At 41.1% G+C, this 144179-nt stretch overlaps 2 protein-coding genes across 5 annotated transcripts; one reads left to right on the top strand and one right to left on the bottom strand.

Annotated features, from left to right (window-relative positions):
* The first annotated feature begins 16424 nt into the window (after positions 1-16424).
* Positions 16425-59981, top strand: LOC114047131 (erythrocyte band 7 integral membrane protein). Of its 2 annotated transcripts, XM_027867886.1 has the most exons (8): positions 16480-16568; positions 27801-27915; positions 40879-40982; positions 42650-42722; positions 46634-46716; positions 51359-51562; positions 53718-53852; positions 57518-59981. In XM_027867886.1, the coding sequence occupies exons 2-8, from the start codon at positions 27894-27896 to the stop codon at positions 57710-57712; spliced, it is 816 nt and encodes a 271-aa protein (XP_027723687.1). In that variant the 5' UTR covers positions 16480-16568; positions 27801-27893; the 3' UTR covers positions 57713-59981. The 2 variants fall into 2 exon arrangements, with proteins under 2 accessions (XP_027723686.1, XP_027723687.1); XM_027867885.1 differs by lacking the exon at positions 27801-27915 and having other exon boundaries at positions 16425-16568.
* A 9873-nt stretch (positions 59982-69854) lies between these two features.
* On the bottom strand, positions 69855-140503 carry LOC114047010 (gelsolin). 3 transcript variants are annotated; one of them, XM_027867655.1, is made up of 17 exons: positions 140406-140503; positions 100124-100328; positions 98204-98358; positions 90942-91103; positions 89486-89635; positions 88467-88556; positions 87357-87489; positions 86333-86421; positions 84254-84469; positions 81645-81778; positions 79903-79993; positions 78642-78812; positions 77266-77440; positions 74796-74920; positions 73056-73133; positions 72311-72371; positions 69855-70236 (listed from the first exon to the last, which is right to left on the bottom strand). In XM_027867655.1, the coding sequence occupies exons 2-17, from the start codon at positions 100317-100319 to the stop codon at positions 70067-70069; spliced, it is 2196 nt and encodes a 731-aa protein (XP_027723456.1). In that variant the 5' UTR covers positions 100320-100328; positions 140406-140503; the 3' UTR covers positions 69855-70066. The 3 variants fall into 3 exon arrangements, with proteins under 3 accessions (XP_027723456.1, XP_027723453.1, XP_027723455.1); XM_027867652.1 differs by lacking the exon at positions 140406-140503 and adding an exon at positions 102300-102526; XM_027867654.1 differs by lacking the exon at positions 140406-140503 and adding an exon at positions 102062-102100.
* Between the last annotated feature and the right edge of the window lie 3676 nt (positions 140504-144179).

Below are 144179 nucleotides of genomic sequence, written 5' to 3'. Positions count from 1 at the left end.
TATCTTGGGACCATCACCCCTCTACTGAGAGATAAGTCCCATAAATCATCATCAGTCCCCTAAGGTCATGGTTGTTCTTTGCAGATATCAGAATACTTAAGCCTTCCAAAGTTATTTTCTTTTCAATCAATCAACATACACTTTTTAAAGACATGCAAAAAAAATTAAAGTTAAGAGCAGGTAACAGAAGAAGAATACAAAATCATGGCACAGTCATGCATGAATAATGTCAGAAACACTAAAGTGCAAAAAGAACCAAAGCTAGCAAGAAAAGCTGAGGATCAAGAATGGTTGTTTGCAGGGGAGGGGTTGGAAGTTTTGGGGGGTTTTCAAAGCTAAATTGGGGGAAAGAGAAGGATCAAAGATGTGATAAGACTGCTGCTTATAACGATTATAGTAATAGTGGATGATAGAAAGTGGATGGTGCAAAACTACCCAACTTTATTTTGATTTGTTTTCTCTGTCTAGAGAAACTTTAAGCTTGAAAAAAAAAAAAGAGAGAAGAAAAGTGGCAAATAGAGAACTGAAGCCCAAGTTAAGTAGGGAGATAATAAGAGAATGGCTCATTGCCCTCAATGAGTTAAAGTTCTTTGGCCCATGTACTATATCACTTTTTTTGTTCAGTCTTTTTTTCACTCATGTCTAACTCTTCATTACCCCATTTGGGGTGGCAAAGAGACTGGAGTGGTTTCTTCTTTCCTTCTCCAGCTTATTTTATAGATAAAGAAACTGAGGCAAACAGGGTTAAGTGACTTGCCCAGGGTCACACAGCCAGTAAGTGTCTCAGGCCAAATTTGAACTCAGGGAGATGAGTCTTCCTAACTACAGACCCAGCACTCTAGCCACTGCACCACCTAGCAGCCCAACTACATCACAGGATAATAAAAAAGCTGTCAGATTGTATTACTGAGTAATCTTTGAAAGACAGTGGAAAAACTGGAGGAGTGTTGCAGGACTGAAGAAAAAAGCACATTTTGTCTCCATGTCCAAAAAAGGGAAAAGAAAAATATCTTCAAACTGCAGAGCCCTGAGCTTGACTTTGTCCCTGGCAAAAGACTAGAACATATTTTTAGAGGGATGGTTAGTGAAAATGAAGCAATGATACAAAAAAAAAAAAGGTAGCATGGTATCATCAAAAACAGGTCATGCTGAACTTTCTTTTTTTTTTTTGACCAGGATGCCAAAATTGTTAGATTAAAGGAATGATAGAAATAATAGTGTAGGAAAAATGATTTATTATATTGCTCAGAAAAATTATTATTCTGGTTGAATCCAAACTTATATTATTAAAGGTTGTCTGCACCCGGAATGTTGCCTGACCCTAGAAACTCTCCAAGAATGCTGGAAATAGCTACAAGGCATTTTGGGTTCCCCCAGGTGCTGGATCCACCCAAAGCACTGTTCTTGTGGGCTCCCCCCACCCAGGTGTTATTTTAGGTCCACCCAGGCTTGTGTTTTGGGTTCCCTTGTGTTTTGACTTCACCTTGATTCATCAAATGTTTATACTTGCTCATATCCATCTCAATCTACCTTGCTTTTGAGTTTCCCTTTTGGCAAAATTGTTTAACTGTATACATGTGGTTCATGTATGAGTACCCTTATTGAAATCCTATATAATGTAAACCTTCCAAAGTCTAGACAGGAGGAAGCCACAACTCCTTTTCAATTCATTCTCTTTTACCAAACAACCTAATAAATTTCTCTCTAAAACTCTTTCAGATTTTGGGGTTTGTTCTCACAAACGACAATAGCTTACCATTATTTTAGGAAAATATTTGACAGTTTTCCACACCATTTTATTCTGTTTTACTTTATTTTGGACAAGATGTAGAGAAGTAGGCTAGACAATAGTGCTGTATTCAGAGTTGGTTAAATGGCTACACCCAAAGAGCAGTCATTAATGCTTCTATATCACCTTGTAAGGAGGTCTTTAGTAGAATGCCCCAGGAACCTGTGCTTGGCCTCACTCTATTCAGCATTTTATCAACAACTAGAGGTAGCATGATGTAGTGACTAGAGAGCTATCCTTGGAGCCAAGAAGACCTGGGTTCAAGTCCTGGCCCTGACACATACAGGGCTGTGTGATCCTGAGTAAGTCACGTACCTGCTCAGTGCTCTAGGTGACTCGCTAGGACTACAAGGTGTGGAACAGGTGCCAATCTTCATTAGCAGAGGGAGTTTTGTCAACAAGAAGTTTACTCTAACAATGAAATCACAGGTCTGGTCTCTATTACTTATCTCAAGTAATAACTTAGAAAAAGGCATGAATCAGATATCAGATTGCTTGCCTTCTCAATGTGGGGGGGGAGGAGAGGGAGAGGAGAAGATTCGAAACTCAAAAAACTTTTTAAATGAATATTAAAAATTGTTTTTCTATGTAACTGGGGAAAAATAAAATATTAAATTTTTAAAAACAAAAGGCATAAGGGTGGATGAGAACAATTTGTTCCAACAGCCATGAGGACAGCTGAAACAGGTGCTAAGGGGCGCTTAGAGCTTGCTCAGACATCTAAAGATGCCATGGTCATCCACTGTATCCCGAGCCTTGACTTTTGTCCTGCCACTGGACTTTGATGATTCTGGAAGAGAGGGTGAAGCTGACAATTTTTCACAACTCTGCTTCACTTAAATCCAGTTCAAGGGGAAATCAAGACATCACCCATATCCTGATACCATTGACCCTCTCGAAAAAGAATGATCAGCAACAACTGGTGGGGTTGGAAACAATCAAGTTTACTAACAAGGGAAATAATGAATTATATATTCTCAATAGTGCTTATGCAGTCTTTCTTATACATTCTAATTAAATTTCCTTTTTATTCAAGCATGAGTTAATTAAGCTGGACTCCTCTAGTATTACGGTTCTCAAATTGGTTTCCAAGTTCCATATCATCGTAATTATCACCATCAACATCAATATTTACTGTGTTCTGGTTTAATGGAAAGAATGAGGGACATAGAGTCAGGAGACCAGTATTTAAGTATTGTTGTACCTTAGCCTATGACTCTACATATCCATTATCTCTCTCACATTTGTATCATAGGTCATAGGATCTGGAATTGAAAGGGAGCTTAGAGATTGTCTATTTCAACCCCCTCATTTTACAAATGGGGAAACTGAGACCCAGAAAACAGACATGATTTGCCCAAAATTATACAGATAGTAAGCAAAGGAGTTAAGTTAGACCTTAAAGTCCTCTAATTTCAAAGCCAGTGTTCTACATAATACTGACCATAGTTACTTGTATCATAGTTACTTCCTATACTACTAAACTGTCATTTCTTTAGTCCAAGGTCTCTATTGTGTATATTTTTGTAATCCAAGACAAAGCACAGAGCCCTAGATGTAGTGTTTACCTAATATTTGTTAAGTCTTATAGATCTTAATTTTGCAGAGCCCAGTTTCCTCATCTGCAAAATGGGGATAATATATTACTTACCACACGAGGTTGTTCTGAGGAGAGTGCTATATAAAATGTTATTATATTTAAAAATGAAGAACAGCAAAATGAAAGATAAGATAAATTTGGCTACAGTTCATAAAGGACTTCTTACGTACCCAGGGATTCCTGCATAGAAACCCTGAGTTTAAAATGACTACAAGAATTTTAAAATAAAGATCATAGGCTTAAGATCATTTAATAATGATTAATGATAATCACTAACATTTATATTGTGTTTTGAGGTTTGCAAAGTGCTACATATATATGTGTTATATATAATGGTGTGCCGGTAAATATTTAACAGCCAATTCTTAAAAACAACAACAACAACAACAACAATAACAACCCATAATATACAGGAAACATTTTAAACTTTTGTTTGCATTATTAGTATTTTCCCCATCACTTTCTTAAGTCTAGATGATCAAAAAAAGAAAAAAATTAAGCCCTGATTTGTAGCATTTGCCAATTTCTGAGGCTGATCCTCAAAATTTAACAATCAGCTAGGTTTGAGCTGGCTCTAGCACATCACTGGTCTTATAATACACACACACACACGTGTGTGTATGTGTGTCTGCATATGTATATGTGTATGAGTATGTATTATACCTATATATACACACACATAATGTCATTTGATCCATACAACTACTCTATAATGGAAGTATTGTTATTATATCCATTTTACAGAGAGGGAAAGTACGGTTAAAAAAGACCAACTGACTTTCCTGGGGTCCCACACTCAACAAGTGTCTGAGGTAGACTTTGAATTCAGATCTTCCTAAACCAACCCAAATCCAAGGCTTTAACAGTTATATCACCTAGCTGCTCCATAACAATTTCCCTAACAAAAGAGGAAACTGAAGCCCAGAGGGGTGAATCACCTTAGCCAAAGTCACACAGGTAGTAAATAGGCCTTCTAGTATTAAAACAAGCAAACAAACAAAAAAACCCAATTCCAAGTGAAATACCCTTTCTACTCCACCATACTCCCTCTTAAAAGTCAAGGTATTTCTACAAATTTCTTCAGTATAGGTATGTGTATGGACAAACCAGGATCCATCAGTCTTAAGGTCAAAAAGAATCAACATTTTAACATCAGAATCTAGAGATCCTCAACTAGAGAACCAAAGACAGTCCAGCAGAGAATTTTAACATTTACTCCAAGCTGAGATAGTTTTAAGTTCAAAAAGGCAAAACTTATTCTGGGCCTTGAGCCTGGACTTAGCTCCCAAACTGATGCAATCAGAAACTAAGGCCAGCAAGTGTTTACCAAAGGGTATATCCCAGAAGGGGAAGATTTCTAAATCTCCCAAAGTGATGTACTGCCTTGGGGCCCAGAGACTAGATCCTGCTTACGTCTGTGGGTTGTTGTTGTTGCTTTTTTTTTTTTTAAATTCTTTTCTGGCAGCAAGTGCCAGGAAGCTTGCACCCTTCCCTTCCCCACTGTCTTTGAATAAAAGAGGAAATCACACTTCTCAGTATAGAAGGTACTCATGGTGATGGGTGGGGCTAGTAACTAATGGAAACTGGAAAAGAAAAAAGTAGGGAAGAGACAACTAGAAGAGGTTGATACTAATTGGGGAGAGGAAGACTCTGGAGATTTTAACCTCATCTTACACCAGGGAAATGGCATTTGAAACACTGGGATTCCTTTTCATCTCAAATAAGACCTGGATTCACCCATAACAGTTTTACTTAGATTTCCCTCTCTCCCCTCATTCCTCAATTTGAAGATTTTATTTGACCTTTCTGACTAAGGGCCAACAAATTGCAAGTTCATGCCTGCAGGGTTTATTCATAGCAGAATGGAAAAAGAAAAGCTGTGAACTTTCTCTAGGATGACTCACAGAAGAAGGATCATTAGATTACTTGCAGGCCATAAAACCCAGTAACCTTGACTATCTTCCCCACCCCACCCCCTCAGGGTTCAATGGTCACTGGGGACTGGAGGCCATCTGGAGAAATGTGTATTAAGTCTTCTCTCACTTCCGGCTGCAAGTACACATCCTTTGTACACTCTACATCCCTATCCCTCTCATTGTCACCTACTTTGTTAGTGATTCATCCATTTAAAATCTAGCCACTGCTCAGATTCCTAAAATCTAGCCACTGCTCAGATTCTTAAAATCTATCGAATAGCTTACTAATGTTCAGACCGCTTAAGAGTCTGCCCAATATGATGGATGTTCTAATAAACCTTGTCTTTGGTTGAAAGACCAAGGCTTAGGTCGAATTGTTTCAGGCAGGACCCGTGTGTTGTGATATTGTGGTCCCAGCACCCCTAAACCCCTAAACTGTATCAGCCCTTTGCTCAGAATAATGTTTTTAAATGCATAAAATAAAATGTATATGATTATAAAGGAAATTAATTATATTGAAATAAAGATATAATTTTTTTTTTTCCCATTCAAGGCCACAAACTCCCCTTAAATTGATCCACCGTCCTCCAAAGCGATTCAGTGGATAGAGTGCCAGGCCTGGAGTCAGGAGGATTCATTTTCCTGAATTCAAATCCATCCTCAGGTACTCACTGGCTGTGTGAACCTGGGCAAGTCACTTAACCCTGTCTGCCTCAGTTTCCTCATCTGTAAAATGAACCGGAGAAGGAAATGACAAACCACTCCAGTGTCTTAGCCAAGGAAACCCTAAATGGGGTCATGAAGAGTCAGACATGACTGAGAAATGACTGAATGACAACTTCCAAAGTGGGAGTGGGAGGTTCAGATCCCTAGCCCTACAACATACATATGACATGTGGTTATCTAGTCTTTGTTTAAAGAATTCTATTGAGAGGGAGCTGTCTGGAGACAACCCATTCCACTTTAGAGCTCTAGTTGTTAGGATGCAGTTTTTTCCTTACACTGAGTGAAATCTACTTCTTTGTAACATCCATACATTGCTCCTAGTTCATTCCTCTGTGGCCAAGCTGATGAAATTGAATTCTTCCACATGGCAAACCCTCCAAATAGATGAAGACTGCTCCCGTGTTGCCCCTTCTCTAAAACAGGCCTTCCCACTTTATTTAGCCAATCGAGTCATGGATGGAACAGTCTTTCACCTTTCTGGTAATCTTCCTATGAAGACTCTCCAGCTTTTCAACATCCTTCATAAAACCTAACCCCTCAGAATTGAACAAAACATTCCAGAATTGACCACAATGAGATGGAGGTGGGAGGGAGGAAGAGAACAAGCATTTATTAAGTGCCTACTATGTGCCAGGAGGGTAGCTAGGTGACAAAGTGGATGCAGTACTGGGCCTGAAGTCAGGAGGACCTGAGTTCAAATCCAGCCTCAGACACTTACCAGCTGAGTGACCCTGGGCAAGTCACTTAACCCTGTTTGCCTCAGTTTCCTCATCTGTAAAATGAGCTGGAGAAGGATATGGCAAGCCACTCTAGTATCTTTACCAAGAGAATCCCAAAAGAGATTGCAAAGAGTCAGACATGACTGAAAACAACTAAACAACAAATCTGCCCGCTTTGCTAACCTGTGTTAGAACTGTGCTTACCTCTTTCCAAATATTATCTTATTTAACCCTCACAACAGTCCCATGAGGTAGGGGCTATTATACTCTCTACTTTACAGTTGAGGAAACTGAGGCAGACAGAAATTGAATGTCTTGCCCAGAGCCACACAGATAGGAAGTTGCTGAGGTTGGATTTGAACTCAGATCTTCTTGACTGCAACCCCAGCACTTGATCCACTTTGACACCTAACTTTGGAGGACAGTGGGACTATTACTTCTCTTGTCCTGAGCACTATCATTTTAGCCTAGAGTCACATTGGTTTTTTTGGTTGCTGTGTCACATTATTGACTCATATTGGGTTTGGAAGCCACTAAAATGCCCAGATATTTAATCAAATGACCTTCTATTCACCCTTCACCCAACATCTACCAGTAAAGCATAAAACATTAGTCATTAACGGCTGCTCTAAATAGTTGTGAACCTACATAAGTATACTATTGTCTAGTCCAGTGCTTCTTACACTGAGGGTTGAGTAATTTGTAGGGGTCATGAAAAATTTGGCAAGAGTTAAAGGTTTCTGAACACACAATGACCAAAAATTAATTCCAAATCAAATCGTAATGAATCTGAGGTGTTTCTGGCAGTGTTTGCCTGTGTTGCATCACATGACTTCTCTGTAGTCTTGGTTCCGAACACACAACATGAGCACTTTGCACTGTGCATGCTCTCACACAATGCAATACCAACGAACACTGCTAGAAACCCCTTGGCTCATATTTGAGACTATTGTAGTTAGGAATTGCAGGGTCTTTACTGTACACACTGCTCTTACAGAAACATGATAGTTTAATTATGGAAAATAAAGATATTTAATATTTTCCCACCATCATTCCTCAACATGCAAGTATCATATTACTATATCTTTGGATTGTACCATGTTAGGATGTTTGATTTTTTAAAAATTGCTGTTATGTCCTTTTTTTTTTTTAGAAACATAAGTGTTTAATTGCAGCAAATAAAGACAAAAGTCTTTTAATAATATTTCTCCACTATCACCACTGTATGTGTGTTTAAGTGTGAACATTAATTTTTTAAATTAAGCACAAATCAATGTAATTTCATAAACTAAAGCTAGTATTTATTTGAGAAATTATTAGCAATATTTATTTATATTTTAGGACAAAAATACTTTTTGGTTATGGATAAATGGCTAAATTTAGACAGAAGAGGTAAAAATACTAATAACAATGCAACAGAGTCTTTGTTACCAGGTTGTATTACACCTGAATTGATAAGAAAAAGAAAATATGTTGAATCATTTTTGCAATATGGATTTACTTCTAATAATGATGATGATGTGGAAAAACCTCTTTGATTAATTTGTAGTTAAGTTTTGGTTACGGAGAGCATGAAACCAGCCAAATTAAAACGACATCTTAATACCAAGCATGCAGCATATTACAATAAACCAAAGGAATATTTTGAACAACTTTTAAAATCTTCAAATAAAGAAAAACAATGCTTTGAGAAATTTGTTACTGTCGATGAAAAGTATTTACTTGCATCTTATGAAACTTCTTATTTAATTGCAAAAACTAAAGAGCCCTACATGATAGAAGATCTCATGTTACCCACTGCTATCAAAATATCAGAAATAGTTCATGGGAAAAAGTATGGAGATGAAATTTGTAAAATTCCTTTATTGAATGATATCTTTTCCAAAAGAATTTCTGAAATTAGTAATGACCAATTCCAGCAGCTTATTACCAGGTTTAAGGGCAGCCCAAAGCTTGCAATTCAGTTAGATGAAACAACTGATATTTCTAACATGGTACATTTGTTACTTTACGTAAGTTATGTTTATTAAGGAAGCATACATGAGGAATTATTGTTTTATCACTCTTTGGAAGGGCACACAAGAGGGGAAGACATATATCTTAAAGTCAATGAATTTTTCACAAATGAAGGTTTATAGTGGAAAAATTGTGTTGAAGTCTGTACAGACAGTGCCAGAATGATGATGGGCAAGAATGCTGGGTTTGTAACAAAAGTTTAAGCCAGTGCCAATGAACATAACACTTTTACTCACTGCATGATCCATCGGGAGGCACTCATAGCCAAAAAAAATCAGAGTTAGAGGTGCTTGATACTATCAAAATCATCAACTTCATAAAAAGTTGTGCCCTTAACAGTTATTTGTTTTCAAACCTTTGGAAAGACATGGATTCCAATTACAAAAGCTTATTACTACATGCAGAGGTAAAGTGGCTCTCGAGAGGGTGAAGTTTAAACAAATTATTGAAATTGAAAGATGAAGTTGTTATATTTTTCACTGAGCAGAAATCTGATTGATAAGGATGGGATCTAGATCCCAGAAAGGAAAAATCCTGTACTTTCGCCTGAGACTATAATCCCTATGGCCTCTGGCCATTTCCCACCCTTAATCCTAGCTAGGATCCATTCTCCCTTAGCCACAAGTTCCAGGTCCCAGGAGTTCTGTTCACCCCAGCTATACTGGCCACTCCTAGGTCCCTCCACCTTGTCTCCATTAAGAGGCTTAAATTTTTATAATCTAACCATGGCTCAGATTCCTAAAATCTAGCCACTGCTTAGATTCTTATAAGCTTGCCACTGCTTACTCACGTTCAGACTCCTTAAGAGTCTGCTCAATATGACAGATGTTCTAATAAACCTTGTCTTTGGTTGAAAGAAGGCTTGGGTCGAATTCTTTCGGGCAGGACCCACATGTTGTGATTTTGGGGTCCCAGGACCCCTGAACCCCTAAACCGCATCATGATTTAGTTAATTTTTTTTCATAATGACTTATGGCTTCCAAAACTGTGTTATTTGTAAGAGATTAAAAAAAAAACCTCAATGATTTAAACATGTTGCTTCAAGGAAAAAATTGTAACATATTTATGTTAGAAGATAAAATTAAAAGTTTTACTAAAAAAGTTAGTATATGGAAGAATGGGGCGGAAAATGGTTCTTTAGAAATGTTTACAGCTACAGATGATTTTATAACTGAAAGTAACCTTCCCAAAGATTTAATTGTAAGAGTTATAACTGATCATCTGAAGTGCCTGGAGACACGGTTTCAGAAATACTTCCCTTCAAATTTTGATTCTAAAAAACTAAGTTGGGTTCATAAGTCATACTAAATTGAAATAAAAAACATCAGTCATCTGCCATTAAAAGTTCAAAAAGAATCTGCCAAGTTATCAAGTGACACAATGATGTGGTCTAGGGGTGCTAGGAACCCAAAATGCAAGGGTACAGGGTGGGAGTCTGCCTCGAAAGAATTTGACCACTCAAGTCTTCTTTCAGTTCAAATAGCAAGTTTATTATGACGCTAGTTAGGTGGGCAAGATTCCTAGTGAGTCTGTGGTATTTGTAATGCCATTATAAGTGGGCCAGATTCTAAGAATCTGGGGAATTTAATGGGGGTAAGATTGTATTTGTATACATAAAGACTGTGAGAAGATCTGGATGGGATCAAGGAGTGGCAAGTAGCCTGGGGTGCGCCACATGCAGACAAAGAAGGCCATAATGAAAGGGCAGTTAAAAGGATTATACTGGAATGGGCAGATGCCTCAGGGAAATGCCAGGGACTTGGTTGCTGAAATTTGTGGGAAAGGTCAAGGGCTTTTCAGGGGTCCAGGTCCTATCCCCATCAATAGATCTGAAACTTAAGTTTCCTAAAAAATTGTTAAATGAATTTTGGCTTGGGATTAGGACAGTATTTCCAACAATTTTTGAAATGGCCCTAAACATACTTCTGCTATCTCATACTATGCATTTATGTGAAGCAGCATTCTCAGCATTGACAACTATAAAATCAAAATATCAATCAGCTCTGAAAAATGTTGAAGATGTTCTACGTCCTGTAGTATCAAATATTCTGCCAAGCTTTAGTTCTTTATGTAAAAATAAACAAGCATATCCATCTCATTAGTATGCAGACTTGCTTTTGTCTTTAATAAATGGTAAAATTATATGTATACCAAAGAATTGTTTTAAATTCCTTTATGGCTTATTATCAGTAAATGTTTGATTTGTATACCTATTTTCTATACCTGGGGTCTTATAAAAATTTCTTGGGTGAGAAGGGGTTATGAATGGGAAAAGTTTAAGAAGCCCTGGACCAGTCTATACTTTTCTAACTTTTTCTAAAAAAATAACACAAGCAGCTTTGACAAAAGCTTTGTTAAAAACAGGGGAAACTATATTTATAGAATTACTCTGATCATCTAGTTAAATAATCCTCCCATTCAGCCTGACTGGCAATCCTAAACTAGAAAATATCAATGTTATATTGTTTTAGGCACAAATCATCTAAAAACAAATTTTATTGAACATTAAAATAATACCTAAGCTATTTTTAGCTGAGAGAGGGGATGGGGAGGGGAGGAAGGAAGAGACAGAGGAAGAGACACAGAAAGAGAAATAATGTCCTCACAAAGTGGCACAGTTCTTTCATGCCCTTGGATGTAATTCTCTACCCCAAAATGATCTTAGGTAATGATGAGGATGGGATCTGGACCCCAAAAAGGAAAAACTCTGGACTTTCCCACGTGGCCAAATCTTTGGCATTTGCCTGAGGCTATAATTCCATCAACTGGCCTTTCATTGTGGCTAGGCCCAATCTCCCCAATTCTCTGTTACCCTTAACCTAGCCTAGCCCTCCATTGTCTTTCTATGGCTCCTGGCCACTTCCTATCCTTAATCCTAGCTAGGCTCCATTCTCCCTTGGCCATGTGATCCAGGTCCCTGATGTTCTGTTACCTCACAGTCCTCACAGACTGCTTGGCCACTCCCAGATCCACAGTATTTGTGTATATAAGATCCATATTGTCTCTCTTAAGGTGCTCAGATTCTTAAAATCTAGCCAATGACTCCTTAAGAGTCTGCCCAGTGTGACAGATGTTCTAATAAACCTTGTCTTTGACTGAAAGAAGGCTTGGGTCGAATTCTTTTGGGCAGGACCCGTGTGGTGTGATTTTGGGGTCCCAGCACCCCTATGCTCCTAAACCTCAACAGTAACATTTATTTGAATCTTGAACAAAAGAAAGATCATAATAAAATAAAAACACAGTTTGGGGTTAAAATTCCAAAACAGTTAAGCAACAAATTTTCACGTCATTCCTTCCTGGACCACTCCCCTTAAGTGCTCTCCGTAAAATAAACAAAGGAAATTCTTTTCTTCTAAATCAATAGGGAAGGGTAGATCCTCCCACCAATTGTTTCCAGGAGATGGACAAAGTATAGACTGCTTGTCTTTTCAGGAAATTGTTATTACCTTAGCTTTGTTCTACTGATTTTCCTAAAGGGAATACTGTAGTCTTCAAAGGCATTTAGGCTAGGAAAAATAAAAAAACCCAAAACCTATTACTTCTTAATATTTTCAGTTTTACTAAAAAGCAAATTTTAAAAAATGTTTCCTACAATTCTTTAGCTTTTCCTCTTTTCCCCAAAATGCCTTTAAATGCCTTTTCCCCTTTCTTTTCCTTAACAGCCCTTTCCCTAGTCTTATAGAGTAGAATGTAAGCTTCCTAAGAGTAGGTGCTTTTTCATTTTTGTGTTTCTATCCCTAGCACCAGGAATCTAGGGTGCAGCAGGCCGAATGCTAAGCCTGGACTCAGGAACAAGCAGGAGTTCAAGTCTGGCCTCAGATACTTACTAGCTGGGTGAACCTGGGCAAGTCACTTAGCCCCGTTTGCCTCAATTCCTCATCTATAAAATGAACTGGAGAAGGAAATGGCAAACCACTCTGGTATCTTTGCAAAAACAAAACAAAAAAAAAAAGGAAGAAAATCAAAATGGGGTCACAAAGAGTCAGTACTGAACAACAAGAACATCCCTAGTATCTGACTAAAAGTAAAAAGTAATGTTTTTTCAATACTGTTGAATTCAAAAATGTGTGTGAAGTGGAGATATTAAGGAGTTTTCCTTTTTGTAGTTAATTTTTTTTCAATTAACAAAAAATTTTCTTTCCCATCCACCTACAATAGAAAAAGAAAAAAAAAGAAAATGCCCTTATTAACAAACAAGTATAGTCAATAAAAACAAATTCTCACATTGATCATGTTAAAAAATATATGCACCCTCAGTCTATCACCTCTCTGACAGGAAGAGGGTTGTATGCTTCCTCTTCTATCCTAGGTAATTATGGGTAATTATTGCATTGATCAGAGTTCTTAAGGCTTTTAAAATTTTTTTCACAGTGCTGTTATTGCATAAATTGTTTCCGTTATTCTGTTCACTTCTGAAACCATAATTTTCATCATTTCTTAGGGTGCAATACTATTTAGTTACATTCATATACAATAATTTGTTTATCTATTCCTCAATTGTTTCCCCCTTAGTTTTCAGTCTGGTAAGGAATTTTTCTACAACTCCACAGAAGTTCCTTATTCGAGTGGAGAGGATCATAGGGCTTTAGCCATTGAACTAAGGCAACCAACACCACACAGGAAATACCTAGTGATTGCAATAGCAATTTAGAGTTGAGGAGTAACTGAGAGGGGGTGCTACATCTAAATTGCCAATCTTTCATAATCATCCTTTGTTGTCTATCTTTGATTTCATCATGAGTATAGGTCTTTTAAAAATATAAATTGTTTAGTAATTTCCATGGACAACCACATTGGCCTCTTTATATCATAAGGGAAAATACTTAAATTAGAAAGGAAGGTGATTATGAAGACATTTAAAAGATTGCAAACATGTTTAAATAAATATTCTTAGGCAAAGAAGCCAAAGCAGAGTGTTCTGGAATGGTTTAAGAGAGAAATCTTGAGAGAAGAATTTAGATGGGAATAAATGAGAGTATTTATAACACACAGAGCAGAAATAATTAGCAGAGGGGCAGCTAGGTGGTGCAGTGGAGTCAGGAGGGCCTGATTCCGAATTTGACCTCAGACACTTGATACTTACTAGTTGTATGAGCCTGGGCAAGTCACTTAACCCTGATTGCTTCACCAAAAAACAAAAAAAAAAAGAAATAATTAGAATGAAAAATTTTGAATCCTTGGTGGAAAGTCTCTCTAAAGAAATGAAAGAGAAAAACAGATTTAGAATACACTTATGCTGAAATGAAGGACAATCTGGAAAATGACAAGGAAAAACAAGTAATGGTAAAAGAAGACATGATCTTTACACAAATAAAACACATTGGATCTTAAAGACAAGATGTATAGAAACAACCTAAGGATCAGTGGCCTACCAAAAGAACATGAACAAGTAAAAAAATCTAAATACTATAAAGGAAAATAATACAAGAAATTGCCCAGAATTTCTGAGCACAGAAAATAAAGCATCAACCAAAGGATTAAAAAATCCTATGCTTTGAACCCCAAGATACATAGTAGTTAAATTTAACAATTCCAATGACAACAAATTCTAGTGGAGACCAATTATGGGAGCACTTTTTTTTTTAGGCAATTGGGGTTAAGTGACTTGCCCAGGGTCACACAGCTAGTAAGTGTCAAGTGTTTGGTCGGAGGCCGGATTTGACCTCAGGTCCTCCTGACTTCAGGGCCGGTGCTCTATCCACTGCACCACCTAGCTGCCCCCTTTTCTTTTTCTTATTTTCTTTTTTTTTGATGAGGCAATGGGGTTAAGTGACTTGCCCAGGGTCACACAGCTAGTGAGTGTTTTATGTCTGAGGCTGGATTTGAACTCAGGTACTCCTGACTCCAAGGCCAGAGCACTATCCACTGTGCCACCTAGCTGTCCCTGTGGAGACCAATTATGAAGGAAAGGAAATTTGAAAAACACAAGACTATTCTGCACCCCACGGAAATGGTGGTGGGGAAGTGGTCCAAAAGAATAATTGTTAGGGCAGCTAGGTGGTGCAATGGATAGAGCACCGGCCCTGAAGTCAGGAGGACCTGAGTTCAAATCCAGCCCTAGACCAAACACTTGACACTTAGTAGCTGTGTGACCCTGGGCAAGTCATTTTTAACCACAATTGCCTTAAAAAAAAAAAAAGAATAATTGTCAAAAGAAATGCAAACTATTAGCAACCATTTGAAAGGATTCAAATCACTAATAGACATACAAATCAAACTTTGAGATTTCACCTCACACCTAGCAAATTGGCTAAGAGATGACAAAAGAAGGGAATAGTCAAAGTAGGAAAAAAGATGGGCACACTAATGCACAATTGTCCCAGTTGTGAGTTCTGTGAGAGCAGGGACTGTCATTTGCCTTTCCTTGTATCCCCAGCAATTAAAAAGGTGTCTAGTCTATAGTAGGCACTTAATAAATGCTTGTAGACTTGACAATTTGACTTAGTCAAACCATTCTGCAAAACAATTTGGAATTACACAGAGAAAAGGATTTAAAATATCCATGTCCCTTGATGTAAACATTTTACTAAGTTATATACCCCAAGGAGGTCAATAATAAAAAGGCTCCATGTATACCAAATATTCACATCAGTACTTTTCGAAGTAACAAAGAATTGACAACAAACACATGCCCATCAACCCAGATATGGTTAGAAAAGTGTGGTACACGAATGTAATGGAATATTACTGCGCTGAAAGAAATGATGAATAGGGTAAATAGAGAAGCATGGGAAAGCTGATATTAACTGATGCAAATCGAAACGAACAGAACCAGGAAAACAACAGTACTCGTTGAGTACAAACACGTAAATGGAAAGAACAATTGAAACTGAAGTCTCTTAAGTTATAATGACCAAGCTTTGACCCAAAGATGAAATAGAGAAGGTTCCCCTCTCCCTTCTTTGCAGAGATGGCAGACTGTGGGAGTGGCCCGCTAGCGATGTCAGACATGTAAGTTGGTTAGTTTAGCTGAACTGTTTTTTTCTTCTTTTTTTATTTTTATGACGATGGCTTTCTCGGAGGAGGACGGGATATACTGAGGAATGTGAATGATGTAAAAACAAAAGGTATACTAAAATCTTATTTAAAAAAAAAAGTTGAGAAAAAACAAAACAAAACAAAAACAAACTTGCTCTCCCCAAAGCTAGGTTGCGTGCCTGGCTTTCCCTATCAAAAAATTCCTAGTACCTTTCTCACAATATTCCCAACATTACAGCATAAAAAAGAGCTCCTCCTGGAAGTTAGCAGCCACTTGTTGGGGACGCTGTGGTGGGGGACGCGCTGTGAGGTTCAGGTAGTGTTTGGACAAGATTAGCTGAGGTCCTCCCAAACCTGAAGCAACCCGTGATTCTGATTTTGTTTCCGTGATTCCTCTCAACCCCTGCCTTTTCCAGAAACCTCCAGCCCTTTCTCTAGCCAACTCCTCAAAGCCCCACCCCAACTCCGGCTCCTTCTGCTCTGCCCGGGTCCCTACGCGCCCCTCCACCGGGAGAAGGAAGCGTGAGGTCGGCGGGAAATCTACATGTGAAACCTACAGGGGCAGTTGGCTGGGAGGCGTGACCTCCCCGATGCCTGAGCCCTGATTGGTCGGGCGCAGTGAAGGGGCGGGGCGTGGAGGGGCGAGGTGGAGGCGGGGCGGGGCCCGGGAGGGGGTGGCAAAAGCTAGAACTCCGAGGACCCCTTCACTGATTATCTGCAGCTGTAGCAGCGGGAACTAAGGTTACCACCCAGCGGGACCATGTCTGACAAGCGGCCTGTAGAGACGGACCCAAGAAGCCGGCGGCTCCCGAACACCTTCAATGGTGAGTTCAGGGCTGCGAAGTCTTCCTACCGAAGCCCGCTCCGCATTTACTACCCCTGGCACCACCCCATCCCCCTGATATCCCTCTGTTGTTATCAGTTATTGGGGCGGAGGGAGAAAATCATACTCACAAATTGTTAGAGCTGAAAGAGACCCTAAGCTCATAGGGTGTCAGAGCTAGAAGAGAACCTCGTACATGAAAAGTTAGAGAACATCTAGTTCAAACCTCTTATTTTTACAGATGAGGAAACTGAGGACCCCACGGGGTAAATGAATTGCCCAAAATCACAAATCAAATCTGCGTCAGAGCCATCTTCATTTAGAAACCTCCCCTCTATTTGTCAGCCTTCCTAATGTACACCCCCCCACACACACATACAACACACACATACACACACTTTATTTTTCCCATAGGAAATATTCACAACTGTCATATTCAAATTAGCCTCTGGTTCCTATACCCCGGGTACCCTTAAGGATTTCCACTTTCACTCACTTTGGCAAATCCAATTCCCACTCCCACGGTCTTGTTGACTACCTTAGAAATGTCATGACATTTCACAGTGGATGGAGAGGTTGTGTAGTCTAAAAGGTCCGTGAAGATGAAAATGACTTGCTTGGAGACACAGAGCAGATTAGTACTGGAGCCAGAACTTAATCCAAGGTTTTAAGACTCCCAAATCAAATTCCTCTTCCAGTATTAGATGATGACCCTCTTACCTCTTCTATCTGCCATCTCTCAATCTTCAAGGATATACATTTTCTGAAAGTATACTAGACCAGGAGTGAGTTGATCCAGCTCTGGTGGGTACTAGTTCTAAGAGTCCAGGTCCTAAGGCCCTTATAGAGCTACCATTCCATGATTATATGATTCTTTTTTCCACCCTGAGTCCCCCAGGTAATCTTTATTATTATCCCTCCTGAGAACTCTATACCATGCTTCCACCTTCCTGGAGCAGAGAAAGGAATCTCTGCTCCTCCTCAGGGTCCTTTGGATTTACAAATAAAATAAGCTCAAGCTCTTTCTCCCTTCCCTAGCATAGGTCTTAAGTTCTTATGCCTATAGGGCCCAATATTGTACCTGTGAAGTTTTGCCCTAGGTTTCTCAAAATGTAGTGTTGGAGACTATTCTCTTTGACATTATCCCACTTCGCTTTCAGCTTTTTTTTTTCTTCTTTTCGTGCCCAGTGTCCAGTTCCTACCTCAGACTAGGCAAATAACCTCTTTCCCATTCCTAAAATATTTTGTACCTACCTCACTTAGCCTTCAGCTGAACCACTTAGGGTTTGAGGTGATAATGACCTAAGATGTTACCCACCCCCACATCCTCCTTGCCCTAGTAATTGCACTTTCTTAGGACGCTTTTCAATTCAATAAACATTTATTAAGTGCCTACTATGTGTCAGACACTGTGCTAAGCTCTGGGGATACAAAAGAGGCAAAAGACTGTCCCTGCTCTGAAGGAGCTTATAATCTAATGGGGGGAAACAACATTCCAACTATCTACAGGATAAATAGGAAATAATCAAGAGGGAAAGCACTGGAATTAAGAGGGATTAGGGAAGACTTTCTGTAGAAGGTGGGTTTTTGGTTGGGACTTAAAGGAAACCAGGGAGGTCACTCAAGACCAAAAAACCGTGACATTAACGGCAACATTTGTGGTGCACATTGGAAATGTTTCTTCACTGCAATCTCATAAGATAAGTAAAGCAAATGTTATTATGCTTATCAGAAGCTTCTCCCAGAAACAAAAGTGGTCTCTTTAATGCCAGTATTGTATCCAGTACGTTATAAGGTTGTGAGAAATGGACTCACAGTGTCCCTAAGAATGACAAATAAGTATGACCCTGAGGGCAGTATAAAGGCACATAGTAGATGTGAGTAGGCTGCAACTTTTCATAAATAAGGAACTTGAAAGAAGAACTAGAGGAATGTTAATCTGGGATATTTATACTCAGAAAAAGGCATTGGGTTGGTCTGAGGGCCAGAGTGAAAGTGACAGGTCGACAGATGGCCCAGGGAACCATCAGATCCATGAGGTGTAAGAAGTGGACAAAGGTTTACAGCAGGTTGGCTGGATCTTCTGTGGCTAAATTAGGACGCAACCTGAGCAAGAGTGACACCCACAATGAGCAAGCGTGAAAGGGCTGGAGTCGGCATCCATTGAAGGGAACAGCCAAGGCAGTGATCTCACAGATCCATTTGAGTATAGGCCTTATACATGAAAAAATCCCAGTTTGAGGTCACTGGACTAGTAAATGTTAGAACTGTACTTAACCTCAGGCCAGTCCTCTCTTGGTTACACTGGGCTGGCATGATATTAGCAGGAAGAATACTAGATTTAGAATTTGAATACTAGCTGTGCTACCCATTATCTCTGAACACCTGGCCAAGTCATTTGACTTCTTTGGGAGTCAGTTTTTTCATCTTTAAATGAACTCATTTTCCAAGGTCCTTTCCAGCTCAAAAATCAAGCCAAAGGAATTCATCTCTAATGGTGGGAAACTTCTGGCAGAATAACATAGTGAAGGAAATAATGTTTGGTTAGTAAGTGGGGGGTTTCCAGCACACCTCAAAAAAAGACCACTAATGTGGCTACTGGTTCTGCTCACTTAGAATACTAATAGTTTTTGTCCATTTTTCTCATTACAAAGGGCTGTATATAATCTCATTTGATCTTTAGGACAACCCTATGAGACTAGTGTTCTACTTTCCAAAAGACAAAATTGAGACTCAAGAATTAAAGTAAGTTTCAGAGCTGGAGGTGGATTCTGATTCTTCTGTCTCTTAAGGTAATGGCTTAGTGTTCTTTTCTCCTAAGCACAGCCTGGGTTTCTCTCTACCACGCCCGTCCTTGCTGCCCCACCAAGCTTATCTGGTCTATCCAGAGATCTTCATTTCTTACCTGACTTCTGGGCTTCCCAAGGCGGACAGTTAGTTCCCTCCCCAAAAGGGAAAGTAATGAGGAGGGTTTGATAGCACCTTAAGATATACTTTCCTCTATAAACCTGAGAAGCAATTAATACTAGTATAGTTATTCCTATTTTATAATTAAGGAAACTGGGACTCAAGGAGATGAATTTTCTTGTTGAAGGTGACACTGTAAAGTATGAAGGGCTAGAACTTGAACCTATGTCTCCAGGGTCTCAGTCTGTTGACTGAAGAGGCAGAGAACCTAGTTTCAAATCTTGGCTCTACCATTTACAAACTGTATGACTTTGGGCAAGTCATCCTCTTTGAGCCTCAGTTTCCTCATCTGTAAAATGACAGATGTTGAACTAAATGACTTCTTAGGTTCATGCCTCATTAATATCACCAACCCTTCCCTGAGTTCATCTGTGATCCTATCACTGTTGCTACAGTATCTGTTATTAGATCGAGAACTCCTTGAAAGCAGGCTCTCCCGCCCATACACACTTTTTTTTTTTTTTGTTTCCCACTCCTTAGCACAGTACCTGGAACATAATAGATGCGTCAGTACCAAGATGACATCTGTTGAAATGAAAGTGTTTGGAGGTGTGTGTGGAGACAGACTACCGGCATAAGATTGGGTTTAATCTCTGTGTTAACTCTATCCCTAATCCTTCTTTTGTGAGCTTTATTCATTCAGCAAACATTTGTTAAGCACCTACTGAGTGCAGAGCCCTGTGCTTAATACATAAGAGAATAGCAAAGCTTGGGTAAGACACTTCCTACCAATATCTACTCTTTTCTGTTGAATGACTGAGAAATGGGACACTGTAGTGTTCCAAAAAAATAAAAATTTCCCAGATGTGAAATTGAGAGATACAAGATGGTTGTGAGTAGTCTGCACTATATTTCAAATAAACAACTTCAAAGGAGAACTTGATAAGAGGATGTAATCAGGCAAAATGGATGACTGAAAAGTAAATTGGACTGGTCACGTAAGAGATGATACATGGACAGCCTGAGTGTTGGAGCACTTAGTAAGCACATACTAGCCCCTGTATTAAGTGCTACGGATGCAGATACAAGCAAGCAAGACGTCCTTGACACCAAGAGCTTTCATTTGAATAAGGGAGAACAAAGATCTGGAAAGGGAAGGTTGCAAGGGTATATACTGGGGCCAGGAAGTGGCATGGCAAGATAAAGGCTTAAAGTTCACTTCTCAAAGCTGAGGGATCTGGGGGCAGAGTCCAGGTTACCCAGGGGGCAAAGGTAGAAGTGGTGATCAGCATAGAGAATGATTGCCATGGACTTGGCTGGGCCAGGAAGTGGTCATATCATTTATTTTATGTGATAAGTACACAGAAGAGGGGCAAACAAAGCATTATGGGAGATCCAACAGGGAAAATCCTCACTGACCAGGGAAGGGCTTCCTAGAGGAGGTTGGGCTTTGAAGCATGGGTAGGAATTCAAAGGTAAAGAGAAGTAGAGGGTCATGGAGGTGACACAGTAGACTGGCCCTGGAGTCTGGAGGACCTGAGTTCAATTCCAGCTTCAGACACTTACTAGTTATGTGATCCTGGGCAAATCACTTAACCCCAATTGCCCCCCCCCCCCCCCCAAAAAAAAAGAGAAAGAGAGAGAGAAGTAGGAAAAGTGTTTTAGGTTATCAGAGAAAAACATGAGCAAGGGCATGGAAGTAAAAGAGAACAAGGCATAGGATCATCATTATCATTTATAGCAGGACAGGATATGTTCAGGAGGCAGAGAGTAGTAGAGTCTAGACTGAAATAGACTACCTGGAGGAGAGTAATGTGAGAGGCTTTCATAGAATCAGAGCCAGAAGGAACCTCAGAAGGAAGGAAATAAGTATTTGTTAAGTACCGACTGTATGCCAGGCCCTGTACTAAGTGCTTTACAAATTTTATCTCATTTGATGCTCACAACAGCCTTGAGATATAGGCACTATTATTAATCCCATTGTATAGTTGAGGAAACTGAGGCAGATAGAGGTTAAATGACTTGCCCATTGTCACACACCTTTAAGTTTCTGGGGTCAAATTTGAACTCAAGTTTTCCTGACTCCAGGGCCAGAGCTGTGCTGCCTAGCTACCTCACTTCATTAAAGAGATGAAGTGACATGTTCACTACACAGGTAGTGTCAGGTGGGAACTGACCTCTAAGTCCTTAGTTTTCCTGTAATATAAAATGGAGATGATAATACAGTCATTAGCTATCTTAGGGAGTTGTGAGGTGTAAAATTAAAGTGCTATGTAAATGGTTGCTAATATTAAGACAAAATCTGTGGCCCAGAAAGAAGAGAGAATTAGATTCTGGGAGATCCAGTAACCAAAAGGCCATTAGGTCATGATCCATGTTCTAGAGCTGCATTTCTCTCATTATGTAGTCTGGAGATCTCTGGGGATCCCCAAGGTTCTTTCGGGAGGTTCAGGAGGTCAAAGCTATTTTCATAATGATATAAAAATTTTTCATTGCTAATGTGGTAAATATCAATAGGTATAAATCACATAAAAGCTTTTTGGTGGGTGCTTAATAATTTTTAAGAATGTAAAGGGTGGGGCAACTAGGTGTCTCAGTGAATAGAGCAGCAACCCTGGAATCAGGAAAACCTGAGTTCAAATCCGACTTCAGACACTTACTAGCTGTTTGACCCTGGGCAAGTTAATTAACCCCAATTGCCTCAAAAAAAAAAAAAAAAAAAGAATGTAAAGGGGTTCTGGGACCAAAAAAATTTGAGAACCACTGTTTTAGAGGAAGGGGAAATGGAAGAGAGAGGGAGAGATCCGAGATTTGAGAAGGAAAAAGAAGATGAAATCTGAAGAACAAGAGATCTGGAGCTTGACAATCCCCTAGGAATCAGAGGGAGACAGAACTGTTTTCTGTGGGGTTGACATGTCTGGGTCCCTGAAGGGAGAATGAACTGGATAGAGGTTTCATGTCTGGGGCACCAAAAAAGCAAGCATGGCATGCTTGAAAGAACATTGATTTTGAAGTCACAGGACCTAGACTTGAACCCTGGCTCTGCTACTTACACCTTGGTGACCTTGAACAAATTACTTAACCACTCAGCACCTCCATTTCTCTTCTATAAAATGAGGGCAAAGGGAGTATGTGGTTAACCTAATGAGCTCTAAGGTCGTCTTCTAGCACTAAAGCTACAATAGACCTGAGCAAGGAAATAGGCTCGGATCCCAGAGGGAAGAAGCAACCAGAGAGAACTGAGGTTGGGAACCTGAGAAGGGACTAGACAAAGATCTGAGTCTCAACATAGAACGAATTTTAGAGGATTGGGAGATCCCATTGGAGTGGAATTAGGTTGAGTTTTGGGGCCCTCAAAAAGAGAGAACTCGTTTGGAAAATGTGAGGTCAAGACCTGAGGGGAAACTATTCCAGCTTCTGGTCCCAAAGGAGAGGGGATGAAACTAGAGAAAAAGACAACTGATTTTGGCAGGGGGCAGAAGAGAGATCTGGGACCTGAGTGGGGAAATGCAAGTAGAGAGAGGACCTGTGTCTAGGAAACATGAGGTAAGAGGTCCCAGAGAAGACTAAGGAAGGGTGCCTGGATCTTGAAGTAGGAACCAGTGATTAAGGAGACAGCGGTTTTCTGGGAGATCGAGAGATTCTTGTCCTGAGCTGTGGCTTTGGGGTTTGGGGAGAGGAATGAGATGAAGAAGGCTAAGCAGAGAGACTGCATGACTGCCTCTTCAGCATACAGTGGATGGGATTACTTTGCAGGTTGGCCATGATAGTCCTTCCAGCTCCAAGATTGTGTGAGCATCAATATTCTTTGAAGAGTCCTTAACACCCAAACTTGCCTCCTCATTACACTGGCTGATAAGATGGGAGATATGAGTAACTTAACTTAGAAGGCAGCTGTTATTCCTTTGCTAGTCTGGTCGATGGGATAGGAGGCCATATTGAGTTTGATAAGGTTGGGGGGACATAGCCAAAATTTTCCCTAGTTTGTACTTCACCCTCACCTGCAGAAATAATTATTTGTTTAATATTTTATTTTCCCCCAATTACACCTAAAAACAATTTTAACATTTCATTTCTTAAAATTTTGAATTCCAAATTCTTTTCTTCCCCTCCCCCATCATTGAGAAGGCAAGCAATTTGACATAGGTTATACATGTGCAGTCATGCAAAACATTTCCATATTAGTCATGTTGTGAAAGAAAACACAACCAAAAAAACCTCCAAGAAAAATAAAGTTTAAAAAAAACAGACACCTGCAGAAATTTGCAGACAGATTGGCATCTAGTCCTAGCCTCACAGGACATAACAGCCCTCAATCATCTGTCTTAATTAATTGCACCCTGAGCCTGCTCCATCCCTATGAGAACCCTTCAAACTTGGGAGAGCAGTGCCCCACCCATTCCCTGGAAGCTGAGTTTATCAAAAATGTTGTTCTTCTCTGTCACTCCTGGGCAAGAAATTAAGGTCATAACAGGCATTAGACGTCTGTTTTTGTTATATGTAAATATGTATTTAAGAAGAGATCTTTGGGATAGCTCTTATTACATAAAAGGTCTAAAAATTGTTTGGCCACAAACTGGGCTCTTGACAATAGAAGTCATGTTGCTAGAGGTTGCTTAGCAAGCTACCTCAGAGACAAGAAGGAAGGCCAGTAGAATTATCATTTTAAAAAATTCTCATTTTTGCAGAGTTGTAAAGTTCACAATGTTCTTTCCTCACAATAGTTAGGTGAGATGTTGCTTTATTAGTGTGGAAGGAACTCATCTTTCCTGGAGGGTTTAGCATTACAAGTTTTATTCCCATATCATAGGAGAGAAACTGAGGCTCTATATTCTAAGTGCAGGAGTGGGGAACCTGTGGCCTTGAGGCCCCTGTATCTAAGTTCTCTTCCAACTCTAAGATGCCATGATTCTCTAGAGCACACTGTCCCTAATTCCAGAAAGCCCTGTGTAAGGCAGGATAGATGAGCTACTGTCTGCACTTGGCACCATCTAGAGTTTACTTGCACTTTGTCAGTTTAAATTCCTGGAGACAGAGCATTAGAGCAGAGCGACCCAGGGATCTGACCTAGTATGGCAATTCTTATAACGTAACCTAAATCATAAGACCAAAGCAGGATTCTCTTTACATCAGCATTTCTGAAATAAATAAAAAGAAGGAAGGAAAAACGCTTAACAGAGCACCTCATAGATTCAGAAATACTGGAAGCTATCATCTTTGGATTTGGGAAAAGAAACGAATCATCTAGCCCGTGCCCACATTTGCTGGGAATTGGTAACTAGAAAGAGAAATGTAGGCAGCACTTTCCAGGAAGTTCTTGTGTCTCCCAGAATGTGAGGCCATTTCAGTTCTAAACTGGTCTATCAACTTCTTAATAGTATAGTGGAAAGGCGCCCTGACTCGGTGGCCCAAAGGCCACTTTGTCAGGAGATCTCTTTGTGACCTTAGGAAAGTCACCTCTCTAATCATTTGTTTCCTTATCTTTTAAATGATTGGGTTGGACCAGATGACTTCTACCATCCCTCCTTGCTCTAACATCCTAAGGTCCCTCCCTCACTCCCTATCCAGCTCCAACTTTCCATGAGAGATACCAGAGCATCAAAACTTTGTAATGAAATAATGTAGATTGGTTGCAAAGAAACTCAGTGATTGGTAGCATTATAATTAAGAACCTGAACAACTCCCCTTGGGAGAATCGTGACAGGAGAGTAAGTAGGATCTTGGGACTAATTTGTTTACTGCATTGTTGTTACAACTGATAAAATTGTGGGAAACCCTGTAACTTCTTCATGAATTAATCCAAGTAAATAAATACTCAGTGGGTTATAAATTGTAGCCTGTGTTTAAAAAGACCCCAAAACTGAACTTGCTTTATGACTAAACATATTCTGGGAAACTACTTGAAATCTTAGTCACAGAGTTTTTATTGCTAGACCTGAGAAGGACATTGAGACATACTAATAGCAGTAGTTCACATTCACATGGTATTTTACAGTTTACAAAGTTCTTAGAACATAATGTCAGAGTTGGAAGGGACCTTAGAACACAGATAGGCCATGTAAAATGTAGAATGTTAGAATATGGAACATAAAACATTGGCTATGAAAAGGCTTTTGGAGATTACATAATTCAACCTTCTCATTTTACAAATGGGAAAATGGAAATCCAGAGAGTGATTTGTTTAAGATAGAAGCTTGAGAGGCCAGGGAGATGATGGACAAAGAAGTGGGAATTGAAAACAATATGATTGTAGTGTAGTAAAAATGTACTATAACAAAGAATTCCACTGGTCTCATTCCTTTGTATTTTATAAAGAAAAAAATTTTTGAAGATGGATATTTATAGAAAGGTTTGGATGAAGAGTAAAAAACCTAAAGATGGTTTGCCCATTATCCCAATTTCTCAGGGGGTGGGAGGGGAGTACCAAGGATCCTATATTCTGTTTAGTTTTGATCTTACTGGAGACCACCACCTATAAGTTTTATGAAGAGCAAATTAACATTTGAAAATGCAATCTTAACTTGGTTGTTGGGATGAGAAATGATCACACATGCAGCTATTAAGTAATACAAGAAGCGAATTCCTTCCTATTTTGCATTTTATAGAATTAGTATTGTTGTTGTTGTTTTCTGGAAGGAAATTTATCTAGTTATCTAGTGTGACATTCTCATTTTCAAAGAAAAGTGATGCATTCCAGGCACTCAGCTAGTCTTTGGTAGAGGTAATAGCAACCTTAAAAACAGATATTGAAATTAGCAAAATGTTGGTTATGATTTTATATATAAACATTACTATATAGTGAATATGATTCTGATATTTTATTACTTAATAACAAAATTTGATAATATTTTTGAGTAAATTTTATTGTTGAATATATAATAGTGTATCTATTCTGTGTGTATGTGTGTGTGTTCCAAAAGTCTTAGTGCAGAGTACTGTCCTAGGTATTGAGAAAGATATACGAGGGGCAGCTAGGTGGCGAAGTGGATAGAACACCAACCCTGAAGTCAGGAGGACGAGTTCAAATTTGGCCTCAGACACTTGACACTTACTAGCTGTATGGCCCTGGGCAAGTCACTTAACCCCATTGCCTAGCCGGGGAAAAAAAAGAGAAAGAAAGAAATACAGATCAACAAGACTAGGTGCCTTTCCTCAAGGAACTTGTAGTTTGCTAGAGTAATATGACAAATATACAGGAAACTACAGTACTAAACAGATCTTAAATGTATTAGAGAGCTAGAAAGTGCTACAAATATTTGGAAGAAGCTTTTTGTTGGAGATTGAGGGATCAGTGAAGGTAAATAGTGTGGTATCATTCTGTTGCATTGAAGAAACATTTATAGTTTGAAAAGAAGTGGTAGAATTTCTGCCCCGAGGAGGAACTTACCATTCAGGATCATGTCATCATCAGAATAATAATAATAACTTAAATTCCCATAGATATTTAAGGTTTACAAAGTATTTTCCTCAACCTATTCCTATAGAAGCACTATTGTCTCCATTTTACTGATAAACTGAGGCTTGGAGAAATGAAATGTTTTGCCCCAAGCCACATGACTAATTAATTAATTAGTACATATTAGTTATACATTATACATATTAATACATATTAGCATGGGGAAATTCAACCCAGACCTTCCAACTGCAAATCCATTGTTCTTTCTACTATCACTGCTTGGAGAGTAGAATTTCATTATACTTTCTTGCATTTAAAAAAAAAAGTATCATTTACAGAAAAGGATAAAAAAATTAAAATTTTGGAAATGTAGATTTTTTTAAAATATGTAAGAGAGAGCTCTGGATTTGTGATGAACTCTCAGCTTCTTATAAACTGTTTGACCTTGGGTAAGTTTCTTCCTTTCTCTGAGCCTCAGTTTTCTATTCTGTAAAATAAGGGTTCGGGTTAGTTTATCCCTAAGGAGATCCTGAATGTTATGGCATTCTAAATTCTAAAGTCTATTCTAACTCTTAAATCTTCTTAAGGAAGATGAATAGTATCCACTGAATGAATGAATGAACAAATGAGAGAAAAGGCATTTATTAAGTGCCTATTATTAAGTGCCTACTCTGTGCAGAGCACAAATAGAAAAGAGAGACCATCCCTGTTCTCAAGGAGCTTAGATTCTAATAGGGAGAGACCACACGTAGAGGAGGCTTCTGTAGCAAATAGGATGGAAAGGCCCAGTGATCCTTAGGATTTAGGAGCAAAAGCAGATGGTAATACATCTTCTTTAGTCTCATTTCTTTTGGTAAAATGACATCCTTTTCTGAAGTTGAGCTACTGGACAATGCCAACAACTTTGTTAGTAACAGCCTTATTTTCTAGGTCTTCAGTAACTGAGGCTACTGAGGAGTTGAAAGGTGCAGCACCTCCAGAGGGGTTTCCTTTCCACAAGCATTGCTGGCCTGGCACTCAGCCATGTGGGCCAGGCTGGAAACAGGTCAGTGGTCTGGAGGGCCAATTCTATTCTCAGGCTCTTGGGCTTCACTGCCTGTCAGTGGCAGTTGGTTGGCAGTTGGTGTTGGAGATGTCACAGATGGGGCCCTTCCAAAGGGTTGCTCCCTTCATTTATGGCCAGCAGGATCAGGATAGAAGCCCGGCCGTTGATATGGGTGGTACTGCTCTCTTCCTGGGGCTCTTGGGCTTACCCTCCCATCAGTAGCAGTTGGTGATGGCGGCGGCTATGGCGGAGGCTATGGCAGCGGCAGTGGCAATCAGGCCCTTTCTCCCCAAGGGCTGCCTGTCCTGAATGATGGCTAACAAGGCTGGGTTAAAGCAGGGCTGATGGGTAGTGGGATGGGTGCTGCTGTTCCCATGGCTCTTGGGCACAGGGTCCTGGGACTGTCTCCACCTGGGTCTGAAAGGAAGTATAGATTGAGGTGGCAGGAGTATTTTGTTTCTGGAATGTCTGGCTAGTTAATGGTGGGAACTTTTTTGTTTATTCTCTTTGTGTATATATCTATAATTTATTGAATTTGTGTTTTTAACCTCTGTGTCTAGAAGTTTGTCTTATTATAGAACTGTCTCTAATCTAAAATGGACTTTGCATAGTGATACCATGTCAGGGCTTATATTCCCAGTTGACTTATCTGTTTATCAAGGGAGATATAGTTAGTGTTCATAATAAAAATGGACTTCTCTTGTTTAGCAAGGCCTGGGAAAGAGAGACAGATCATCAGAAAGAAGGAATTGACATGCTAGTTCCTCATTTTTGTTTCTCCTCTAACCCCATTTTGACTTCATGAGATCACACATCTGGTGGATCTGTTGGACAGTGTAGAAATATTAGGACAACTTTCTCTGAACCTCAGTTTTCTCCTTTGTAAAATGAGGATGATAATTATTGCACTACCCTCCTTCCCAAGGCCATTGTAGGAAAAATGCCTTGTAAGTTGTAAAATGCTTATCAAAATGGGAGCTATCATTCTTAACAGAGCAGTGTGGAGGTGATTAGAGTCCTGGCCCTGGGGATTAGAAAAACTGCATTTGACTCCTTGCTCCCCTACTTACTAACAGCATGACTCTGGACCAATCACCTTATTTCTCTGTTTCCTAATTTGTAAAATGAGGATAGTATTACTTCCACTGCTGGGCTTCTTATGAAGGGCCTATTATGTGCTGGGTATATGCTGAGGACATTTTATGAAGAAAGAAACCAAGATTCAGAAGTTGATCCAACTATCAGTAGTTCTATGGAAACACATTGCTCCATTAAGACTGCTAAACCCAGGGTCAAGAAAACCTGAGATCCAATATGGCCTCATAGACTTAGCAGCAGTGTGACCCTGGGTGAGTCACTTAACCTCTGTTTGCCTCAGTTTCCCCTACTGTAAAATGGAGGCAACAATAGTGCATACCCCCAGGGTTATTGTGAGGACAATACGAAATAATATTTGTGAAACATTTTGCAGACCTTAAAGCACTACATAAATTACTGGTGATGATGATGATGATAATGATGATGATGTGGAGGTTTGGATCTGCCTTGGGAGAGGGAGTACCACATTGATGAAGCTCTAGACCCTTGAAGAATTTCAGCAATTCCATTAATAGGACAATAAGTCCTATTAATTGGGGACTATTGTGAATTGTATCCAAAAGTGTGTTTTTCTTGTCCCTCAGAGGGGAGATTGAGTCCCCAAGCACATTGTTAGTCTTAATGTTTTCTCTATAGTATGCTGGCCCCAGGTGGCATTTCACTTAATATTAGCAGGCCTAAGTAAGAGACCAGAAGAAACTCATGACTCTGAACTATGGTTCTTACCTCTTAACTGGAGGAGAGAGAATCTGAGGCCTTGTTGAGAAGTTGGGCCTACAGAGGAGAAGCCCAGGGAATGATTGCCTTCTAGTACTTAAAAGGCTCCTGTGTGTTTGAGGGTGGCTTTGTCGAGTTATTTTGCTTGATGCTAGAAAGGAGAACTAAGAACAATGGGTGGAGATTAAGAGGAAAAGACTTACACTCAGCTGAGTGTAAGGAAAAATGTCTACATAATTAGAGCGATCTTGGAATGGGCTAGGCCACCCTTGTGGGCAATGGGTTTTCTTTTCCTAGAGGTCTTCACATTAAAGCTGAGTAACCTCTCAGGCTTCATAAAGGGGAATTCTTAATTAAATATAGGTGTTAAGCATGATGGCTTTTGAGAGATCTCTTGTAACCTTGATATTGCATGAGTTTTGTGTGATTTGGAATTAGGACCCCTGGATTCTAATATCTGTTTTGTACTTGATGAGCTTTAAGTGGCCTGAGTTACATTATTCTCCTTGTACCTCAGTTTCTCAGTTGTCAACAGAGATAAAGGTTTTCTGCAAGTGTGCTTTCGGAAGAGGCTGTATTGATGTGGCTTTTGACTTTTAATACTTTCAGATAAAGGGTCAAGATAAACTTTGGTTTTTTACCCATGAAAATCTATGGCAGTATGGTATAATGTAAAGAGCTCTGAACTTCAGATCCAAAAACCTGAACATAGGTCCCATTTCTGTCCCTTATTAGCCCTGTAACCAGAGGCAAATCACTTGAATACTGGCCTTCTCAAATGGAGGCATTCACATTTATGTAAGCACTTTATAGTCCTTATTTCATTTGGTCCCCATAACAATCCTTTCATTAGGGGCTATTATTATTCCCATTTTACTGAGGAGAAACAGACTCACAAGTGAAGTGACATACCCAAGACCACATAGTGAGGAAGTGTCCAAGTCTTAACTCCTAGTCCATTGCTTTATCTACTACCTCCCAAGGTTGTTATGAAGATGAATTGAGATTATGTATGAAAGTTGCTTCGTGAAACTTTCACAGAGCTACATCAGCATCAGCTGTTGTCATGGCCTCCGCTTGCCTTATTGGTTAAATAGAAGGGCCTGTTGACTTTTTATTCTGTGTTTCAACATTCTGTGTTCTCACATCCTTTTTTGCACCAACATTCTATGTGTGGCACCGTTTTCTAAGTTTTAATTGATACATTATGATGATAGTCCTTCCTCATTTTATTCATAACACACAGCTTTAATCTACTCATATCCTTAGTTTGTGATGATATCTTCAATTCATTTTCTCTCTCTGTCCTCTCCCTCCCTCTCTTTCCTTCTTCTTTCTTCTCTCTCCCTCCTTCCTTCTCTCTCTTTTTCTCTCTGAATCTCTCTCTCCCTCTCTCTCCCCCCCCTCTCTTCTGTCCTCCTCTTTCTCTTCCTTCTCTCTCTTTCTGTCTCTCTACTTTTCTTCCTGAATTCTTGAATCACTCCAGGGAACTTAAAACCTTACTGTATTTCAATTTGTACCATTACAATGATCACAACAAACATTTAAATAAAATCCTTACCACAATTTTTTGTAGTAGGTAGTGCCAGGATTAGTATCCCCTTTTTAAAGATGAAGGCTCAGAGATGAAAACTGACCTATAATATAATCAAAATAAAGTGAAACAAACATTTTTATTAGGCATCAGTTTTGTGCAGAATACCTAAGGTCATCTGGCTATTAAGAATTGGAGCCAAGATGTGCACCCGGGTCTCCTGACTAACTCCATATCTAGTGCTCCTTTTATGCTACTCCAAAATGAATGTCATTCCCAGGCCCCCTACTCAGTTGTCAACTTCCAGGAGGCTGGGATAGTGCAAATTGAATCACTCTGAAGTGGACATATATATTGCAATTCACATTATTTGAAAGTAAAATTATGTAAGATATGGTCATTGGTTCCAGTCCAATGGAAATGCACAGTGTGAGTTCAAATAATGTGACCACTTCAGAATATTCTTTATTCTGTACTAATAATAGAGATGTAACTGTATTTCAGTAAAGGTGTGATCTCACTAATGTCTATACCCCCTCAAGTAGCACAGATTATAAGCCATGTATACCTTCTGATCTTGTGTGACTCTTGTCCTCGTCTTCCCCTAAATCCTCCGTGGGAGATCACGCCAACTTTTGGGCAACTTCATCTCTCTTGGCATTTCATGGGCACAAAGAAAGGAATTTGTGTGCCTTGTTTATCTTTGCCTTTACCTGCAGTACCATGCATACATTAGGTACTTATAATAAAGGTTTTTGGAATTGATGAGTTTTTGATCTGCTGTCCACAGGCAGCAGGTATAATATAAAAGGTACTGACCTTGGAGTCAGCAGATCTGAGTTAAAATCTTACTCCAGATGCTTAGCAGGGTGGCCATAGGTAAGTCACTTAACTGTTCTGAGACTGGCAGTGATAGGTCTGCTGTAAGGAAAGCACTTTGTAAACCCTTTAAATAGTATAGACATAGCTGTTACTTTGAAAAAGAATAAAACCAACTGTAGAGCAGATTTTCAAATAAAACCCTAAAAATTGAAAGCAATTTACATTTTATTAAAAAATAAAACACTTTGCCATAATTCTAAACTCAGCCTTATATACTTAGAAAGCTCAATTGTGTGGTGATGCCTGCCTTAAGACATAACCAAGAGCATCTCTAATAGCCTTGTCATAGTACAGTGGGGAAAATGCTGGATTTGGAATCAGAGCTTGAAACTTCATCTCTTGTACTCTGTGACTTAACCTCCCTGGACTCAGTTTCCATACCTATAAAATGAGGGGGTTGGATTAGATTGAACAGAATGTAAAACTGTGCATTTTACTCAGTGCCAGGTACTATGCTAAGCTCAATTCTCTCCCTTGCTCTTTGGGTGACCTACAACATTTATTCTTTGGAGACTCCATTGTTTAAAGCCACCTGGCGTCACTGGAAGACTATATCAGTACATCGAGGTTCTAGGATTTGTATGGGGGGAGTACAATAGAAAAACTCGATGGTTCCTGCTTTTAGGGAGGTCACATTCTAATTGGGGGAGACTGAAATGAGAGTTCAGCTTCATGGCAGATGGAGAGAGGCCAGTTGGTACTTAGGATTCAGTAGGAAAAATAGTGGGGCAGAAGTTAGGGCCAGGTGGACCTTGGGAGACAATGGCATGGCAGATAGTTCCCAACCAATCACTGTTGAAAAGAAGGTAGTGCTCCAGTGGGAGTCATAGTGGAGTGGGGTTCTGGGTTCCCTCAGGCAGAGGTAGGTATGAGGGAAGGGGGTGAACATCCAGATGATAATGGGCATCAAGAACCTGGAGGGAACTGCACAATGGGGATTAGAGTGGCAGGGTTAGGTGATGTTGGAGAGGTCCCCTGGGCCTGTTCTTGCAGATCCACTGGGTGCCAGTTGGCATGAGGGTGACAAGGAGGCTGGAGCAGAGGAGGAAAAAGGTTTCCTGCAACTATCCCTGCTGATAACCTGAAAGGGTCCTTTAGATCTAAATCTGTGATTCTCTTTCCCACTCCCCTTTTGTTTTCTCATTCTGATTATTTTGCTGTTGATATTGCATAACCTGGCACATCTTGCCTGCCTCCCAGGCCTCTTCTTTGATAGTTTATCTCGGAGGGGTATTGCCACAGAGAGCCATACAGTTCTTGATTAGGTGGGCTGACCCTTCCCTGGGTGTGGTAAAATGTCCATGACTGTGAGTCAGCTGTTGGGTAATCTGTATCTGAAGGACATTAGGTGGGGGACAATTAATAAAATTCCAATGACAGGGAGGAAGTATTGCCCTCTGCCTGATCAGTTGGCTTATTAGGTTCTCCAAACCTTAATTTGCTATTTTGCAGTCCACAGCTTTCACTTTTCGGTTCCTCATATTGATTGAATTAACACCCTCATTAACCACTCCTAATTGCTTGATTGCACACCCTTGCTGCTCCTTCACCAGCTTTGTCCAATCAGATTCCAAGTCTCAGAGGGTCTTTGTCCATGATGTGTTGCTCATTGTTCTGCCTCTTTCTACTTACACAACTGCCCTGGAGTTCCGCAGTCTCCTAATCAGGCTCCCAGAGCTTCCAGTCTTTGGAGCGGTCCTCCACACAGCTGCTGAAGTAGTCTTCAAGCTCGAGTCTGACAATGTGACTGACTCTCCAGCCTGCCAAACTTCAGTGGCACCCATTTCCCTCCAGCATAGAATACACACTCTTGAGCTTGCCATTTCAAGCCCTTCTCAGTGTAGCTTTCCTGCACACTGTTCCCCTCCACACTCCCTCTGTTCCAACCTAACTGGCTTCATTACTGTTCTCCAAACTCGCTGTCTCGGAATTCCAACTCCCAGATCTTCATCTCTTCCTACTTTGCCTAGGCCATTCCCCATGTCCTATCATGTCCTCCTGCTTCATCACAGCCTCTTAGATTCCCTAGTTTCCTTTAAAGCTCAGCTTATGTCTTATCTCCTAGAGGAAATTTTTTGGTTTTCCCTGTAGTTGTCTAATGCTCTCTTTGTTATTATCCCCATTTTAGAGTGGAGGAAACTGGGGCAAATGAGATTAAGTGACTTGTCCAGGTTCATACAGCTAGTAAGTTTCTGAGGCTAAATTTGAACTCGGGTCTTCCTGACTTACTAGCTCTATGTGTAGCACAGTACAGTGCCTGGCACGTAGTAGGCTTTATATAAATATTTATTCCCTTCCTCATCCCCATTATTTTATAATGAATGTATTTGTTGTGCGCTCTTTCTCTCTCTCCCTCCCTCTCTCTTTCCCTTTCTCTCTCTCTCTCTCTTCCCTGCCACAATTTCCTTATCTGTTAAATAAATGCCTGTTAATGCTTGTATTACCAAACACAGAATTTACTCTAGAATTACTCATATCTCCCATTTCCATAGCACCTTATGATTTGTAGGATCCTTTCCTAGCAACAACCTTGTTTTATATTCCTCCATTTTACTATAAAAATAGTGGTTTAGAAAAGTTGAATAACTGGGACAAAAACTGGAGACAAAACTTGAATGCAAAACAAGTGCCTCCAAACCTCCTCTTCATTTTATTATATAATGCTTCTTCTCCTTAGACACGAATTAGTTCCAATTCTCCTCTTCATTATCACCTTGGATAAAGTACTCAACTTCTGTGCCTTAGTTTCTTTATCTATGAAATGAGATTAATAATAACTGCACTATTACCTCATGGGGCTATTGTAAGGTACAATCAAAAGCACTTTGTAAACTTGAAATAGTAATTATAACTGTGAGCTTTGACCTCTTTAAAAAAAAGCAAAATTGGTTTCCAGGAAAAAACCCTCCTATTCATGTTCAACTAGATTGAATGAATGTTTAATACTGTACTCAAAAGGGTAAACATTGTGTTTTCAATTCCTTGTATTCCTTAGCTACTCATTTACTCTCTTGGAATTTACAACTGTAAAATGAAAAAATGACAAACCATTGTACACTGGAGTGTTGAAGAAAAGATAGTCTTCAAGAATGTTCTTAATGGTCCAGTAATACCAAACAATTGTTTCTTAGAGATACTATTGCATGGCTCTTCCTTAACAAGTTTTTCTGAGATCTTAAGATGTGAAGCTTTTTTTATTTTTATTTTTTATTTTTTACTTTTTGGCGAGGCAATTGGGGTTAAGTGACTTGCCCAGAGTCACACAGCTAGTGAGTGTTATGTGTCTGAGGCCTGAACTCGGGTCCTCCTGACTCCAGAGCCATTGCTCTATCTGCTATGCCACCTAGCTGCCCCAAGATATGAAGCTTTAAGCTTTAATTGGATAATCTAATGAAGGTTGTGGACCCTTTCTCAGAATAATGTTTTTAAATGCATAAAATTCCAAAAGAAGTCAAGTCAAATCAACAGGTATTTATTAAACACAATAATTCTGCCCACCTCCACAGAGAGGTAATGGACTCAGTGCAGATTGAGCCATTTTTCCCCTTTTGGACATTGACAGGGTGGAGTTTGTTTTGCTCAACAATACATGTTTGTAACAGTTATTTTTTTTCCTGCTTTCTCAATGGCAGGGGAAGGGGGATGTCAAGGGGAGTTACTGAGAGAATTCAGATCTGAAAATTAAATAAAATTGAAGTTAAAAAAACTAAACATTTATTAAGTGCCTACTATGTGCTAGACACTTCACTAAGCACTAGGGATACAAAGAAGGACAAAAATAAGGGAGTTCACAGTCTAAAAGGGGAGAGAATTACTTATGTGTATTATATTGCAATAGTTATAAATATATATTGAAATAGTTTCATATTGAAATTTATTGAATATTACTGAAGTAGTAATCAAAATGTTTTTAAAGTCCACAGACCCTAAATTAAGAACCCTTGATCTAGTCTAACCTCCTTATTTTACAGAAAAGGAAACTGATATCCCAGGAAGGTTGTGTCCTTCCTAAATCACACTAGTGACAGAATCAGAATTCTAACCCAGGTCTTCCACCTCCAGATCCACTCCTCTTTGCCTTTGAAGATTTCTTCTCAAGTAGATCAATAGAATTTGCTTATCATTTTGGTGAATTAGTTTTATTGTGATGTAATGTTTGGAAGGAAATTAAAATTTCCTTTTCTACCTGTCCAGGCTAGCGGTCATGTGGGAGGTGAATCTGTGGATTTTTGGTAATCTTGAAGCTTTAGGAGGTTAGAAATATGTCAAGATGTGTCACATAGAAGTGAAGCCTCCACAAAAATCTAGCTTCTCTGTTCATAATTAACTAGATATTGAATGTCACGAATTTAAAGAGGCAGCATGTCATGGTTGAAAGAACACTGGATTTCAAGTCAGAAGACCTAGGTTTCAAACTCATAATCTGTATAAATGATGGCAGTTAGAAGGCGTAGTTTCATATTCAGGGTTAACCATTTGCCAGCTATATGATCATGAGCCCCTTTCATCTCTCTGATTCTTCGTTTTCTCATCTGTAAAATGAGGGGGTTGGACTAAATGACCTCCAGGGTTCCTTCCAGTACTAACATTCTGTGTTCTGTGCCCAGCTGCATTTCATAAGCCATCCTCAGAGGACTACTTAATTTCCTTTTCTTGCTTTTCATCACTGAATAAACTTGGGTTTTAAAAGGCCATCATTTTCTTAGACTTCTAGCAAAGAAAAAAAGTAACCTGAATATCTGGGCAGTGTTCAGAAGGCTGAGGCGCCAGGCTCACGTACCTACAGGCAAATCTTGCAGATTTATGAAGCATTCACTGAGGACAGGCCACAATTCTCATAATGTCTCTCTCCCCCTCTCCCTCTCCCTCTCCCTCTCCCTCTCTTTCTCTCCCTCTCCTCACCCCCGCCTGCATCCTCCAGTATTTAGTGCACTGCAAATTTTCTATAACAGTAAAAGAGTTAACTAGCTGGTGTACATCTGTTCTTTGTTGGAGAGCCTCAGGAGGCCAGACTTAGGCCTGGCAGGGAGCCTTCTGCTGTCTCTTGCCATAAAGAATGTTGTTTGGAAATAAGAAAACTTACACTGTGGGAATCTCATATTTCATTATCAGAGCTTCTCCCAATGCATTCCCAATTTGGACACAGCTGTCTTGGGAGGTTGCCACTGACACCAGACCATTGGTAATTAGGGCTTTTGGTTTCTGGTTTATGATAGCAAAAAGGCTTGATAGAAGCCTTCTCCAAAAACACCACATTGGAGACTTTTCTTATAATCTCTCAGTGAATTGATTTCTTCTTGAAAAAGGATTATGTAGAGCTCTCCAAGATCACCTTACTATCATATAATACTTGGACTTGGAGTCAAAAGGACCTGGGTTTGAGTCTCAGTTTTGAAGCTGTGACCCTGGACAAATACTTTACCTATCCGGGCCTTGGCTTCTGCATCTTTAAAATGAGAATGCTATTTACATGGTTGTTCTGTAGAAGCCACTTTTTAAACCTTAAAGTACTATAGATATGGGATCAGTTAATAATAATAATAATGGTAATTGTTATTGTATGTATTATGTGTAACACATTTCAGAATTATGCTATTAATAATAAAAACAATGTGTATTATGAAGAAGTCCAAAGGGCAGACTCCATCTGCACCTAGGATCAATCACTGCTTCTAATACTTTCTTTCTTTATGACATTGGGAAAATCACTTAACCTCCCTGGACCTCAGTTTTCTCAGCTGCAAAACAAGACGGTTGGTTTAGATGACCTCTCAGGCCACTTTTACCTCTAGAACTATAATCCTAAGAATCCTCTGTTTGGCCTTTCTATAGTCTAGCACAGTATCACAGATATGGTTTTAATAAGATTTTTTTTTTTAAATAACAAATAACATTTGTAGAGGCAACCTGGGATCATGGATAGGGAGCTTGTCCAGAGTTGGGAAGACCCATGTTCAAGTTCTTCCACTGATACATATTGTCCGTACCACCCCAGGAAAATTGCTTAAATATCTCAGGTGGCCAAGTACATCTCTAGGAGAGTAAATTGCAGAGAAGGTACAGATCTGAATTGGTAGTGTTCCTCATCAGGCGTTTTCTACCAATGAATACATGTCTGGTCCAGATAAGGAGCCAGAAAGCTACTCTAGTTACAGAGTGTTTGACGTACATTATCTCATCACGCTGTAAGGTAAATTGGTCAAGGAATATTCTCCTCAAATCATAGCTTAAGGAAACAAAAGCCTGGAGTGCTAGATCTATTTGTTCTGTGTCACACAGCTAATCAGTGGTAGGGATGATAACATCAAAGATTTAAAATTGGAATCAACCATAAAAGTTTATCTAGTCTAACACCCTCATTTTATAGGTAAGGAAACCAAGGCCCAGAAAGGGGAACCAATTTGCCCAAGATCTCACACAAGCTGAGCCCATGTTGGAACCCCATTGCTGTGGAACCAGTATTCAGTGAACATACTGCTTTATGGATATTCAATTTCCATTGAACCACCCAGCTTCCAGGGGAGTCACACACAGATGTTATAACTCAAGTGCAATGAGTGCCCTTCCCATTACATTGAACTGGTAGTGACAGTAAGCTTCCAGGACACTACCAGCAAGTAGTTAGTACATAGTAGGCATTTAATAAATTTTTTTTTAATTAAATTGAATTGAATTTGGATGAAAGCCTATTACTAATGAAGAACCTGAAATTCAAAGTCCTTCATGCCAATCACATAATTTGCTGTTTTCTTTGTTAGGTTTTGATTGAGATAAATATATCTACATATATATATATATATATATATATATATATTTCCCTATCACTGCAGCTCTTCCTTCAATAAGTTTATAGTCTAGTAGTAACACTTTGTTAATAGTCATTTGGATCTTTCCCACTACTCCTCTCTAACTATTTCTTTCATCTCTAGCCCAACAGTCTCACTATGCAAAGATTCTAGTCTTGATGCTGTGTGATTCTGAGGAAAGAATCAGGAAGATGTGGGTTCAATCTTGGTTATATCACTTCTGTGACTTTGGTCAAATAACTTTCCTGCTCTTGACCTCAGTTTTTTCATCAGTAAAATGAGGTGATTAGATTGTCATCATTAAGGTCCCTTCTAGCTCTGACAACCTGTAGTGTAAGATCTTCCCCATTTCTAAGTCATATGATACTGTGATGAAAGATAGAATTTTGAGCCCATGATCATTCTGGAATATAAGATTTGGGCCTTTTCCAAGTAAAATAACTGAGTGGCGCCTTCCTCCATAACTTCCAGCTTGGGAGATTTCACAATTACTTGGCTCCATTGCATCATTGGACTGTGGACTGTCGAATGTGTGGTACGAAAGGGACAATCTACCCTCCAGCATACATTTTCTTGCTGGGTCTGAGGTACTGCTATGGGAAATTTAGTTCCCAAAACTTTTCTGTTCGGCTACTCAGTCAGTTCTCATGGCTTGTGGGCACAGTATTGATTGCATCAAGCCTCCCCTGACCCACACATTTCTCTCTTTACCTCTTGTGGTTTCTTAGCACTCTGTACCATTCTTATGCACTAATTTGTATTATAATTATTTGTGTGTTTTATCTTCATTTTAATCAACTTCTTGAAAATGGTCAATATAGAAACTTATTTTGCTTCACTATGCATATTAGTTACAAAGGTTTTGTTTTTCTTTTATGTAAAAAACATTTTTTATGTATTTTTTTAAATATAAAAATAATGAAACAAACTAATTCAATCCAAGCCTGACAGCAGAAAATGAATACATGAACTTGGAAAAAAAACAAGAAACAAAAAAAAACCATAAACACACACACACACACACACACACACACACACACGCACACACGCACACACAGAATGAGGTCATGAAGCTGGAAGGGACCTCAGATCATTTATTCCCATTTTTCAGTTAAGGATACTGAAACTGAGAATAATTTACCTAAGGTCACACATGGAAGCAAGTGCCAGAACTAGGACCTAACCTAGGTCTGTTGACTCTCTCAGCACAATATATTGATATGTTTATTGAATGAATATTTGAATGTTTCATTTATACTTATAAAATGTTAGAGCAGGAAAGGATCTTAATACTCAATCTTAATGGTTCCTATTTATTTGTATAGTGTTCTAATGTTTGGAATGCACTTGCCTCAAAACCCACTGAAGAAGGTAGTACAAAGTTATTGCCCCTATTTTAAAGATGAAGAAACCAAAGCATAGAGAAGTAATGCCATCACATATGAGAATTGGAAGGAGACTTGGAAGATAAGATATCAGAACTGAAAGAAACCTTGGAGGTTATCCATTCACTTTATCTGGAAGCCATTAACTTTTTCATAATTTGATAACTATATTTCAGCATAATTGGTTTCCTTTGAAATCCCATTTATTTTATGCACTTAAAAGCATTATTCTGAGAAGAGGACCACAGGCTTCACCAGACTGCCAAAGAGGTCCAATATCCAAAAAGTTAAGAAACCATGTTTGGTCTAGTCAGCCCCACCTCATTTTACAAAGAAAGACATAAAAAGCCCAGAGAAATAAGGTGAGTGAATGGCAGAGCTGAAATGAAAATCTAAGCTTCTTGATGACTAATTCAATGTTCTCTCTAATATATCAGGCTCTCTAAGCTCTTTGGTTTCCTGTAGTGTCTTCGTACTACAAGAGTGATCGTCAAGATTCTGTTTGGTCTTGATAACGTGAACTACGTATTCTTTCCTGCAGATAACCCCAGTAAGGGCCTTGGTTTCTGTGGATGGTTGCTGGTGGCTATATCCTTCTTCTTCACAGTTATTACCTTCCCATTCTCAATCTGGATGTGCATAAAGGTAATGGAACATTTCTTTTAGGAAGCTTTAAAATGGGTTAGGTGGCCCCTTGTTTCGAATAGGTAGACTGTTTAATTTGTAGGTACGTTTGTGGCCAGGATTACTCTTTACTATGGGATCTCAGGATTTAGTCCAACCCTCTCATTTTTTACAAATGAGTCACCTGAAACTCAGACAAGGCAGGCTACTTTGCCCAACATACAGAGGTAGTAAGCGATGGAGCCAGGAGTCAAATGTAGTTCTTATGACTCCCAATTTAATGCTTTTTTCAATGTATCACTTTGCCTTTTATTCCTTGCTTTCCATTTTGAAAAATGCAATCCTCTACTACTTCTATGAAGTCTTAAGAACTTTTTCTGGGGCCCATTTAAAATTTCACCAGCTGGGCTACAGTAAGAATCTCTCGGGACTTTCCTAGAGGGGGCCCCTCCTTTGGCGTGAGGGATTGAAGAGTTTCTGAGATAGGCATTGGCACCATAGGAAGTAGTCAGTAATAAGCTGATAGCGTATTCCCTCCTCCACTTACTGCTGCAAATGTCAGAAGACCCACCAAATATTTTCCAACTTTTTTTTTGTTCCCCTAAACCAGACCTTTGTTTTTATTAGTACAGGGAACTCTGGGTAAGGAAACTACTAAATAAATATCAGCAACTGCTCTGAAACTTAGGGGTCTTAGAGTATTGCCTAGGGTACAAAGATGTAAAATTATTTGCCCAGGGTCATATGGCCCTATGTTTCAGGGAATGTTCTTGAATCCATGTACTCTCTATTGGGAAGAGATCTCTATTTACTATGCCACACTACTTCTCCAACAGAGAGCTTTAAAAAAGCATATATTTTCACTTATTTAATGTGTAACACTTGGGAAAAAACCAGAAGAATATGCAAGGCCTTAATTTTTTTTTCCTCTACTGACTATGTAAAAATAATCAAGCCCTGAATCATTGAACTTCCAGGTGGGCAGGACCTTTGATACTAGGTACTCTAACCCCTCTGGAAGCATGAGCCTCTCATGTAGTATCCCCAACAGTGGTGACAGGGCGAAGATATCCCCTGATGGTAGTTCTTTTGTATCTGAAGCCAAAATCTACCACTTCTCAGCCTCCCTTTTGCCCACTGCCATTCATCATCCACAGAGTCATGTAGATCCTTTGAATTGGCAGGGATCTCCGAGGTTTTCTACCTCAAGTCCTAAGTGAACAAGAATACCCCTTACAAACTTCTCCAACAGATGATCTCTTTGTGACTTCCAGTGACTCAATACTCTCCCATAGAACTTCAGTTCTAACCCATTAGCGCTAAGTAGAAACCCTGTTCCCTTCTTCCCTATAGCAACTCTCCAGCTATCTGAAAACAATGAGCCATGTCCCTCCTTCTCCCCTCTGCCTCTCGTCTTCTTCAAGTTAAACACTCCCAGTTCCTTCAATTTTACTTCTAGATTTTATCTGCTTAAAAAAGTAGCATGTGATGACTAAGTCACATAGAGGGTTGTGATCAGGGAATTAAACCATATAAAAATTTAAATTCCCTTTATTTTGTGTTTAGGAAACATTCATTACATGTCTGCTGCATGCAGAGCTCTGCACTAAGCATTCAGGGTGGTACAAAGAAAAGACATCATGAAGCTTATAGTCTCTTGAGACTTAATTTGCTGTTTTCTTTCCTAGATCATAAAGGAGTATGAGAGAGCTATCATCTTCAGACTGGGTCGAATTTTACAGGGAGGAGCCAAAGGGCCAGGTGAGTGGCAGCATCAGGAATTGTCTTTAGCAAAGAGGAACATTTTGCTTCAGTTTTCATCCATTCCCTTTAACTGCAACACCTGACACTTGTCCCCACTTCCATACTTGAAGAAGAGTCCTAAATCCAATTTGATTCAATAAATATCTATTAATGCCACCCTGGCATTATATCATGTATTAAGTACCTACTGTGTATAAGATGGGCCCATTGTTATTCAGCTATTTCAGAGTCTTTGTGACCCCATTTGGGAGTTTCTTGGCAAACATACCAGAGTGATTTGCCATTTCCTTCTCCAACTCATTTTACAGATGAGGAAGCTGAGGTAAACGGGGTTACATGTCTTGCCCAGGGTCACAAAGCTAATAAGTTTGTGAGGCTGGATTTGAACTGAAGAAGATGAGTCTTCCAGACTTCAGACCTGGTGTTCTAGACACTGTACCACCTAGCTGCCCAAGATGGGCTCAACATGTGTATATAAGACTTGGGGCTTAGTACAAGGACGAAAATCAGCAGAGTCTCTGTGCTTGAGGGAGCTTAGGGGAATCGAATGGAAGAGTCTCCCAATGCTAATAACTAAGTCAGAATGTGATAAATGTATTGAAGAGATCAGAGAGGAAGAAGAGATTGAAAAAGAGAGAGATCACTTCTGACTGGAAAGTGTGGGAGGAACACAAATTTAGGTAGAGAGGTTCTCTGAGGTAGCACCTCAATGGGGCCTGTTGAAGAAAAAGAAGAATTTCAGCAAATGGAGATGCAGAGGAAGTCTGTAAGGAGACAGCCACCCAGTAAGGCTGGAGAGAACAGGACAAGATCTGGAAACTGAGGAATCCAGTTTGACTAAAGTGTTGAGCTGTCTGAAATATGGCTAGAAAGACGAGGCCAAGTGGTGGAAGACTTTGACCAAGTCATTTAAATAATTTATGGCAAGAATAGCAGATCAAATTTGTATAAACACTTTGGTTTTTGCAAAAGCCCTGCAAGGTAGGTCATGCAGGTATTGTGGCAGGTTTGCAGAGAAGTAGCAGGCTCAGAAATGTAAAATTATTTGTCTAGGATCATGTAGCCAGAAAGTATTAGAGCCAGGATTCAAAAGCAGGATTTTTCCAAGTCTAGAACTCTTTCTATTAATCTACCCTGCTTCTTTTTAGACCAAAGGCAGCTTGGTCTTTTGGAAAGACATATCCAGACTGTGCCTCTACAACTATTTTATCTCAGCAGTTGATAGTGCAGTAGGATGGAGTCAGGAAGACCTGAATTCAAATTTGGCCTTAGATACTACATGGCCTTGGACAAGTCAATCTTCTGTCTGCCTCCTTTGACAGAAGTAGGAACCTACTTCCTAAGGTTGTTTTGAGGATCAAATGAGATAATGATTGGAAAGCGCTTAGTACAGTGGCTGGCACGTAGTAGGTGCCATAAATGTTAGTTATTATTATTATTACTATAATAATGGTGATGATGCTATCATAGATTCTGAGTTAGACTAAGACTGCCCCATGACATGTATAGAGACCTTTTAAATCCTTTCCTTACAACTACCCTGTGCAGTGAGTACAGTAAATGTTATTACCTCCTAGGATCTGACAGTTGGCAAGAATTGGAGCTCATGACTTCAGATTCCAAACCCAGTTCGATTCACCTGGTATACAATGATTCCCAAACTTTTTGGTCTCAAGACTTCTTTACACTCTTAAAAATTACTGAGGACCTGAAAGAGCTTTTGTTTATGTGGATTTTATCTATTGATATTAGGACTGAAAACATTTTAGTATTATCATGAAAATAATTTTGACTTCCTAGATACTCAGAAGGGTCCTGGGGACTCCTAGGAGTCCCTAGATCATACTTTGTGAGTCACTAGATAGTGGATAGTATGCTTGACTTGGAGTCAGGAAGAACTGAGTTAAAATTGCATCATAGACCCTTAGTAAATTGTGTGACCCTGGAAAAGTCATGTAACTTCTCCAGGCCTCAGTTTCCTCATCTGTAAAATGGAAGGGATGGATACAGTGACCTCAAAGTTCCCTTCTAGCTTTACATCCATGATCATCTCCTCTTTCTACTGTACCATTCTGCCCCCAGTAGGGAAGTGGGACCCATTTTGGCAGCAGAATGCAGTTATTGGACTTGTGTACTAGGAATATTACTTTGTCTGCAAAGAGTCATTTGGTAAGTGAAGGAGACAAGTCAGGGAAGTGCTACAGTAATCCTTAGGCTAGAAGAAACCAAGCCTAAACTATCTTCTCTTATTTTTTTTCCTCTTGTCCCCTACCCACCTTGACCTGTGATAACTCTTAGAACTTCCTTTTCTGGAGTGCATTTCCTACAGGGACCCCTGTAAGGGAGACTGATGCAGTGATGACTTTCCCAATAGATAGTTTTGTTTTGGGTTCTCAGAAAGACTCAACCCAGGAGTCTGGAGCATGGTCATGGAGCAGTTTCAGGGGCTCATAAACTTAGAGCCTAAGAGACCTTGGATGTTTTCTCATCCAACCCCCTCATTTTACACCAGAGAAAACTAAGGTCAAAAAAGAGGAAGTGACATAGACACATTCACACACTTAATGATTGGCTGAACTGGGGCTCTAACTCAGCCCTGATTCCTAGGCCAGTCCTCTTCCTACCATACCATGAGGACAGTGGGCTTGGCTCCAAGACCCAAGTTATTTTATCTGAGGAGTAGATACACAGCCAGCAAATATTAGACTTAGATCTTGAATCCAAGTCATGTTGCATATTGATGTGTAAACCTACCTCGTAGATGTGGAGAGTAAAACATTTGGGACCAGATATAGCTAATAATAGCTAACATTTATATAGCACTTCAAGGTTTGCAAAGTACTTTATGTCTCTCACCTCATTTTATTCTTACAGCACTCTGTAAGAAAAGAAAGAAGGAAATAGGTGTTTATCAAATGTGTACTATGTGCCAGGCACTGTGCCTGTCAACAACCCTTCGAGGTAGGAGCTATTATCCCCATGTTATAGATGAGAAAACTGAGGCAGACAAACTTTCCCAGAGTGATGCTGAGTCTTTATTTCAACTCAGTTTTTCCTGATTCTGTGCCCAATGCTCTATCTAATGTACCACCTGGTTGCCTCTAGAAGTCAAGTGAGGTAGGTACTATTTATTATCCTCATTTTACATATGAGGAAACTGAAGCAAAGAGGTTATATAACTTGCCCTGGGTCATGTGGCTAATAAATACACAGAAGAGCTAGCCAGATGTGTGAGATTCATTGCTTCAGAAGACCCAACTTTCTCCCACTGCTCTTAAGTGAAATTCACCCAGAAATATGACATCCCAAAGGTGGGGGAGTTTAGTTGTGGAATACAGTATCTATTGAAGTCACTGTTGACTGGTTTTACTTAACTGGTTTTCTTTGTTGTCTGGTAGAACTTCTTTTATTTTTTTTATTTTTTTATTTCTATTTTTATTTTTTTTAGGCAATTGGGGTTAAATGGCTTGCCCAGGGTTACACAGCTAGTAAGTGTCAAGTGTTTGGTCTGAGGCCAGATTTGAACTCAGGTCCTCCTGACTTCAGGGCCGGTGCTCTATCCACTGCGCCACCTAGCTGCCCCTAGAACTTCTTTTAGAAGGAAGAGGGGACAATAATATCTGGAGAAGACTGTCAATGTACAAACAAAGGATTTCAATAAAATTTAATTTTCAAAAGAAAAAGGGATATGACAATCTCTTGAAGAAATCAGAAAGGCACTGAGACTTGTCCAAGGTTCTTGGACAAGAAAAATGTATCTGTTGGTGGAGAATGGCCTTGCCCAGACTGGCCCCTCTGCATATCAGTCCAGATGTAAAATTGATCAGATCTGATTCTCTTCTGATTTAGTGACAGAATAAAGTCATTAGATGTCTCTCATTAATCATCCGGCTCTTTACCTTGCACAGGGCTCTTCTTTATCCTGCCTTGCACTGACAGCTTTATCAAAGTGGACATGAGGACCATTTCATTCGATATTCCTCCTCAAGAGGTGAAGTTTCTCTCCATTCTTAACGTTTCTCATCTGTGGGTTTCCAATGGAAAATGTGATTTGCTGTACCGTGATGCCCTTTTGTTCTCAGAGTCTTGACTTTTTTATTTTAGATTGCTTAAGATAAATTTTGTTACGTCCAAGCTGATGTTCTCAGCAACCCTCCCAGATAGAGAGGATTTGGGACTGTTGTCACGAGATCAGAATTTTAGCTCATAAAGGACCCCCGTGGCTGTTTGTCTAACCCGTAGCTGAAAACAGACTCCTTCTACAGAATAGTTGATGTGGTTCATGTCATCTCCATCTAAAGATCTCCAGGGAGGGGAAGCCCGTTACCTCCAGAGACAACTCCTTCTAGCCCGCTTTGGACAGCTCTGATTTTTAGGAAATTTTCTCTTACGTCAAGGTTAAAGTGTCCGCATTAGACAGAAGACAAAAAAGAAACAACAACAAAAACGGGCTCAGAAAGGAAATCATTTGCCCAAGGGCACACAGGGAGTTGTAGCTCATCCTAGAACGTCGAGGGTCTTAGAATGGAAGGAAGGACCTTAGAACGTAGAATTCTTGCGTCTAGAACTGGAAGGTGGACCCTAGGGGTCATATAGTCCAATCTCTTTAGAGAGGTTAAGTGACTCGTCTAAGGTCTTACAAGTAATAAGTAGCAAAACTAGGCTTGAAACCTATATCCCATGGTGCCAATTTCCCTGCTCTTTCTACTATGCCACAGCTTGCATTTTATATCATTTTAGAGAGAGTTGAACTATCTGGTCCAACCCCTACATTACGGGTGAAGACTGACCCAGGACCTTATCCCACAGGTTGTGATTTACTCATAGCTAACACAGTGAGCTTCACTTCTCTTTTCACCACCCTGTGGTGAGCTTATGACAGCAAAGAGATACAATAAGAAAGAAGGGGAGGTTGGGAAAGGAAGACTACCTCTGAGGCCACAGTTTTGGGGGTCAGCGACTAAATCTGTTCCTTTGCCTACCATTTAGCCTTATTCCTTGAGCCATAGGCAGGGAGCGTCTTACTGAGCAACAGTGAAAGGCCCAGGACTAACCTTCTCTTGATCTGTCCCCAGCACTCTGAGCAGAGGGATTGTTCCCAATGGAGCCCCTTTCTGAGAGGCTAACCTAGCTCTGTGCACGCCCTGACACCCTTGAGGTGGGTTACTCTAAGCTGCTGCATTTCAGTTGCCTTTCCTGTCCTCAGGAGACTGATCAGTGTGCTTGGCAAAGACTTCTACTTTCTTGTCCCTAGTGAATTTACTCTGAATTAAGGTAAACATTCTGCCTGAGATAAACAGTGGGCTGAGGCAATGGAGGCAGAAAGAATGTTAATATGGATAAAAGTCACATTTGCAAAGATTTCTTTTGAGTTATAGGCTCACAGATGTAAAGCCAGAAGAAACCTTAGATTATTTAGCCCATTTTATAGATGGAGAAACTGAGGCCTAGAGAAGTTTAAGTGACTTGCCCAAGGTCATACTAGGTAGTAAGTGACAGAGGTTGAATTTGAATACAGATTCTCTGATTGTCCCAGTCCTGCTGCTCCTATTTTATTCCAAGAAACCTCTGAATCTATATTCACAAAGTCATAAATTATGGGTTATTAGTGGGATCGTTGCTTTGATGCCCGATTACGTGATTATTTTATCATCACCATTAAATTGATCTATATTGTAAAATCTATGTGACTAATGTTACTATTAATAATAATAGTAATGCTTCCTCGGATTTATAGAATGTTTTAGAAAAGCAACAGTTAGAGGGACTGAAAGGGACCTTAGAGCACAGAATGTGAGATCATCAAAGGCAGAATATTTTAGCAGGCAAGGAATTTAGAAAGGAGAATCATCTATAAAATGTGAAGTACCGACCTTCCGCCCAAGGTTGTTATGAGCAAAGTATGTCATGAACTATAAAACTTTCTAGAATGTGAACTGTCATTTCGTCTCCTCTCAATGAAATGAGGTCGGGGCAGATGGCGGTTTTCCCATTTTACAGATGAGGAAAGTCCCTGAGACAAAAAAGTGTCCTGACCAATCCAGAGAAAGTTGAATCCACTGAAATGGCACTAGAAAGACCCGTCGTCTCCCCAGACTCACAGAGCAGTCAGGAAGGGCCTTAGAAGTCATCTGGTCCATCCCATTTATTTTATAGTTGAGGAAACTGAGGTTTCAGGAAGAGAAATGACTTGCCCAAAGTCAGCTAGTCTAGACTTCTTTGTCGATGGCCTTTATTTCTTGGGCTTAATTCTCCCCTTTGCCCATTTTGTAGGTGAAGTCAGGTCTCCTTTGCTAGTTGGGTGGAAGGCTACAGAGGGACTTCCTCTTCTTAGGTGAAGAACCATTTCCACCTGAAGCCACAAGCCTAAGTAATGTGTACTTTGGCCATTTCCTTTTAGAGTAATTTGGGTGATGCAGTGTTTTCCTTATTGCTAAATTGCTTCCTTAAAGAAAATTGTCACATAGGATGAAGTGGGGCAGATCATCATACTCTGTGGTGGAGTCCTCCGAATGAGGAAGATAAGAGGAGATAATTCTCTTCCCCTTCAATCTAAGAGATTTCTTTCCTCAGAAAAGATTAGGTAACTCACACAAGTTGGAGCAGGCTGCAAGTCTTCCACTTTTTTTTTTTGTCAGAAAGGTGTGAATGTGCTGGCTTATGTTTCCCATCTTCTTGGTTGTGATCCGGTGCCAAGCCAAGTTCCCCAGCTCTATCCCACCCCTCCTCCAGATAATGCTGACATTCCGCAGCTAGAGATAATAGGAACCTTCCCTACCTTGAGGATTCAAAGAAGTACTTGGAGACACTTAGCCTGGAAAAGCCTGGGGAGGGATGGGGACTGGCAGAACTAAAAGCTATATGGGAACTCGACGAAGAAGCAAATTCAGTCTTACTAGAAGACAAAACTTATGGACCATTAGGCTAACCAGCCTCCAGAGGTTGATTCCCCTCCTTGGAGTGCTTAAGGCTGGAACTGGACAAAAACTCAATTGAGTATAATCCCAGAGGAGGATTTCAGCTTAGGTATGGTGTAGAGATTCTATCCTTTGTCCCCTATGAAAATGCAGGTGCTCCTTGTTGATTGAATAATATGATAATCATAGCTCACATTTCCACCCATCAGTCAATCAACAAGCATGCATTAAGCATCTTTTATATACCAAGCCCTGTGCTAGGTTCTGAGATACCATACAAAACAATGAAACTGCCTTTACTTTATGGAACTCAAAATTTGCTAGCATTTTAAGCCTTACAAAATTCCTTTTCTCACAGTAACCCAGGAAGAGAAGTCTTACATTTAGATAAGAAAACTAAAACTCGGGGAGTTGAATTGCCTTGTCTGGTATAACTGGGACTAGTAAGTGTCAGAGTCAGGATTTGAACTCATGTCCTCTGATTCCTAGGCTGACTGTCTTGCCACATGACCTCAGAAAATGTAAAGGACCGAATAATTTCTGTCACCTTAGTTCAACTAGCATTATTAGCTCTTGCTAAATAGGCACTAAGGAGCCAAAGTTGAAAAATTATTCAAGTTCCTGCCCTCAAGGAGCTTACAGGAATGGAAGACAGGGAGGGGGAGGACAGAGAGCAGGGGGGAGGGGAGATATGAGATGAACACAGATATAATACAAGGAGTGTGATAGGGGTGAAAAAGAGATCCAAATTGCCCTAGGAAATTTTGAGGGACAAAGGGCAACAGTTCTCCTTGGCTAAAAATGATGCCCCCTTCTCATCACCTCACATCTGGACTACTGAAATAGCCTTCTGGTTGCTCTTTCTGCCCCAAGTCTCTCCCCCACTCCAATCTACCTCTCACCCAGCTGTCATAATGTTCTTCCTAAAACACAGGTCTGACCATTTCACCCCGCTATTCTGTAAACTTTAATGGCTCCCTGTTACCTCTAGGGTCAAATATAAAATCCTCTCTTTGGCTTTCAAAGCCCTTAATTATCTATTGGGCCCCTTCCTCCCTTTCCAGTATCCTCACACCTCACTCCTCTCCATATACTCTGATCTAGTGACACTGGACTGCATACTTTTCCTCATCCAAGTCTGGAGGCTTTCTCTCTAAATTGATCCTCCTGGTTTCTTTCAAGTCTCAGCTAAAGTCTCACCTTCAAGACTTCCTCAGTCAGTCTTCCTTAATCTTAGTGCTTTCTCTCTGCTGCCTGAGACAAGGAATTATTGCCAGTCTATCCTGTATAGATCTTGTGTGTACGTAATTATTTGTAGGTTGTCTCTTCCCATTAGCCTGTGAGCTCCTTGAAAACAGACACTAATTTTTGCCTTTCCTTGTATCTCTAGCACATAGCACACTGCCTGGCACGAAGGAGGCCATATCTTCACCAAGTAATAAAAGCTAGTCGACTGATTTCTGACTGGGGGAATAATAATAATTATAGCTAACATTTGTATAGCACTTGTTATGACTAGGCTGTGTGCTAAGTAAACAACAAAGAATTCATGGAAGAGGTCACACCCGAGCTTAGGCCTTGAAGGAATAAAGGGATTGTACTGGAAAATCACTTTTTGGTTTTAAAAAAAAGTGTCATTCGTTATTTCCTGCAGCATACACTTAAGATTTTTCTGTTAGGTTAATGGACATAAAGTTCTCTTTTTTCTTCCTGTAGATTCTCACCAAGGACTCTGTGACTGTCAGTGTGGATGGAGTGGTCTATTACCGTGTCCAGAATGCTACGCTGGCGGTGGCTAACATCACCAATGCCGACTCAGCCACTCGCCTCCTGGCACAGACCACCTTGAGGAATGTCCTAGGCACCAAAAATCTCTCTCAGATCCTCTCTGACCGAGAGGAGATTGCCCATAACATGCAGGTTGGTACAGCAGTTGCCCTTTCTGGTCTAATCATTAATCAGAACCTGGTCTGTCACTTTCCTTTCCCAGAGTGGGAATTAAAACAGGCTTTGGAAAAGAGGGTAGAAGGGCAGCTAGGTGGAAAAGTGGATAGAGTACCTGCCCTGGAGTCTGGAGGACCTGAGTTCAAATCCAGCCTCAGACACTTGACACTTACTAGCTATGTGACCCAGGGCAAGTCACTTAAGTCTAGTTGCCTCATATTAAAAAAAAAAAAGAAAGAAAGAAAGGTAGGGTGGAGGGGACAGGACGGTTGGAAAGCCCCAGAGTCCTTACCCTGAAATGTTCTCCCATGTAGCTGCCAAACTGCAAGGAGAGGATTTTGAGAGAGTGTTTCTTGTACTAATGACTTTTATTAGCTCCTAGGATTTAAAGCTGAAAGGACCTTTAGGTGTTACATAACCCCTTAATTTAACAGTTGGGTAACTGAAGTCCAGAGAAGCCACATGGTGGTAGCGGAAGGAGCACTGGACTTGGAGCCAGAAGACCTAGTCAGGGGTGTTCTGTGAAGTTTGGATTCAGTCAAAGGGCTGCACTTGAGGACCTAGAGGGCCCTGACCTAGGTTAATTCTTAGCTATTGGTACTTGCTACCTGTGTAATCTCAGGAGCTTAAGAGTGCCTCTCAGGGCTTCTATTTCCTTATTCATTAAATCAAAGGGTTGGCCTAAATGATCTTCCACCTCTGACCCTTTGACTCAATGATGTAGATCTTGATCAACCAGTTCATAGTAGTAACCAAAAAGAATTTCCCACTTGTAGGGATATTCCCCTTTGGTCATGAATTTCTGTGAATTGAGGTTGGCTGGTCCTCAGGCAGCAGCCACTCAGATCTCTTGTCAAGACTCAGATGCAAAGCCCTTTCTGTATAGCATCAGTACTTTGGATCTATGTTCTTTCCAATGTGGAGATTCCCTCCAAGCAATCAGTCAAATCAATAAGCATTTATTAAGAGCTTACTCCATACCTAGCCCTATGCCTGTGATAGATTGCAGCTCAATTTTTGTCTTTTTGTCCTGTGTGACTCTTGCCTGTAGTTTCCCATAAATCCTCCACAGAGTTAGGGTTAGTCCATCCAAAATGCTAGAGGCTTTCCTCTAGATTTCTTGACATCACAAAATGGTTTTCCTAAAGCATGACTCTGACTGCATCACACTTTGCCCCCATCCCCACCTGCCATTACAGCTTCCTGTTAGATCCAGGATCAAATATTCAGCTCGTCTGTTTGCCTTTTAAAGCTCTTCACAACCTGGACCCTTCCTCCCTTTGCAGTCTTTGTATACTTTATTTCCTTCCATTAGACTATCCTTGCTATTCCTTGTACACTGCTCCCCATCTCCCATTTCTGTGTGTTTTCACTGGCTGTCCACCATTCTTGGAATGTTCTCCCTCCTCACTTCTTTTACAAATTTGCTTAATTCCACCCTCTATAAAATTTTTTTACCAATATTCCCTCCCTTCCCCCATTGCTGGTACCTTCCCTCTCAGATTACCTCCCATTTTCACTGTATATATCTTATTTTAATACAGTTGTTTTCATTTTGTCTCTTCATTAGAATATATTCTCCTTGAGAACAGGGACTGTTTTTGCCTTTCTATCTCTAGGGCTTAGCGCATAGTAAGTGTTTAATAATTAAGTCCTGGCACATAGTAAATGCCTAATTAATGCTTGTTTATCCACAGCCCATGGTCACATAGAAGTGTCAGGAATGGGAACGGAATCTGTCTTCTTAATTCCACGTCCAGCACTTGGGCCACTATACTATGTTGCCTCTTGTTTTACAATTGAGGAAACTAAGGTCCATAGAGGGGAAATGACTGCTAATAGGTTACAAAGGTAATTAATGCTGAAGATGGGGTTAGAAACCGGGTCTCCTGACTCTCAACTTAATCATCCCTCCCTTGTTCCATATGCACAACGAACAGACTAAAAGCTCTGCAATCTCCTTTTCCCCTTCTCAGCCTCCAATCGCCCTCCTTTCCCATAGCAAGGGCAAGAGTCCCAGACTGTCACACCTATGGGACTTGACATCCATCTCACGGACCTTTGCCCCACCCCTTATTTTGTATGCCAGGACTTTGGGCAAATTCACCTTCATTCCTTTTGTCCCCAACAGGCCACTCTGGATGATGCCACTGATGACTGGGGGATAAAGGTGGAGCGTGTGGAGATTAAAGATGTGAAGTTGCCTGTGCAGCTGCAGAGAGCCATGGCTGCAGAGGCTGAGGCTTCCCGGGAGGCCCGAGCTAAGGTAACCAACAAACCACCCTGACTCTCAGGATAAGAGAGCAGCTTTGCTCAGGCAGAGGTCTCTGCTGCTTTCCATCACATCTTCCCTGAGATCTTCTCTCTCCTCTCTCTGTTTCATGCCTTTGCCCACCTCATCAGTCATTGCTTTTCTTGCTGCCCTTTATGCCAACTCCCTCTGCAGCACTGTAAGTCTTACAAAGTACTTACCTCATGACCCCATGGTAAAGTAGATCACACAGGGGTTAGGGTTCCCATTTTAGAGATGGAGAAACCAAAGCCTAGATAAACTTGTGTCCTGTAGCTCTTTAATGTCTAAAGCACTTTCCTTATAACGTCCTTGCTAGGAAAGTAGCATAGGAATTATTGTTCCCATTTTACAGATGAGAAAACTGACCCTGGGGAGAAAATAAAGTTTTCAGACCTTACCCCTGGTACTGGAGATGGCTATAACCTGCTTTCTTCAAAGTAAAAAGCATTTATTTCTATGCTAATGATAACGAATGCTGTTTCTTTAGCACTTTCCTCACAATAAATAATCTGGTGAGATTCTGAGTTCAAGAATTATTTTCACCATTTAACAGCTGATGAAGCCAAAGTTGAGAAAAAGAAAGTGACTTGCTCAGAATCCCCTGGCCTCTAAGTGGCTGAGTTTGTCTCATGACTCCAGATCCAAGCAACTGTGTCTGACTTAACAGTGAGCAATGAACCGCCTCTGGATTTGGTCATTGTGAAGCCAAGCACACACCCTGGTTGAGTATTAGAGAGGACACAGAAAATCATCCCACTCCTATTCAGATGACAGCTATTTGCTTAATTGCTGGCTTGGGAAATCAGATTTGTGGTGGTTTTCTCGGAATATTTCTTGTTCCTTTCTCCCCCCCTCCCTTTCATTCCATTGTTTTTTGTTTTTTTTTCTATGACATATTGAGTCTGATTCACTTAGAATCCATAGTGCTTATAAGAGCAATGAAAGGATTCTTAGTTGTGGGAACCCCTAGGCATTAACCTAACCAGATGCCTGATAGTCAGAAGTTTGGTTCTCATAGAACTTAGGGCTGGAAAGGTCCTTGGAGAGTGTCTGGTTCAAGCCTTTTATTTGGTAAATGGGGAAACTGAGGAGGCTTAGAAAGATGCAGTGCATTAACTAGGAATACTCATGGTAGTAGTAACAAAGCCAAAGTTTTCCTACCTGTGGGGATGTTTCTTCTACAAAGGGTTTAAAAATCAGACTCTTGAGAGCATAAGAATCCTCACTGGAATGGATAGTCCAACCTGACCTGTAGCATAAGGTTCTCTATATATAACGTCCCTGACAAGGCATCATCTGCTTGAACCAGCACCACCTGTAGTCTATGTTGAAGAAGACCTAACTGTAACATTAAAGCAGCTTCTTCTAAGGGTCTCTTGTTTTTAGCAAAACCCTTCCTCATTTTGAGCCAAAATCTGCCTCCCTGAGTTAGAATTCTTAGCATTGGTTCTAGTTCTACCCGCTGAGGTGTTCTAACCCCTCTGGCGCATGATGAATGGTTCTACAGAGGTGTAAAGACAGGTCCCATGTCTGTTTCTTCACATAAGCCTCATGCCTGGAAGGTACTCCCTCTTCCTCTCCTTCAATTAATCAATATTTATTAAGCATTTACTGTGTGCTAGGCACTGTACTAAGTGCTGGGATACAAAAAGAGGTAAAAGACAGTTCCTGCCCTCAAGGAGCTTACAGTCTAATGGGGGAAACAACATGCAAACAAATAAATACAAGGCAAGCCACATACAGGATAAACTGGAAGTAATCAATAGTAAGAAGGCACTAGAATTAAAAGTATTTGGGGATGGCTTCCTGTAGAAGGTGAGATTTTAGTTGGGACTTAAAAGGAAGCCATCAGTGCACTGAGTCAGAGGAGGGAAGCTGTTCCAGCCTTAGGGGGAGAGCCAGAGAAAATGGCTGGAGATAAGAGATGGAGAATCTTGTACACAGAACAGCCAGGAGTTACTGGATCCAAGAGCACAGGTCAGGGAGTAAGGTCTCTGAAGACTGGAAAGGAAGGAGGGGGCTGGGTTATGGAAGGATTTGGATGCCCAACAGAGAGCATAGTTTGTATTTGATCCTAGAGGCAATAGGGAGACACTGGAGTTTAAGTAGAGGATGGTGACATGATCAGACCTGCTCTTTAGGAAAATCCCTTTAATGGCTGAACAGATCCTAGAGTGGGGAGTACTCCCCATTCATCATTCTTAATCTTTCATGTCTCTTCCCATAAGCCATTTCTTCCCTGAATCCTTCTCAAATTACTTCTTACTTATTTCTGATCCATAGCACACAACAAAAATCTAAACTGCTCCAAGGCAATTTCATTTTTGTCTTTTACCCTCAAGCTTCCAGCATAGTGCTTTTCACTTAGTAATTGTTTAATAAGTGTTTATTGAATTTATTTATTTACTTTTTGGCACTAGACCAGTGATTTCATCAGTAGAAGATTCCCCCAGTATGAAACTGCCTATACCAATGTAGACTGGCATCTGCATTGCAACTTCCCATGGTAGAGTTGCCTGGGACTCAGGTGGAGGCTAAAGACTTGCCCAGGGTCATGGAGCCAGTATGTGGCAGAGCAGGACCTGAACCCAGGTCTTCGACTGTCATCTGCCACAGTGTTTTCTCCAGGCTAATCATCCCCTGTTTTTTCATGGTTCCCAGTCCTTGCATCATTCTGGTCACCTTTTTCTAGATAAGCATCAGCTCGCCAGAGTCTCACTCAAATGTGTGGCCTGGGCATTTACCCACAACTGATAACAAGAAGGCCTGTTTGTCCTCCCCAACATGCAGGTTGAATTGGTTTCAACCAAAAATATTATCCCAAGAAATAAGCTACTCTCAGAACCCTGAAGCTTTAATAGTGAGTGACCTATTAATAGAGTGATTCTATTCAGTAATGCTTTAGTATGTGTGGACTCCCCATCCTCTGCTCCTAGTGCTGTGGTGAATTGATGCTGGGTAGTGGGGTCTATGTAAGCCTTTTCAGCTTTAAGGTCCTGATAGATGGGGAAAATGAATCCCTCAGGGGTGGGAAACCTGCGGCTTAAATTCTTTCTTTTGCAAAGAGAGATGGTCAAATGTAATAGGAAGAGCTCTGACCTTGGAGGAGGGAGGCCTGAGTTTCCATACCAGTTCTCCCTGACACTAGCTCTGTGACCTTGGCCAGCAGTCATTTCCTCCCTCTGAATTTCAAAGTCCTCATCTGTAAAATGGAACAATTAGTATTTGTACTTTACTGAACCTCACAAGGTGGTTGTGAATTATGAACTTGTCAAATCTCAGCGATAGAGAACTGAGAGTTGTTATTTGTGATGTAGTAGATTCAGAAGACGTGGATTCAAATCATGACCCTGATGCTAATTGTGTGACCTTATGTGAATCATGCTACCTTTCTTGCCAAGGCCCCAGTTTCCTCTTCTGTGGAATAAGAAAGTTGGACCAGGTGATTTCTAAAATTTCCTTGCAGCTCCAAACCTGCAGCCTCATCATTTGACAGTAAACAGACACCGTACAGTGAGAACACGAAGAGATCCTAAGCAAGCCGGCTGCCAGCGTGTGGGCCACTGCTCAGATAAGGATGAACTGACTAGGTGCTTCATTCCTGTTCTTAAGTGACCACTGCCTTTCTTGTGCTCCAGGTCATTGCTGCAGAAGGGGAGATGAATGCTTCTCGGGCCTTAAAAGAAGCCTCAATGGTCATCACTGAGTCCCCGGCGGCTCTTCAGTTGCGCTACCTGCAGACCCTGACAACCATTGCTGCGGAGAAAAACTCAACCATTGTCTTTCCGCTGCCCATAGACATGCTTCAGGGCCTTACAGGGATAAAGCACTAGGCTTGCCTGGGACTGGGCAGAACTGAGCTGCCCAGAAGAAAGGCTGAGCTGGGGAACCAAAGTAGCCTTTAGTCTGCAAAGAGTGAATGGGGTGAGGAGCTTTCATCCTTCCTCCTTCCCTTTCTTCTCCTTTCTGTCTTGATATGCTGAGTTTGATGTGCTTAGACTATCTAGTGATTATAAGAACAAGCCAATGAGTCATTAGCTTTGGTGACTTTTGGAAAAGATCAGACAGCTGGAATATTTATGATAATTTACCCTTTTCTTTTTGTAGCGCAGACACCTCTTTTGGTTAGGTCCTTCCATTGCTCATTTTGGCAGCCCAGGGAAAGGGCAAGTACTGACTGACCTTCCAATCATCCTTCCTCTCTCCCCTTTCCCACATTTACCAGCTCAGTCTAGAAAGTGATATCAGCACATAATGAAAACGCAGAGTATTAGAACATGAAATGGTAGAGCTGGAAGGGACCTTTAGAGATTCTAAGATGAGTATGTTGGACCAAATGATCTTTAAGACTCCTCCTGGTTCCAAATCTACAATCTAGTCCAACCCCTTCATTTTACACGGGAAAAAATCGAGGCCTAGAGAGGAGAAAAAATTTGCCTAAGGCCACACAGTGAGGAAGTAGCAAAGCCACTCAGATCCTAGGTCTCCAGACACCCAGGCTGGGGTCCTTTCTGCTCAACAGCTGTTGCATCCTGCTATAATAGAGGGTTCTATTCCAAACCCTACGCTAGTTATCTTATAGGAGCCCTCTATTTAAAGGACAATTTCTCAGTGGTCCCTTTCCCTGACCTCCCCTGTTGAACTCAAACCATATTTTGAACTCAGTCCCCTTTGTTGAGAGAGGCCTCTTCACCATGGGGAAATACTAGAGCTTCAGTCCCTGCCCTTGATACTAGAGATGGCTATATTCTGCTGCCTTGAAAGACGTCACTAGGCTCTCGTTGCCACGGCTGCAGACTGGTAGTCATGGAGATGATAACATCAGAGCCCCATTTCTGCCATTCAGAAAGATTAAGCTAACCTTTCTAAACCTCTAAGACCTTTTATGAATCTGCCATCGTTTCTGTCTTTTGCAAAAAGAAGTTTGTTTTTTAAAATTGACCAGAGCCTCTTTAGTGAATGAGCAATGTGTTGACCTTCTTACAAAGCAGCTGAAACCCCTTCCCAGAAGTGCTTTATTATCTCAGACTTGCCTATCTTCAAGCATCAGGTTTAAAATATTTTTGTATTCTGATTTTTTTTAAATGAACCTTTCTCTAACTTCTATAAGCCAACTTTTGTATATCTCTTTCTGTACCTTTAGAACACAATGTGGTTGTCTTAAAAAAAAAAAAGTTACAGGGAGACCATGTTCTTTATAGATGTCGTAGTTTGTGTTATGTATATACCACAGTGAGGTGTCCTTGGTTTGAGAGTACTTATGGAACAATTTCCCTTACCCATTATAAGGATATGCTGAGGGTTCTGTGGGTGGGAGCAGCCTCTCTATATGTTCATTTTACCCACTGTTAGATTTAAGGACTAATGGGGGAGGGCCTAGGGAGTAACCTCTGGAAAATAGAAGTTTAAAATATGCATCTGAAAACTTCAATTCCATTTCATCTGTTTGCTGGTTCTCACTTTTTTTCCCCATCATGTATTTCACACTGAGAAAATGAGTTAATACCTAGTATTCTTCCCACTGATAGAATAGGAAGTGGTTTTTTTCACACTTGCTCTGAGGCTTAGGGCTAACCTGGAAACATCCTAGGGTGGAGGCTTCTTTACACAAAATCCCCTGTGCTCCAATTCTCAAGTTTAGACATAGTCATTTATTCCCCTGGCCGATATACCATCATTTTTTTTCCCTCCTTATAGTTAAAGTTTTTTTTTTTTCATTTGTGGGTCTCTGGGCTTTTTTCTTCTTTAAATATAGAACACAAAATTCATAGATATATTTTTTTTAATTTAAAGTTTTTATTTTTTTGTTACCCAATTCTAAAAAGGCTTTCCTACCCTACCCCATCCTCTCACCTCTTAAACTGATCTGTCGACCAAATAAATTATATCCTGGCTGTGTGTTCATTTCTCTGTCTCACATTTGCGAAGTTTACTATTTTCCCTGGTTGCTTTAAATCTAGATACCAGACTGTCTTCCCTTGTCTGTTTTAGAGGTATTACAGAACAATTGCTTTGGGTGGAATAGCTTGTTAGGGATTGGACTGGAAGCTGAAGATGAAGGATTCTCCCAAGGGGGCCTTAATAAATTATTGTGTGCCTCTCTTCCTGGTCCTGTTGTCTTTTTGTCTGTGGCCATCCATGATGCACATAACATATTCTGTAATCCCTGCTACCTTGAAGGTTGAGGCTGGTGGATTTGTTGAGCTTGGGAGTCGTGAGCTGCAGTACACTAAGGCAATGAGGTGTCCTTCCATTTTAAGTCTGGCCTTAATAAGGTAAACCCTTCAAGGTTAACTGGGAGTGTGGCCAAGGTTGCCCCAGTTGGAAGAAGTGGCTCATTTTGAAAATGGAACAGGTCAAAGCTCCCATGGCAGTCAGAGTGGGAATGGGCCCATGAGTAATTCAGTACTTCTCATCTAGGGGAGACTCAATCGTTAAAGAAAGGACAAGGGGTACACCACCCCAAAATCCTGAGTGTTCTAGTTTTCCAAATGTTTATGAATGCTAATGACCAAAGGAGGAAGAAACTTGGTTTAACCTCATCTGGCATAATCCCTAAGAGCTCTGAGCCTATTACATATGGAAGGGACCTTAGAATAAAGAAGATCAGAACTTGGGCCTCAGGAGAGAATGTTAGAGCTGGAAGGGACCTTGGGGATCATCTCATCCAACCCCTTAATTTTATAGATGAGGAAACTGAAGCCCCAAAATGTTACATGCTGTAGGAGATGTGAAAACCTTTTCAGCTTACTTTGGCTGAGGCAGAATTTCCTTTTCTACCCTCCCCAGTTACTTAGAATCCTTTCAACTACACCAAGATGATATACAATATGATCTGCTTTCCTAACTAATCTCATTCCTCTTTCTGGACCCAGGGAATAAGCTCCCAGCAACTAGAAGCAAAAATAAGCATCTGCAGTCTTTGAATTGAACTTCCTAGATGTTTGCTGGCTCCTCATCTTTCCCCCCCTCTTGTATTTCCCTGAGAGGAGTAGTGCCTGATATTCTTCCCGCTGACAGAAGAGGCATGGTCTATTTCACGCTTCGTCTGAGGCTCAGGACCTACCTTTAACATCCTGGAGTGGAGGTTTCTTCCCCCTCTGTGGCATCAATTCCCAAGCCTAGATATAATCATTCGTTTCCCCCAGCTGATTTGCCATCATCTCTTTTATTTAATGAGCCAAGAATAGTTTGTACATTTTAAAATAGAAACCATTTTATGAGGTCAGTATGGTTTTTACATTTTTAAATAAAATCTAATAAGTTGTATATGTTAATTTTTAAATAAATTGTATTTTAAAATGTAAAAACCATACTTCACTCCTCAGCTGGTAGAATTTGACCCACAGGCCATAGTTTGCCCTCCTTTCGTTTTAGGGTTTTTATTTTGTTGTTGCTCTGTTTTCTAAAGGCTTACTACCTCATCCCCTCGCTTTGATCTAGTGACCAAGGAAACTACATCTCTACCAGTTGAGAATTTAAGCCTCAGGTTTTCTTCCACCAGCCAGAAACTAGGGCCCCAGAGACAGACATTTGTTTTCCAGCCAATCAGATAGACAAACTTTAAAAAGGAGAGTGGTTGAGTTACCATCAGGAAAGCCAGAAGCCTTTTGAAGACAGATCTCTACAATGCCAAAAGTCAAGATTACCGCAGTTCCATTTCTAACTACACACCTTGACTCTCCTTGATAAAGCATTGTTTTACCTGGGAACTATTGCTCTCCAAGCCTTTTGAAATCCTTCAGACACTTTTTAACCCCCTTAAATGCATGTAGATGAGATTGAGCTTGTGTTTGAAGTCTCCAGATATTCATTCAAATATGTCACCTACTATGTGCAGTACTTGGGATCATTAAACCCCTGTGCCATTTCCCACATTACATCTTTCTCCAATTCTGGGCCCAGCTCATTGTCTTGCAGCATCAATCCAAGGCAGAGGTACAAGCTTAAATTCAACACAAAAGCCAAAACCTTTGGTGAGAAGAACCTCCTAGTGATGTTATTTAGGGGCAGTTTGATGGCACAGTGGATGGAGCATCAGACCTAAAATCAGGAAGACCTGAGTTCAAATCCAGCCTCAGACACTAGCTGTGTGACTCTGCAAGTCACTTTTAATCTCTGCCTCCTTTTCCTCTTATGTAAAATGGGGATTATAATAGTACCCACCTCTCAGGGTTGTTGTGAGGAGCAATATAAAGTGCTTAGCCCAGACACATAGTGCTATATAAATGTTTATTATTATGGCTATAAATCATGGAACATCATGATCTCAGAAGATTAAAAATTTGTGAGTGGCACAAAAGGAACTGCAAAGACACACGATGGGTATGAGCAGTTACCAACAATGTCTTGTAAAGGAAGAGTGTCACAAAGGTGTTCCCCAATGACTTGAATATGTTGGGAAAAGAAGATGGACTGGTCATGTAGGGAGACAACAGGAAAACAAACCTGCAGCCCAAATGCTGCCCATTTAATAAAATTGTCAAGCCAGAGAACAGAATCTTTAGGGGGGTCCTGTATGGAGAATTTCACAAAATCTGAGAGCTGAGGGGAGCCTCTGTGTCTGTCTAGTCCAACCTCTAAAAGAATAGAATCTGGTTGTCCAGCTTTGGCTTGAAAACTCCCAAAGAAGGGGCAGCTTGGTGGTCCAGTGGATAGAGCATTGGCCCTGGAGTCAGGAGGACCTGAGTTCAAATCCGACCTTAGACCAAACACTTGACACTAGCTGTGTGACCCTGGGCAAGTCACTTAACCCCATTGGCTAGCCAAAAAAAGAAAAAAAAGAAAGAAAGAAAGAAAAAGAAAACTCCCAAAGGAAAGGTATCCACTACCTCTCAAAGCCACCCATTCCTGTAATTAATTGTTAGGAAGTTTTCCCCCGTAATCAGCCAGATTGGCCTCTTTTACTTCCACCTATCGCTCCTGGTTCCTAACGCTCTCTGAGGCCCAACAGAACAAATCTAATCCCTTCTCCACAAAACCCCTGTAAGTACTTGGGCGGCAATCATGTCTCCTGAGTCTTCTGTTCTGTAGGTTCCACGTGCCCACTTCCTTCACTCGACCCTCAGGACGCGGACTCAATCACCATAGGATGAGATGGCACGGGTAAATTGTGGGAAAGGGGAATAAGACAGAAAAAATGTATGCTCCAATAGACAGCGAATGTCACTTACTTTTCTGTATCTTTGGAGCGTAGTAAGGTGCTGTTTATCCCTTTGTGATCCCCTAAATACATCTTACTGGTCTCTGTCTTCATTCACGTCGTTCCCCCTGGTGTATATAGAATGTCTGAGCTGGATCTCCAGATATAAAATGTTGGAGCAAAGAGTTTAGACCTTGAAAAGACCTTAGGACAGAGATATTAGAATTAAGACGGCTAAGTGGCACAGTGGAATAGAGCACTAGGCCTTGAGTCTGGAAGACCTGAGTTCAAATTTGGCCTTGGACACTGTGTAACCCTAAGAAAGTCATATATCCTCCCTTTGCTGTGGCTCTTCATAAATAAAATAGAAATAATAACACCTACTTCCCAGGGTTGTTGTGAAGATAAAATGAGATTATCTGTAAAGCATTTTGCAAACTTTAGAGTGCTATACAAAATGCTAGCTCTTATTATTATGAAGGCCGCAATTAGCTAAAAGAGGGAAAATAACCTGCCCAAGGTCAAACAGCTTGATTGGTTTCAAGCCCTGTCGGAAAGAACCACCCTCCTCTAAGGAATGGAAAGAAGCCTCTTGTTAAAGGAGAAAAGCTTGGCTGTTTTCCCAAGACAGTCCAGTCTTGCACTGTTCTGTCTCTCTTTTCCTCCGTGCTAGAAGCAGACAACTCTGTGCTGTAACGTATTTAGCAGGACTCTCTATGTTCTTGGAAGGCCTCTGTGCTGAAAATACGCTCCCTATTGCCCTGCCCCTAGCACTGCCCTTCTTTCCTGCCCTGGCCCATAATTCCCATCGTTAGTCATTCCTTTGAACTGACCTCTTGTTTCCAGAGTTCACTGTTAAAATGTGCAATGCCTGGGAGCAGAGCAAAATCCTCTAGCTTTCTCCCATTAACTGTTAATTAACTGTTAATATGTGTCTTTCCAAATGTTCCAAATCACTAATAATGAAAGAACTGCAAAGCAAAACACCCCTGAGATTTCCCCTCACACCTGTTGAATATGCAATGACAAAAGACAGAGGTGGTCAAAATTGGAGGGCTTGATCAAACAGCTGAATCAGTTTCAAGCCCTGTCTGAAAGAACCATCCTCCTCTATGGGATGGAAAGAAGTCTCTTATGGAAGCTTATGGAAAGTCAGGCACACTAATGAATTGTTGGTAGAGCTATGCATTAGTGCAACCCTTTTGTGAATCGTGGCAACAAGTCAATAAGCGTTTATTAAGTGCCAGCTGTGTACCAGACACTCTGCTAAGCTCTGGAAATACAAAAAAGGCAAAAACAGTTTTTGTTCTTAAGGAAACTCACAGTCTAATGGGGAAGATAACCCACAAATAACTATGTAGAAACAGGATATAGAAAGGATAGATTGGACATAATCCCAGAGGGAAGGCAGTAGCATTAAAGAGGCATTGGAAATTCTTGTACAAGGTTGGATTATAGTTGAGACTTGAAAGAAACCAGAGAAGCCAGAAGGAAGAGTTAAGGAGGGAATTTCAGGCATGAGTGACAGCCATTGAAAATGCCCAGATAGATCACCGGCCCTGGATTCAGGAGGACCTGAGTTCAAATCCGGTCTCAGACATATAACACCTACTAGCTGTGTGACCTCAGGCAATTCATGTAACCCCATTGCCTAGCCAAAAAAAAAAAAAAAAAAAAAGAAATGCCCAGAATATAAGTGTCTTATTCAAAAAAACAGGGAGGCAGACTTATAAAGGAAGATGCTATCCACCTTCAGAGAAACAGATGACAAGTGGAAATAAGTATAGTATAGTCTTACATATATGTGTATGAGTGTGTGTGTGTGTGTGTGTGTGTGTATGTGTGTATCTGAGCTTAATTGCAGCCTTCTTGGAAGAATGGGGGGAGAGAAAAAAATAAAGTAAAGAGTGCACAGCATAGAACAAAAGAAAACCTACAAGGAAGCAAAGAAAAGCTGGACAGCTTTGAAAATGATATATAGTATTTATTTATTATATAGGTTTTCTTGAAGTGGAAGTTTATTGTTTTATATTGAATCTCCTCTTATGTTCTGCTGTATACATGGCAATTTTTTTCCTTTTCTTATTTTGTATTTAAGTTTAAAATAAATTACATATATGTGAAAAAAAATTTTAAATCTAATTGCCAAAATAACAACAACAAGAACAGTTTCCTCTTAAGTACAGAGTACATGTAGGGGAATAAAGTATCTAAAGACTGGAAAGGTAGGCTGCAGCCAAATTATGAGGGTCTTTAAAAGCCAAAGAGAATTTTAAATTTGATACTGGAGGTAATAGGGAGCTATAGGAGTTTATTGAATGGGGGGGGGTGTGACACAGTCAGTTGTGCAATTTGACAGATTTATTTGACAGCTGAGTGGAGGATAGACTGGAGTGGGGAGAGGTTTGTAGTATGTTGACCAACCAGAAGCCTATTGCATTAGGGTAGGCATGCATGAGGTGAGAAGGGCCTGGACCAGAGTGGCACAATGTGGGAGCAGGGGTGGGGTGTGGGGACAAACATACAAGAGATGTAATTGACAGAACTTGACAACTAATAGGATGTGGGAAAGCGACTTGAAATTCTGCAGGTAAGTACACACCCTTTGACCCAAAAATTTCACTGCTAGGCAGTGACCCCAAGGAGGTCGTTGACAAAAAAGAAAGACTGTCTACACCAATATTTATAGCAGTACATCTTGTGTCAGGAAAGAACTGGAAACAAAGTACATGCTCTTCAACTGGGGAACAGCTAAATAAATCTTGACACGTGACTAATGGAATAGTACTTTTCTATAAGAAATGACAATATAATAAATACAGAGAAGCATAGAAAGATCTACATGAACTGATGCAAAGTGATGTAAGCAGAGCCAAGAAAATGACAGACACAATGACTACAACAATGTGAACGGAAAGAGCAGTCACCACAAAATAATCGAAAATGAGCGTTGTAAAATTACAAAGAACAAGCTTGGCCTCAAAAAAAAAAAATATGACACCTCCCCGAAACTCCTTTGCAGAGGTTTGTGGGGATGGTGAAGAGGAAGGGGATACATAGGCATACAACATGATAATAATGACTAGCACATATGCATCACTTTAAGGTTTGCAAAGCACTTTACAAATATCTCATTATATCTTCACAACAACCCTAAAAGGTAGATGCTATTATAATGCCCATTTTACAGATAAACTGAGGTAGATAGTGGATAAGTGATTTGCCCAGGGTTACACAAATAATAAGCATTTGAGGCTGGTTTTGAACTCAGATCTTCCTGATCCACAACCAGTGCTCGATCGGCTGCCTCAATATCCGCAGGAATGTTGCATGTAACATTATAATTCTTTTTGATGTATGGATTGCTTTTGCTGAATTTTTTTTCTTCTTAGTTTTCTTTACATTATTTATTATAAAGGATGTCTCTGGGAAGGGAAGAGAGAAGGATATAGGGGAACATCTAGATGACATAAAAGCAAATAGAGCAATAAAACCCATTTTGGAAAAAAGCTAATTTCCACTTCCCTTTGGGGGTACATGTTTGTTGTTGTTTAGTTATTTCAGTCGTGTGCAGCTCATCATGACCCCATTTGGGGTTACTATCAATCAGTCAACAAGCATTTTACCAAGCAGCCAAGCAGGCCAGTCCCTGCCTTGAAAGAATTTATACTCTACTGGGAAGATTATTATAGACTGATATATCTGATTACCTAGTTTACAATCCATACAATAAGAATGTCAGAACAAGAATGAATTTTAAAATACAATACATTATACACAATAGAATGTTTGAGCTAGGACCTTAAAGGTTATCAGCTCCAGACCCCTAATCCCCAACACCCAACACCCAACAGCTAGTCCTTAGTCAGTTACTAAGCAAGTCACTTAACCTGTCTGCCTCAGATTTATCAACTATAAAATTGGGATAATAATAGCACCCACCTCTCAGGTTTGTTGTGAGGATCAAAAGTGACAATGTTTGTAAAGCACTTAGCACGTGCTTGGTGCATCATCATTATTATTATCACTTCCTATTTTGCTAATAGGTTATCATAGGTTTCCATAAGGCTCAAAAAGCACTTTGCTCACAAAGGTAAGCAGTTAAGGCGAATAGCACCAGTATTATCCCCATTTTATAGATTAAAAAACTGAGGCTTAGGGAAATCAAGTGACTTGCCCATGATTACACAGCTGGTATCAGAGCCAGTACCTGAACCCAAATCTAACTCCCAGACTAGTATTTCACAGTATGGCCACTAATCCTCCTTCAGATAGGTTGGCCTTGCTCCCTTCCAGAGGTCCCTTTCACTTCTCAGACTGTAGAATCTGCAAAAAGCTTGCAGTCTCAGAAGGGGCATTTATCTCTTTTCAGCATAAGCCCACTGCAGCTAGCATCATGTCAAACAGCTCACTAAAGCACCAATGAAGCCATAACTCACCTAACTAATATGTCACCTTAGTAAATCAAACAAGTGTGTTAAGGGCATAACAGTTTCCATCACATATTTTCCTTCCTGCTGAGCTGTTGGAGAACATCCAGAGAGTAACGGGAAACCTGGTTGCTCAATCCTGTTTCCTCTCACAGGGCAACTCCTCTGAAACTGAGTCCCACTGAGCCCCTCCCTTCCACTTGAACAAGTGAATATACCATGAGCACAAGCCAAGAGAATTAGGGGAGGAAGGAAGTGGGTATTTTCACCTGCATCAGGGTTTCCTGCAAATTTCTGGCACAGTGGCCACATTCATTAATCACCCTACTCGTTCTCAAGCCCCTAGGAGGCCCCAGTGCAGACAAGTGAATGACTTTATCACTGGGAGATGGATTAAAGAGACACAGTGCAATGCAAGGCAGAGTACTGGGTGTGCAGCAAGGACATCTGGGTTGTGGTCTCAGTTCTGCCACTTGTTGTGTGATCTTGGGCAAGTCACTGCTCCTTTGGACCTCAGTTTCCTCACTTATAAAATGAGGAGATTGGATTATTAGATAGTCTTTAACCTTCCATCCAGCTCTAAAACTATGATTCTAAGGAGGTTTGTGACTAGGAAGTATTTTCTCTATTTCACAGAATCTCCAAGTTGGAAAGCAGGTTGTGTCAGGAGCTGTCAGTCTCTGAAAGTCTTAAAGCAGAAGCTAGGTGACCACTTACCAGAGTAAAGGGGATTCTTGTTCACATACAATTGGACTAATTGGAAAGTGTGCTGGATTTCAAGTAAAACAATATGTATTAGAATTCTGCTCTGCCATTTACTAGCTGGGTGCCTAAGAGATGAATAATCCATGACCACTGGGTGATTCTCTTTTCTTTCCCAGCTCTCTTCTGTCCCAATCTCTTAATTCCCACCCACAATCTTTCCTTTCCATATCTTTCTTCTTTCTCCTGTTACTGGCAATAAAGTTGAATTTGAGAAAAAGATATTTAATAGCTTTGCATTTTGTGTTCTTAAATTTTAAAACAGATTAAGCTTACCCTTATTTCTTTCAAAAAAGAATCTTACATTAAGCTACATTTTATTTTTATGTGGTCCCTTATTTCAGTCTGTTGGTCAGTGGAACTTGGGTTTCCTGATCCCTGCTGCAGAGTGAATGATCCTAATTGTTGCCTCCTGGGGTTTTCTCAGGGAGTCAGGGGCAAGTTTTCCATTCAAAGAAAATTCTACCAATACTCAACATTCAGACCATCCATGGCACAACAGTGCTAGCTCATGCTTCTATTGCATTTTCTGGCTTTTTACAAAATGATTTTCTCTCCCTGTGGCTCCATTTCACAACTGAGACTCAGGTTAAAAAAAAAAAAACTTGCCTAAGTTCACACTTCTCTTGTCAAAACTAGGACTTGAACCCAGGTCTTGGAAAATAAGGTCAGGAAAGGGTAAGCAAGGTATTCAAGGATCTCCTGAATCACTTGGACAAATTAGGGAAAGAAGAGTTTAAAATGCTATAAAGTTTCAAAAAGGAGATGAGGCAACGAATTGGGGGTAGGGAGGGATCTTTTTTATATAAAGGTGACTTTCCAATATGAATCATATTAATTGGGGGGGAAAAGGTTACAGATGAAGATAATTTTTAAAAATAGTGAAACCATTTGCATTAGACAATTTAAGTTTAATTGACATATCTCCCCCATTTTCCTAAATATTGTAGATTTCTCTGGGCTTTCATTTCCTTCCCTGTAAAATGATTGGGCTGGACTAGGTGATCTATGAGGTTCTTTCCAACTTGAATAATCGATATTCTAAAGTTCAAGTAGAATGTAAGCTACTTGAGGGCAGGGACTGTCCTAATTTTGTATTTGCCTCCCCAGTGTCTCTCCAAACTCTGTTCAGTCCATGGCTTCCCAGATTACCTAGCGACCTCTTCCCCAGAGGCCATTTCACACTGACATCATTCATTTCCGTCCCCACAGTCTCCTCCTTTGATTGGGGGGAGCTTATCCTTGGAATCTTCATTGGAGAAAGCACTCATGCTTACTCCAAGCTCAGCTCAGTCCATGACTCCTTGAACTGCTTCTTCCTTTTGTGTCCCCATTAGTTCTTCCTCCCCCCCACCCTGAAGTTTGTCCCTCCCCCCAATGGAATGGAAACTCTTTGAAGCAAGGATTTTCTTTCTTATTCCTTTTATTTGTATTCCCAGTGCTTAGCCCAATGCCTAGCATATATTAAGTCCTTAATAAATGGCTACCAATTGGTTGATTAACATTTTATTTTTGAAGGTCCCTTCCAATTCAATGGTCAATAGTTCTAAGAAATCCACTGACCTAGTTTTGTCTATTCAAACCATTCTACAAAAAAATTGAGTAAGCACTTATTCAACTCATACTAAAAGAAACACTTAGGTTGTTACATGTCCCATGTAAGCTTTATTATGTGAAATCTCCAGAGCACAGAGATTAGGATATGTTCAATTATTGCACAACTATTAGGCTACTGTAATAAAAAACAAGAGACAAAAAAAAAAAAAGAGAGGAAGAAACTGCCATGAGTCAGTCTCTTTGAAAACTGGATGGGCAGCTATCATAGGCACCAGAATAGGTAGGGTTTATGCGACTCAGACGTCCAGCTCAGCCATGGCCCTGTCCAATGGATCCACATCCCAGTAGCTGTTGTCCCAGCCAAGGAACCAGCCCATGAATGAGGGTGGCTCGAAGCCTTGCTTCACAATAGTGATGGGTGTTCGACGATCCCTGTTTGCAGGATCAGTTTCTATATACCGCTTGGCTACAGAAAGACACACAAAGAGGGAAACAAAAACCCAGGGGTTATTAGTATCTTCATCCTCCTTTGCTGATGGCCTTTTAGGGCAGAAGTTGGCAAATGATGATATATAGCTTGTGTTTAATTGCCTGTGTTCTTGTTGCTAATGTAGAAATGATGGAAATTTTGGGAAGAAGTGACTAATCATTATTAAGAGAGTTCATGATAGAGAAGGAAAGGCCAGAGTCTGATGGGCACACCAGATTTGGAAGAGCAGATTTCAAGGAGGTCAGAGAAATGGCAAGATCTTATGTCCTGAGATTCTAAAGGGAAAGTCAGCCCTCCTGGATGGTTTGCTCTTTTAAAAATATATATGTTTTAAAATTTATTTTGTTTTGTTTTTGTAGGCAAGTAACTTGGCCAGGGTCACACACCTAGTAAGTGTCAAGTGTCTGAGGCCAGATTTGAACTCAGGTCCTCCTGACTCCAGGTCTGGCACTCTAAACACTGCACCACCTAGCAGTGTTCACCCTAACTGAAGAGTAATATAAACAAACTACACAATATTCTGACCAAAAATGTAGAATATATGATAAAAGATGGGTTTAAGCATGGCAGACCAACCTGGTTTTCTTTTTTGGTATGGTTACTAGACTGGGAGATCAGGAAAATGTTGTAGGCACAGTGTACCTAGATTTGATCAAAACATTTGGCAGAGTCTCTCATGATTATCTCATAAACAAGATAGAAAGATGTGAGCGAGATGACAGTACTAGTTAAGTGGATTATGAACTATGGAAATGATTGGGCCTAAAAAGTAGTATGTCAAGGCCAACCTGGAGGGAGATCTCTGGGAATACCCCAGAGGGCTGTGCATGAGTGAACATGGCAGCCAAATTGGCAAATACTAGATTGGACTGCATTCATGAAGACATAGAGTCCAAAACTCAGCAGGTGATGGTCCTCCCTGCTATCTGCCCTCATCATACCATATCTAGAGTACAAGATTTAGTTCTGGATGCCATGTTTTAAGAAAGACATTAAAAAACCAGAGTGCCTCTCCAACAGGGTATGAGAGACCTTGCTATATAAAAATCATTTGAAGGAACTGGAGATGTTTAGCCTAGAGAGGCAAAGACTTGGGGAGAGGAAAAGGGGGAATGATTGCTATGTTCAAGTGGCTGAAGGACCATCATGGGAAAGGGAGATGAGATTCATTCTGCTTGGCCTCCAAGGCCAAAACTAGAAGCAGTGAGTGAGTGAAAGCTGTAAAGAGGCAGCTTTCACCTGGATTTAAGGAAGAACTTCCTAAACTATGACAGTGTTCAAAAGCGGGCAGGCTTGGGAGGCAGTGGAGTCTTTGTTAACAATGGTGGGGAGGTCAGATCACTTGTCAGAGATACAGTAGAGGAGTTCCATGTTTAGGCACGGGTTGGACTGGATGATCCTTGAGGTCCCTTCTGACCTGGATATTCTGCTGTTACATCACTACAGTTTTGTCTCATGGGATAAAAGGATGTTTAGACTGCAAGTTGCATTGGGACACAAAATATTTTAGCTAGAAGGAGCCCTGGAACCTAAGAACAATAACAGCCGACATGCATAATGTCATTTTAAGGTTGACAAAACACAAAATACGTTATCTCGGTGAGCTATGCTAGAACATAAAGTTCAGAATGTTCTAACACAGAACCTAGAATGTTCAAGCTGCAAGGGGACCCCATAAACTCTCTAGTATTCTAACATCCTCTTTTTTCCAGCAGAGGGAACTAAATCCCACAAAGGAGAAGGAATTTGCTTGACAGTCATAGCACTGTTAGAAGGTGGTAGCCAGGACTGGAACCAAGGCCTCCTCATTCTCACTCAGTCCAGTGCTTTCCCCACTACTTTCTTTTTTGAATGTTTTAGGTAGAAGACAGTGGTGCTGTAGGGGGAGGATCTAAAGGGCAATAGCTTCTTATAAAGAAATTTTGGGTCCCATAAAATGAGCTTTACACACCCAGGAGAACCAACCTCATACCTGCTCCACCCTACCCTGCTCCCCATCTCACTTCCTGCTGAACGACATCAAAACAGACAGAAAGGAACAGGAAGTTACCAGATGTTAAGGCTTCTGTCTTTTCCTCTTCTTGAGAGTCCTTTCCAACCCAGACGTATACCTGTACATTCAACATGAAGGAAGATACGTTACATACAGGGAAGGGCAGCCACCAAGGTTGGAGCTGATGAGGGAGAGTGGATGCTATCCTTTCAAATATCATTTTCCTTTGCACTTGGGTCTGGGCTGAGTCCTCGATCTTGGAAGCATAGATGGCTCTGTGTCCCTATTTCAAGTGGGGTCTCTTAGGCTGAATAGTCTGTGGGAGGACCAGCTGAAGGTTGTGCCACAAGAAGGAAGGTGGGGATGCAGCATGGAAAGCTGCCACTAGGGCAAGGTGGTCTGGATCTTGTCCCAGGGAGCAAAAGCTTAAAGGATGCTACTAGTACACGTAGTTCTTCAGTAGCTGGAAAGCTGTCTAACCCTTCAATTCCTCCCTACACAACCCCACCTCCAGAAGAACAGAACATCATGAGAGCCCAGAGACAGTTACTGTATAGGCTTGTCCAAAGGACTCAGAGCAAGGGCCTCACTGCAGGCCTGGTAAAGGAAAGTTAAATCTCACCATGTCCTTAGACTAACCTTGGGGGGAAAAAAGTGCACTTCGTGTGCTATAGCTTCTCCCAGGCAATTAAGCACAGTAGAGGCACCATTCCTTTGGGAAGGATGGGGCCCAGGTAGCTAGGCTAGCTCTTCTTCTATCTATCTTCCCTCCCTCCCTTCTCCTCCTCTCCATCTTGCAGACCTGATCCCAGGTGTCCAAGAGCATGACATCATCTGTAGCCAGATCTTCTTGCATAAATTCCCCAGGAACCTCTTCAATCTGGAAAGAAGCAGGAAGGATTAATGAAAGAAAAGAGAAAAAAAAAAGAAATCCCTTCCCTTCTCCAGGCTCTAGCCATTCAGAATCATCTAAAGATACTCATATGCCATAGGCACTATAGGGGCAAAATCTCCACCTTCTAAATAAGGAAGCTGAATCTCAGTGATATTAAATGCTTTGAATAGCAACATACGGCCAGTAAAAAGACGGAACCAGGAATCAACTCAAGAATTTCTCACTCCTAGTCCAGTGATTTTCCCACAACATACAGCTGCTGGCCCATACCCCTTCCTTTGCTAAATAGTTGGTGGGAGGAGGCTCTTAGCCTAGTCCAGTCTGAGGAGTGACGTCTCATCTCTCTTTCTCCCCATCTCCCTATTCTCCCTGCACAAAGTGATGAGTATTCAAGTCAAATGGGAATAAGGAGTGCATTCAGTAACTTCCCTGGGGAAGCCTTTCCCATGGCAGCATAGTGAAAGCAGGTCTCCCTCCCCACTCAGAGCAAGATGTAAAAACCTCAAACTGCAGAAAGGCTTTCCCAGCTGTCAAGGATGCATAATGCTGGAGTAAACCTTTCATTTCAATTTTTTTGAATGGCATCAATTTCTTCAGGGTTACTCCTTACTAATAATAATAACTAGCACTAACAGAGTGTTTAAAAGCTTGCACTTTACATATGTTATCTCATGCATCCCATCAACCCTGGGAGACAAGTGCTAGGATTACCCCCCTTTTACAGATGAGGAAATTGAGATTGTAAGAGGTTGAGTGACTTGTTCAGAGTCAGATAACTAATGAAGTGTTTGAGGTGTGGTTTGAACTTAAATCAAGCTCTGCAATACCCAGCTGCCATGGGTGCCATGTAATGCTGGGAGAGACATCAAAGCCAATGTGGGTGGTGCCACATACCCACATAAAGTGAGTTATCTCAGCAAGTGGGAAGAGTAACCAATATCCTTACCATCGGGAGTCAATCCACCATATCTGTGTTTTGGGTTTATTTGCTTTTGGCATGGGCCTGTAATTTCATTGGAACTCCCGATGAAGAGACTCCTGCTACACACCATGCACTGTCCTGCAACTTACAGCCTTAGAAATTTGCCCAGGGCATTAAGAGGTTAAGTGTCTTGTGTCAGAGGCAAGATTTGAACCCAGTTCCTCCCGACTCTGAGGCCAGCTCTCTTTCCATTCTGCCAAGGCTGTCTTTCAATCTGTTGTGTTTTAGTGATGATGCAGAAGGCAGTCCCTCCTGTCATCAGGGATCTCCTTGTGTCCCCAGGGTTTTGATCTCCATAAGCCTATTATAAGCCTTTACCAGACCAACGAGAATCATACGTTTGTAATGATTTTATATCCAAATCAACCAAAAAAAGTATTTTTGCTCCCACTGTACCCAGAGAGGCTTTAATGGTCTTCTCAGGGATCATATAATTAAGAAAGGATAGGCCTATTTTTGCCCTGTGAATCTGTCTCAGATGATGAATATGCAGAGGGGACCTCCTGCACCCTCTGCCTACACAAGGGAAAACAACATTTGTGTAAACTTGATCAAATTAACATCTTACATTCATGGTCCAAACTGGCCCCACACTTTTGGTCCTTTCTCTGAGAGGGGAAAGCAGAAAGAGGGAGACAGCTTCAGACCTATTTTCTTGAACTCACCACAAAGCGACCAATCTTGTTGGAGCAGGCAAAGAGACGAGGGGGGTGGACGTCCAGCTTCTTGTCCTTCAGCCGTGGAGATGTGCGGTACGCAGCCTTCCCGCCCAGGGCTTCCCAGAAGCTATCTGTGTGGGACATACAAACAAATGGCTGCTGTCTTCTTGGCTTCCTCTGTGAATATATTTTACGAGCTTTGGGTCTCATTACTCCTAAAGGAAGAATCCTTATTCCACTGGTCAAACCAACTGTTCCTTAGGCCTCCCTCTTCCCCTAAACATGGCCCCATTAATTCTTGTCTTTCATAGCTAGGCCAAAAAGAAAGCCTCTAGGGGCAGCTAGGTGGTGCAGTGGATAGAACACTGGCCCTGGAGTCAGGAGGACCTGAGTTCAAATGCGGCCTCAGACACATGACACTCACTAGCTGTGCGACCCTGGGCAAGTCACTTAACCCCAATTGCCTCACCAAAAAAAAAAAGAAGGCAACTAGAGATTTGGGGGCAGCTAGGTGGCGCAGTCGATAGAGCACCAGCCCTGAAGTCAGGAGGACCTAAGCTCAAATCTGGCCTCAGACCAAACACTTGACACTAGCTGTGTGACCCTGGGCAAGTCACTTAACCCCATTGCCTAGAAAAAAAAAAAAACAACCAAACAAAAAGAAAGCCTCTGAATTATGACCCTGGAAGTTACTAAATGGTAATACCCCCAACCCAACAATACTACTACTAGGCCTACACCTCAAAGAGATCAGAAAAAAAGGACCCATATGTACAAAAATATTTATATGAACCCCTTTTGTGGTAGCAAAAAATTGGAAATGAAGGGGTTGCCCAGAATTGGGAAATGGTTGAAGAGATTATGGTATAAGCAGTAGGGTGTTGGAGCTACAAGCTGGTTCCAACTGATAGAAAGACCAAAGTATTGAATTTTCAGTGTGAACATTTACACCCCAGAAATTTACAAATGCTACGAATCAGGGCTTGCTTGATTTTTGTTGTTATTGTGACTGTCTAGACTTAAGAAAGTGATGGATAAAAATGGTAATGATTCATATTAAACTTAAAAGTGTGTTGTGGGCCCTTTTTTTTTTCAGGAAATCTATTGTTAACCATTCACCAGCATATTCTTGGGTATACGAATGCAATGGACTATTAATAAGTCATAAGAAATGACAAAAGGGACAATTTTAAACAAACTTGGGAAAATTTGAATGAAATGAATAGAATCAGAAGAATTTACTCAATAACAACACTATAAAGACCAGAAACTTTGGAAGAATTAAGAACTCTAACACAATGAATAACTACCATTCCAGAGGACTGATGATGAAAACGCTGCCCACTTCCTTACAGACAGGTAATGGTTGGACTCAAGGTGCAGAATGAGATACATATGTTTGAACATGGCCAATGTGGGATTTGTTTCACTTGACTGCATTACAATGATTTTCTTTTTTCTGTAATATTTTCATTAGCGGGAAAAGGAAAATACTTGCTTGTTAATTGAAAAAAGAAAATATTTTTTAAAAAAGTAAGACTTTCTACAACTAACCCCTTTGCACAAGACAATCCTCTCACTAAGGACAGCCCTGGGACACCCTCCTCTGACCCTCCTCTTCTCCAGTCTATCAAAATTTGACCCAAGCTTCAAGGACCAGTTGGGGTCTCACCTCCTCCAAGAGACCTTCCCTGGTTACTGCAGCCCAAGCTGATCTCTCTCCCACCTCCAGATTCCTACAACTCTTAAATCGTGTGGCACTCACTGAAGACTCAGCGCATAAAAACTCATACTTTTTTGGTGATTATAATTATTCAAAGCATTTTCCTTACAACACTACTGAGTTCGGGTGCAAGCATTATCCCCATGTTAAAGATAAAGGAGCTTGTGGTTCTAAGAGGTTGTCATTTGCCTACAATCTGGCATCCAGTAAAGGTCAGAGACAGGATTTGAATTCAGGTCTCTTGTGAGAGTACTGCACCACACCGCAAATGCTGTTTCATGTGAACCATCAGTCATTAAGCATTTATCAAGCACCTCCTATGTGCCAGGCTCTGTACTAAATCTGCCTCCCAACCAGTCTGTAAGCTGCCTGTGGGCAGGGACTCTTGTCATCTCTTCTTGTAGTCCTCAAAGCACCTAGAGCAGGGCTGAGCCCACTGCAGTCACTCACCAAAGTTGAAAGGGAGGACAGTTTATTCTGGAGAAAGAGGAAGGGATGAAATGAACTCTAGAGGGCCCTCTCTTCCTCAGCTGGAATAAGGGGTGAGTCAGTGAATTGTAAAGGGCTGGTTAACCCTGATGGCCAAGGCAGGCGTCCCTGTGCCCAAGACTGTCCTCTCCCTCAGGGCTAGGTCTGCCTTGTGCCTGAGCAGGACAGTTCAGCAAAGGTGAGAGGTAAGCACCCACCAGGTATTTGCTCAGAAGGACATCCCAAGCCCACGTCCACACCAGGCCCATCCCTCGTGGTCCCCACCTGGCTCACTACCCTCAGCCACTTGCACAGGCCGAGCCTTCAGCACGTTCAGCAGTTCCCGGGCCCCAGACTTCTCTGTGTCACTGGCTCCTTCACCCACCCACAGGTAGGCAGATGATGGAGTTTTCAGGACAAAGGCATCGTTGGAGTTCAGCTCACTTGCAGCCGGGTTCACCTGGGGGAAAAGTAGGGGACCCCCCCCAAGGGAAATAATTCCATGTAGTAATAACCAGATTAAAAACCATCCTGAATCCCCAGGTGCTTTCCCCACAAGCCCCACTCACAGTGAGGGGGAAGAGTTCTAAAACACTGGACAAAGCAAGTTCTTCTAGGCCCAGGAAGATGAACTAGACAATCATTAGAATATTTATAAAAATGGGGCTGAAATAATATTAGAGAGGCAGGAAAGTGTCATGAGTTGGGAGTGAGAGGACTGGAGTTTCATCCCAGTTCAGCCAACTACCACCTTTGTGACCACTGGGCCCGAGTTTCCTCATCTAGGAAAGGGGAAAGCTGGACTAGAGGATCCGCAAGGTCCCTTCTAGCTCTGAAATCCCACGATTCTTTCTCAGGCCACAAGTCTCCCACTCTGTATGAAGGATCAAGGGATTCTGCTCCTATTCTGAAGGAGGGTTCACTCAGCAATGACACTGAGGCTGGTTCCCTGGTCACCTCCCTATGTTCTATTCCTTGGGGTTTGCCTTTCTTCTAGAAGGGGGAAGAGTAGAATCATAACATTTATTGTTGGAAGGGATGCCTTAAGAGGCATCTGGGAGCAGCCTGAATGTCCAGATCATATGACCTGGCCAAAGCCTCCCAATGCAAGCTCAGGTCAGGTTCGTGCTCAAGGACGCTGACCCTGACAAGGTAGTTTTAACAACAGCTTTTCTTATAATAACCCTATTAAGTAGAGAGCAGAGGTTTGGTTCCCATTTTGCAGGTGAGGAGCCTGAGGCCCAGCAAAGTGAAGTGTCTTGTGTAAGGTCACACAGCTAGGGTCTCATGGCAGTTCAGGTCTCAGGACTCAAAATCCCTTGGCCTTTCCACTGCATTTTGCAACCTTGTAGTGGCCTGGCTCTCACAGTGGGGTTCCTCCTGCTAACATGAAAGGGAGGATTTAGATGTGCAGCTCTCCCTCGGACCCAGCTAGGCCTCAACGCCTCAGGGAGGACCAGCTCTGCTTTCCATTTCTGCAGTCACTTCAAAGTCTTGTCCACAGCAGGTCAGAGTATCATTGCATAGGCTCATGGCCAGAGCCACTCTCTCTGTGGTGTTCTGGAGGGGGAGGTTTGGCTACAAGCCCTTGACTCACCCCCCTCAGTCTGATCGCCTGAGCCTGCTTCCAACCCCAGACTAGGAGAAGATGTAGGAGTTACCTCCACGGCCCTGGTGGCTCCGGAGCTGCTGGAACGGACCTGGAAGAGGCGGGTGCTAGCGGGGACCGTCTGCCCACCCTCTCTAGAGGTGCCGCCTTTGTAGATGATCATAGGCTTACCGCCAAATAGGCTCATCAGGTGGGCAGGCTCTTTGCCCTGAACAACTCGGCTCTAGGAAAAGGCAGCGAAGACAGGGTGTCAGAGCAGCAGTCAGAAGAGGGGCCTGGGGTGGGGATGGGGGGATGTCATCCTGTTCTTCCTGCCCCCTCCAAGGATCCTCCAGACTCTTCCCCCACCAAACTCGGGGAAAATAAAAAAGTATGTTTGCGTGTGCGTTGTGTGTATGTCTACATATGTTACATGAATTCTGTGATATGGATATGCTTGTGTCTGCTAATATATGCATATAGCATGTGTGTATACTATATATACACATGCATGTTGTATGAAGTGTGTAATGCACGTTATATGCTAGAAGTCTATATGAGGGAAGAATACACACTGCACAGAATATTCATGCAGTGTACTGTAAAACATTATCAAGTAAATGTTTGTATGTGTACATGTACGTATATGTGCATGCCATGGTGCCTATGCACAACTCCTTACAAATACCATACACACATACATATCCTTAAAATACTGTAATGCACATATATGTACATACCCATATATGCATATTTATACAGCATGTGGACATTACCAACTGGTTACACATATGTATGCATGTGGAGAAGCATGAACAGATACAAACATGCATACAATGTGGATAGGCAGTAGTACTGCAGGTAAGCATGTGTATGTATACATGTTTAGACACACACTTATGTGTAAATAGCATTCATGCATGTACATGTATTGTGGTCGGAGATCCAGGGCAGTTGAGCGTCGGCTTAAAGACAACTGATTGTGAGAGGCAATGGGATTTCGCAACCCCCACCCAGTACGCTGCAGTCTACTCATATCTTTCCCTTTCCCTTTCCAAGGCACAGAAGATGTCCTGGGATTGTTGGGGGGAGGGATGCTATGCCATAGCTAGACAGCTGCAAATGTCTCCCAGGGGCATCCTTGTATACCCTCCAGCTCTACCAACACAGAGCAAGCATCACACAATGGACCTCTCCACCCTTGAGTAGGGCATCAGTTTCCTTTAGCTGGTGCACAGGAGGACCTAGCTCTTGAGACCGAGTATGGCCAAGATTTAGAAGTGAAAGGCTACTCATTGATACCATTCATGTGGGGTGGAGGGGAGGTATGTTACCTGCACTGGAGTACCACCTAATTCCTCATCCAGCTGTACTGTAAGGATGGCAGCTGTGGCACGTTCATCCTGGCTAGAATCAGCTCCCTGCCTACGATAACAAGAATCATCAGCATCAGTATCAGCATCAGCATCAGTATCCTCATTACAGAGGTGGCAAATATAATAGAAAGAACATTGGCCTTGTAGTCAGGAGGCCTGGGTTTACAGTCTAGTCCTATCACTAAATGACTGCGACCTGAAGACAAATCACTTCATTTCTCTGGGCCTCACTTTTCTCATCTGTAAAATGGAAATCATAATTAATAAACTCCCTACCTCTCAGGCTTGTCATGAGGAAAGCACAGTATATATGTGAGTTATTATAATCATTGCCACTTTCCATTTTCATGTTTTGCAGAGCCCTGTCTTATTCATTATCTCAACTCATCTACACATGGTCTTTCAGAGTCAGGCACATAATCCCCACTTTACAGATGAGCAAATTGAAACTCAAAGAAGGGGACCATCTCACTTAAGATCATACAGTGAGTTTAGGGATGGGTTGGGCTGAAACCAAGGCTTCTGACTGACATGGGGGTTCTCAGTCCCCCCACATGCAAATCCTTCTGGAGCTCATGCTTTCCTGGAGGATATTAGTCTGGACTCAGAAGGCCACCAAAAAAGGAAAGGGAAGAAGGATATAGAAAGAATCCTGAAAGTGTGGTGGACAGAGCCCTGAACTTAGGCACAAGAAGACTGAGGCTGGAATCCTGGCTAACACATTTACTGCCTGTGTTCCTGTTGGCAAGTTATTTAACTGCTCTGGACCTCAGTTTCCTCATCTGTAAAATGAAGGAGTCAGACTCAATGGTCTCTAAGGTCCCTTCCAGCTCTAAATTTCAGATCTTTTGAGTCTTCACTCTCCAGCAGTGGTTTGGAATGAGCAGCCACTGTACAGTTCTTGCACAAAGGCCATCATCCCATCCCTAAGATGAAGATCTGGAAGTCTCAACAGCACAAAACCATAATATCTGGGGCTAGAAGGGTTCCTAGAGAGCACATAGGCCAACTTTCTCATCTTATAGGAACCCTTAGTGTAGTGGATCGAGAGCTGGGCCTGAAGGAAGATCAGAGTTCAGATCCAGCTTTAAACGCTTACTAGATGTGTGATGCTGCCTAAGTCAATGAATCTCTGTTTCAGTTTCCTCATCTGTAAAATGTGGATAATAATAGCATCTACTTCCCAGGGTTGTTATGGGAATAAAATATATGTAAAGCACTTTGCAAACCTTGAAGCACCATATAGATTCTAGCTATTATTATTGTTGTTATTATTATGTTGCCCCAGTAATCTATAAGGAATTGTATCCTTTTTTTTTGTCTCAGAACTCTGAGTAAGTATATGGCAGTAGGAACCCCAGGCTCTGCTGTCCCAGGAAACCTCAAATGAAAGGACAATAATAAGGTCCAGTCATCACAGACCATCATGATCTAAACCTGGAAGGAAGCATCTGATCCAACGCCTCTCATTTCAGATAGGAAAACCAGAGTCCAGAATGGGGAAGCAGTCTGCCAAAGTCTGGGGCAGAGGTGGGAACTAAAACCCAGACTTCTTATCTCTCAGGGTCAGCCAGATGTCCCTTCCACTCTATCTCACTACCTCTCAGTTCCACCAGTAGTGCCGATTGACCAAGTGCCCAGCTGAGAGTCCTCCCAAATGATAGTCGTCCTGGCCCATCTTCCCACATCAGGATGCTTACCAGTTATAGATGATTTGTCCCTGTCGGCCTGCGTGCTGATAGTTGTACAGAATGATGTAGCTGTCACCACCATAGAACTGGCCATAAGTGGAGGGGTTCACTGGAACTTTGTCAGCACCTTCAACTCTCCAGATCTGCCAAGGCAATGAGACAGTCAGCGACATGCACAATGCAGGCCACCTGGGAGATGGGTTAGGGGGAAGTTGAGGCTTTCTAGTGATACAGTGGAAAGAGTGCTAGACTTAAAATCTAGATCTGGGTTCAAATGCACACATTCTAGTGAAGTAGCCTTAAGCTGAGCGCAGCTCTTCTTAGGGCCTCACTTTCCTCATCTGTAAAATGAGAGGGTTTGACTCAATAATTGGAAGGGTCCTATTCTGACATTTTGTGGATCTGTGACCTTGGGCAAGTTGCTTCCTCTCTCAGAGCCTCAGTTTCTACAAATAGCTCAACTTAGGCAGACTAGACTAGAAATGTCCAACACATGGCCCATAGACCACATGGGGCCCACAACACTCTTGAACACAGCCCAAACCAGATTAAAATGTTACAAGGTAATATTTAACAAAATGAAAACATAGATAATATTACATTTTAAAAGTCAATATGTGGTCTGCAGGGATGGATTGGTGGCCCCATTTCTGTTTGAGTTTGATACCCCTGGACTAAACTGTCATTCTCTGAAGGGTCATTTACAACATCTTCCTCCGCCAATTACTGTGCCCTAGGCACAGTGTTGAAAGGGGATGGACTGGTTGAATTTAGGATAATTTGCTCTGGTTTCCCCATTAAGATACTAGGATTCTGTATTTATGACACCCACCAGCTACTCCCAAAGGGGCTGCCACAAAGCCTTCTAAATTTGTTGGCTGTCCTACATCGCCCTCTGGTGGCGCTATGGGAACAATGACACTTCAACACGATGGCCTTTCAAATGAAATCTTAGAATATTACCACTGGAACCAACCTCAGAGAACATTTAGTCCAGACAGCTCACCTTACAGATGTGGAAACTGAGTCCCAGAGAAGGGAAAGTGCTTTGAAATAATGTGGTGTAGGGTAAAGAGCACTGGATTTGGGGTGAAAAGACCTGAGCCCAAATACCTACCGCCCCTTAAGTCTACATAGCCTTAACCAAGTTGTTTCCTCTTTCTGGGCCTCAGTTTCCCCATCAAAGATACAAAAAAGAGTATTAATAACTTCATCCAAATGTTATAGAAGCAAATGAGATGCACATGTAGAAGGGTTTGTAAACTACTGAGTTCAACATAAACGTTAGTTTTTATCATCATTATTGGCCAAGGTTACCCAGCGAATCAGTAGCTCGGCGGGGAGGAGAAATCAGGTCTCCCGACCTTGTTCCCTATACCAGGTTGCAGGATTCCAACTACAAAAAATCAAAAAACTACTCTGGGGAAGGAATGAAGCCGATTAGAAACTTTCAACAATTGAATCTGACTCAAAGTCTCCAAGTCCTTACTCTAAAGGACAGTGGAGTGCAATGTCAAGACTACTACACTGGGCAGGATGCCCATCAATTGGGGAATGGCTGAACAAGTTGTGGGATATGAATGTAATGGAATACTATTGTGCTATAAGAAATGATGCACAGGCAAATTTCAGAAAAACCTGGAAAGACTTGAATGGTCTGATGCTGAGTGAAGTGAGCAGAACCAAGAGAACATTGTACACAGAAGCAGCCACATTGTGCGACGACTAATATTGATAAACTTAACCCTTCCCAGCAATGCAAGGATCTAAGACATCTCCAAAGGCCTCATGATGGAAAATGCTATCCACATCCAGAGAAAGAATGATAGAGTTTGAATGCAGATGGAAGCATACTATTTGCTATATTTTTTTCTCTTCTGTTGAGTTTTGTTTCCTCTTTCTGGTGGTTCCTCCTATTGGTTCTAATTCTTATTTACAATATCACTAATGTGAAAGTATGTTTAATAAGAATGTAAAAAAAAAAAAAAGACTGCTACACTGGAAGTCAGAAGCCTCACATTTGAGACCTGCCTGTGCTATTTCCTAGCTGTGTGTCCTGAAGCAAAACATTACACCTCTCTGATGTTCAGTCTTCTCATCTATAAGATAGTCATCTCACAAATGAAAACACTGCAAGCTTTAAAATCATGAGTGTTAAGCCCTTGGTTACAATGAAATTGCTGTGTACCAAAAGGTACACCAGGTCAGCTAGGTGGAGCAGCGGATGGTGCTCTGGACTTAGAGTGCCAAAGACCTGAGTCTGAGTCTAGCCTCAGACCCTTACTAGATGTCATTTAACTTCTGTCTGCCTCAGTTTCCTCATCTGTAAATGAGAATAATACAGCACCTATCTCCTAGGATTATTGAGAGGATAAAATGAGATAATATTTATAAATTGATTTGAAAATTTTAAAGTGCCATACAAATGCAAGCTATTATTGTTGTTGTTATTGTAAAGTATCTTATAATAAAATTATAGATCTAGATCTATTTCCCTAATATACCTAGAGTCTGCAAGACCAATGTGTTTCAATGGAAAGAGTATAGGATTTGGAATTGGGAGCACTCCCTCCTCCCTCCTCTCCACCCCACCACCAATGCTTCCATCAACAGGATACCTGCTTCTGGCCAGTGCCATCATCTTCCATGCCATGCTGGGCAGCCATAGCAGTGGAGTTGTGCAGAGTGGCAGCATCAAAAGGCACCCGCTCAACATTGGCGATGTGGCTGGAAATATAGGCCACTCCCAGGCCCTGGGTCTGATCCCGATCCCTCCAGTTCTTGAAAAACTGCGTGAACAGTGGGGTCTCACCACCTTCTGGGAGGACTTGGATCTGGGGAAGAAGGAGGCATAACATAGGAAGATGAAGGGGTTACTGTATTCCCAGGACCCCTTAGGGTTCCAAGAGAACTGAACTGAGTTTACGTTTAAGAATCAATGCACTCTGCAAAGTGAAATGAACAGAACCAGGAAAACATTAACAGGAAACACTATGAATGACTTAGCTCTTCTCAGCAATGTAATGATCCAAGACAATTACAAAGGACTCATGATGGAAAATGCTATCCACATCCAGATAAAAAACCAAGTGACTCTAAATGCAAATTGAAGCATACTATTTTCACTTTATTTTTTTTGTGTGTTTTTTTCCTTTTGATCTGTTTTTTTCTTTCATAACTATGACTAACATGGAAATATGTTTTACATGATTGCACATATATAACCTATATCAAGTGGCTTACCATTTTAGGAAGAAGTGAGGGGAGGGAGGAAGGGAGGGAGAAAAAGTGGGAACTCAAATTCTTGTAAAAATGAATGCTAAAAATTGTCTTTACATTTAATTGAAAAAAATACTATTAAAAATCAATGAACTCCTCTTTACAGAAATAGGGTACTCTAGGTATGAAATAGTACATATACTATCAGGCATAACTGATGTGTTGATTGGTTTTGCTGAACTGTTTTTTCCCCTTTTTTTTAATTTTTGTTAGAAGTGATGGATCAGTGGGTAGGTGAATGGGGGCAGGGAGATATTTACGGAAATGAAGGTTTCATGAAAACAAAAGATATCAATAAGAACAAGATTATTTTAAAAAAAAGAATCAATGAATTCAACCTGAAGATGCCCTGGATCAGATATAAAAATACTTATACGTGTATATGCTATTTCCTCCTATAGAACATAAGCTCATAAAGACCATGGACCATTTCCTTTTTGCCCCAGTGACACAGTGCCTAGCACATTATTACATGCATAATAAATTCTTGGTTCATAACTGATTGAATCATTGATCAACTTGGTACCTAGAAACCCTAGAACCCAATTTTGTGGTTGGACAGGGGACACAGACTCCAGAAATTTAGAGGAGGTTCACAGAAGGTCAAAACTAGAACAATAAAATTCTGAATTCATTTAAAAGAAAATGTATTGTCGACTGCATGCCATACACTATGTTAGGCCTTGGGGGAGATTAAAAAAAAGTTTAGAGAAGGCATCTTCCCTGCCCTCATCGAGTTCACATCTAGTAGAATACATATAGATTTACATCTAGTAGAATATATATATATATGTATGTGTGTGTGTGTATGTATGTATCTTTAATTCTAGGTGTGCATATTTTATATATACACATGGATACATATGTATATAGAACCATACACAGAGAAAATTACAGTCCTCCTCTGATGTCTCATTGAGTCTTGTTGGTGACCCTGAGCTCCCAAAGGCTAGCTGCCTTCAGAATGCAAGCTCTGGGGACCCTACCAAGCTAGAAAAGCTTCAAGGGCAGGCCTGGAAACAGACTATGATCTTGTCATCCAAAGACCAGTCTATTTCAATGTCAAAAGGCTCATCACAATTCAGGATAGAGGGTTTGGAGGAAGGACCCACCTTGATGATACTACAATATAAGTTAGTGGCATTTCTTCACCTATTATATTAGCAGTTCACTGAGGATAGAGACCATGCCTTACACTTCCCTTTAGGTGCTAGGCACTTGGCAGTTATCCTCTAACTCAGTTGGTTACCTTGACTGATCTGCCCTCCTTTTCCATTTGCTGATGCTATCCCAGGACAGCCTCCCCCCAGGGTTTTTCTATTCCTTTCTCCATTTTACTGGTCCAGGCCATGGGGCACAGGGCTAAGCACCCCATGCTTGAACTGCTCCCCCCAGACACAAAGGCCTCAGCCTCTCACCTGAGTTTGCTTGGGGTAGCTCATCTTGGAGATGAAGTCAGAGGCACTTTTGAGAGCAGCCTTCCTCTCCTCTGCATTCGCCTGTTTGCCTGTGGGTGAGTTGAGGGAACCAATCAAATTGGGAGATTCCAACGGAAAAAACTTCCTGCCTGACTACCCTGGAACCCCAATGGGGAAGCTCAGCTCACAGACATAGCTCTGAGGTTCCAAGGGAACCCTGGACCTTCCTGACAACCAGTAGCATCCAGAACCCCAAGAGAAGAGATCTCTGCTCTCCTGAGATATTCGTTACGTGGGTCTGCAGCCAGATATAGCTGAGTCTCAGATTGCTCTAATGTCTCCCAGAAGGAATAAGTCCCAGGGAATCAGGCCCTCTGAGCTCCAAATAACAGGTTCACTTTCCCCATCCTCATCTGTATATTCATAGTTAACTTCCCTAATTCTTCTCTCTCTCAACAGGAGGTCACTCTGCACTCCCCTGACAATTGCTGGACCAAGCGGTTTTATTCTACCACACAGTCCCGGGTCTGGCCTCTTGGGGACCAGATCCAACTGACAGAGGAGACCTATTCCCAGCCTTATGGGCTTGTAACCAAAGGGCAGAAATATATTCTATAGATTCCTCTTTGCACAATGGAATCACAGGCTCATAGATCTATTAACTGGAAAGAACTTCAAAGTCCTACTAACTCAGTCCCTTAATTTTACAGATGAGGAAATTGAGACCTAAACAGGTTAAGTGACTTGCCCAAGGTCACACAGGTAAACATCAGAAACAGGATTTGAACCTAGGTCTCCTGACTCCAAAATCAATGTTCTTTTCACTGTACCATGCTACCTCTCCAGGAGTCTCCAGAAAGAGTGGTTTGTAGTCCTAATAAGAAAAGGGTTTCCACTCATGCTTCCATCCCTGTGCCCTCTCTTTCCCAGACAGGGATAGAGCTGCCTAGAACCACAAAATTGGGAGTCTAAGTGCAAATGAGATCTGAAATCCTCCCCACCCTAACCCTCATTTCTAGGGCACCTTTCCAGACAAAGATCTTTCCATTTGTGCCATGGTCCAGGATAAAACAGTCATCAGAGCTCAGGGCTGCCTGAGTGAAGGGGTTCTCATCAGCCACCAAGGACACAGTCATAGTCCCAGCACCATTGGAAACCTGTTAGGGAAGAGAGCAGGGCAGAGTCAGCATCTGCCTGCCCAGCCCTTAGAAAGGGCTCTAGGCTTTCTCCCTGATACAGCAGAAGTCCTACATTCACACTTGGGGATTATCTCACTCCCAGATTCAATGGAGTCAGATTCAGAAGCAGGGCCCAAATTCCAAAGTTACCACCCTCTCTCTCTAGCTGCCTCCAAATGGGACCAAAGCACCTAGACAGTGGCATTTGTCCTCCAAGTGTTTCAATAGTATGTTGAAACTTCCAAAGACACTTTTTGGGTTATTATATCTTTTCATTTTCACAATATACCAGTAGTCAAAGCAAGAGTTGTTTATTTTCTCTAACTGGGGAGATGAGAGAACTGAGATTTTGAGAGAGGGGAAGTAATCTGTCCAAAGTCCCACAAAGAATTAGTGGCAAAGCCATGACAAGAACCCATATCCCTTGATTCTTAGAGTCTGATGTTTATTTCTCTACACTGCACTGTTTAAGCCCAGGGGTGTTCCTGATTGCCATACTCTATATTTGGAGTGGAACATCTGGCAAAAGATACAGAGGCCAAGACCTTGGTCAGGATCCAGTCTGAGAAGACTGCAAGTTGAACTAGCAGTGACTCTCCCTTGACTCCTCCCTATCCCCACAAGGCTCCACCTGCTTGGGCCACTTTTCATGCTAAGCCCACATCAGCCAGATCCCTTATCCCAGCTATTTCTCCATACCTTGTAATAATAATAACAAGATGATGTTTATACAGTTCTTAAGCTTTAGAAAGTATTTTCTATCCATGGCTTCATTTGGCCCTCACAATAACCGCAGGGAGTGGGCAGAGTTCACAGATGACAAATATGAGGCTTAGGATTAAGAAGTTAAGTGACCAACCAATGGTCACACAACTAGAAAGAAGCAGAGCCAGACTTCAAGCCCAATGACTTTGGCTCCAAATTCAGGGTTCTTTCAACTACACTATGCTGCCTACCTTGTAGAGCTTAGCAAGTCTTCGATTGGTTGCATCCTCCTTGGCAGAGTCATCCTGACCTTCAGGCAGAGTGGGCTTGGGCCCCAGGACCTAGCAGGGATGTAGAGAGGGAAATCTAAGCCTGTGGGCACAGACCAACAATGTGAGAGGCGTCCAGTCATCTGCCCCTCCAAGTGTGGATGGCCTGTGGTCCTAAGATGGAACAGCCTGAATTGGACAGAACTAAGAGAGGTGAGTACAAGATTACAAAGAAGAAGAGAGATGCAAGGAAAAAGTTCTTAACCATCAGAGCCACCCCATAGCAGATGGGACTGTCTTAGGAGGTTGGGAGTTTGATATTGCCAAAGGATTTCAAAAGGAAGCTAGGAGATCACGTGTCAGGGATAATCCTCTAAGGCCCTCGCCAACTCTGAATTTTTTTCCCCCAAAGCCTCTTTTCTCCATGGTGATCCTGGTCCCTCCCCTTGCTAGATCACAGACTGATCACAAGCAGCCACATCTCTGGATTCTTTTCTGTTTGGACATTAGACAACAAAGCCAGGCACATTAAGGGGCCATTGAGTATATACTTCACAGGGCTCTGACACACTGGTCTTGCCTTTATGAGAGGGAAAAAGCAACAGGGCCCTAAAGCACCAGACACAGCCCCAAGGCCTGGTCTCCTCGGGAAAGGAATCATTTTAGGGAGCTTGTCCCACCCTACTAGTCAAGACATCTAACTGATGTCCCCACAGAGCAGTACACCCAAAAGGTGAGACCCATAGTCCAGCATGTACCAAAACATAGGTGGGTTTCTAGTCAGTTGTCCTAAAAAAACTGCACACCTTTAGGAGAAACTATAGGAAGAAGCCAAAATGCTTAATAGAGATAGTCCCTGGGAATTTTGGTTCCTCGACAATGACACCTTTCACAGGGACATAAGCTAAAAGGCAATGTTAAACCAGCCCTCCCCAACCCCACAAGGGTAGAGTCATAACAGCTGCCTCACTATGGCTCAAATAACAAAAAGGGAGGCTCACCTGGAGCATCCTCTCAGGCTCAGCTCCCTCCTCTAAAACGTACACCTTGGCCCGGCCACTCCGCTCATTGTCTCGGATGCCCTTGGACACCTGAGTGGCCTTGAGTCGCTCAAAACTGTTGCTTCTAGTGCCACACCACTGGTAGATGTCCTGCAAGGCACAGACCAAACATATGCCTCACAATCAGATTCCCCAAACCCAGGTACAGAAGCAGGAGAAGTTAGTTGTGCCAACCTTCTCTCCACGGTCTCAAGAGCAAGAAAGCAAAACAAGTTATGTGCGAACATACACAAAGAGGTGCATGCATTCACATACCTAGGCACATCCTTATACTGTGCAAGCAGAAGGGGCACATATTATATCTGTTTTCATGAAGATATAATAGGCACTTTCAGAAAAACCTAGGAAGACTTACATGAACTGATGCAAAGTAAAATGAGCAGAAACAGGAGAACATTGTACACAGTAACAGCAATATTGTATAATGATCAACTGTGAATGAATTAGCAATTTTCAGCAATACAAAGATCCAAGACAATTCCAAAGGATTTATGATGAAAAATGCTATCCATCTCCAGAGAAAGAACTGATGGAGTCCGAATGCAGATTAGAACATACTTTTTTTACTTTCTTTATTGTTTGTTTTTGTTTCTGGTCTGTGGTTTCTTTTGCAACATGACTAATATGGAAATGTTTTGCAAGACTACACATGTAGAATCTATATCAAATTGCTTGCTTTCTCAAGGAGGGGGACCAGGAGAGGGAGGGAGATAGAGAATTTGGAAGTCAAAATTTTAAAAAAGAGATTATTAAAAAATTTTTGTTTACATGTAATTGAAAAACAAAACAAAATAAAAATTAAATATAAAAAAGATATAATAGGCATACATCTGGGTCCAAATTTGTGTGCATGTATGAGAGGAATGCTACACATCTTTGTGTATGTCTATGCACATAATGGGCATAGGTTGGTATGTGAGTGTGTGACTGAAATCCATTTAATTTATGCAGGTCTAAGCTTGTGTTTTCTGTGTTGATCTGCATTCATAGAGGGGGGGTTTTCTCACTGGGAATTCCTCATGCCAATGAAATCACAGATCTAGCCTAAGTAGTAATGATGATGGTGCTGATGATGCTAGACATACTGGTGCAAATGTTTTTCTGTATGCATATCCATGTTCCTGGGCATGCATGGGCCTGGCAGTATGCAGGTATGCTCATGCTTATACTGATGTGAATGTGTCTGGCTCTCTGCACATGTGCCTACACAGGTGGGTGAGGATGTGGTTGTGTCCCACTCATCTGCAATAAGACCAAGCTCTAGGGTGACAGGGCCATTAGAAAAAGCTAGCTGAGAGCACATGGCACTTGTGCCACAAAATACAGGTTCCTATGGAAAGGACTCAACAAGTGATGGTGATAGAGGGAGGCAGAGAGAGCTGGGGAGGACACTTACATTTCCCAAGTCAAGGATGAAGCAGTCGCCCTTGTTGAAGCTATCCCATGAAACAGGAACCTCTGTGGCCCGGGCTGTTCGGCGCCCTTTGACCTGGAACAGTCTCTGCACAACTACCTCGTTGGGAACCACGTGCTTGAAGCCAGAGGCCACACCGCCTTTCTGTAAGGTAGAAGGGAAGCAGGAAGAGCATTACTTCTAGGGTTAGCAGGGAGAAATATAGAAAGCCAAGGGGAACTGAACAGAAGAGTCTGCTGCTTCCACTGTCTTTTTTACCCCAAAATTCTCCCTTAAGAATTCTCCTTCCATCCATTATGAAATGTTAGAAATGCAATCCATCTGCCTCACTACACTTACTGATTATGCAGCCTTGGGTAAGTGACTTAAACTGGTTAAGCCTTAGTTTCCTCACTTATAAAATGGGGATAATAATACTAATTGCCTCATGGGATTTTTTTGGGGGGTGAGGAAAATAGAGGGTGAGAAGGGGAAGGAAGAAAAGAAGGAAGGAAGGAAGGAAAGAAGGAAAGAAGGGAGCATGATATAACAGAAAGGACACTAGATTTAAATTCCAAAGATCTGAGTTTGGATTCCAGCTCTGCTATTATTAACTGCAATTGACCCTTGGCCATTCACTTAACCATTCTGAGCCTTAGTTTCCTCATTTGTAAAGTGAAGATACTAATCATCACACTGTTTCCTTCATAAGGATGCAACCAAAATGCTCTATAAACTTAAGTTATTGGAACTATTAATACTGTTGTGATTTGTATTGCTACTAATAAATCCTATATATCCATATAATATGGTGAATAAAATGCTGCTCAATTTGGAGTCAGAGGACCTGGGTTGAAATTGAGGCTCTTCTATTTACTCAATCAGTTATATTATATGTGCTAAGTACTAGGGATACAAACAACAAAAATGAGAGAAGCATCGTCCTCAAGGAGTTTACATTCTAATGAAGGGATACTACATGTTCATAGACAAGTGAATACAAGATATGTATACATATACATACACACATATGTATATGTATAAAATGATAAGGTGGCTGGAACAATACTTAACGGGGAATCTGGAAAGACTTGAAGAATAGGGGATTTAAACTGAAGGGAACAAGGGGTTCCAAGAAGTAGAGATGAAGAGAGAAATTATGGGGAGAAGTTTGTGCAAAGACTTAAGGCCAGGACATTGAATGTCATATACAGAAGAAAGTAAGTAGAACACTGTGTGTGTGAAGGGGAGTAATGTGTCATCAGCCCAGAAGAATAGATAGCTAGAATTATATGAAGGACTTTCAATATCATCAGAGGAGTTTGTATTTGATCCTGATTTGTAATCAGGAGCCACTGGAGGGGAAAGGAGGGTTAGATCCAAATTTCCATCATGCCAACATAATATTTTATCTTTTTGTCTCTTCTTTCTCACTCCTCCTAAACCTACTTTTCATTCTCTCCACAATCTCCAATCCCTTCGTTCCTCAGTAGTATCCTAGGTCATAATCCCTTCTCTGGCCACACTTTCCTCTCTTCCCTTAGTGAACCAGTCAATGCCTCACCAACTTTTACTCTTGAATGCCTTGTTTCCTCGGCTTATCATTAATCACACCTGGCCAAACCAAAACCTTAGATTACTACCACTATCCGCCTCCTTTATTCTTACTCATATGCTACTGAACAGAACTGCAGGAAACTACAAAATTGTTCTGAGTAGGCCCACTGCAAATTTGTTAGCTAATATCAACTGCCACAAGGCAATCTTACTACTCTACCCCAAATGAATCCTACTCACCAGAGCTGCTGTTCCCAATCTTCTCTTCTCTCCTCAATCCTCCCATAGTATCTCCTTTCCCAATCCCCTCATCCAAGGACCCCATCTCATACTTCACTTTAAAAATTGAAAACATTCAGTGAGAGCTCCCTTTTTTCTTCCTCATCTTACATCTCTTCACTTTTTCCTTCATTCTCTGATAAGAAGATGGTCCTTCTACTTGCCAAGGCCAACTCCTTTTCATGTACCCATGATCCCATTCCTTTCCATCTTTCTTAGTAGGTTGCCACTCCCTATCATCCCCACTAACTAATCTTCAATCTCTCCCAATCCATTGGTTCCTTCCTTGCTGCCCATAAACATGCCCATCTTTTTCCCATCCTTAAAAACCCTCATTATAGCCTGCCATGACTACCAGTTATCATTCTTTATCTTTCCTTCTCTTTTCAACTAAACTGAAAAATGAAGTTCAACTCATCTACATTTGGTGCCTCCACTCCCTTTCCCCTCACTCTCTTCTAAACCCTCTGTAATCTGGCATCCAATTTTATCATTCAATTGAAACGGCTCTCTCCAAAGTTACCAATAATCTCAATTGCCCAATCTAATGGGTTTTTTTTTTAATCTTTATCCTTAAAAAACAAAAACCTCTCTTCAGCATTTGAGACTATTGTTCTTTCCTCTTGGATACTCTGTATTTTCAAGACTCAGCTGTCTCTTGATTCTCCCTCCACCTGATTGTTCCTTCATAGTCTTCATACATCTTCATCTATGCCACACCCACTGACTGTAGGTATCCTTCTTTTCTCTGTACTCTCTCTTAGTGATCTCATCAGCTTCCGATGGATGTAATTATCTCTATGTAGATGATTCCCAGAACTATTTATCCAACTTGTTTCTACAGTATCTCTTGCATGTATCCCCTCATCACCCAATCAACTACAACCTTAGCCCACACCCTCATAACATCTTGCCTGGACTACTACAATAATTTTTCAATTGGACTCCTTGCTTCAAATCTCTCCCTAATCCAATCTATCCTACACACAGCTTCAGAATTAATTTTCTAACTATGTTACACTCTCTCCTCAATAAATTCCAATGATATTACCTCTATATCAAATATAGATGAAATAAAGCTCTTCTGTTTGTCATTTAAAGCTCTTTGCAACCTGACTCCTTCCTGGCTTTCTATTATTTTAACACATCATCCCCCTCTACATATTCTACGGTCCAGCCACTCTGGCCAACTTGTTATTTGTCACACACGACACTCCATTTCCTAACTCCCTTTCTTTATACTGACTGTCCCCCATACCTGGAATGCTCTCTCCCCTGACTTCCAACTCACAGAATCCATGGCTTCCTTTAAAACTCAGCTGAAGAACCACTTCCACTAAGGGGCATTTCACCGGCCCTCCCCACCCTTGCCAAGTGCTAGTCCCATTCCCTCTAAGGTTACTTTGTATCTACTCTGCATATATCCTGAATGTATCTATTTATGCTTACATTGTCTCCTTCATTAGAATGTAAGATCCTTGAGGAAAAACCGCTGGTTTTGCTTTTTCTTTCTATCTTTAGCCCTTAGCACAGTGCCTGGCACATCAAAAATAATTAATAAAAACCTGTTGATTGATATCTGGGCTTCAGTTTCCTCTTCTGCAAAATGAGGGTATTGATCTAGAGGAATTCTTAGGATCTCTCAAACTCTAATATTCTATATACCAAGCAAGGTTCCTTTCCACTCTAACATTTGATTTTCTATGTCGTATCACCTTACATTCTAAGTTCCCTTCCAGTTCTAACACTCTATGTTCTAAGGTCCCTCTCAGGTCTGCAGTCATTTGTTGAACAGGAGGTTATTAAATTAAAAACTAACTATGTGCAAGATATAGTGCTAAGTGCTAGAGAGAAAAGAGGAAAAAAATAACTCATGATCTCAAGGAGTTCACATTCCATTGATCAGGAATATGACATGTATACAGACAAAGATAATTAAAAAGTAGTCTGTGGTGGGTGCAAAGGAGAGATCCAGAAAAAATTGTTCTAAGAATATAGAGGGGAAGAGAGATCATTTGGGAGAGAGAGAGAATTAGGGAAGATTGTGTGGAAGAGGTGATGAGCTGAGCTCTTGAAGGAAGAGATTAATTCCAAAATGCAGAGGTGATAAAGGAGTGCATCATGGCCATGGCTTCCCCCAATCCAATGCACCAAGGCAAGAAACAACATGTTGATTTCAGGAACCAGCCAGTAAGACCAGCTTGGCTGGAACCAAACGTGTGAGAAAGGCAAGGTAAAATTAGGCTGGAATAATAGGTTGGAGCCAGCTTGTGAGACTGGGAAGGGCCTTAAAGGTCAAGCTTTATCCTACAGGCAACTTGGAGACAATAAAAGTTTTCTTGGCAACTCTAGATTTCTATGATTCTGTTTCTACATGGCTTAACGGCATCTTTCTCTCCCCCCTCCCTGTAGCCCAGACCAGGATACAATTGCCTCCCTTCTGTTTGTATGCAGCTCCGTGGAGCCTTTCAGAGAGGCAAGTCTTGCATCAAGTCTTGCATAATACTCTGCTCCTTCGGGATCTATAATTTATGAAGGAATCCAGCCCGGTGCCTTTTCCTACTATTGCTAGGAGAACTAAGTGACTTAAGAAGGCTTGCAAATAGCAGAAAATACAGCTCCATTTTGACCACTGCCTCCCTTGAGATGCAGGAGAAAGAGTACAGGAAGTGGGACCAGAAGATCAGAAGTCTTAACTATCATACTAACCAGCTATGTAACTTGGGGCAAGTCACTTCCACCTCCACCTCTGTGAACCTCAGTTACCTCATCTATAAAATGGTAATAATAATATGCTATCCAGTCTCACAAGTTTGTATAGAATGGATGTGGAGTGTTTGGTAGCTAAAACATTACTTTAAAGTGTAACAATTGTTTTTTCATTAAAAAAAATTAAAAAAAAAAACCCCAGACCATTTCCTAGTTCAGACTCCTCATATAATTAATAATACGTAGAATAGGGGCAGCTAGGTGGCGCAGTGGATAGAGTACCGGCCCTGGATTCAGGAGGACCTGAGTTCAAATCCGGCCTCAGACACATAACACTTACTAGCTGAGTGACCCTGGGGAAGTCACTTAATCCTATTGCCCCGCCCCCCCCAAAATAATAATATCTAGAATTTTTTCCACATCTAGGTTCTTATATTTAAGAGCAAGAAAGAACTTCAAAGCTCATTTAGTTCAAACCCTTCATTTTGAAGATGTGAAATCAAGGCCCATAAAGGTTAAGTGACTTGACCAAGGTAACATAGGAAGTAAGTAGAAGATCCAGGATTGGAAACCCCGAATCTTTCTGTTGTGCCACCATACCTCGATCTATCTTGATGACAGGTAATTTGATTAGCTATTATTCTCCTCATTTGACAGCTCTAGACACTAAAGCCCAGAACTGAGTGACTTACCTAAAGGTCACACAGCTAGCTTCTTTCTTGATTACCTCAGATCTCCTGATTTCTAGTTCACTGCCTTTTCTACTATGTTATCTCCAGATTTTCACTCTCCCTTTTGGATTCCAATTATGCCACTGTAGTTTGGGACTACAGATTTTTCTTCACTCAAGGTCTTCAGGCAGAAACTGGATGACTGACTTCTTGACATGTATGTCGTGGAGAAAATTACTGCCCAGGTAGGCAATGGATTTATCAGTCTCTGATATACTTTCAACCTTTGAGATTCTATTTGATTTCAAATGCCTTCATATTTCTGATGCCTAGTGTATATCAGATGTTTAATAAATGTTTGTTGAAATGGATTCTGCCCTCTGGAGCCAACATGAACAAATCTGCTTCTCCTTCTACATGGTACCTTTTCAGACCTGTAAATACCATGATCATATCTCCTCTAAATCTTTCCTTCTCTAAGCTAAATATGCTCGCTTTCTTCAACCCAGTGATATTTGACAACAAACATTTCTTAATCTTAGGTTAATTCTAATAAATAGCACATTATAAAAAACAAATTCTAATAAATAAAATATCATGTTATGTATTGATAAATGTTATTTATCTTTGATGATATAATATGGAATCCCCTATCTATCTTCATATAACATGGTTTCCAGATTCATAGCATGTTAAAGTTGGAAAGTATTATCTACAACAGAAATATCAAACTTGCTGCCCATAGTATGGCCAGAACCAGATTAAAATGTAATTGGGAAATGTTCGACAACATGAATGAAATTACAATTCAACATGAAAAATATTAATTTGTGGTTTTTGAAGGCAATATGTGGTCCACAGCAATCCATTTCTATTTAACACCACTGACCTAGGCCAAAACTTTCCATTTTACAGATCAGGAATCAGGCCCAGGGAGGGGAAGTGATTTGAACAAGATTATAAAGCTAGGAAGTCACAGAGCCAAGACCCAAGTTCAAGTCTCACACCTATGAATTCCTATCTGTAAAGTACAATAAGGCTTTTATGCCAATTTCCCAACGCTCTGCCCCTCCCAGAAGCATCATGGGAAAACACACCCAATTCTTTGTGATCACCCACATAATAATCCCTTGTTTCTTCAGAAGTTTTGAGGCCTTTCCTATCCATCATCTCATCTGATCCTCACAAAAGCCCTTTAAGGTAAGCAAGGCAGAGATGATCAACCTCATTTGTCAGATGATGCTGAGTGAGGTGAAGTCATTTATCTAAAGTTATCTAAGTGCTGGAAACTCTGGCTTCCAGATTCCTAGGCCAGTGCTATCCCCACTACACCCTCAGTCTCCACCACCCCCACCCCTTCCACATAATGAAAAATCCAGGCCTCTGGTCTCATTCAGGAGGGTTATTCAATCCCAGCTGTGGGAATGAGCTAAGCCAAAGGAAGGATCAGTCTGGAGCCTGGGAGACCCAGACCCTGGGTCAAGTTCAGTTCAAGTTTCCTTCTTTTAAAAGAAATAAGAACACAACATAGTTGCCTGTTGCTAAGGAGAAGATTCATCCAAAATCAGAGGTTCTCCAGGGGCTCTTGGGTAACAAGAAACTCTTTGTGAGTGAGATCTTGAGAAATAATGTGTAAATGAATCAGAATCAGGGTCAGGTTCCCCTCAGAGACACTAAAAGTGGTTTGCTCATATTTAACAGTTCACCGGCCCTGGGCCAGCCATCCCCTTGGCCAAGACCAAGTTTATGTGAGGCTAAGTTTCTCTCAAATCCCCCAGACAGAAACAGCCAACAATTATCTATGACCTGGAAAAGCCCATTTCCACCTTCTCCTTTCCCTGACAATATCTTGCGGGGGATGGAGCCATAGGCACCCTAAATCCTAGAATATTAGAGCAAGATTGGACCACAGAATACAGATTATTGAAGCTTCAAGGGACTTGAGAGATCCACTTCCTCATTTTCCTGATAAGGAAAATGTCCGCTAATTACTGGCAAATAATTCTGACAGTTGGGAAGAGGATGTTTCTAATCCTGAGCAATGTATACCTTGTACTTGATGCCAGATTTGAAGTAGCCAAGGAAGGTTGAAGACTCATAGCCCTGGACCTCCCGGTGCTGAATGGCTTTTCCATTCAGGTAGTCATCCATCTGTACGGTGAAAATGGCAGCAGCTCCACTCTCATCCTGAGTACACTCATTCCCTGGGAAGGGGGAGAAGCACAGTTATTATTAGCTTGGCATAAACTAGCTGTAATGTTGGGTCAATCGTTGCTCTTTCTAGAATCAATTACCAGTCAACAAACATTTATTAAGTGCCTACTGTATGCTGGCCACTATTCAAATTTCAGGAATCAGGAAAGAACCATAACACATGAAGTCTTTGAAATGAATGACTATTATAATCTCTTTCAGTTATTCCCACCAGGATACTCAGGCCAAAGCTTCCAAGGTCCCCAGAAACAATGTTCCTTGACAATGAACTGATGCATATGGGAAGACAGAGATCTCTTACATTTGTGGAGCCCTGGATACCATGCAGAAATGCCTTCCCAGTGATTTATAGGTCTAGAGCTGAGCACCAAAAACGCTATCTAGTCCAAACCCCTCATTTTACAGATGAGGAAACTAAAGTTCAGGGAGGTTAAGTGACAGACAACTAGGTGATGAACTGGATAGAGCTCTGGATCTAGAATCTGGAAGACCTGAGTTCTTATAAGCTATGTGACCCAAGCAACTCATTTACCCTCTGTCTGCCTTAGTTTCCTCATCTGTAAAACTAGGATTAAAAGCAGTACTGTGAGGATAAAATGAGTTACTATTTGTAAAGCTCTTTGTAAATTTTAAAGTGCTATATATAAATACTAGCTATAATTATAGCCCAAGGTCGCATAGGTGTCAAAGGTGGAACTTGAACCCAGGTCTTCTGGACGCCAGGGTTGGCTCTTCACTACACTATGCTACCCCTTGCTCACCTCCTTAGAGCCTCTATTTGAATCACATTAGAATGTAAGCTCCTTGTGAATAGGGATTGATTCATTCTTTGTGTTTATATTTCCAGCAATAAGTGCTTGTTGATTGATTAATTGATTGATTACTCACTAAGTCCTTGGAAAATGGCCAGGAAGGGATGAATATCCTGATTTTAGAGATGGGGAAATAGAGGCTCAGAGAGGAGAGTGGTCATAGAGGTGATAAGGGTCAAGGCTGAGATTCAAACCCAAATCTAACAGGGCCTGAGAGGTCCCTAAGACTACAACACAATAAATTTGGGTTCAGAAGATGACAGCTGCTATTCCCTAGCATCCCTACTCTGGACTCAAAATGGTCATGTCTATGTATCAGTTTTATATTTAACAAATGTTTATTGAGTGAGTGACTGTTAGGGAATAATCTCTTTAAAGGTCCCTGTGCTAATTTCACTATCACACAATCCCCCCCCCTCACCCCCCACCCCCAGGCCTGTTCCCCAGGTCACAGGTTCCATGCTTCATCGCCACCTGTGCCCTTCCTTCTCTATATACTGATTACCACTCTAATTACTATAGTGAATTATTGATGATAATGAGACTTTGCCTCTGATAAAGGTGCCAGAATTTCCTGTTGATGGCACTCACACTAAAGACTGGGAGGGAGATTTATTCTGTGTCTTATTTTTACTACTCCCCTTTTTAAAACTGCATTTTAAAATTGGATAGGTTTTGACATCAGAAATGAAAGGGACTTTAAAATGAATGTTAGAACATAGAAGATTAGGTTATTTAGAACATAGAATGTTGTTGTTAGGATGTTAGGGTTGGCAAAGACCTTAGAGGTTTTTAATCTGAATCTCTAGCCCACATAGAAATCCCCCTCCTATGTTATCCTTGACAACATCTGGTTATTCAGTCCCTGCACAGTAGGTGCTCAGCTCAGGGATGGGGGGAGGGAAGGAGAAGGGGAAGGGTTCGGGGAACGCCAGCTCCTTACCCAGCCAGAAGTGGAGGTCGTACTGCAGGGATCCATCTCTTCGTTTGACGGTGTTCAGGATTAAATATGCATCACCAGTGAAGAAGTCCCCATACAGGTTCTTGGGTACTGGTACTAAGTCAAACTGCTCCACCCTCCAGATCTGCAGGCCAGGCTCCTTCCCTGCCTTCAGGAACTCTGCATGTTCCACCACCATACTGACTGGCTGGGGAGAGAAAAGGATGAAGAGAGTTAATGAAGAAGTATCACAAAGGGGTGAATTCAGAAAAAGTCCTTGAGTTCCAGGACCAGAACCAATTTCAAATGAAGATAGAATGGTCTCCCACAGTGGAAAACTAAGATCTCAAAAAGGACTCAAAGAGAAACATCTAATCTTTTGCAGTCTGCAACCATTATCCTGGGAAGATGTGGGATTTCTGTAGCGCATTTCTACAAAGAATACCGGGATGAGAATCAGGAAATGTGGACTCTATCCCTGACTCTGCCACTAACTAGTTTTGTACAAGTGACTTCCTTTTTTCTGGGCCTCAATTTCCTCATCAGTAAAATAAGGAGGTTGGGCTAGTATCCCTTTTAGCTCTAACATTCTCCGATCTGTGTTCTAATATTCTAGTTCTAAGACCTTATCCAGCTCAAACTTTAATTTTTTGATTCACATCATTCTCTACCCCACATGGAAGGCTCCCAGAATCCTGTCTCGACCTTGTCGAGGTCCTTTTTGACCTCTCTCTTTCAGAATCCTTCCTCCATTTTCCTTCCTTCTTGATCCTCCACTGACTTTCCCAGTTTTCCTCTTCTGATACCAAGCAATTCCTGTTTGCTTGAACTCTGAACTCTTAAGGTAGCAATGAGGCACAAAGGCAGAAAATTGAATTATGTAGCAGTTAAAACCCAGTGCCTTCAGCTAGGGAACCCACCATCATTCTCCCCTTTACTCTGGGACCTCTGATTTACTTTCCTAAATATTTAGGAGATAGAACTTATAACTGAATGAGATTTCCCTTCTTCCTTTTTGGTGGAGCTTTTTAAAGACAAACAAACAAGCATTCTAAAGTCTGGCCCCAAATGCATCATGATATTTTAAAGAGCATTGGACTAGGAGTGAAGAGACCTAGGTTCTGTATACAGCTCTGCTACTAAATAGTTGAGGGACCTAGATAAGTTACCTCACATTTCTGAGGCTGTTTTCTCATTGTAAAAGGAGGGGGTTGGAACGAGGTTGCTTTCAGCCCCATCGTTGTATGTTTTAACATCCTCCATTCTAAGATTCTTTTGGGGTCTAACATTCCTACATTCTAAGGGCCCTTCCAGCCTTAATAGTCTCTGTTTTTGAAGGTCCCTTTCTGTTCTAAAATCCTAGTCCCGAAAACAGCTGCCTTTCTTTCATCATTTTCTCCAGAATCTAGGTATCCTGGATTGGCCAGTGCAAATTTTTAAAGCATAGCCTTTCGCAAACCCCACAGACAACGACTTGAAGAGACCATCCAGACTGTGCTTGTTTTCCGCCACAGCCTTGCCCCCCTCCCCCCCCACCTCCTTCACACACCACCAGGACAAATTCCGAACTTTAAGCTCTACACTGTCCCTCCCCGAACTACCCACCCACACCCCAGCAGCAAACTGCCTGATCCTGTTTGCAAAATTCAGAGGACAAATACAGGCCAGCCCCGAAATCAATAGAAATCGATCGGTGGCTCTGCTGGGGTGGGGTCCATCCCATTGCTGGATACAAGAGGGAGAGAAAACTTTTTGCATGCACCCATTCACTCTGCCCCCAGGAAGAAAGAAGATTGCGGCAGGTGAGCAGTTGGTTATGCTGAAGAAGGCAGAAGAGCACTTCCAAAGGCGATGCTGTCGATTAGTAAATATTCCAGTATAACAGCCAAAGGGAGAGAAAGAGGGGTCCAGCTTGAAACCGCGACCGGAAATCATACTTACAAAGCAACAGAATAGTTTTTCCATTATAGACCTTAATTATGCCCCTTTTCCTAGCGTTGTATCTGAAAAAACTTATAATAGAGAGTTAAATGGGGTTGTTTAGGGCAGGAAGCTCACAGCCCCGGCCTCCCCCCTTCTCCCTCTGTCCCTGCCTCCCCCCCCCCCCCCCGGGCGGCGCAAATCCATCCCCCCTCTAGCGGACTGGGAAGAGCGGGGGACGCCGGCGCCAGGCACTCACCCCCGCGGACAGCGCCACGGTGGCTGTAAGCAGAGAGACCAGTGAGCCCGGGGTGAAGGCGGCATGCCCGCAGCCTGCCCGCAACAGAAGGCAGCCCAGAGTCGCCAGCACCAGAAAGCCGCGGGCCATGTCGGTGCCCAGGCTCCGAGGACAGCGAGGAGAGGCTTAGCCGAGAAGACGGGGAGAAGGTTGGCTGCGTCCTTCTCCCACCAGCAGCAGGGCCAGTATATAAGATGGCCCGGCCCGCCCAGCCACAGTAGGGACCCGCCCCAGCTCCTCACGTGAGTCCAGACCCAAAGCAGCCACCTGGCTCTGGACCCAGGGCCCTCCTCAATCTAGCCTTCCTGTCCCAGCCCTGGGCCTTTCATGGAGTATGGGGCAAAATCACTGGGAGGTGATGGGGGAGGGAGGGAGATGTTCAGATTGACCCATGAAGGGACTCGAAGGGTCCTTCAGTGAAAGAGACCAGGACCCACCACCCCATTCTTAGGATCATAGAATTTAAAGATGAAAGAGACCTTAGTAATCATGGAATCCAAACCCCTCATTTTGCCCAGAAAGAAACTGAGTCCCAAAGAGGGAAAGTGACTTATCCAAGGCCCCGAAGTTAGAATATGGCAGTTCATATTTGAATCAGGTCTTCTGACTCTAAATTCAATGCTCTTTCTAAGTGAATGCCACTTACATCTCTTACTTCCCTCAACCTCATGCATGAGCACAGCCCATGTCTGTATGGCCATTTGCTAGGTTACAATGCACTTTACCTACATTGTATCCTCACAGCATCCTTGTGAAGGTAACAAGGCAGGGATTGTTCCCTCCATTTTGCAGACACTGATAATAGTAATGTTGTCCACATTTCTATAGCACTTTAAGGTTGTTTTTCCTTTCTTTACAAAACTGTGAGGTAGGGCACACAAATGTCATTACTCACATTTTGCAGATAAGGAAAACTGAGGAAGCTTAGGGGAAGCGATTTGTCCAAAGTCATCTGGTAAATTGTAGAAACTGATCTTTGGACTACGAAGTCCAAGGCTCTTTCCATTAGCAACCTCTAATAATAATCTTCTGCATGTGCATTTATAGCCCTTCACAGTTTACAAAATGTTCTCACATGCCTTTGCTCCTATCAACAACCCTCCGAAAAAGTGTATAATGCAAGTGATTTGCAGTCAAAAAGCCAAGGTATCAGTCCCAGTTGGACTACCTCCTACTGCCACAAAACTATCTGTATGACTTCAGTCAAGTCATTTAATATCTCTAGACCTCATTTCCTTCATCTGAAGAATGGAGAGAGAAGAGGAGGATTGAGAATTGGACTGTGATAACGTTGCCTGGAATGGAGTAAATTTTTAGTAAATGTTTGTTGATTGATTGACATCAGAGACATTTAACCCAACACTCTAAATATACAGTGACACCGATGGTGACAATATGGTACAGAGAAATAAAAGTGACTTGTCCAAGATCACACAGGTAGCAAGTAACAGAGTTAGGATATGAACCCAATTATTCTGATTTAATCCATTTATCCTATTTAATCCATTGATCCTATGCACCATCACCTCAGTCTTATCCAGGAGCCTGCCCCTTCAACTATCCCTTCTTTTTCTCTAATTTTCTTTTTTTAATCCTAATTCTATTAATTTATTTTGTTTATGCATTGCTATAATTTCTAAATCCATCCCTTCTCCTCTCCTTTTTCTTCCCAGAAAGCCATTCTTTATTTTAAAAAAAGATTTTAAAAAAGGAAAAATAAATGCCAGTTCTGCAAAAACCAACCAATGCAATAATTATCAATATACCACACCTATAGTCTCCCACCTCTGCAAAAGAGGTAGGGTCTTGCACTAATTTTCAATCTCTTTTTATCTACTGAATCTTTCCCTGCTGCTTTACATATGACCAACTCACTTCCATTCTTAAAAAACCCTTAGATGATTCTATAGTTGCCTCAAGCTACTTTCCTATATCTATTTTTCCTTTCACAGCCAAACAGAAAAAGCACTTTATATTCCATGCATCTATTTTCTCATTTCACACTCATTTCTCAACCCTTTTGACCTGGCTTTCAATCTGATCATTCACCTAAAACTGCTCTCTCCAACAATCCCTTAACTGTCAAATCAGATGGTGTTTTCTCAGTTCTTGTCACTTTTTTGACCTCTAAAGCATTTGACACTGTTGGCCAGCCCTTTTTCCTAGACATCTTCTCCTCCCTGCGTTTTTATCACACTTGTCTCTCATTTTCCCTCCTTCCTGTCTAGCATCTCCTTCTCAGTATCCTTTATAGATCATCATTCTTAACCCATCCCTATGTGTGGGTATGGAGTACTCAGAGTTCTGTCCTGGGCTCTTTTTTTCTTCTATCTACAAATTTTCTCTAGGTGATCTCATCAACTAGCACAGGTTTAACTATCAGTTCCATACAAATGACATACAGACTTGTCTTCACAGGCCCTGTCTGTCTCCTAAATCATTCTTACTTCATCCAGTGCTTATTGGACATCTCCAAATGAGTGTGCCACGAACATCTCAAGCTCAGTGGGTCCAAAACAAACTCATTGTCTCTCTGTCCCACCTTCAAAAAACAAAACATCTCTTCCCAACTTCACTACTTTTTGGAGGGGACCACCATTCTTCTAGTCATCCATTTTCACAACCTCAGAATCATCCTTGACCTTTCCCTCACCCTTGACATTCAAACAGTTGTCCCTCTTGTGAATTCTGCCTCAGTAATCTCTCTCACATCCATCCCCTTCTCTTTGCTTACATGGCCACCATTCTAGTTTTTCTCTTGTCTGGATTATTGTAATAGCCACCTAATTAATTTTCCTGTCTCCAGTATCTCTTTTCTCTAATACATCCTCCACCCGTTTGCCAAAGTGATATTTCTTTTTGCTTTTTGAATATTTTATTTTTCCAGTAACATATAAAAATAATTTTTAACATTTGTTTTTTAAAATTTTGAACTCCAAATACTTTCCCTTCCTTCATCCCTTCCCCCTCTTTGAGAAGCCAAGTAATTTGATATAGGTTATACATGTGCAGTCATGCAAAACATATTTCCATATCAGGCACATTGCAAAAGAAAACACAAACAAAAAAAAAAACCCATCACACACACACAAGGAAAAAAGTATGCTTCAATTTGTATTCAGACTCCATCAGTTCTTTCTCTGGAGGTGGATGGCATGTTTCATCATGAGTCCTTCAGAATTGCCCTGGATCATTGTATTGCTGAGAATAGCTAAGTAATTCACAGTTGATGATCCTACAATATTGCTGTTACTGTGTACGATGTTCTCCTGGTTCTGCTCACTCAAAGTGACATTCCTATGCACAGGTCACTCACCTACTCTAGAAGTTCCAGCGGCTCCCAATAGCCTCGAGAACAAAATGCAAACTCCCCTGGCTTTTAAAATCCTTCATAATCTGGCTCTTGCTTAACTTTCCAGGCATGTAGTATATTGCTCCCCCTCACACACCTTATGCTTCAAACAGAACGGCCGATTTGCTATTGTCCACATAGGACATTCCATTGTTGGACCTGACTTTATAAGAACTAGAATCCATTTCTTCCTCACCTCAGCCTCATAGAATCCCTAGTTTCCTTCAAAACTCAGCTCAAGTACCACCTTCTACAATAAAATTATCCTTATTCCTTACCCCAATTCCAGCTAGTATCCTCTCATCAGAAATCACTTTGTATATTCTTTGAATTGCCTACATGCATGCTGTTTCCCTCTAAAAGAATGCTTCATGTTTGTTTTTGTATTTAATGTCTAGCACTGTGATTGGCACATAGTAGGTACTTAATAAATGCTTATTAAATTTAATGGTCTCCCCCAGCTCTAGATTTATGCACCTATGAATTCTGTTATGTATTAGATCTTTATTTCTCTCTTTGATTTCCCTGGGGCACAAGCCCACTTTCAGGGTCAAAGACTAATGAACAACAGTTTACCCCCTTTTCTTGCAAAATTCCAAACTTGTATCTAGAATGGTTGGACTCAAGTGCTCTATTTGTTGATGAATTCAAGCATTGGTTGGTTTTACAAAAATGGCTTTTTTTCTCCCTTTCTTTTAAAATCTTTTTTTTTTCTTTTTAACAAGGGGTGGCTTGTTGGGAGGGAAAATGGGAGGCAAAGGGATAGGGTCAGAATGATGATGATATATGAAAACCAAAAAAAGAATAGAAATTAAAATTTTAAAAGAAAAAAAAATTAGGGAAAGAGAAGAGATGGGAAGGATCAAGGGCACAAATTCTCTAACTTGAGTTATACAGTTTGGGAGAAGGGCCACCTCTTTCAGAATGGAGCAAAGGAGAAAAAAGTGTGTGTGTGTGTGTGTGTGTGTGTGTGTGTTTGTGTAGGGCTAGCAGGTGATGTCAAAATGATTTGGAGTGCAGGGTTGGAGAGAAAAGGGGAATCAGGATGGAAGGCCCATACAATGATCATTTCCAAAGCACTCTTCACAGTCTTAGAACTGACTCAAATCTACCCAACCCACCTCTTCCCTAGCTACCAAGAATTTTCTCAGTAAACTGTTCTTTGGACTGCTTAGTCTGGAGGATGGGGGACAGGGCAAAAGAGATTACATATTTTATCTTTTAGCCATAAGCTTGAGAGTGACTGTGGTGAATTGGTGTTTTCTTTTTGTTTTGTTTTGTTTTTCCTGCTGGATCTATGATTTCAATAATATAGGAAACTCCCTTTACCAATACAGATCAGCACCTGTTCTGCAACTCTAGGGTTTAGAAAGTTGCCTGGGGCACTGGGAGATTAAGCAATTTAACGCTTCCTTTCTGCACAAAAAGTATGTGTTAGGTTGGACCTGAGCCTAGGTCTTCCTAATTCTGAAGCTGATTTCTCTATCCACTACCCCATAAACCACTTGCCTTTTTTCAGATTCTGCCTTTGATGCTTTCTTGTTATATGACCATGGGCAAGATATTTAACGTTTTTGTCTCCTTAACTGTAAAATGGGGTTATTACCCACTGTGCCTGTTACAGAGCTTGCATGTTTGGAAATTTTAAAGAGTTAGAGTGATGATTACTTCAGTTATCTGGGCCTCACTTTCAGTAATTGCTGAGTGGAAAGAAAAGAGAGATGCTAAGAAAGTAAATGTCAAAATAATGCAAGGAAGTACTTTTGCTTTCCCAGGAAGATGGCCTACAACTAAAAGGTGTTATATTATCCTGGCTTCCCTGAGAAGAGCCTTAATAGTCTTATTATATATTTATTAATTATTACATTTTTGCAGTGGAAAGAACAGTGAACTCAATGTCAGAAGCCTGAGAGTTCCAGGCCTAGTTGTGCCATTCAGAGACCTCAGGAAAATATAGAAAAAGCTTACTGGAAAACCCAGGCTCAAATTCTGGCTCTGTGCAACCCTGAGCAAATCACTGGACCTCTCTCAACCAAAGTTTCTTCATCTGTCAAATGATGGAGCTTGACTGGATGATCTCTAAAATCTCTTGGATGTAAGAAGTTCCTTGAGGTCAAAGGCCATTTGGTTTTTATCTTTATGGTCTCCAATCCTTAACATAGTACCTAACATATAGATGGCACTTCACTAATGTTTGTTGAATGAATGAATGAAAACCTATGATTATATGATCTTTCAGCCTCAGTTCTCTTCTCTGTAAAATTGGGGGCAAAAATGATGCCACTGCCTCCTTCTCAGAGCTGTTCTGAGGAAAGCATCTTGTTAACCTTAAAGAGTTACAGAACTAAGAGCCACTGATTTTTGTTGTTGCTGAGTCATAAAACTTTATGGAAAGGTGAGCTGTGATAATTTGTGTTATTGTTTCTGATATTCCCTTGCCAGAATTTTGCTAACAGGAAGCCTTTTCTGAAATGCCCAGCCAAGGGTTTCTTATTTTCAGTTGTTTATTTATTTCCCCTTCACCTACTTGGGAACAAACTGACCCTGAAGCTAGAGGAAAAGAGGAGGGGGGGTTAACATTAGCTAATTAGGATCACCATGGTCAGTAAACATGGACAATAAACATACAGCTTTCTTTCCTCATTCCTCTTCCTCATGCTCAGCCAGCCACCCAACCTCCCACCCCATCTCCCTCCCTTTCCCAACACACACACACACACACACACACACACACACACACACACACACACACACACACACCTCACAAGCTCCCTGGGGAACCAGCTAGCTCACCTAGAAAGGTTCCACAAGGCATAACTGTTCTACCCATCCCTAGTTCTAGCATTCTGCGGGAAGTGGAAAGTGGGGATTGGTGGGAGTCAGCACCCTAGGAATGCCAGGGTAGATGTGGGGGATACCACCCCCCAAATCAGACTGGAGTCCCTTACATTTTGGAAATGGGAGCAGGGTGGAGATTTTAGCTGAGATCTCTTTCCAAGCCAGATTTGTTTCCTCAGAGAACATTTAAGAACTTGCCTGGTTCAATGATTTTTCCCTGGAAGCTCCTTGAGTTGGTTAGTCCTATTCTGCTGATTCAGGGGTTTGTGACTTCCCGCCCTTTCCTGCCCCCACCTCCTTACATTCCAGAATGAGAAAGAAGGCTTCTAGGGCCTAAAACTTAATTTTTTTCCGAGTATCAGATGTGGTTACACTAGCTATAGCCATCTACTTAGCAAGCTGCAAGATCCTCCAGAGAAACTCCTAGTGAGAGAGGCTGAGGACTGGGAAAGTGGAAATCTGTCTCTGACTTAGAGCAAGTCACTGCCCCTCTCTGAGGCCTCAGTTTCTCAATCTATAAAAATAGGCAATTAGACTAGTTGCTCACTAAGCTCATTTTCAGCCCCAAAGTTCTATGACCCCATGAGATAAATATCTTCACAACAGGGCACTAAATAAAATCTGTATCTAACTGTATGTTTTCATGGAAATCATGCTGTATTACACAGGGAGTCAGAAAAGCAGGGGAGTTCACTGGAATGATCATGAAATTTGAAGTCAAGAGGACCCAAGTACAATTTTCCACTTCTGGTGTTTACTATACCTTTGTGACAGCAAGTCACTTAACTGCCCTGTGCCTCAATTTCCTCATCTGTAAAATAAGGAGGTCCAACAAATGCCTTGAAGGTCTCTTCCAGGGCTAAATCTGTGAGCCTGTTATGGCTTAGGTTTCTTGTATCTGTACATCTGTGATAATCTAAATTCAAATCGAAGTTTTGACACTTACCAGCTATATCAGAGAGGTCACGAGTGACTAGAAGGTTCCTTAGAAATCAATCATCTTAGGTAACTCCCTTATTTCACCAAGGAGAAAGAGCTTTGAGGCCCAGAGAGGAGAAATAAGTTGCTTCTACACAGTGTCTGGATAGGCACCAGAAAGAAGAAGTAATAGTTACCTAATTGCCTATCTCAAAGTATTGGGGGGGGGGGAGGTAAGGGTTGGGGGGGGGGGGGGGAACACAGGTGGGGGGGATCAGATATTCTTTGAAAAGCTGTCAAAGGATCACAGAAATGTGAATGTGAGTTGCTATTCTTATTATTTGTCCTGGAGAATCAACCCACTATTCATAATCACACGGAAACTTCTGAAAAGTAAGCTTATAAATAGGAAATGTTAGTTCAGTTAGTCTGTAAAGAAGCTTCAATTGATTCAAGATGAATTAACTTTTCAGGAAAGCAGTAGAATGGTCTGAAGAAACCCTGAAAGACAGCCCTTTATTTGTGGAAGCCAGGTGAGTGATTAACAGCTCTGGGAGCACTGGATCCTAAATTAAGAAAGTAATTTCAGTGTGTGACTATCTCTAAGAATAATTACTGGTTAAAATAATTATAAGTGGAGCCAAAATTATAGTGGAATTAAAGTAGAAGGTGACAGAAGCAAGACCTATTGAACTGCAATGCCATCCCCTTCACAAAGTCTTTCCTGATCTCCCCAATTGGAAAGATTCTTCTTTCTGTGAATCTCTTATAGCACTTTGCAAGTATCTGTCATGCTCTTAATTGTGCGTGTGTGTGTGTCATTGTTATTTGGGTACATGCCATAGTAATAGGTAACATTTATATAGCACTTACTATGTGCCAGGCATGGTGCTAAGTGCTTTACAATTATTATCTCATTTGGTCCTCATAGCAACCCTGGGAGGTGAGTGTTATTATTATTTCTATTTTACAGATGAGGAAACTGAGGCAAACAGAGATTAAGTAACTTGCTCAGGGTCACATAGGTAGCAAATGTCTGAAGCTGGATTTGAACTTAGGTCTTCCTGACTCCAGGCTCAAGTTCTGTCCACTGAGAGAAATTACTATTTCTCTCCTATATTAATAACCAATTAATATGAGGGGAGCCAGATTTTTTTCCTTTCTATTTCCTTATTCAAAGCCTAGTCTCTCATGGGCATTTCTGACCCTGCCCAAAGAATTCACCCCACCCAGACCATCTTATCTAGGTGAAATTCTTACCCCACTATGGTTCATTGTTCATTGACTGGGTGGAGGATAGATCCTTTAGTATAGATTGACAAAGGTGGGAGTGGTCTGGCTTGAGAGGAGTCTCTCTTTGTCTATGACTACCATGATCAAAATCTTGTTCCCAGCCCTTCATTAGAACAGGCCCACTTCTCATTAAAATATTCATTCTGTCATTAATTATTAACTAATCAGAGTTGATTTCTGCCTGCCACTTTTCCAACAGCCTATAAGCATTGAACACCTCCATGACTGTCTTTGGTTTAGGGGAGAAAACCAAGTGACCATCATTTTATTAATTATCTGCTAGACATAATTAATAAAATTGATTATTAATTACCCATAAATTATGTTTCTCAGACTCTTCATTCGCCTACCATTCATCTACATTCACACCATTACAAGCCATAGTCCCCTAATTTACACTATAAATTCTGAGAGCCAGGGCTGTGTCAAAATCCTAGCTTCTGCAGGAAGCCTTCCCCCAACTCCTCTTAATTCCAATGTCTTCCTTCTGTTAATTATTTCCTATTTTTTCTGTGTAAAGCTTACTTGTATATATTTGTTTGCCTGTTGTCTCTTTCATTAGATTATAAGCTCCTTGGAGGCAGGGACTGTCTTTTGCATCTTTTTGTATCCATAGCACTTAGCATAGTGCCTGATACATAGTAGGTACTTAATAAATGTTTATTGATTGATTGATTGGTCGTGTGTGTGTGTGTGTGTGTGTGTGTGTGTGTGTGTGTGTGTGTGCCACATCTGGTGCCTTGCTTTTCAATTCAGCAAGGATTTGTTAAGGACCTACAAAGTTAAGACACAGTGCTGAGCATATGAAGACAAAAATGAAACACTCCCTGCTTTCTGGTTTTGTTGTTGTTTAATTGAATCAAGCAGGTTTCATGGCCCTTTTTAATTTAAGTTATTCTTTCCACTGTATGTTTCCATGTTCCTGTCCCTTAAAAGCAAAGATCATGGAATCTCTGAGTTGGAATGGAACTTGGAGGTTATCTATCTATATGGAATGTATTAGGTACTTAATAAATGTTTAATAAACATTTATTAAGTACCTAATACATTCCAAGCACTATGCTTGACACTTCAGATACAAAGACCAAAGTGAGACAGACTGTCCTTACCCTTAAGGAACAAGGGGGACAAGGGCCTAGCAAAGACAACATTTTTGAAGATAAGTAAGTCAAGTCCAACCTGTACCTGAGCAAGAATCCCTTCTATATTATCCTTAACAAGTGGTCATTCAGCTACTGTTGGAAGACTGCCTGGGATGGGAAACTCACTGCTTAGTTTGACAATGCTAATTGTTAGGAAACTCTTTCTTATACTTCCATTCCTCAATGGATCTCACCCAATGTGCCTTATTATTCTATGCAATCAGTTCTAATCCTAGTTCTGTAAATCCTTCACAGGAGGTCCACCCAACATGCTGGGTGAAGGCCCTTCCCTCTTTGGGCAGAAATCTGTCTCCTTGTAGTTTCTAGTTTTGCCCTGTCTCTTTGCTGGTTTGAGAATTGGGACAATCGCATACTGGCCTCAGGGATCAGTCATTTCCCTTCCTACCTCTTCTTATTACTAACATAGGCCCTGAAAAAGAAAGAATCAATCTTGGGAGGGGAAAGGATGAAAGTAAAGTGGAGGGAATGGGCTTGAGACCAAGAAGAGCTGGTAATTTCCTAGCTTCAGGCCCATCCACAAGCATTTCCAAACAGGCTCTCAGGAGTCAGCCTGTGGAATGGAGAGATTCTGATTCTCTCCCAGCAGGACTCAGCATGGGCGTCAACCTTAGCTGAGCCAATACCAGGGAACTATTTGGGCTTAAAAGGAAAGCATGGCTCATCTCCCAGACCAAAGCACAGACCTTAATGTTACATTTGAAAAAAGAAAACAAAAACAGTACTCAGCTGGTCTACCCCTACCCTGCAACCACACACATACACACCTCACCCTTACTCTTCCCCCGACCAGATTATTATCTGAACTAGACAAATGGCTGGCTTCCTGACAACCTTTCCCCTAGCTGGTTCTGGAAAGAGAAGTTTGCCCATTTTAAAACTTCCTCTTGCTTTATGCCTATCTGAGCAGCCGCTAGTTACCAAAAATGGCCAGCAGGGGGCAGAGTGGGCAAAGTGAAAGGAAAAAACTCTTACTTTTAAAGGGAAAGAAAAGTTGCTCAAACCACTGTTTATAAATGATGTGGCTGGTGTCCTCACCCATCTGCTCACATGTACATACCATGCACACATACAGTAAGAATTGTGTGTATATACATATAAATACACATACATACACATTTGTGGGAAGATCGAAGAACCCAAATGGGAAAAGACTAAATACTTAAAGGAAAACTCACAGAATTACATAATCACAGAATATTTGAGCTGGAAGGGACCTTAGAACACAGAATATTTAGAACATAAAACATGGGAAAATTGGAAACCATCTTAAAACAGAATTTTAGAACATGGAAACCTAGAGCTGGAACATGGAACCCTAGAGAATATCTAATGTAAGGTTTCATCTTATAGAGAAGGGACTGAGGCCCAGAGAGGGCATAATAACTCACCTAAGGTCACACAGATACCAAATAACAGTTCCAGGATTTGAACCCTGATCCTCTGGGATCAGAGAAGTCCTCTGACTTCTGCTCCAACACCCCTTCCTTTCTCTCAGGAAACCTATTTTGATGCTCTAAATTACCACTGCGCCTACCCCAGAAATTACTTTGCTTATGTTTGTACGTTTTCTGTCATGATTCTGTTTCCTTTTTAAGGCTGGAGAATGGCTTTTTGTCTGTATATTTACCGATGTTTGTTGAATGAATAAGTGAATTCACCCCCTGCTTCCCTAGAGCATCAGGGGACTTGTATTAGGCTTATACTTTTGTAACCAGAAGAAACAGAAGTTATAAAAATGCTGCTTCTGTTCAAATGTCAGGAAAACTTAGTCATAAGAGGCACTAAAGGGAAAGCTACTGAAAAGGAATGAAAAAAAAAACCTCACAACAAAGGATTGCGCAGCTTAGACTGAGTTCTGGAAAGTGATTCTCCTCCTAGGGTGGAGCCCCACCTCATTGGAGTTAGTGCAGCTGAATTTGTTGTTGAAGGAGGAGAAGAGTGGCACACTGGGAAAGGGAGCCAGTCTGGGGATTCCTCGTATGTATGGGGTGGAATAGGTCACAGCTGAGGCTTCTTCTGACTCTGAAATTCTGTGATTTTGTGCTTCTGTGGTGACCTTGCATACTTTTGCAAAGGAACCACAAGCATCAGTTAATATGGGGCGTGAAAGAAATCCTAACCATTCTTCTGGAGGTCAGATTTCCCATCATCTCATGCAGAATACTACTGTGATCTCAAATCCACATGACCAGCTGTGAATGCTGGTATAATGTAATGAAGAGTTCTGGGTCTGAGTACTCTTTACATAGGGAGAGTGGCTTTACACAAGAGATGGCTTGTTTCAGGCGGGTCAAATCACCAACACTGCCTTGTCCACCAACTCCCTTCAGCCCCTGATGGAGACAGCTCAGGATCCTGAACCCACAAGCTTTTGGAAGAGTAATGCTTACAGCCCAGTGCCCACAGCCATCCTGCTGGGAAACAACTCCTATGGAGATACAACCTGGGTTTATTGGGAAATAGGATGCCCCACAGCTTTAATCATCCAAGTTTCCTATTAAACTGATTCTCCTATGCTAATGTAACCATAGAGTAGGGCTTTTTAACCTTTTTTGTGTTGTGGACCTCTTTTAAAAGCAATGATGTGCTTTTAAAAAAAATTATAACTTGTAGGAGATGTTAAATTTCAGGTTAGAGATTAGTAGAAGTGAAAATGTAATATTTTTCACATCCAAGTTCAGACTACCTGAACTCCGCCTGTGAACTCCAAGTTAAGAACTCCTGCCATAGAGTAATGTAACATATAAACGAACTGCCTGTGATCCAAATGAGTGTCACCCTCCAAAGTCATCCTCTTGGGAGACTGTATACTTCTTCCAACAAATCTGACATTGCTTAGAAGTTCAGAGGACCAGGGGACCTCAGAGTTCAACCTCTTCATTTTACAGATGGAGAAACTGAGGCCTAGAGAGTTTATGACTTATACTGATCCTAAGTAGAAGAGCTGGGATTTGTACCTTCTCTGACTCCCAATCCAGAGCTTTTTCCACTATGCCTCATAGTCTCTCCCACTACTCCATTTTTGGAAATTCTCTCTGGAAGTAGGCGTCAGTGGCTAGGCATTCCTGCGACATAGTGACTGGAGTTCAGAACTGCTGGGTTTGTGTCCAAGCTCCAGCACTGACAAGCTGTGTGACCAAAGGAGGCAGAATGAGGATTTTCCTCCCCACCCAGCAGATTCCCCTATTACTCACCCAAGCAACAGGGTCCCCAAAATCCACTTCCTCTGCCATTGCTTAATTTCTTTCTAAGCAGAGAGAAGTGGTAGTGTGACCAGAAGGAGTGGCCTTGATGGGGGATGGCACAGTCCAGCGGCCTCTATTCTTCATTTCTTTCAAAGGACCTGCCCGCAGCCCACCCATACTCATACACTGAGAAATACCCTACTGTCAGCTGCCGTATCTCTTCACTGTCCTAGTAAGTAGTTTATCAACTCAGTCCTATAAATAGCTCACGGACTTGAGGTCTTAAATAGATACGACACGCTCATAACTGCATGGCATTAGGCAGGGCTGAGTAAGAGTAAGGGCAGAGGGAGGGACATGGAAGAGACTGTAACAGTGAGGGAGCGTACAGCATCATGGGTCATTACTTCAGGAAAAGGTTTTCTGCAGGAAGAAGCAATTTTTAAAACCTTAAACAGGAAGCCCATTTTCCATGCCCAGATTAATTTCTTTTTCCCTTGAATGATAAGAAGAAAAAAAAGGCAGTGGAGAAAATGCTAAACTAGACATCAGATCTGTGTTTAAGTCAAAGCTCTGCCAGTAGTTTGCTGGGTAATCTTAGGGAAGTCATTTTACCTCTTAGGCCTTGGTTTCCTCATCTGTATTATGAGGAGGGGTTGACCCCTGATACTCTCTAAGATCTCTTTCAATTTGATATTCTATGGTTTTATAATTCTGAATGTTGCACAAGGACATTCCACAAATTAAGATTTATCTTGAAAATCATCTCCCTGGGCTATATTGTACAGACTTTACTAGCAAAGAGTAAAACAAAGCTTGTGTCTGGCCCATCTCAGGCAGGAGGGGCTGGAGAAAGATGATACACTAGGACATTGGGCAGTGACTAGAGGAAGTTGATGTGGAAGTGTACTGTCCATTTTCACGGAGAGTAAAAGTCTACAGACAGAGGAATGCTGGGAGATGGATATGTGAGCCAGTAGATCAACATTGAAAGCCTGAGACCAAAGAATTACCATAGGGCAGCACAGGATGGAAAAACAACTAAACAAAAATGTTCTTCCAATTCAATTCAACAAATATTTCTAGTACGAACAAGGCAGAAAGCGTCCCAGTAAGCATCTATCAGCACAGCATTAACTGTCTTCTGCAGGCCCAAGACTAAAAAGCAGAAGAGGGGAGGTGGCAGAGTCTAGGGCAAAGACACTGGACTAGAAGCCAGGAGATGTGGGCTCTGGTCCCAGCTTTGCTACTAACCAAATGTGTGCCCTTGACCAAATAATTTCCTCCCTGTGGGCTTTACGATGAAGGGATTGCTACGGCCTTCTCAACTCTAACATTTTACGTTCTGAGGTCCCTTTCAGTTCTACCATTTTAATATTCTATTTCAAAGTCCCTTCTAGCTCTAACGTTCTGTGTTCTAAGGTCTCTTCCAGTTTTAACATGTTATGATCTTAAAATCCTAATTAATGAGTGCCTGCCATATATCTCTACCATTTAATCCTGCTTGCCTCAGTTCCTCGTTGTAAAACCAGCTGGAGAAGGAAATGGCAAATGGGGTGACCTAAATGGGGTCACGAAGACTCAGACGCTACTGAAACAACTGAATGACAACCATACATCTCATTGCTGTGCTGTGCACTGGGGGGACCAGAAAAGAAGAAGACATAATACTTGCTTTGGACTGCACTTGGCAAAGGATGCTGGGTATGGGAAGTACTAGGTATTCAATAAATGCTGAGTTATAAAGTTTTAAATGGTATCTACATAATCTCTTAATATGCTACATGCTCTGAGTTGGGGGAGGGACTGGCGGGAAGGAGAGAATTTGAAACTCAAAATCTTTAAAGTGAATGTTAAAATAAAGTATAAACAAAAAAAAAAGGGATACATGCCCTGAAACAACTGCTCTGGCTGATAGGTTGTCATGGATTATTATCATAGCTCATAGTTTGAAAGCAAGGAGGGACCTAAGAGAGCAATTAGTCCAACAGTTCTCAGCCCAAGGTCCACAAGGGAATCCCCTCCTCCTCCTCCTCCTCCTCCTCCTCCTCCCCCTACAAAGGTCTCATTTATAGATATCGGTGAGTCTATGAACTTGGATGGGAAAAAATGACATTTTTATTTTCACCAATTTCTAACTGAAAATTAGCATTTCTTTCTTTAAATTTCTTTAAAGACTATTTAAAGTGATTTAATTTATTATTTAAAATTATTTAAAAGCCTTATTCTGAGAAAGGGTCTATAGGCTTCAGCAGGCTGCCAAAGGGGTCCATGACCAAGAAAAATTAAGACATTTGATCTAGTGCAACCCCTTTACTTAAGGATAAGGAGCCTGAAGGCCAAAAGTAGTAAGTAGAGGTCAAATTCTATAATAATTGTAAAGCACTTTGCACAGGGCCTGGCATATAGTACATGCTATATAAATGTTAGCTATTATTTTATAGTACCTACCATATGCTAGGTACTGTGCTAAGTGCCTTGGCTAATGTTATCTCACAACCATATGAGATAGGTACTATTATTATCCCCATTTTACAGTAGAAAAGCCTGAGGCAATCAGAAGTTAAGTGACTTCTGTCCAGGGCCACACAGCTAGTAAGTATGCAAGACTAGATTTAAACTCAGATCTTCCTGACTCCAGGCCCACTCTTCTAATCACTATACCACCAGCTACCTCAAGTCACAGACTTCAGATACAAACCCAAGTGTTTTGGCTCCAAATTGATGGCAGCATGTTTCAGTTTTTATTCAATAGGAAGGGGTCCTGGGAATCCCTAGACTATGGAATGTAATGATCTTGGTATCTTTAGTTCTGATAAAGGCTCAACTGGTGTCACACATGTCCCACAAAAGGCCTTTTGGACTAAATGTCCTTTAAGGTCCTTTCCAGGGGCAGCTAGGTGGTGCAGTGGAAGGAGTACTGGGCTTGGAGTCAGGAAGACTCATCTTTGTGATTTCAAATCTGACCTCAGACACTTATTAGCCATGTGACCCTGGGCAAGTCACTTAATCCTGTTTGCCTAAGTTTATGGATGAGGACATCCATAAAATGAGCTGGAGAAAAAAATGGCAAACCACTTTAGTATCTCTACCAAGAAAACCCTAAATGGGGTCAAGAAGAGTTGGGAACAACTGAAAAACAACAAGGTCCTTTCCAGTTATAAAACTGTGATCTTATGATATTGATCCCCTCCCCCACCAGCCAGGTATTAGTGCCACCCTCAAAATGAATTCATATATTTATTTTGTACTTACCAACCTGTATGCATATTATTTTCCCTAGCGGAATGTAACTTCAATGAGGGAAGAGAACTATTTTGTTTTTATCCCCAGCACCAAGCATGGTGTTTGGAACACAGTAGGTGCTTAATTAATGCTGAATTGGATTCATGTCTAGGTACCACATTTTTGGCTAAAGTATGTCAAAAGGAGGGTAATCAGAACTGGAAGCTATGACATATAAGGACTGATTGAAGTAGGTAGTTTGGCCTAGAAGAGAAAAAGCTGGGTGTAGAGAAGTTGTCATCAAATATTTCACATGCTATCATGTAGGAGAGGAACTGGGTCTGCTTGGCCCCAGAGCACAGAACAACGAGTGCTAGACTAAAATTGCAGAGAACTTTTTCATGTAAGAAATGTCCTAACAAATAAAACTGACCAAAAGTGGAATGGATCACTTCAAAAGGAAGAGAGAATATATGTGGAGTGCTTTGCAGAACCTTTAAGCACTAAGTGCAAGCTATTATTTTTTAGTAATAATTAATTATAATCAGCAATAACAACACAATAATGTCCCCATTATTAGAGGTCTTCAAGGAGAGCCTGGATGGCCACTTGTTGAGGATATTTTAGAGAGGTTTTCCGATCAAATTTGAGTTAGATTTGGGCAGCTACATGTTGCAGTGCTGGACTTGAAGTCAAGAAGACTCATCTTTGTGGGTTCAAATCTGTCCTCAGACACTTCCTAGCTGTGTGACCCTGGGCAAGTCACTTCATTCTGTTTACCTCAGTTTCCTCATCTGTAAAATGAACTGGAGAAGGAAATAGCAAACTACTCCAGTATCTTTCCCAAGAAAAGTCCAAATGGGGTCATGAAGGGTGGGACATGACTGACAAAAAAAAAGACTGAACAACTGAATGGGTTAGATTCAGTAATATACTGGTAAATATTTAGCAACTGGCTTGCCAAAAAAAAAAAATAGTATGCACGACACACTTTTAAGTGGAATCTGTATTATTAACATTTTCTCCAACACATTCTTAAGTCTAGACAATCAACAACAAAAAAAAAATCAATCAAGTCCTTATTTTGTAGTTTGCTGATTTTGGAGGTATAAATGTTCATGCTGAAATTTCAACAACGGCTCTGGTTACAGCTGTTTCCAGCACACCCCTGGTTGGACGAGATGACCTCTGAGATTCCATGGTTATATGTCCAGGGCCTGGGTAACCATCTGTTACCCAGAAAAGTTCTTTAGTATTTCCTCTGGCTAACTAATTGCCCCTATGCTCCAGTGAGCACCAGCTGCTTAGAGAAGTTAGTATTTTTCTGGTCAGCTCATCATTTAAAGGGACCGAGTGTGAGTCCCATGACACGCCTGAGAAAGATTCCCTTCCAAATTCAATTCAATGAACATTTATTAATTGCTTGCCAGAAGGGATCACAGAGATCATTTAGTTATAGAATTCAAGGCTGTTGGGCTGGAAAGGACAAAGATTATCTAGACCAAAGGTTTCTAACTGCTTCTTTAGCTGTTTGGTGGAGCCTGTGGACTAACCCCTTCTCAGATGAACGTTTTAAATGCATAAGATAAAATACATAGAATTACAAAGGAAGCCAATAATATTGAAACAAAAATATAATTTTCCCCATCCAACTGCATGGACCCCCTTTTGAAATCTATCCATGGTCTGATTTCTAAGTGAAGAACCTCAGATCTAGACCAAACAGAAGGTAAATACTTTGCTCAAGTTCACAAAACAAGTTAGTTGGAGAACCAGCCCCAGAAGAAAAGTCTTGCGCATCCCAGGTTAGGGCTCTTTGAATTATACCAGACTACCTCTCACTGTGTTCTAGGTGCAGTATGAGATACAAAGAATTTAAGGCAGCTCAGTGGTGCAGTGAATTAGAGTACTGAGCCTGGAGTCAGGAAGATTCGTCTTCATGAGTTCGAATCTGGCCTCAGACATTTAGTAGCTGTGTGACCCTGGGCACCCTGTTTGCCTCAGTTTCCTCATCTGTCAAACGAGCTGAAGAAAGAAATGGCAAACCACTCCAGTATCTTTGCCAAGAAAATCCCAAATAGGGTCCTGAAAAATTAGATACAACTGAAAACAACTAAACAGCAAAATGCAACACCAGAGAGTTTACAACCAAGTTGGAGAGGTATACTTCAATGAGTCTTGAAGCATTTCTTCAAAATGTGCATTCCCTTAAATGGTGAAGATCGTGACCCATCCATTCGTTCTCATCCTGTGCAACTCTTGTCTATGTCTTCCTGAAAGGTCCCCACAGGAGATCCACACAACATAATAGGTGTATTCCTTTAGGTCTCTTAATATTTTGCTGGAACCAATGTAGCACAACCCTCCTCACCAACTGTTACCTCTTACTCTTGGCTGAGACAGTGACTAGACTCTATTGGTCTTTTTTTGATGACTGATTTAGATAATTTCTGTCGGGAATCATAATAGTTCCTATTGATGTCCAATATTTTATTCATTTCCTATATTCTACTTCAAGAGCTTGTTTAAATAGGCCAGTTTGGAGTTGTTTTGGTTGCCATAGTTCTCATTTTTATTCTTAAAATTTGGTGTTGATTTTGTTCTTTGTACTAACAAGACAATAATCTAGCCGAACACTGACAACTGATTTGGAAGTTATTCCAATGTGAGTAATGAGTTACTTTTTATCAGTTAATACAATCAATTTCATATTTTGTAATGTTAGTATTGGCCATGTCCAGCATCTCCCATCTCTCTTTTTCAAGAATGTACTCATGATACACATATATGAGGCTTCTATGTAGCCCATATGTTTTTGGCTTCTTTCATTTTTTGATCCCACACCATGCTTTCCAATGTATTTTTCACCATCATTCCCTATGCCTACCTTTTCAATGAAGTTGCTAATTACTAACTTATATGTTGACTTAATTTATCAAGGTCTTCATAGTATTTCTCTATCTTTTTATCCTCTATATGATGGCCTTTTTGCTCTTGTTCATTACGTAGTCATCACTGTAAAGTGAGATGACCAGGTGTCCCATAAATTTATGTTTCTTCTTGCCTTGGGATGCATCATGACACTAACCCTACTATCTGCCTTTCCAAGGAGAACATGTAAGCCTTCCTTCTATTTAGGTGCAATTTCCTTATATCTTTTGGCTTCATTGCAAGAATGTCAGTACTGATATGACTTAGTTCTCCCAGCAATATGTTGACTCATTGGTCAATGGATAAGGATTTCACATTTTGAGTGCCAACAGTTACTACTGTTTGTAGCTTATCTAAAAGCTATATGATTCTTGGCACCAGCTGCCATTTTCCTGCCACCCTCCCAATGTCACTGCAGAAGTGAAGAGTTATATAGGACCAAGGATAGACTCATATTTGTCTTTATTTCACGGGCTGCCTTGTCCAAATAATTCACCTAGTGGCCAATTTTCTGGTGAAGGCCTTCTCCATACTAAACTAACCTGGTCTTTGGCCTATAGATGTGGATACACACACACACACACACACACACACACACACACACACACACACTCCCATATAGCTATTTATTGTTGTTAAGTCATTTCAGTCATGTCTGACTCTCTATGACCCCATTTTGGGATTTTCTTGGCAAAGACACTAGAATGGTTTGCCATTTCCTTCTCCAGCTCATTTTACAGATGAAAAACTGAGGCAAAAAGGGTAAGGTGACTTGCCCAGGGTCACATAGCTAGTAAATTTCTGAGGCCAGATTTGAACTCAGGAAGATGAGTCTGAGCTTGGGCTTAGCACTCTATCTATTGTGCCACCTAGCTAATACATGTATCTATATAGATATGCATGTATTTTTATATATGTGTGGTATATAGCATGTCTATTTATACATATATGTTGTTTGTCCTTCATTTCAAAGAGGACCAATGACATCATAGGGTGATATCTTGTGGGTGAATTGGATTTAAGTGAGGCAGAATTGCACAAAGACATCAGCCTCAAGGGGCAGTTAGGTGGTGAAGAGGTTGGCACACCAGCCCTGGAGCCAGGAGGACCTGAGCTCAAATTTGGCCTCAGACACTTGACACTTACTAACTGTGTGACCCCGGGGAAGTCACTTAATTCCAATTGCCTCACCAAAAAAAAAATTAATAACAATTAAAAAACAGAGTCTTCAGCCTCAATCTCTCTTCCAGATTCATCAAAGTCCAGTGGCAAGACAAAAGTCAGGACAATTGGTGATGAACCAGGGTGCAGTGGATGTTGGCATCTTCAGTGTCTGACCAAGCTCTAAGCACTCCACAGTGCCTATTTCAGTTGCCTTCATGGCTGCTGAAACAAATGGTTTTCATTCCACCAGGGGAAGTCTTCACATGCTAGGGGTAGATGTCCCCCTGACTCACCAATAGGTCTGGGGCCTGCTGGTTACTCTCACCCTATTCCTGCCCATCTGCTGAGATGGTTTTGTCCAGATGTGGCCACTGTGAATGCTACAGCTTCTTGTAGCCACAGCTGAGAGTTGTGTCAGTAAACCCTCGCACCAGAGATGCTAGTTTTCCATAAACACCCAATATACATATATACACAGACACACACACAATCCCCATACACAGATAAGAAGATAATTAAAGTACCAGGTTATAGGTACTGAGTGCTCAATGAATAACACAGTAAGAGCTGCAGACGAGATGGTCAGAGAAGAGAGGTCACATTGCACTGGGTTGGTCAGAGAAGGTTTCAGAGAAAGTGGAACTTGAACCAGAGCTAAAAGACAGGCCAAGTAACTTAGGGATTCACTTCCTAGCTACATGGCACCTATATAAGTTTAATGACATAGTACTAAGAATGTTGGCCTTAGAGTCATAAAACCTGGGTTTAAATCCTGATTCTGATATTTACTAGGTGGGTGTCTCTGGGCAAATCATTTTCATCTTTATAAGCCTTTTTTTCTCCACCTATAAAATTAAAAGGTTGAACTAGCAGGTCCAAAGGTCCTTCCCAAATCTCAATCCTATGATACTAAATCAACTAATCTTTCTGAATCTCAGTTTCCTCATTTGTAAAGCAAATATAATCACATGTGTACAGGATACTTACAGGGCTGTTGTGGGAAAAGTACATTAGAAATCGAAGTGCTGTGACTATAGGAGTTACTTTTTATTAGTGTTCTCCAAGCACAAAATACTTTTGTTCATCCAAAACTCATTTTGGTTACATAAACATTAGTGAGTTGGTAGACCGATGTAGTCACCTTATAGGATTGTGATAAACACACGAGCCACACCCTGTGAGAAGTTCCAGGCTCATGTACACTCATATACCTATACCCTATGACTCAGACTTCACAATCTCTCCTCCCAAAGCCAAGGCTCTCCAGAAACCTGGAGCTAAGCCAAGTTTTACCACCCAGACAAAGCCTCCAGGGTGAATTTGGTAAGTTTCCAAAATTCTATACAACTCACCCACACTTGATTCTCCACCAATCAATGATGTAAAAGTCCTGCCTTTTAACAAGAGCAGCTGACATTTCTATAGGGCCTACTTCTATAAAGTTATTTCTGCCCATACCGGATTCTCCACCAACCAATTATAAAAGTCCTGACTTATAATAACAGAAGCTGACATTTCTATAGGGCTTGGTAGTTTAGAAAGTACTCTCCTCAAGGTACCATCTCACATCTATCAAATTGGCTAAAATGATAAAAGAGGAAAACAACAAATGTTGGAGGGAGTGTGGAAAAATTGGGACACTAATACATTGTTGGTAGAACTGATCTAACTATTTTGGAGAGTAAAGTGGAATTATGCCCAAAGAGTTATAAAACTGTATATACCCTTTAACTCAACAATACCGCTATTAAGTCTATTTTCCAAGGTGATTAGGGGAAAAGGAAAAGCACTTAAATGGCCTAAAATATTTATAGTAGCTCCCTTTGTAGTGGCAAAGAACTAGAAATTCAAGGAATACCCACTAAAACAAACAAATTGTGGTAACCAAATTGTGGTATATGATTATGATTGAATACTACCATGTTATAAGAAATGATGTGCTGGTTGATTTTAGAAAAACATGGAAAGACTTGCATGAAATAATGAGGAGTTAAATGAACAAACCCATGGGAATGTTACATACAGTAACAGCAATATTGTTCAAAGAACAACTGTGAATGACTAAGTTATTTTCAGTATTACAAATATTCAAAATCAACTACAAATGACCTATGAAGGAAGATTCTATCCATCTCTAAAGAAAGAACTGATAAATAGAATATTTGTATATATGTGTATGTATACACACACACACATATATACATACACATACATATCTGTGTCTGATGGTGGCCTTCTGTAGTGCAAGGTGGAGAAAGAGGGAGAAAAAATTAAAAGTACACAGCAGAAAACAAAAGAAAACTCAGAAGGAAGCACAGAAAAGCAGAGTAGTTTTGACAATAATGTGTAGTATTTATTACATAGTTGTTTTTTTAAAGTAAACAGTATAAAATGGAGATTCATGATTTCGTATTGAATTCTCTTTTTGTGTTGTGCTGTGTACATGGAAATGTTTTTTTTTTGTCTTTTTGTCTTTAAGTTCGAAATGAATTAAATTTTTTTTAAAAAGAAAGAAAAGAAGAAGCTAGGTGGTGCAGTGGGTAAAGCACCAGCCCTGGAGTCAGGAGGACTTGAGTTAGAATCCGGTCTCAGACCAGACACTTGACATTAGCTGCGTGATCCTGGACAAGTCACTTAACCCAATTGCCTCACAAAAAAACAAACAAACAAACAAACAAACAAAAACAACAGTGCTCTCCTCACCAGGGAATAGGTAGTACAATTAACTGCCTTTATCTCAATTTCACAGAACAGTAAACTGAGGCTCAAAAAAGGAAATGACTTGCCCCAAATCACACAGTTAGGAGTGTTAAATCTGGGATTTGAACCCAAATATCCTGATTCAAAAGTCAAGACATTTTAACCCCACTTAGATTCTGGAAATCTGTGTCAAATCACCTCACAAATTCTTACAAACTGGCAAGGCAAACAGCTAATTTCAGGGACTCACATATGAAGTCTTAGTCTTACGTTGGCGTCATGGAATAGAGGAAGGTACACTGGACAAGGAATCAGGCAAGACTTCAGTTCCAATCTCAACTCTGACATTTAGTAGCTGTTTGGCTAGTTTTCAGTCTCTTCACCCTTCTAACTCTTGGTTTCCTCATCCATAAAATGGGGTAATAATACCTGCAGTACCTACTTCACAGGGTCATTGGAAGGAAAGTGCTTTGTAAACCTTCAAGTGCTACAGGAATGTATGCTATTATTATGTAGTTATGAATAATTCACTCCAAAATATACCACAAAGTATTTAAATTGGATCAGCATGCTATATAATGCCATGGATGTTTCTGGCTATGGGTAACCATGACCAAAAAATTCATCACTTAATGGGCAAAGTTCCAGTGCTAAACCTGTTCAAACTTAGCTAGGTTGTTCTCAGACAACAGATACAGTCAGTTCTAGGAACCATACCCAAAGCCATTTCAGATTGTTAGGACCCATTCAGCTAGCCGGCATAGACTTCAAACGTTCATCAAAATATTGGTGAAACGGCAATCTAGTGTAATCAATAGCTTTAGAGTCAGACAATATTCTAGGTTTGAATTGTGTCTCTACCACTTATTAATTAACTGTGTGACCTTGGGCAAATATTCTTGCCTCTTTGAACATCAGAATCACAGAATGGTAGAGCTAGATGGAACCTAAAAAAGGAGAATGTAAGAACATATCAATCAACCAACAAGGATGTGTTAAACATCTATTGCTTTCCAGGCATTGTGCTAGGTACTGGTACTAGAAAAAAAAAATGAAATGGCGCCTGCCCTCAAGGAACTTCATCCTATATAAAGCATATGTAAGCAGCTAGGTGGTGCTAGAGCATGAGACCTGAGCTCAAGTTATTTCTATCTGTCTTAGTTTCTTCATCGGTAAAATGGGAATAATTAAAGCATCTATTTCCTAGTGTTGTTGTGAAGATAAAATGATTTGTAAAACATTGTAAAAAACCTTAAAATGCAATATAAATGCTAGATGTTATTATTATACAAGCATAAATTATTACAGCTGGAGACATCAGAACATAGGTTAGAATACAGAATGTTGGAATATGAAGGGACTTTAGAACATAGAATGTTAGAGCTGGGGGACACTTTAGTGATTGTAGTCCAATCCCTTCATCTGGCAGAGGAGGAAATTAAGACTGAGAGGAGCAGTGACCTACCTAGGATCCACAGCCAGTTAGCAGACTTTGCACTACTTACCTCGAAGAGCTGTTGTGAGGAGAATGTACATAAAGTGATCTGTAAACTATAAAGTGTTCTCTCATCATCAGTACTTTATCTGCAGCCCACTGAAGAGTTCCCCAGCATCTCACTGGTAGGTCAATCAGCATGTCCCCACCACCAGCTGCTGACCTTGTGCCCGGGAAATTTAGAAGAGTATTTAGCTATTCTTCTGTATATACAGTTCAAATCATCAATATTCAGAAGAGCAACTAAGCCTAAAAGGTTCTGAACAACCTGGAAAATTCTTTTCACTACCAAACAATGCTTTCCAAGGCCATTCCAACAGTGCCTCATGACTAGACATGGAACAGTATTTCATCTGATGCTAAGACTCCAATGTCCACGCCCCAGGCTCTTGTGGTTCAGGGCACAAATGAAGTCCTGTCCCAGGCTTAATTTGGTAAATATCACTGAAATTCAGGAGGGCAAGAAACAGCCAGATTTCAACATGAGTCACCTAAATAAGGTGTGGTGCCAGAGAACTCAGGGATGGATTCCTTAATTTCCCAAAAATACAGTGTTCATCTAGAAAAACAGGAGCCTGTGTATTAACAGGCACCTCCCTCATCCTCTTAACCAGAGTTTTTTAAGCTCTATTCATAAGACTGAAAATGTTAGAGCTATAAAAGGCCTTAGAATATTAGAGTAGGAAGGTACTTTACAGGTCATCTCTTCCAAATCTCTAATTTTACAGATCGAGAGACTGAGTCTCAATCACATAGCTTTTAGTGGCTGAATTGGAACTTGAACTCAGTTCTGGCTTTCAGTTCAGTCTCTTCCCTGGCTGCCATGCTGCCTCCAGTGAAACTTGTCAAGGCCTAGTAGGGATGGGGACAGTGCCTGGTGATACTTAAAGATAAGGCATGCTTCTAGTGTTTTCACACTATTACTTTAAAATGTCGTATTTATATTCATGTGAGGATATGGTGGAATGATTTCATCTATTTCCTTTCGATTGTTCTGTCTCCAAAGTCAACATTTTCACCCCTACTTTGGAGGGCCAGAGCTGTTCCCAAGTAGTGGTGTGGAATATTGGGAAAAGCATTGGCTCTGGAGTAGCATGTTTGGGATTCACATCTCCCTCAGATGCCTACTACCTATGTGACCATTGTCAAGTCCTTTATTCTCTCTGGGCCTCAGTTTCCTCATCTGTAAAATGACTGAGGTAGACCAGATGGCTTCTGAGGGCCTTTCCAACTCTAAATTATGATCCTCTGATTATAAATGTGCTCACAGAATCTCAGAATTAAAAGGGACCTCAGAAGTCACCTAGTCTACTCCTCTTCCCTGAATACAAATCCCTGCTACAGCATCTCTGACAAAGTCATCCAGCCTCTGTTTGGAGACTTTCCAAGTGGAAGAAGTCTTCTAACTCCCCAGGGAGGCCATTCTACCTTCTGACAGCTCTAATTATTCCGAAGGGTTTAAATGTGCCTTTCTGCATTGCTCCTCTTGCCGCTGTCAGGGACCAAGGAGAACAAATTTAATCTTTCTTCCACATTATAGTCCTTCAAATACTCAAAGATGGTATCATGAGCTGCTCTTCTCTCCTCAAGGCTAAATATATCTAAATATATATATTCTGCCTGCAGGCAAAAAGTGTATTTCATTTTTCAGTCATTTTCAGTCATGTCCAGCTTTTTGTGACCTCATTTTGGGGTTTTCTTGGCAAAGATACTGAAGTGGTTTGCCATTTCCTTTTCTAGCTCATTTTACAGATGAGGAAATTGAAGCCAACAGGGTTAAGTGACTTGCCCAGGGTCACACAGCCAGTAAGTGCCTGAGGCTGGATTTGAATTCAGGAAGATGAATCTTCCTAACTCCAAGCCTGACATTCTATCTACTACACCACCTAACTGCCCCAAATGTTATAAGAATCTCCACAAATGAGAATAAAAACAAGGGTGCAGTAGTGTGTCAAAAGAACATAGGGTAGGGGGCAGCTAAGTGGCAAAGTGGATAGAGTACCGGCTAGAATCAGAAGGACCTGAGTTCAAATTCGGCCTCAGACCAAACACTTGACACTTCCTAGTTGTGTGACCCTGGGCAAGGCACTTAACCCTAATTGCCTAAGAAAAAAAAAAAAAAAGAACACAGAGTCTGGGTTTAATGGAAAGTCAGGTGACTTGGATGTAGGCCTCATCATGGGATTGTGTAAAGAGTGTCAGATCTGGATTCATATCCTGGCTCTAATATTTTCTAGGTGCTTGACCCTGGGCAATTCACTTGGGATCTCTAAGGCTCTATTTCCTCATCTTCAATATAGAAATACCAATACTTGCATCACTAATTTCAGAAGATTTCAATTAACCCAGTGCTTTACAAATCTAAAAGCTTTCTAGAAAAATGTGACTTCTTTTTGTTGTAGCCCTGACGTAAGGTGTGACCTTGGACAAATACAGTCACCACTCTGGTTCTATGTGTAAAGTCCTTTGCCCCCTCTCTTTAGGTCTCACATACCTTAGCTCAAACTCCATCCTGCACCCTGGCTCCTTAGGTCTCAGATATAGGCTACTCTCAGCTTGGGAGGCAGAGAAGGGGCTAAGCATTTTTCAGTTTGGGGAGACTGCAAGTGAGCTCATTTCCCAAAAAACTGTTCAAATGCCCAACTCTCTAGCCTTCTTCCTGCTGAGTTCTAGTAAATAGAGGCCTCCCGCTCCCAAGGAAAAGCTGATGATGATAATAGTAACTCCAGAATATAGACAGCACACTGTTTTGCATCTTAACTATAAAATAGTTTTGGTAGAAACATTCATCAAACCCATATGTTGCCTCTTTTTTTTCTTTCCCTAATTCCTCACCCCCCCCCCCAAGATAGTTTCCTACTGACTCATTCACTCCTAATATAGATTTGTATCTTCCCCTCTTGGACAAAAAATCCCAAGAGCTCTTTAGATTCCTAACAACTCGAGCTAAGGACAAAACAGGTGCCCTGATCGCCAAAGGGAGAAAGGGAAGCAGCAAAGCATGGTGTGTGCCAGAAAGAGCACTGGGGCGGGGTGTCCAGAAATCTAGGAGAATGGGCTAGATGAGATTTAAAAGTCCTTCTAAATCTAACGTTCCACGTCATAAAATCCTTTCCATCTCTGAAACTATAGGTTCTAAGATCTCTTCTGGCTCCCAGATCCAAGCAAGAATCTGCTCGGGAAAGTTCAACAACTGGCCTGGGGTGGAGGGTGGGGGTGGGGGTGGGGGTGGGGGTGGGGAAGGGAGGAGACAAACTGTGCTTGTGTCACATTTAAAAGTTTAAATCTGCATTATTCACATTTTCTCCATCACTTTCTTAAGTCCAGACAATCAGCAAAACAATCCACCAAGCCCTGATTTATTACATTTGCTGATTTCTGAGGTATAAATGTGCACACTAAAAATTTAACAATCAGCTCTCCTAGGCTGGTGGGAGCTAGCTTCAGCACACCCTTGGATCCAAGGATTTTAATGGGATAAATCAAAACACTCTTACAGAGAAAGGGACTATAAAGGCACTTATATCTTTGCAGTGGACTGTTATTAAGGATGGCCAATTAGGTGGCACAGTGGATAGAGAACCAGGCCTGGAGTTAGGAGGACCTGAGTACAAATGTGACCTCAGATACTTCCTAGCTGTGTGACCCTGGGCAAGTCACTTAACCCTGTTTGCCTCAGTTTCCTCATCTGTAAAATGAGCTGGAGAAGGAAATGGCAAACCACTCCAGTATCTTTGCCAAGAAAACCCCAAATGGGGTCACAAAGAGCCCAACATGACTGAAATGACTGAACAACATTGTTAAGGGCCTGAGTTAAACTCCACTTGGTCAACAGAGTGTAATTAGTTAATGAGGCTCCAGCCACCAGATCTGAATCCATCTGCAGAGCTCAAAGGCTGACCTCAAAAAGATCCAAGCCTATGGTTACCAACAACCCCAACTCAGCTCGACCCTGTTCCCCACCCCCTCTCATCATCAGCTCCCCAACACAATGTCATATTTACGGCATTCTAGGTTTCTCAACAGGGAGAGAAAAACAGTTGCTAGTATCACCCCTCCCCTCCACCCAACCAATAAATACTGAAACTAAAGTCTGCTCATGGACTTTCAGATCAGGGCCCACTCACTGGATCTGATTATCAACATCTTCCTCCTCCATGCCCAGACCAGCTGCCATCCCAGGATCTACCCCCTTTGAGAAAAAGTAAACCCATCAAAAAGACCAGATATTCCTTCTCCCCCACCTCCTACCACCCACACTGCTATTGCTTCTAACATGGGCCAAGCTGCTTTCTGTAAACCAGATGCCATTGCTCAGGGAAGCAGACTGTCCCAGGGGCAAAAGTACTGGTGTACAGTCCTGCCTCCACTTCCCCGTCTGACCTCAGCTTCCTTATTTGTAAAATGGGGGTAATGCTGTAAGGATCAAATCAGACAATGAATGTAAAAAAAAACTTTGTAACTGTGTGAGTTATTATCGTTATTAAAGCAGGGAGTGGAGAGGGCCCAATTCATTTGAACTGTTCCCCTGATGTAAATAATAATAATATCTGCTTATCAGGGCAGCTAGGTGGATAAAGCTCCAGCCTTGGAGTCAGGAGGACCTGAGTTCAAATGGGGCCTCAGACACATGACACTTACTAGCTGTGTGACCCTGAGCAAGTCACTTAACCCCAATTGCCTCACCAAAAATAATAATAATAGTAATAATAATAATAATAGTAATAATATATGCTTGTCTTTAAGATCAGAGCTCTTATTGTAAAAGAGCAAACCCAGAACATTAACCTTCGGCCTCAAGGCCACGTGTGGCCCTCTAGGTCCTCAAATTTGGCCTTTTAACTGAATCCAGACTTCACAGAACAAATCCCCTTAAAAAAAGGATTTGTTCTGTAAAACTTGGACTCAGTCAAAAGGCTACACCCAAGGACCTATCTGTTGCCCCCCACAGCTCTGAGGATGGAGGACTTGCCTTCCTTTTCCAACTATAGCATTAACTTCAAGGGCTGGAAGCTTTCCTAGACAATCCGGGGCTGCTTTTAAATGTGGTTGACTGATGAGGGGTGATTTGGTGAGATGAAATGCCTCATCTTTAAGTTTCTCTAATTGCTGGGTCACCATTGCCTGAGTTAGAATAATAGAATGGTAGAAGAGATCTGAAAGACCATCTAAGGCAGCTACCCCTCTCATTTTACAGAAAAGGAAACTGAGTCTTAGAAGGGGAAGGTAAGTAGTTAAAGGTCATACAGTAAGCCAGAGTAAAGAAAAATTAGTTACATGACCTTGGGTGTCCCCTAACTTCTCTGACAATGACAACGATAGTAATTGTCTTGCCTTGCCAGTTGTTTAAAATGTCATGGGAGTGAGGCAGCTAGGTGGCTCAGTGGATAGGGCACCGGCCCTGGAGTCAGGAGGACCTGAGTTCAAATCCAGCCTCAGACACAAAACCCTCACTTAGCTATGTGACTCTGGGCAAGTCACTTAACTCCAATTGCCTCGCAAAAAAAGAAAAATTAAAATGTCATGAGAGGAAGTATGCTTCTGAGGAAAAAAACTGGACTTGAGGTGCAGGGACAACTGGGTTAGAATCACAGCTCCTTTACTCATTCATTGTGTGAATTTGGGCAAATCATTCCCTCTTCTTTTACCTTTAGCACTGGTAGAAAGGAGAACACTAATACTCACTTTACCTATTTAGCTGGGCTTTTTGTGAAGATCAGATGAGATAATGCATCAGAAAGTGCTCAAAGTGCTCTGCAATGAGGTACGTAAATACAAACTACTATTATTACTTTACTGGATTCCCTCATCCCATTAAGTAATTGCCATTGTGGATCACTGCCTCGGGTCACATCCCAAGAGGGCTTGGACAGCTCCTGCCAAGTTTTCATTTTCTGCTTTGTAAAGTGCTAAGCACCATCACAGCAGCCCTGGAGCCCCTCAAGCTCTGTATTTTGTTCTTACAGAAATCCTATAGGGCTTGTTCTCTAAAGCATGAATGAGTTTAATGCAATCTCTGTTGTACAGCCTTCTCAGAAAAATGGTGCTAGGTCCTCTGGAAGGTGAGCTGGGCTATGGTCTGTCAATCAACCTCAGATGTTACCTTCAGATTATGTCTAGCAAGCACTTCAGCTTCCCCCAGACCAGGGCTCCACAAACACTGGGTGCCATAGAACACACCCAGTTTCCTTGTGGCGTCTAACACCTGGGAGGGCTGAAGTAAGGAAAGAACAGATGGCTGCTTACCCTTATAAAGAACTCATAATCTAGTTGGGGAGACAAGAAAAACATAGTTGGCATTTAGTGGCTAGAGGGCCCGACCTGGAGTCAAGGAAGACTATGAGCTGAAATCCAGACTCAGGCACTTATTAGCTGGGTGAACTTGGGCAGCATTCCCTACCTCCCCCAATAGCGCTTTGCAAACCTTTAAGTGCTATATCAATACTAGCTATTATTATTATCATTATCACTATCATTGGTCTCATACGAGGTAAAACCATAAGCAGTAAGACTACTTCCTTAAAAAATCAGACCAGAACTTATACAGTGAAATCGCATCTTCAAAAATCATACTGCTGGGAGCCTCTACAGCCATTCCTTTCCTCAAGCTGTGATTAATAAAAGAGAGGGGGTGGTTATAGTGAAAAGAACCCTGGACTGGGAGGCCTGTGTGTTAGTTTCATCTCTGCTACTAACATGTGTGACAAGGGAGAGTCACTTTCCTTCCATGAATCTTAGTTCATTCTTCTATAAGATGGGAGGGACTACATGAATGTAATGGAAGATTACTGTATAAGAATAAATCACAAATATACAGATTTCAGATAAACAAGGGACAGTTTGTATGAAATGGTGCAAAGTTAAGAGCAAAACCATGCTCTTATATACACAATGACTACCACCATGTAAATGAAAAAAAAATCACTAAGAGGAAATAGAGTACTGAGTAATTGAAAACACAAACATGGTACTAGAGAACAAATAATGGAGCATAACTTCCTCCTTTCAGCAGAAGGAGAGGAGACTACCAAGGTAAAATGTCATACATTGTCAGATTTGGCCATGTTGTGTCAGCTATTTTTTGCTTAACTGTTTCCTCTGTGTAGTCCAAGCTAAACTGGCCCATAGAGGTTATTCCATTGACCATGCTCAAAATTGCCCTTCCTGGTTCTAAACAACTATACTTTGGAGCCTATTTCCAATCATGGGGTGACTTATTGTGGAAAGGACTCTGCATTTTGATATGACAGGGCAAACCTTGAGTGGGCCATTAGTCTTCCCCTACTCTATAATAGCACCTTGATGTGCTGTGACAATTAAAACAACTGGCAGCTTCCTGCTTTGACCCTGCAGGTGACATCATGCAACCCAGAGATTTCCAGTGAAGGCTGGGAATAGGCTGGCTCTTTACACCACCGGCATCATAGCAACCTCGTCCACATGGCACCAGGGGGATGGGGGCTCAAGGAAATGAGCTTGTGCCTGGACCCCTGGCTGCCTTTTCCTCTTTTGTGTTTGTTCTTTCATTATTTCAGGTGAACAAGTATCCAGAGATGATTGCATCTAGGCTTGGAAGCAACCTTGTGAATTTAAGAGGTCAAGAAGTCCTGGCTCCCTTCAAGTTTGAATTGTATGGTGGCAAGAGGAGGTGTTCCTGGCAATTAGTCCAGTAATGCTGGAGAGGTCAGCAATTGACAAGGCAATTGATCCAAGCCTGTCAGGTTTACCAGCAGACATATCCCAAGAGCTGTTTGAGAGTGTAGGGCCAAAGTAAAATGTAAAATGCCTAATTAGCAGTCCTTCAAACTCTTTTATATTCTAATTAAGTTTAAAAATCAACCTCCCAGAAGACTGTAATAGTAGTTATAAGCCAAATTACTTAATCCAGTTTTAACTCATTCTGTTAATGTGCACTTAGTCTTTTATGTTTAACATTTCCTTTGTGTGTAGGAATAAATTACCCATCCCATACATGATTCATATTTTACAGAGTACCTTTTTACTTCCCCTTTTTTGGGGAAAACCTAGATGTTAGTAATAACCTAAACTATAAGTAAATTTGTCCCCAGGGCATTGAAGTGGTGGATTAATAACCTAAAGAGAATGGGAAAAAGGAGCCTAACCCCTCTCAATAAAAGGCGAGGCTCCCCTGAACTGAACCTGATCCAACTTTCATTTCTAAGGACAGAGCAGGGATAGATATAGTAGCCAGCCTTGAAGGGCTTATCAACAGTTGCTCAATATTAGATTTGTTGTAAGGGAGAGTTTAGTTGTTGGGCTGATGGGGTAGAGAAGCAGGTCATATTCAGAAACTTGGATGTAAAAACAAAAGGTGCCAAGAAATTTTTTTTAAAAAATCAATTAGGGGCAGCTAGGTGGCGCAGTGGATAGAGCACCAGCCCTAGAGTCAGGAGGACCTGAGTTCAAATCTGACCTCAGGCACATAACACTTACTAGCTGTTTGACCTTGGGCAAGTCACTTAACCCCAATTGCCTCACAAAAACAAAAAACAAAAAACAAAAAAAAATCAATTAAATAAAAGTATGGGCTGGCATACAATTATCTCTAAGGTCAGTTGGCCAGTCAATAAGCATTTAAAGTACTTATGTATGTCAGGTCTTTGCTAAGTGTTAGGGATATAAAGAAAGGCAGATATAATCTGTAACCCCAAAGGGGCTTACATTCTAATGGAAAAAACAAAAGGAGAAACCAAACCAAACCAAACAAGAAAAAACAAAAACAAAAAAAATTAGAAACATGCAAGATTTGTTCAGAGTAAATGGAAGGCAATCTAAGAGGAAAGATTTGTTGCTGAGGGGAAGGTCCCTTCCAGTTTTACCTATGATTGCATATTCTAAGAATTTTTTCAGCTATAATGTTCTGTGTTCTAAAATTCCTTCCACTTCTAATATTCTATGTTATAAGATTTCCTCCACCTCTAACATTCTATGTTCTAAGTATCCTTCTTGCCAACATTCCACAAGTTTAAGATAACGGAATGTTGCTAGCATGCCATCCCTTTTCAGGAACTGCTATGGTAACTCCAGGAGTCATTTTTAAACCATTTAAAACCATTTTTTAAACCATTTTAAACCACAGGCCCAGCGCAGTGGATAGAGCACCGGCCCTGAAGTCAGGAGGACCTGAGTTCAAATTCGGCCTCAGACCAAACACTTGACACTTACTAGCTGTGTGACCCTGGGCAAGTCACTTAACCCCAATTGCCTAAAAACAAACAAACAAAAAAAAGAGAGCATTGGAGTGGGAATGTGGACAACATGATTCAGTCCCCGGTTCTGCTAGGTGACCTTAGCCAAGTCAATTCATCTCTCTAGGTATTGGTTCAATCATGGAATAGATTGTATCTACCATGTCAGATATAGAAAGGACCTTAGACTTTAAAATTTTTAAACTGCAAAAGGCCTTAGAATACGTACTTTTAGACCTGGAAGGGGCTTTAGAACACAGAATATTAGAACATAGAATATAGAGCTGAAAGGGACTCAAGAGATCATCTGTCTTCATGCTAAAGAAAAACCATGCTTTTACATTCTGCTTTGTATGATGGTCATGACCAAATTCACACTCAAAGAAGGGATATAAGAATGTACCTCCCTCCCTTTTTTAGTGGAAGTGGGAAACTATTGGTAGGGAACACTGCACATAATGTTTACTTTGGTTGGTGTGCTACCAGGTTGGCTCAATGGCTTCTCTCCCCTCCTCCCTTGTTTCTTTTTCTTTCTTTATTATAAGGAATGTAAACTCTTTGACAGTGAGAATTGTTGCATTTATTTTGTCTTTGTTTCCCTAGCACCTAGCACAGTATTGAACATATATCAGATACTTAATAAATGCTTGCTAATTGACTGAAAGGATGACTTTCTAGATGAGGAATGGGTAGGGATATATTGGGAAATGAAGGTGATGTAAAAATAAATACTATTTTAAAAATCTTAATAACCCTATATTCAATGGTTCCTTCCAACTCAAATATGTCATATTATGGTATTCTTTGTTCTAGGGTCCCTTCCAGCTCTGACATTCTATGGTTGTATAACAAGTCATCTAGTCCAACTCTCAATTTTTACAAATGACAAAACTCAGACTTAGGGAGGTGAAGTGACTTTGTATAGAAATGAGAGCACATCTCAATTACGTTTTCCTCCTATGTTAGAGAGGGATTAACATCAACTACTGGGTTTAGCAGTATAGACAAGTGTTTGGTATGAAGTATTCAATTGTCTTCTATGTGGACTCAGACCAAAGTCCATTACAATCTACTTCCTTTAATGCCTTTCCTTTCAAAGTGCTAATATGAAACCCAAAGAGAAGAGAAGTAATCCTACAGTTGGGGTAGCCTGCGTGCCACTAGCAGACTGTCTAACCAGAGGATAGGCTCTGAACAATGACCTCAAAAACCACACCAAGAACTAAAATGATGGGCGAGCTCTGTGTTAAAAGGCAGAATATATTTTTACTTAACTTTCACCAGCTGCCTAAACACTGGTTTCCCTCCCCAGGTCCCTATCTTCATTCTTTTCCCTTAAAATTCAGCATTTGAAGAATTGCCTTCTCTGGGTCCCAAACCAAATTTTACTCCTGCAACATCCTCTTCTGAAGAAACAGCCAGTCTGGTAAAACATCACAATGACTGCTAGGTTTTCTAAAGAATTTCTTTTTAAAGTTTCTAGTTGTCATATAAAAGAATAAGCTCAGGACCCTAGAGCTGATTGCCACTAAGGAGTTCTCTAAGTCTCAATTTCCCTATCAAATGAGAGAAGAAGACTAGATGGCTTCTAAGGTCCTATCCTGTTCTAAAAGTATGGATTCAATTAGTCTAATAGATTATAATAGTCTAAGTTCCCTTCCTGCTCTGACATTCTATGATGTAATGTTCCTTCCAGCTTCTATGGTTCTATGATTCTTGCGTGCTAACTTTGCAAAGCTAGCACACGATGACTCAAAATCCTACCCCTTCTTTGTCCTCCTCCTCCATAGGAAAATTTGTGTTACACCCTCTACTGTGGTTGCTGTTTCCAGTGAACATATCCATGTATTCAGACAAAAAAATCAAAGACTCAAAAGGAAAAATGCACAAGCTAAGGGCAAAGTACTTAGTTAAGCTTAAAAATGTTCTCTCTGAACTGGTAAGCTTGTTTTCATAAAATGTAACAATTATCTTCACCTCAGTAAAATGAGCACTTACAAACCTATATTGGGGTTGGGACATTAAAGTTCCATTGCTTCAAAGTTTGTAAGCATTGACAAGTGAGAAGGTAGAGTAGTGGAAAGAACACAGAACTGGGAGTCAGGAGACCTTGGTTTTAGTCTTAGTTCATTCACTAACTCATCTGAGTAAGTTGTTGCACTTGTCTGTGTCTCATTTTCTCTTCTGTATAATGAAATGATCAGGTTCAATGATCTCTGAAATGCCTTCCAGGTCCAATATTCTATACTGTATTCTAATTTTCCTTCCAGAACTAACATTCTACATTCTAAGATTCTGACTATTCTGTGTTCTAGGGTACTTTCCAGCTGTCATTCTAAGTTGTAAAGTCCCTCTCGGCTCTACCACTCTAGATTCTAAGAAAAAGCAATGATTTTAAAATAAAAAGTAGCTTTTGAAAAAAAATTGGCATGTGTATATTTGTTTGTGGGTAAACATTTTACCAAATTCTTTAATCTTCTGCCATTATAACTTGAGAACCTTAGCTTTAACACAAGCCTTAATCCAAACATTTCATCTTCCAAGATTCATCATTGGTTTTGCTTTAAAAAAAAAATTAAAAGACGAACATGTGGAGTGGAAGAGAGGGTATGTATTCTATTACTTTATTTTCACAAAACCTCACTTACTTATACATATTTCATCCAGATGTCAACCCAAGCTAGGCTGAACTATTTACGGTTTCCCTAGCATGTATAAATAGCTGTCTAAGAAAGAAGAAACTGGTTGCAAAGTAATGAGACTGGGCACCACATTTTCCCAAGAGACTCTCCCAATGTTCTTTCAGAAAAACATCTCTCCATAAAACCCTCCCCGCCTGGTCTGTCAAAGGCTCAAAAATATGTCCTCAATTGGACAGTTTAGTCCATAAAATTGAATGAGATATTTCCAGGAATAGCATAAAGACACATCAGGCAGTTAACTCCCCGCTTCATTATCCCTGCTGCCATGGAATGATGCTTTAAAATGATACAGTTTTTGAGCTAAGAAGGAAATTTAAATCAAAGAATGTTCAGAGCTGAAAGGAGCTTATAAATCACCTAATCCAACACCCAAATCTTATAGATGACAAAATTCAAGTTCAAAAGGGGAAGTGACCTGACCAGTGTATCATGGAACTAATTAGTGGCAGAGGAAGAATCAGAACCCAGCTCTCCTGATTCCTAGTCTAGTATTCCTTCCACTAGAATATTTGCATCTAGCCTGCTCTAATTTTATGACCAAAGGAACAGGTGCTATGCATTTGCATTATCAACAAAATCCCCAGAGGCTAGTTTTTTCCAAGTGATCATTTTCCTGGTAGACTCCTTTAATATGGAAGCCCTACCAGAAAGATATCTGGAAAGAGTTGTTTTTCAGCTTGAGGTGTTTAAGGCAAACCTTGGTCAAGGAGTAGTTATTAAAAATAACCCTTTTCTTCCAAGGAAAGACATGTTAAATAAAAGTTTGGAGTACTGATCAGGTAAGCACTTAAAGTATATTCACTCACATTTTTTTGTCTCTCCCCCTCCTGTTAGGCTCCAGCCTGCACTTTGCAAGGCAGAAAGTAAATAATATTTAGTCTTGAAACTGACTTTACATGAATCTCACTGGCCTAAAGGGTGTGTGTGGTGATAAGATTTTAGCATGATTGTGTCTTTATCCCACTGAAGAATGTCTTTACTCCCATCTTGGCCACCTAATTAGTCTTGACCCTGTCTCTGTTGACTGCAGCAAAGTTAGCAAAGTTTAGCCGCTCTGTATTTGAGCTGATCTGATCACCTGCTTGAAAGCTATGTGTGAAGATAGCTTTGGTACCACCTAAGGGGGCTATGTCTTAGGGGCCACCAGCTTTGGAGCTGTATATGAGAAGGGGTGGGCACTGGATTGGCATGTTAGAGGATGTGGGCTCCAGTTTAGAGGACTGTGACTGAGGGCCACTATTTTAAAGAACTATGTATAACGGGGTGTGACTACCCAAGGGACTGTGGGGACCGAATTATTATGAGGGAGAAAGGACATTTGATAGAGAGCTACCAGCCTGGGGGGAGGGCTATAGTCGAGGTAGATAACTGGGCTGTGTGAGAGAAACACAGTACTGGGTATGGGGCTGCCACGTTACACATTCTGCTCCTTTTCTCCTCCACCCCCAAATCTCATGTTCCCATGTCTTTGGAACCCCACTTTCTATAAAGAAGGAAGGATTTGGAGACGGGAGCGGGGAAAAGCCGGGTGCTCTAGAACCAGAATCTCTGACTTGGCCTCTCGCCCAACGGAGGATGCTGGGAGGCGGGGACTAGGACTGAGTTTTCTTTTCCACTCTATCTCCTGTCCATCTAAGGGGACACAGGGTGGGGGGCGAGGAGGAATTGGGGGAAGGGACAGAGTCGAGGGAGAGTTGAAGGGATGGAGTCTAGCAGATGCTCATTAGCTGGCCGATTTCTCCTTCCCCCTCCCGCTAGCTGCCGAGGCTTGGAGAAGGCGGAACAAGACCAACTCTCCAGGATCACACAGCCTGGCCCCGCAGAACCAGAGGAGACTAAGCAGGCTCAGGCCCCGACTCCCGACTCCCGTGGCTCTAGGACAGCTCACTTACCTCCTACTCTTGTAGAGACTTGGAGCAGCTGCTTGCACTCTATCTGGAGAAGCAGCTGGTTCCGGGCAGTTCAGTGCGCAGGGCTTAGTAGGGCTGGGCAGGGCTGGGCCGGGTGGGGCTGGTAGGGAAGGCAGGGCTTTACATTAGGAGCCACCTTCTGGGGCGTGGAGAAAGGGGCACGGCAGTTGAAGGGGGCTCAGGGCTGGCTGCAGGGTTCGTGGGGGGGGGCTGGGCTTGAGAGTCCTGGGGGCGGGGCGACACCCCTCCCACCCAAAGTACACAAAGGGCTTCGTCCTCACCCAAGGCCACTCAGATTGCCCAGTGATGCAAACCTATCATTCTTCCCTAATAGTTTAAGGAAGCGGCTGAGAGAGGTAACCCTGTGAACCCACAAAAATACCCAGCTACAGCAGGAAGGAGCTTCAGGCATCATGTAATTCAAGTCCGTGACAGAGAAAGTAACTGTGGGCTGGGGACTTGTTCTTCATCACCCACCAATTAGTGCCTAAACTGGAACTCAAACCGGGTCTCTTCACTCGCAGTTCCCGGTTCTTTCCACTCCTTCAGGCTTACCTTGGCTCTCTACCGAGCCCCGGCCCGTCTATCCTAACTCTGCCCGTTATACACTCTTCCTTAAGAGCAGAGCTTCAGTGTTGTGGTTTTCAAAGTCCCACATATTTTTTTTTTGATGGCATAGTCTATGCTAATGCTAGACAGAGGGATATTTCCCCACACCTTTTAGTAGCAAGGTACACCAGCTAGCCATAAATTCTTGTGAATATGCTCTTCCAGTCCTCAGTGCTCTCTCGTTTGTCAAATGGGTACAATAGTCCCTGCACCGCGGTTATGAGGATCAACTGAAACAATAGATGGGGAAGTGTTTTGAAAAGTTCAAAGTACCGTAGAGATATAAAGCAATGCTGTTGCTATTAAACGTAGCATGAGGGATAGGGACGAGGCTTGAGATTCCAGTGTTATAGGAAACTCCGGGTGAGCAAACTTCTTCTACTAAGCAAGATGACACCTCTTCTACAATTTATCGTTTCAGAGAGTTGTTCTTTTCTACAATTTGTTGCCTAATATTTGTCTAATAGAGTTCTGACATTAAGTGACTCACTTAGAATCACAAAGCCAACGTATCGGAGACAAGATTTGAACCTGGTTCAAAGACTTGCTCTCTCCACTACCCAATATTGTCTTAAAGGAGTCAACTCTAAAGCAAAAGCACCAAATTCGAAACATTTTAAAGAGACCTCTGCTTAATTAGAAACCCTGGAAATGAGAGTTATGTTCAACTCCATTGGCATGCTCTATTTAGACTGGGCCCGCGATTTCATTGGTAGAGGGAACTTCAAGGAAGAAAACTCCCTTGATCAGGGGTGGCCACAAGTTCCCCACCCCTGCTTGACCAATACAGATGAACACATCCTCTGCAATTTAAGTCTTAGATGTTGAGTTGTTTGGGGTGCCGAGAAGTTGCAGTTCAGCTTCTTGCCCAAGGTCCCTGAGTGGTATCTGGCAGAGAAGGGACACACCCAGACCATTCTGACTGAGAACGTTTGCTACTACAAGTTGCCTCTCGGAATCTCACAACGCTAAAATGCTAGAGCTGATAGAGACCTTAGAAGACAGAATGTTAGAGCTGGAAAGAACCATAGGAAGTAGAATGTTAACACGGAATGTTTTAGGGACTTTCAAAGATCCTAGAATATTACTGCTAGATGTTAATATAGAGGTTATCTAGTCAAATTCCTAAGTTAAACATGAATCTTCTTTACCACATAGCCAGTAAATGGTCATCCAACTTCAATGGGAGGAGGTTTCCAAGGCGTTCACCTTTGTTCTTAACATTTAGTGACTACAAAGGATTCTGTAGAATTTAAGGCACCTCCTGGGCAAAGTGTATGTCTGTAAACAAGGCCCAAAAAATGGACTATATTGTTAAGGACCTATTTAGCTTTGTGGTGGTGACTCACGTTTTTTGTTTTGTTTTTAATTCCATGACCTCTAAGAATTCTAAGTTTAAATTCTAGGTGGTTCAACCAAACCATTACAAATATTATTTATATAGTTCCAAACAATGACCTTACAAAGGGATTTTTAGAATAGTGTCTGGTTATAAATTATCTTGCAAATGATTAAAGGTCAGGAACACTTCATTGTTGATTTACACTGTTCCTGAATTTTCAGGGTTTTATAACATCCCAAACACATGACATGCTATATCTTTAGACTCAAGCTGACTACAGCTTGTGAGAGAGATTTTGATTTTGTAACTTTTGAGTTGGGTAGGTCAGAGAAATCCTACTTTGAAGTGCAGTGCCAACTCTTACTAACACTCTCCTTTTTCCTTTTGTCTTATTCCTTTGTCTTCAGTTTGTTTACACAACATATTATGTCACAGTTTGATCCTTTCTCTGCTTGGGAAAAACTCTAAGGTTCACTTCCTCTAAAAATTAAAGAGGTAAGCCACCACCAGCCTGTCTCTGGCTCCTTTCCATAGACTTCATAGAAATGTGAGAACTGAAAGACCTTTTTAGAATGTAAAATATTAGACCTGGAAGAGATTATAGAACATAGAGTTAAAAGCTAATTCGATGTACTTTTATCAAGTGTCTACTGTGTTCAAGGTACTGTGTAAAAGTGCCATTGACATAAAGACAAAAATGAAATGCCTTCAAGGAATTCATATTCTTGGTGATCTCATTGATCACATGGTTTCTCCCTACAACTGTGTAGACTGCAACTCATTACAAGGTAATTTGAGAAGAGAGTACCAATTACTGAGAGAATCAGGAAAGGCATCAAGGTGGCACCAGAGCTAAGCCTTAAAGGAAGATAAGAATTCCACAAAGAAAAAATGAGAAGGACATTCAAGGCAAACACAAAGATTGCCTGGGAGAAGCTCTCTAGAGACTCATTTTCTCTAAGAATTAAAGAAGGAAACCAGTTCTCTGATTCTCTTCATAGACTTAGAAAACATGGAGGCAGGAAATGAAATATTGAGCTTGTGGACTATACCAAGTAGTCCAATTTGGCTGAAAACATAGTGGGCATGACATGGAGTAATAAGGAATAAATTCATAAAATAATGATGATAGCTAGTATATATACATAATGCTTTAAGGTTTTCAAAGCACTTGACAAATATTATCTCATTTTATCTTCACAACAACCCTGGGAGATAACTGCCATTCTTATCCACATTTCACAGATGAGGAGACTGAGGTTAAATGACTTGCTCAGGGCCATACAGCTAATAAGTATATAGGATCAGATTTAAACTCAGCTTTTCATATCTCCTGTTCCAGTGCTTTGCCCACTGTGCCACCTAGCTACTTATAATAAAAGCAGATTAGAGTCAAATTATGAAAGGTTTTTAATGTCAAGCTGAAGAGTTTATATATTAAGTTATTATAATAAACCAAATAATAGGGTAGTGGCCATAAAAAAAGAGTAAGAGATGAAAGATTTTGTGAAGGTTGGACTAAATGATCACTAAATTTTATTCTAAGTCTTCTATATTCTATAGTCTAATATTCTACATTTTAAGGTATATGCCAGATTTAGTTTTATGTTCTAATATACCAATGATGCTTTTAACACTACCATTAGGGATAGCTAGGTGGCACAGTGGATAGAGAACCAGGTATGGAGTCAGGAAGACTAATCTTCCTGAGTTCAAATCTGACCTCAAACACTTACTAGCTGTGTGACCCTGGGCAAGTCACTTAAGCCTATTTGCCTCAGCTTCCTCAACTGTAAAATGAGCTG

The sequence above is a fragment of the Vombatus ursinus genome, unplaced genomic scaffold (assembly GCF_900497805.2).
Source record: "Vombatus ursinus unplaced genomic scaffold, bare-nosed wombat genome assembly UNPS02014786.1, whole genome shotgun sequence".
Lineage (NCBI taxonomy): Eukaryota > Metazoa > Chordata > Mammalia > Diprotodontia > Vombatidae > Vombatus > Vombatus ursinus.
Note: the sequence above shows the minus strand (reverse complement) of the source record. Positions and strands in the feature narration are given on the sequence as shown.

Coding starts and splice junctions, on each gene's coding strand:
- LOC114047010 (XM_027867652.1), bottom strand. CDS start 102,428: ATGGCCCGCGGCTTTCTGGTGCTGGCGACTCTGGGCTGCCTTCTGTTG. Junction 91,104..98,203: donor AATCTGGCATCAAGTACAAG/GTATACATTGCT, acceptor TCTACCTTACAG/AAAGGCGGTGTGGCCTCTGG. Junction 86,422..87,356: donor AAAGATCTTTGTCTGGAAAG/GTGCCCTAGAAA, acceptor ACTCACCCACAG/GCAAACAGGCGAATGCAGAG.
- LOC114047131 (XM_027867885.1), top strand. CDS start 16,505: ATGTCTGACAAGCGGCCTGTAGAGACGGACCCAAGAAGCCGGCGGCTC. Junction 46,717..51,358: donor TCGATATTCCTCCTCAAGAG/GTGAAGTTTCTC, acceptor TTCTTCCTGTAG/ATTCTCACCAAGGACTCTGT. Junction 51,563..53,717: donor AGATTGCCCATAACATGCAG/GTTGGTACAGCA, acceptor TGTCCCCAACAG/GCCACTCTGGATGATGCCAC.